Source organism: Onychostruthus taczanowskii, unplaced genomic scaffold (assembly GCF_017590055.1).
Source record: "Onychostruthus taczanowskii isolate IOZ18803 unplaced genomic scaffold, ASM1759005v1 scaffold5, whole genome shotgun sequence".
Lineage (NCBI taxonomy): Eukaryota > Metazoa > Chordata > Aves > Passeriformes > Passeridae > Onychostruthus > Onychostruthus taczanowskii.
Genome location: NW_024502568.1, coordinates 15757299 through 15901477, shown reverse-complemented (window position 1 = coordinate 15901477; position 144179 = coordinate 15757299). Strand labels below are relative to the sequence as shown.

The window sequence follows — 144179 nt, the reverse complement described above, 5'->3', positions numbered from 1 at the left end:
TTTTAACACATTGCAGCCTTATGCTGTTGGGTTGTGGCTTGACTAAGAATCAAACAGCAGCAAATATTGGTCAGGAAGTCGTTTTGGAGGTAAGGATATCACTCTCTAGCTCAGGCTGTAAATACAAAATTGATCTGGTGACTCAGAATGAAATAAATCAACATTTCCTCGAATGATGTAGCAGTGCTGGGTGACAGAACTCCTCTTCTTCAGCCACAGCCAGCCAGCAAATCTTAAAATGGGACAAGGCTCACCCAAGTTCTTCCACTTCCCTTTACCTTTCTGCTGACAATTCTAGCTGTGAAAAAAATCCAATTTTATTGTTATTATCACTGTAGCACTGAGATGATCCATATCCCCAAAAGAGCAACTTGCCAAGAAGTTGGAATTAATATCAAGACAATTCATTTTTGGTGTCTTGTGCCAAAGCACAGCAGTGGCTCCTTGCAAAGACCTCAGAAACTCCATGTCTCATGCTGTGCTTTTGCTCTTATCTCTGCTGAACAAAACTAATCAGACAAAGATGCAGCTTTCCTGAGTGCAAAGGCACTGAGGAAAGGGTTGTTTCCAAATGTTCTCGCCGCTACTGCAGAGGAATGTGAAATGTGTTTTCTGTAAGACCTTGAGTGTTTGGGCCAAGCACCTTGGCTGTCTGGAAGAAGTACAATAAAAACAAAAGATCTCCTGCAAAGGAAAACAGGCACTGCTTGACGTGGAAAAGGATGTGTTGTTATCTGTTGAGTCCAGGCCGCAGGCCTTGGGCTTCAGCTTGGAAAACTGAGGGTAAATGGTGAGTTCTGAATGTATCTTTCTGCCAAGAAATTAATCTATTTTCCAACTAGGCCAAACGTTTTTGTGTTAAAGACAAGGCACAACAGTGCCATAAAAAGTCATTCCTGCCTGATCCCCCTCACACAGGTGAGGGGACAGTCAACAGGACCAGAGGACAGGGCCTCGATCTGCATCAGAGGAGGTTTAGTTTGGATTTTAGGAGAAATTTCTTCATGGAAAGGGCTGTCAAGCATGGAACAGACTGTGCAGGGCCCTGAAGTCACCATCTCTAGAGGGATTTAAAGGACCCGTGGATGTGGGGCTGGGGGACATGGGTTAGTGGTGGCCTTGGCAGTGCTGGGGGACGGTCTGAGATCTCAGAGATCTTTTCCAACCTTAACAATTCCATAAGCAGTGCTTCCAACAGGAATTCTTGTCTTGCAGTACCATCTCGTGGCCAACCCCAGCACTACTTTGTGCCATGAACACAGGGTTTTCCTGCTCTGGAAAAAGAAGAGGCAGGTGCAAAAGGAAAAAAAGAATTTCTGCTTCTTTTCAGACGCTCACAGGAATACAATTTCCAGTGCAGCTCAGGAGCTGGTGAGTGTGTGGAGAAGTGCTGGCTTGGCACAACCTCAGCATTGTGGAATCACAGAATCATTTCTCTGAGATCATCGAGTCAGAGACCCCAGCACTGCCAAGGCCACCGCTGCCCCATGTCCCCAAGGGCCACCACTGCCCCATGTCTCCAAAAATCCCCTCCAGGGATGGGGACGCCACCACTGCCCAGGGCTGGACAGCCCTTTCCATGTAGAATTTTCCCCTAAAATCCGATTTAACCTCTCCTGTTGCAATCTGAGGCCTTTCCTTGTCCCTTGTTACTTGGGAGAAGAGACTGACTCCACCTCATCCAGGGGAAGATGTCCCCAGCAGCTGAGGCTAGGAGCTGCTCATCCCTGCTGGATTCATCCCTGTCCTGCTGGGGACAGATGCTCTTGAGTCACAGCTCCTCTGAAAACCCTGCACTGCCTTCAATCGATAGAAACACCCTCAAAATGATTGCCAGCATGGCAGGGGCCTAATGGGCCACCAGGCTGGAAGCTGCCATTAAAATTGGAGGCCTGCTGTGTATGTATTAAGGCACAATTAGCAGAAAATAAGGTCTGAAGGAGACATAAATAGTAATCATTGCATCGCAGCTCAGAGGAAAGTCACTTTTCCTCACCCTCATCATCTCTTTTTCATCTTTTTACTGGATGAAAAACTTCCCCTTCCAGCAGGAGTTGATGTGATGGTGCCTCAGCTGGGCTGGCAGAGGTGAAAGATCTACTAAAAAAATGCTAAAAATACAGCTCAGTGGTTTAAATTTGCAGTTTAGTCTCTGAAGGCGCAGTTGCTGTGTGACACTGAACAGCAGGGCGGATGCACAGGACACCTTCCTTGAGGAAAATGGGGCAATTTTCCAGTTCTTTCCTCAGTTTGGGAATGCCCCACACACTTAGAAAATTATTTCTTCCTCTCTTAATGAACAGGAATGGGGAAAGGGAAAGGCTCTGCTGCTACTCAGAACACTGCAGTAGATAGACAGCTTCAGAGCAGCTCCCAAAACTTCATTTAATTTAAGCTACAAAGGCCTGAGCCATAGATGACTTGCAGATAACTTGGAGTTTAGCTTTTAAAGGAGCTAAAACCAGTATAACCTGATTATTGAACACATTGGGTGTCTCAGAGACCAAAGATTTGGGGCTGCTGCTGGACTGTCTGTGTGGTTAATTGGGTTGACACATATTATTTCCTCCTCTAGATTGTTGAAATTAGAGACAGAAAGCAATGAAAACTTCTGTCCATCAATACAAGCTGGGCACTCCTACAGGACAAGGAGGCAAAGATTGTGGTAAAACAGCTACAGAAAGGAATGGAGAAATGGGAAAAAAATAAAGAAATTCTGCAGCTGTGTCTAGTGAAATCCTGGAATTCTGAGAACAAATTGATGATAAAAAATTGCATAGAAAACAGTAAAGCCAAGCAAGGCAGCCCAAAAACCACAGAAGAAATAAGACAGAGAAATAAGGAGAAAGGGATGTGTAGCTGTAAGATGAAAAGGTGGAATTTTTTTTTTACCATCTGAAAAGGCTTAGGAAAAGAAAATAATCATATCACCTGGGAAAGTGTGTTGGCTTGACTGGAAAGGCATCAGCTGAGCCCACTGCAGACTTTGCTCTTGTTTTTTATTGCATTGAGATGTTTAAATTCAGCATCATGGATGGTATCCATAGAAATATGGGTTCCTCATGGCTTGTACAAGACTCAAATGCTCCATTTAAGCTTGGGAAGGAGAAAACATTGAAAAGGAATAGAACAATTATTGAGGGGAAGGTCTGAAAAAAAGAACAAGAGGTGCTTGGCTGGATTAAGAGTCTGAAGGAGAGGCTAAAAGCTGCATTTCTGGCTAAAAAAAATAGGAAAGGATTAGCATTAGAGGTGTCTCAGGTATCATCTGGCCCCGAGTGCAGGCTTTAGATGAGAGGACCCATAAAAGGATGTATAACAGGTGGCAAAAATACAACATGCCTTTTATTCTGGGCACTGTCTGGGGGAAAACTCACCGATTTCGGGTGCTGGGGTGTGCTGCTGATTACAGAGGCAGGGTGAGGTGCAGCACTTTGCCACCCCAGCCCTCCAGCAGCAGCTCTGAGGGGTCACCAGGAAATTTTTTATTTTCCAGTGGTGTAAGAGCAGCAAGAGATAAACATGACTGGGCCAGCAGCACACCACGAGAGGGCAGAGCATAGCTGGAAATTCAGCTGCAGCTGGAAATCCAGTGCCACAGCCAGAGCCGGCTCCTTGTCCTGCATCACAGGAAGATGGGAAAAGGGGGAAAAGGAGGGACATGCCTGATAGTGTGTGTCTGGTGGGCAAAAACCCCAGAGATTTCACCAGAATTGCACCAAGTGGTGGAAAGAAATTGGTTTTCATGCTATGGAACATAAATACACCACCATATAACTCATAACTTATGCAAAACAGCTGGGAGAGTTAGAAGGGCTGAAACACACTCTGCAGTGTAATTTACACACAGTATACAATCATGGAATTGTTTACGTTGTAAAAAACCTTTACGGTCATCAAATCCCCCCTCATGGCATTGATGCTCCTCACACAGAGCCAGTGGCATTATAATCCCACTTCTTTCTCCTGCATGAGCCAACCAGAACTGGGGGAACTTAAACTCACTCCGATCCACGCTGCTGAGTGCAAATCTCATCTCAAACCTCAATGCCATTTTGAAGGTGCCAAATAAAAATCCCAGTTCCTTGCTGCGAGTGGCAAACATAAGCCCAGCTCCCCTGAGTTTATCATTTCAGTGGGATATTCAGTTATCCTGTATCAGGATATGTCAGGAAAAGGACCCATGAACAATTGATACCCCTGAAAATTCCTCGTGGGACAGTGGCACACTCAGCAGCCAGCTCAGTATTCATGGAATCATTAACTGCATTTCCTAAGTGCTCTGGTGCCTCACAGTGATATTACCAAACCAAGCACTGCTGGAGCATTTTTTGCTTCAGTAGTCCTATTAATCCATGAAAAAAAAATTATTGGACTGAAAAAAAAAATTTAAATGACTCCTACCAAACTGGCAAATGTGAGTCAGTCCTTGGAAGTGCTGTGTCATACAGCCCAGGGCGAATCCTGGAACATTTGTTCCCAGTCCAAAGCCAAATGAGCAGGAAGCCTGGCCTATTCCAATGGTTAATATGTGCCTTCCTAAAACTGGATTAAAAATTATTTCACTTCAGCAGGTGGTGCTGCAGAGCAGTCCTGTCATTCTAACCATCTCTGAGCTTTTGTACTGATGCATTTGAGAAGAGCTGAATTTATACATTTTCATTGGGCTGCTCTCAGTAGTTTCCCTTTCTTCTGTACAGAAGTGAATATTACCTAATGAACACCTCAGTAGGTGCCTCTTGCTCTGGAATTACAGGCTGGGGGGCTAAGGCAGCACAGCAGGAGCTTTGAAACAGAACAATTCAGCAAGAAATCAAACCCCTGAGCTTCTAAAGCCAGGAGGTTCAAAGCACTTGGACTAGCAGAAGTGAATGGTTGTGAGCATGATAAAACCTCAGGAGGCAGGAGCTGTAGGTGGCCAGCACTGCAGGAGGCAGGGTTTGCTGAAGTTAACAGCTGCCAGAGGCAGCAAATTGGGAATTTTAGCACTTATATTGAAGAATTGATGTGCTGGAGAGCTGAGAACTCAGGGTAGAGAGGGGTGAAAGGCTCCAGGTGCAGCCCTGTTGAGGATGAACTGATTCATTTCAGAGAAACTGAGGCACACATGAGAGAAACGTGCCAGAGTGATCTGGTCCTTCAGCTGCAGAGAGAACCAGCTAACAGGAGATGTTTTCTCACTGTTCACTGCTGGCTTGGCAGGTATCTCAGTCATTTTAGACTGTAAATCTTTAACATTTGAAGGGCCTTCACCTGTGAGTGTTCAAAAATATGTTACTGCTCCAAGGACTACTTTTTTTAAGATCCACACATTTTCTTCATTTTTCATGTCTTCTGTATTTTCTTTACTTCCAGGATTGGTGCATCAAGGATTTTCCCACAGACTATAGACCCAGCTCATGGCTGTAGTCACCAAACCTGAAGGAAATTATGATCTTGCAGCTAACCCCTCCTTCCTTGGGATTCAGAAAGCCTTAAGGACCTTGTCATCCCCACAGCCTCCTCAAACCTCAAGGAAACCTCTAACAACCGCCCTGGGCTCACCTTGCCTTTCCCTCAAGGCTGGCAAGCCTCAGGAGGCAAACCAGCCACGCTGCCTTGGCTTTACACCTAAACTGGGAGTAAAATAGCACCAAAAGTTCCTTGTCTCATGAGATAAACTGGGGGAAAAAAAAAACCAAAAACCAGAAGCACCTAGGTAATCCAACCTACCCACAATGGCTCCAGGTGAGACTGGAGGACAGTGGAGAGAATTTGGTCAGGTTTGCATCCAGGCATGAGGAGAAATTCCTCTGCTGCAAGGAACCAGGCCAGTGTTTGCTTTCTGGTTGCTTTAAAAGGACAAGGCAAAAGGGGATATGTGGAATGTAACTGATTAGAATAAGGAGCTTGAACAATATCCTGAGATTGTTTTGGTACATGGAGCTGTTCACAAAGCTTTGTGAGGGTAGCCAAAAACTGGTTGTCATTAAGTCCAAGAACTAAGAAAATATTGAATTTTTTTTCTTATAAAAATATTTTATATACTTTGAAACATGCACATTGTTAAAAATGCACATTGTTTTTTAGCCCCATCCAGGCCTGGGTTTCCTAACATATTTATCCTGCTTTTCCCTGGAGCAACCAATTTCCACACACATGCTGCAGATTTTCTGCTTTGCCATTGAACCCATTTCCCAGAATAAGCTGGGCTGGTTCCTGGTTGGTCTTGAAGCATTTCCACACCAGCCCAGGTTTAATGAGCAGATGCAACACAAACGGCTCAGGTTTGCAGATCAGGGAGATGCAAACACATAATGCCAAAGTTTTCTTTTTTCATGGAATCACAAAACGTGGAAGGGACCTCAAAAACCACCAATTTCAATTCCCTACCATGATCAGGGGCACTGCCCAAGTGACACATGCATTTTAAAACCCATCAGGAAGAATATTGAAGTAGAAATATTTTTTTCCCCTGAACTACAATCCCTCTAAGTTACTCCATGTTAAGGACAAGGAAAATGCCCACATTGACATGCAAAGCCCTGAGAATATTATTCAAGAAAAGCATCTCTAGGTGAGCCACAGTAGGACATGCAGATGCCCAAAATGTATTGTTCATTGCAGTTTAGAAATCATTTTACATGTTTAAAGTCAATTTGAATATGACTGTAAGGGGCAGCAGCAGCAATTCCCAGCACCTACAATTTTGTTTTTGTGTTTTATTGAATATATTTGTGAAAAGAATTGCCTTCCCTTGCTCCAGCATGAAAATGAAATGAAATGAAACTCACCCTTGCAGAGCAGAAGCCTGGGTGTCACAAGCCTCATGTTGGACAGGAGATGGTGCCACCACATTCTCATCAGCAGGGACATCCATCCCTCCTGCAGACACAGCCAGGTGTGCACTGCAGGGAATGTGGGACAGCTGGAGAGGGTGGGGCAATGCCAAAGTCACCCGTGGAGAGAACAACACAGGCTCTCCAAAGCACTGGGCCTCCTCTGGGTGCCTCTTTTGGTGAGAAGACAATTCCTTTCCTCTCCACGAGCCCTGCTTCAGGAGCAGCCAGTCCCAGCTGTTTTATCCAGTGTTTGTTCCACCCAGGGCAGGTCACAGCTCAGCAGGTCCTGGGCAAACAGATGTGCATACAAAACACCTGCTGGGAAGGAGCTTGGCCACTGCTGGAGGAGCATTCCTCACACCAGGAATTTGTTCTGACCAGCAAATCCGAGCTCCAGGCGTGGGCTGCTGTCTTGGCTGTGTGAGTCAGAAGGCTGGAGTGGCCTAGTTCTAGTAAAAGAGGCACTTTGGGGGTGAAATGTTCAATCTTCTCGTCCCTGGAAGAAAATGTCTCATCAAAATTTTATACAGCCTCGGGATCTTGGTGTTTCATCAACAAGGCCTTTCCAGATGCATAAATAAGAAAAGACTAGAATATCACAAATTGCTGGTCCAGAGGAAAACTGAAAAGTAGATTAAAAAAGGAAAAAAGAAAATCAAGCATTTACTCAAAATTTATGGACATTTATATACACATTTGGGAGTTTATCCAACAGCAATACTGTTGCTCTTGCAGGAAATAAAAGTAACTGGGAATTTCCTACATCACTCCTCCTTTCTCCCTGGGGTATTTCACAACATGACCTTTGAGTTGAGCTCCTGAATGTGTTTGTGGGATAAGTGGTGCAGGGTGTGGGGGACAGGTCACCTCAGATGGGGTTTTAGGGCCCCTCCTAGTCTGAGAATCCATTTATATGGCAACCTTGCATTTCATGGGATGGGAGTTGATGACCCAAGTGTCTTTTCTAGCTTCTTATTTAACAAAATTAGTAAAAGAAATGTTTGCTGTTCTGGGGTTCTTTTTAATTGCCAGGATGAAGCTCTCATATAATAAACAGGGGATTTTAATTGGCCATAATAATGTAAAAGAAGGTTTGAGCTCTTTGTACTCATCATCCACCTCCCTAGTGAAAATAACAGATTTTTTTCTTTTCAAGAGTAATAGACAAAAAATACTGCTGGCAGTGAGGTTTCTTCAGTCTATCTAAACAGAAAGTCCAGTTATATAATGTCCCATCCCTGGAACTGTCCTAGGCCAGGCTGGATGGGGTCCTGAGCACCTGATCTAGTGGGTGGTTTGCCTGCCCATGTCAGGGGCTTGGAACAGCATGAGCTTTGATGTCCCTCACAACCCAAACCATTCTGTGACTCCATTAAAAAGTGTAATTTTCCAAAATTACAAACATTTAAGAAAGCCCATGTCAGGGGCTTGGAACAGCATAAGCCTTGATGTCCCTCACAACCCAAACCATCTGTGACTCCATTAAAAAATGTAATTTTCCAAAATTACAAACACTTAAGAAAATTACAAGCTTTTAAGAAAAGAGAGATTTGGGCTGTTAAAACACTCTAGGGTGCCTCAAGCACTGCATTTATTCCTATGCATTATTTTCTATCCTTCCCAAATAGCCTTGAAATGATTCAGATTCCTCCATTTCTCATGGCCCTGCTTGTTGGGCTAACAGACTGGTAGAGAGGAATTATCAACTGCAGGGTGGTTACCCCATCCCAGAAGACAAGAATAACCCAGGCTGCTGTTAATAGAGCCCTTGGGGTGGATTAGAGTAAAATGACACTGAACAATCAGTGTTTGTGAATATCCACATGGAGAATTTTTAATAGGAAAACAGGTATGGAGCTGTTTGGGTTGTTGTTATCCATAGGAATATGACAACATAAAAACATAAGAACATCACCTGAGAAAATGTAGAAGAAGGAAGGGATGGGAACAGAAAGATCTCACCACCTGTAAGCCTCGTGATGAGACTTGTTGCAGTTTTGATGAGAGTTGGTCAAAGCCACAGTTGCAGTCTGGATCCACGGGGTGGTGGGAGAAATCCCAAAAAAGCAAGGGGCAGAAAGCCCCAGGACCATTTCTATCACTCAGGTTTAATGGGAATGCCCAGGCACCTCCCCTGGGGTGGGGAGATTCACTGGATGATGGAATGCTGTGGATCAGGAGCCTTTGGCACCTTCTGAGGGGATACAGCTGATACCACATCAGTGCAGCTGTGGCCCATCAGAGAGGGGAACACCTTCAGGCCATGTGTGGATTTACCACAGCTGAGGACAGAGAATCAGCTCCTGCCTGCCAGGGCTCTCCTCTTTCCTTATCTTGTCCATCACCAGCTCTAGTCTGACATGGGGTGAGCTCTGCACCATTCTGCAGAGGATGGGATTCAGCCAAAGCATCCCTAGGACATTAATTCTGTACAGTACTGAAAAATGTCAGTTTTACTGAGCACTCCTGCACAAGGTTCTTTGTTCTTGGACCACAGTGTGTCTACAAGGCAAAAGAAGGTCTCTAAAAACCATTTGGTCACGTAAGAAATTCTATCCTTTCAGATCTGATTTAATTAAATGAAAAAAACTATTGTATAAAACATGTGAACTGCTGCTAATGCCATGTATTGAAAAATGCAAAGTCCAAACTCACAAAATATGAGATTAATTAAAATCAAACAGTGCTTTTTCTAAAACTTGCATTTCCCTGTTTCCTACTTCATTTTCATGTTTGCCTTCCCAGCCACATAGGCTAAAAATGAACCTCTTTTTAAAAGAAAGTTGAGACTCTTACACATTAAATAAGTTCAGCTGACAGAGCCATAAAGAAAAATATTCATTACCAGGTGAGCTGTAATAAAATCTCCCATGGCTGGCACAGGCAGTTCTCCAGGCTGGCTCCTGGGAGTGCTGGGTGGCTCCTGGTGCCTGGCTGATCTCCAGCCCTCTGCCAGGTCAAGGCAAACACTGGAAGCTGAGGAAGTGAATAAACACCATGGATTGGCCTCATTATTGCCTCATTATTTACCTCATTATTGCTGCAGGTGATTCAGATGCTCAGGTAGAGTTCCTCAAAAGCCAAGCATTTGCATTCATCTATTTTCACAACATTCTGCTCAGGCTTTGACCCTAAAATAACACATTTCTGTGCTTTTACCATGACAAACACCATTTAAATAAAAAATGCCTTTTCTGTTCTAGCACCTGAGACTCTCAGGAAATACCAAATCTATGCTGAGCTAAAGGAGGAAGAAGTGCCAACACAGGAAAATAGAGCAGGCCTTGAATCAATTAGAACCACATGGTTTTATTTAATGCATTTATTATGGTTTCTACTCAAAAGCCAGCCCTTGCCCAGTTACATAAAGTTATCATTTTCTGGATGGCAGGACTGGAACTGTCTTTATAAAATCTGATATTATTTTGGTTCATTACTCCAAGAAAAGTTACTCTTTCCTTTTGCTAAGCTCAAGGAAGCAGAATGAGGCTGACACAGATAGTTTGGAAGAAAACAGGCATGCATTTTGTAAAACAGTGATTGTATGGATGAAGTGAAATGTGCAGAGAGACACTGTCACGATTCCAGGTGCCATTGTGTTGAGTTGGACACCATTGATGGAGAAAATGGGACAAAACCACAAATCAAGTGACTTTACAGCTCCTCAGAGAGCAGCACTGGCCAGGGGGCTTCAATGCATTAAACCCCAAACCTGAATTTTTATCACTGCTCCTTCCCAGTCCCTCAAGGCAACCTCCTGGAGGGTGGTGGAACTGGTGAGGGATGTGCTGAGTCTGAGAGAGAAATCCCGAATTATCTACCAATTACAGTCTTCTTAAACTCAGAGGAAAATTTTGTTACATGGTAATATTCTACAGATTTTTTTTTAAAAAAGTGATACATAAAGCCAGTGAATATCAGCCTTTGACAGTCTTATTCAAGTTTTGTAATTTTTAATGCTTTTGATCCTCTCTGAAAGTGGAATCATGTAAATCCTGAGTTATCTACGTTGAACTGGGGAGCTGACACCAACGTGCAGCCACAGATTTGTGCCAGCTGGAGATCCAGCCTTGGGGATGTTCCCATATCCTAAGAATATTACAGAGCTCATTGTGTTCCTGCCCTTCTCTTCTTATTTCCTCCAACTCCTCCTTATTTTTCCCAACCTTTCTTGCCAATTCTTTTCCGTCTTTAACACAAATTCCCATAATCAGTTGCATCATACTTGTTTTAGAGTTTGTACTGTACATACAATCTCAGAATATACATTTCCATATATTTTCTATACAAAATGCCATATACTTCTCTAAACTTTGACTTATGTGGAGAATAAAAGGAATAAAGTCAGATGGTTAGACATTTTGAAGTCGGGTTTAAAAATTAAAGGAAGAATACACATATTAAAAAAAAAAAAGGAAGAAATCAACATTTGAACACATCCTCTTGAAATATCCTTTCTCCTTGCTCTGTTTCATGGTTGAACTGTGAAAACCCTCTACAAAATGATCTGTGGATCTACTCTCTTTGCAGAGCTGACATTTTACAGCTAGAAACAAGCACAGAAACATGGGTTTGTGTTGCTGTTGAATATAGGACCAGTTTCACTGATTTCCACGGTGTTACCCAAGCAATATGTGACTTTTAGATATAATTTTTATTTAAGAAAGAAAATTCAAATTAAAATCTGAGCTGAAATCTCTTTTCTAATGAAAAACACTTTCAAGGCCTGACCCCACTCTGCCTCATGCCTGACGGTGCTACAGACTGAGACCTTGTAATGGAGAAATTGTTTATTTAAAGCACCACAAAATCACAAATAACTGCAAATAAAGTACTTGAAGTTTCCAACTGTTCGGGACCAGAACAGTCAGAGTTTTGAGTCCATGGTTTCACTCCAAGTTGGTTAAATAGAACATGAGTTAGTTAAACAGAACAGTGGGGTTTTGAGGATATTTTCTTTGGGAATTCCTGCAGTAGTTACTGCGGAATAGCACATAACATAATCACAACCTTCCAAGTGTTAATTGCTCTAAAAAGCAGGATAAAGGTTATACTCCTGACATACAGCCAACTTGGAAATTATCCTCTTATTAAAGCTCTAACCTGAGAAGAAAAAAACCTGTGACTCAGGACTCACGAGAACATTAAAAAATATGGTAGGATCTTTTCTACTTTTTGTTCCCTCTTTCCTTCAGGCATAACAATAATAGCAATAACAACAACACAGGTTCTACCATTTTTAAAACTGGATATGTTTCCTTGGTTGCATCATAATGACTTTGCTTAGATTGCCTGGACTCAACATGGCACCTTATAATGAGCTTTTTTATTAGTGTTTAAGGTTAACCATCTTAATTTTTTTTTTCCAATCAAAAAACTGGACTAACATTACTTCTTTTTTGATGAAAACCCAGATGAAATCAATGGCACATATGTCATTGACTGCAGCACTGTAACACCACAGGATGCTGTGTCACACCATGGGCTTGCTCTCCACAGACAGCAGCATCTTCTGCTGGGCACCTGAGACTGCAGGGGTCAAACTGGGGAAGGCTTTGGTTCCTTTTCTTAGGGGAACCAACCAGGACCAGGATTCCAACATGTACAGATTGAGGAATGCCACTGAAACCTCTCTGCTGGGCTGAACTTCTTAGATTTTTCTTTATTTCACTTAAAGAACATATCTGGATGTGCTTTTTGTTCCTGGGATAACCTCTGCAAAGCCTAGACTGCCTGCAAGCAACAAACCATATTTTATTAATGTACCATGGGTTATTACCAAGAAATGGTAGCAAATTCAGAAAAATCTGTTCTTATTTAAATAAAATAAACGAGCTGGGTTTGAGATTTGCAAAAGCTTTTTAATAATATTTCTGTCTCGGAATGTGCAGTTTTTCATGCTGATAGATATGAGGAATAACCTTATGGAAGTTGCTGGAGAAAAATGAATGTAGGGGGAGAACTAAGGAAAGTAATCTGAAGCAGAAACCACAGCCTCATGGTAAGGGAAAAAAGGAAGTGTCTGTTGTTTCTTGTAAGTGAAATTTCTCTCTTATACTGACATTTTGAGGCTGCAGTTGGAGGTCCTTTGAGAGTAAATATTATTACACAAAGAAAAAGAAATGGTAGGGTCCTGACAACACAAGTTGTCAGCAATTTGATTCATTGCCTCAAGTAATTCTTGCATGTAAACAGAAGCCCCCCAAACCCACTCCCACACACTGCTGAAAATGTTCTGTGTTTTGTTTTGTCAGCTGGATGAAAAGCCATGCCACAGTTTGTTTAAAGAAAAAGCTTTTTATTTCACAAAACATACTCCTCAGGAAGCCACCAGAGACCAGCCTGTAGAGCATAATGTACAACAAACAGATCAGGGTAATCCTTACCCTGAGAATACCAGGGTAAGCAAAATACATTTTCTAACATAAAAAATCTCTGCCTTCCTTGGACATATTGTGTGATGAAGCCACCATGGATTTACCTTCTAAAATATGAACAGGGATCTTCAAGAAAAGAAAGTTTAATTACTGTTTATCCTCTTGAGTGTGTTCTGGGGGTGTTATTGATTCTCTGTGTTTTTGTATCCACACCAAGAGTGGTTGAATTCAGGGATATTCCCACACAAGGAGAAGCATCGTGGTGCTTCTTGAAGACCCATGAGAAGGGACATGTTCATCACAGTCAGCAGCTGACTGAAGACAAAACATGGGAATTATGGAATGGTTTGTGTTGGAAGGGACCTTAAATCCCATCCAGTGCCACCCCTGCCATGGCAGAGACACCTTCCACTGTCCCAGGCTGCTCCAAGCCCCAGTGTCCAACCTGGCCTTGGGCACTGCCAGGGATCCAGGGGCAGCCACAGCTGCTCTGGGCACCCTATTCCAATGAAAAACCTCTGTCATTAATGCACTGGTGACGTTTTCCTGGTGAATTGTGATATCTTTGCCTTTAAATGCTCCCTACTCCACATATTTGTGTTCCCCTCCTGGCTGGGATCTGCCAGACTCATTTCAGACTCATCCTTTACTGCTCAGTGGGGAGTGTAAAGAGAAGTCAAAGCAGCCAGAAAGTTCCAGCTCCTCCAAGAGAACAGTAAATAGAACACCCCAACTTGAATTACCCTGTTAGATACTAGGAACATTTTGAATACTTCTGGCTTGGTGTTGTCCCAAAGAGTGGAAATTGTTCAGACACATTAATTAAAAAAATAGAGAACAATCCACTTCATTTCTAACTGGAGCAGATCAAAAACACTCTCTCATCTATTTTTCTTGTCCAAGTCCCAGACAACATCCCTCAACTTTGTGTTCTTGGTTTTGTGAGACTGAAATCAGACAAAGAGTGAAAAGTGGCCAAATATGGAATAAATATTTTTCAGGGAAGGCGACTTTGAGAGTCAATCCATGATAACTTCCTGCATTACAGTCTTCTTAAACTCAGAGGAAAATTTTGTTCCATACTAATTTTCAAAAGATTTTTTTTAAAAAGTGATATATAAAGCCAGTGAATATCAGCTTTTGACAATTTTATCCAAATTCTGTAATTTTTAAATATCTACTCTGAAAGTGAAATCATGTGAATAATCTCTTATTCAATTAACATTTTTTGAATTAAAAATGGTTGTTGACATTAAATTTTTTAGTTTTTTCTCTCTTTTTTTGCAATTGTTTCAAAGCCTGTAAAGGCAACTCTGCTTGTGGGCTGCATGGGCTTTGTCCCAAGAAAGAATTCTGCCAGGTTATCATTCCAGTAAAGAATTTATATTAGAATATAAGGTACAGATAGGCAAAAATAACTTGATTTTGATGTTTCTGAAGGACAAAAAAAAAAAATTCAGATGACAAGTCATCCAGGCTAAAGAACAATGGCCAGACTGAAAGGAAAAGTTTCTTCCCTGGGTAAAAGCCTAAGTTGGTGAGGATTTGCATGCAGAAGTTTCAAAGCACGCTCATTTTGGTTGGGGTTTTTTGCATAAAAGTCTGAATGTTCTGCAGAGAGATTGAAGTCAGCATCTCGCTGAGCCTTTTTCAGCAGAGGTCTTTGCCACCATCTACTGAGGGGATTTTCACTGCCAGGGAAAGCAGGAGATTGCAGTTCAAACACAGCCCTCTGAAAAGGCAGCTGTGATTCCTCCCCTCATTTCTGAACCTGAGATTGATCCATTTTTCCCTCATTTGTGGAAAAATCTCCTGACTTCTGTAATTAAAGCATTTTCACCAGAGTATGGGAAAGAGAAGAAAATAGAGGCAGAGGGGGTAAAATAATTTGCCTAACCTTTATTCCTTAATTCAGATGGAGACCCTGAGGAGACCTCAGAGCCCCTTCCAGCACCAAAAGGAGCTGCAAAAAAGCTGGAGAGGGATTTTGGACAGGGGCCTGGAGTGACAGGACACAAGGAATGGCTTCCACTGCCAGAGGGCAGGAATGCATGGCATATTGGGAGAAAAATCCTTCCCTGTGAGGGTGGGCAGCTGTGGCTGCCCCTGGATCCCTGGCAGTGCCCAAGGTGAGGCTGGACAGGGCTTGGAGCAACCTGAGACAATGGAAGGTGTTCCTGCCCATGGCAGGGGTTTAAACTAAATGAGCTTTAAGGTCCCTTCCAACCCAAACCATTCTGTGATTATATAATTCTCTATAATAATACAGATTATATAATACTATATAATTCCCACCTTCCCACCACAAGTTTCAGCAAGATCCCAGCATTTCTCCCAAACCACATGAAAGCATCTTTCAACCCAAAGATGTCAGCACACAGCAGAGCCCTCTCCTCCATCAGTGTCACCTCCACAAAGCTCTTGTGCTGGGACAAGCTGTGGGAAAACCTGCTTGCTTTTATTCTGCACCTTTGTGACACTTGGGGGGACAAAATGAACAAGCCAAAAGCCTGGGAATTCCTCTGAGTGTACGTGGGGAAATCATCAGGTCTCAGATCAGCACCTCAATCCCTCGGCATGGGAGAGGCATTTCCTGGCATTTCAGGGCACTTCCAGGCATTTTGTGGCATTCCATGGCATTTCCTGGCATTCCATGGCACAGCTGGCTGGTAGTGATGACCAGAGCAGCACAAGGTTGACAATGGATATAAAGAACTGTTCCCTGCACATTTCAAAATCTATGCCACTTAGACAAAAATTGTCACAGGGTGGAAAACTTAGGGTTTAAGGTTTTACAATATAGTAATATATACAAAGCAAGATGGAGGTTTAGGGTGGAGGCTGGTCCTTCTTTTTGACCTTCTTCTTCACCTTCTTCTCCATGGGTTTGGGTGGTTTTGTCTAATTGAATAAAAAAGTCCACATTGCACGACACAGATGGTTGGTTATTGGGTTAAAAGTAAAAACAATTTAGGTGTCATTTCTTAATTGGACAGTTTATCCTTAAAAGGCCTCGTAGAGAGAGATATGGGGCTCCATTTTTAGTTTGTTAGAGTGAAGTGCTGTAGAACTCAGGGTTTGTGAGACTGTAACATAGTTAAGAACTAATAAACATCTGAGTCCCAACAAGAAATACCATCTTGCACATTTAATCCCGACCCTGGCAAAAAAGAACTCAAGACTCCACAAGGGACACTGCTGTTTTCTCCATCCCCTCTGCCTTTGTGCCTAACCCTACCTGCTGGAAGCAGAAAATTTCCTTTCCCCAGTTTGCTCCTTCTAATTGCCACAATTTTCAGCATGAGCGTTTTAATGTTAATTTGATTTTTGCTTCAGCCTTGCTGTTTTCTTCTTATCCCCTGAACTCCCTAAGCTTTTCATCCTAGCAGGGCTGTTGGATGCTTTGTTTCTGCTGGTAAATCTAAATTATATTCCCTAACCCCATTTGTATGGAAGATTAGTAGCAAAGCATGCTGAGGAGAGAGGGTAAGTCAATCAATGAATTAACCTCCTGGTTGAATGCCACAACATGTGACAGGACAAATGCATCATGGCTTAGAAATGCAAATTTCAACAAGGGGGATTAGTGCAGTTTATAATGACCCAGAATGTTTGCCTTTAAAAAATGATGCCCCAGATGGATTCAGCCTCTGGAGCTCCAGCAATGTGCCTGCCACATGAAAAATGTGCTCCCAGTGAGGAGTGCAGACTCCAGGCTCACTATTGATTGAAATTTATCAGCATGTTTCACAGGCAGCAGAGGGTTCATTTAGTGCAGACAACTGGCTGAAAACAATATTTAGTTGCTTCCCAGGGCTGAGCAGAGAGGTGTGTGGGCAAAATTGTGCATGGGGAAAAACCAAATCCTTCCTTCCAAGTCATAGAGAAGGGAGATCACTGCTGAGCCTGAAGGAGCAGCTCTGGCACAGGAGATGTGATCTGTGGCATTGGGAAGAACTGGGAAATCAGCCGTGGGACTGCTGGAGTCTGGGAAACTCTGCAGTTTTGCAGCTGGGGCAGAGGAGCTGCTGATCCCTGGGGCACCTGGAGAGGCTTCTTGCTCATTAATGAGGGAAGAGCATCCTGTTCCTGTCCTGGCACTCCTGAAGAAGGGACAGCTTAAGAGAGTGATGAGTAAGGATCAAAGATTTGCTGTAAATGTCCCCATTTCCCTGGATTGGCCACCTGGGGCCAGAAACTCTTTCTGAGGATACGAGACAATTCCCTATTTTCCTCCATGGATTGTCTCCTGGCATCCCCTTTGGCAGGCTCACACTTTTCCTTTAGCTGTGTTTAAACTGTCCCACAGGTCAATGAAACAAGAAATTAGGTTGAGGGAAAACCTCCAGCTTGCAGGAAAACTCCTTTGGATTTTACTATTCATTAACTGGCACAGACTTATTTCTATTTTAAAATGGAAATTTTGTCAGTTAAATATTTCTGCAACTCCAAAAACATTGACTAAAATTATTCTTCTGGTCTGAATGGAAATAAAGCACTTTATTAAAAAAGCTGCACTCAAGTTCTGCTTTAGAGTGTATGTACCTGTCCCATGTATGAGAAAAACTTCAACCATCTACGGATATATCAGAGGCAAAATGTGACAGAAAATACAAGATAATACTCATGGTTTAGATTTACACTGAGATGCAGCATCTGGGGATTTAATCTAAATTAAGGTTTTGGAAAAACAGAGCAGAAGGGACAATGACTTTTCTATATTTTCAAAATAATTTCATTAATCAATTAATAATACAATCAAGATTATCTCAATAATTTAGCAACTATTTATTTCCACTACTTACAATATGGAAAATAAAAATCTGGCATCTTTCTAAAGTCATATTTTCTTGTAGCAAATGCATCTGTAGTTCATGCAGACTAATGGAGTAGACAAAATTGAGATTAAAAACACACAACTAAAAAGTTAAGCTTGTTAATTAACAACTTCATAATAAAGGTGCTTGCTGGTCATCTGACACTCACTGTTAAGTATAAAATGTGTTTTAAACTGGGACCTTTCTCCTCACCTGGGCAGTGCTACAGCATGAGGATACTGAACTGAACTCTGCAGAGACACCCATGTTAGGTACTCCACTCTATTTCACAGATAGACCCTGAAGAAAGAATTTCTCACTTAGAGGGAGACTAATTATATGACCTTTGCATTTTGAGGATCCATCTGGAGAATTTTAATCACTCAGACAGCATGAATGGTTCAAGTCAGCTCTACTTACAATCAATTACAGCACATAAGCAGATTTATCATTTGCACAAGCGAGAAAAGAGGCACCTTGATGGAAAAAAATGCTGTTTACATTCATACTGTAATTCACTTCAGATTCATATTTTCCCTGATTGCAATCAGGAAATCAGGATGCCAGCTCTGATCAATATATGGCAGCAGGGACAATGTTTGGACAAGCTGGGATTGAGAAGCAGTGCAGTGCATCTCCTAGATCAAGAAGAAAGGCTTCTATTGGCTTTTGGGGAAAAAACCAAACAAAACAAAAACCAGCCAACATTTAGTGGGATATGAAGCACTGTGCTCTTTTACACAGCACTGCAGAGCCATGAAACTCCCAGAGATGCTTAGTAAAATCATCCTGGTACATCCTCAGAAATACTGTGCCTTTGCACAGAGAAACAGAGCCAGGTGGGAAAGGCAAAGAAGGAGATGGGATGCATAAAAGAGAGGCACTGAGTGGAGAAAGTGCGTTGGGATGGCAATAGAAAAGGAATGAAAGACATCAGTGCAAGTGTTCTGAAATGCTTGTACTTCCTCAGCTCTGGGGAGGTTTTATATGTGCATTTCTCACAGTCATTAACTGCCATCAGGCTCTGGAGAAGAGCTCTGCATGTTTTTCCATGAACTTGACAGCTGAAGAGCCCAGTAAGATCACTTCTCCCCTTTCAAAATGTAAATTAGATCAGAGATAACTTGATTATCTCTGCAACTTGCAAAGATGTTTTCAGAGGAAACAAGAGGCTCTCAATCTTCACTTTGTTAAGCAGAACAAATGTGAAGTTTCTCATTAGAAGGCATCTCTTCTAGGCTTTAAATTATGTATTGCTTTTTAAAAGTTCTGCTTCATTTCCCTTTTTTTTGCAAAACTTACATTTTGCTATGGAACATCACATCATACTGACAATTCCCATTAAAGTTAGGGCATCAAACTGCCACTGAAGATCCTGGCTGAAGAGTTTACAGGTTTTACCAGTGATTGTCACAGTTCTTGTCAATCTTCTTTATATTTTGACACCTCACATTTGACAATATCCAGCTGTCTCAGCCACGTGGGCTGAGATTCACTGAATTTTAATGTTAAGCTTATTAAAAGATATTGCTGCTATGGCTGCTGCTCAACAAAGTGTTAGTGTGGGGTTTCTGTGCCATTGCTCTGTCAGTAAAGTTGTTTCTTATTAAAACACTGCGAGTGAGGATGTGTAGAAGGCAAAGAGCCTTTTACAGCACCAGAAATGCAAAGCTGCATTCTTTAGTTCTGGAGCAGTTCAGTAATTTTCCCTGAAATACTAACTCAGCCTCCTTTTATTTACAAAGACGAATAGATTTCACTGCTCATTATCAGAGAAGCAAACACTGACTCAGTACTGACTCACAGATAAGAAAATATTGCAAAAGGACAAATCAAATTGTTGGCATTGTTGGGAGTTTCAGACATAGAAACTCTTGCCTTGCTATTGCACTAATGTCAAATATCAGTTTTAGGAAGCACAAGGCAGGTCTGTATCTCCAGACTGAATGAACTGAATATTGCAATATGAAATTGAGCTCTGCTCAGAAATGAGAGTTATCTCACCTTTGGGGCATGGCAGATCCTTAAACCTGGGCTCATGTGGTACCTTTGCTTCCCAGAGGAATCCAAGAGCAAGGGGAATGTATTCCATGATTCCTCTTGGACCACAGGTCATGAATAAATCAATCAATAACTCATTTTTGAGCTTTTAGTAGAAGATTTTATATATATGCATATTACCAGCTGGTTTTTCCAGAGGTCGGTTGTTATTTTCTTAGATATGATCAGTTCAGCCACAGGAAAAAATATTAGGAAAACATTTGGGAGATTTTATTTCAAGACTCAGTTTTCATCCCAGTATCTGAAGCTGAACAAAACCATTTCCCTTAATTACAAATCCACACCAAGGTATTTCATCATACTTTGGACAAACTGACCAGAGCCTGACCAAGAATCTCTACCTCTCCATGATTTCCCTGTTTTCTGCTGAGAACATGAGGAGGCAGGACACAGATACCTACAGATTATCCCTGAAAATTCATGTGGAGGTGATCTAAAGATTATTTCTTCACCTGCCCACTGTCCCCTTTGCTGTAAGAACTTTCCATAGGACATTACCAAGCTTTTTCCAGCTCTGCTACAACATTGGTGACCTGTAGTGGCTGTGGAGCCTGAACATCTTGACCCCTGTGGAGTCTGTGGGGTGGAAGTCTCTGGGAATACCTGCTGCCAGGTATCTGCATAAATATGGAGACATCAGCAGCCAAAATTGTGGATACTGACAGCCTGGTCAGAGAGAGAAAAGTCAGGTAAACTTTCCCAGGAATTCTTCTGGGGAGTTTTGAGAAGGCTGGGAGGAAGAATTGGGTGGGATATTCCCTGGTATAGAGCACCAAAGCTGTTCAGATTTCAGGAGATGAGCACTTTCCCTTCCTGAACCAGGAACTTTGATTTGATCAGCTTCAGCATCCAAACCTGAAACCAGAAATTGCCATGATGGGCTTAGGGAAATCTATAGGAATAAAAAATAGTAACACACAGCTGATGTGAAGTGCATTATGGTTTTATTTCCAGAGACAGACTCTGCTATCAGATGACAACAGCCATGAGTGAAGCCAGGAGGTGGTTAAAAGCAGCATTTATGGGTAAACATCACCCAGGCCTTCTGCCCCTGCTGTTGATCATGTGGGAAACATGCTGGTAGGGCTGGGGGCCTCACAGAATTTTTAGTTCTGTATTTCTGTATGGAGGAAGATTATGTATTTTTCTGTTGTGACAGCTGTGGAAAATGCTTAGAGTACCCTTTAATTTCCTCCATCGATCAGTTCAGATTGTTTTTAAATGGGGATCTTAGGGGAGCCATATGCTCAGAGACATTCTCACTACATTCTCTCGACATTGTTCAGTCGAACCCAACTGCACTGGCTCCTTAGCATGCTAATTTTTCACTGTGATGCTGATTTCTGATGGAGCTTTCCCAGCAGTTGGTGGCCTGCTCATTGTGCAAGGGCCACTTCAGTGGACTCCAAGCTCATATGGCAGAAGAGCTCTTCCCACTTCCTTCTGATTTCTGCAAAACTCTCCAAATGCCGAGGATGCACACAGGTTGTGAGCAGTCACAATGCACACAGGTTTTCTGCTGCTGGGCAGATCAAAGCAGAAGATTGTTGTGAGGTGCTGTATTCATTATCTGAAAGAAATCTTTCCTTTGTCACAAGACTCATAAATGTGATCTGCCTTTTGCTCCCAGAGGGACAATGGATCCTTCTCACCCCTCTGAGCACTCAGCAAAGTCTGTGAGCTCCCCCCTACCTTCCCTTTTAATCTGTAAGGTTTTCTCAGTGGGCTTCAGGCTTTGCAGAATTCAGAATTTGAAGAAGATCCTGCCTCAGACCTCTTTGTGTGCGAAGAGCTGCAACTTTTTTATTTCCAAAAGGAGCAGTTAGCTCTGAGAAGTTGCTGGCACTGAAATGCCACAGTTGTTATGAGAGATAAATACTCACAAATGCACTTTTTTCTTTTTTTCTCTGGCCAGCCTTTTATTGCTCATGAAGGCACTGAAATGCCACAGTTGTTATGAGAGATAAATACTCACAAATTTTTTCTTTTTTTCTCTGCCCAGCCTTTTATTGCTCATGACGGAGGCCCTGGAAACAAAAGGAGAGTTAATTGAGACGAGATAATATGATTAAAATTAGGTAAGGATTAAGTTTTTTATAGTGAAGGTGGTGAGGCTCTGGAACAACTGCCCTCATCCCTGGAAACATTCGGGTTGGATGGGGCTCTGAACAACCTGGTCTGGTGGCAGGAGGGTGAAAACAAGATAATCATTCAGGTTCCTTCCTGTGCAAACCACTCTGTGATTCCATAACCTGTTCATTTTCAGGGATGTGCAGTTGGACCCTGTTCCCTGGGCTTTTTTTCATGAAAAGGAACAGGTTTCTGCATGAGGCTCAGCCCTCCAGTGCCTGGGGGTTAAAAGGTGGCATCAGCTCCAAGGAAGAGGAGAAAGGGTAGTTTTTAAGGCTGATGCAAGTGCCAGCACTGGGCATTGCATAAATATCACCTGCTGCATTCTGGGTGTGTAAATCAAGACAGGATCCATTCTGAGTAGGAGATAAAATGTTATAAAGTGCTGTACCTGGAAGGAAAAAAGGCAAGAACTCTGTTTCTTTTGCTCTCTGCAGCCTGTAGTAACAGCCCCCAGCATGGGAGATATTTTATAGAACAACATCTGGTTACAGAGTGCAAACAAACCAACAATTTACACAGGGGCATGTGAAAAGGTTTGACATATGGTACTTATTTATGAAATTCAAAGAGCTGCCTGTATTCAGTTTACATTCAAATATTCCCTATGTCCCACAAAGAGACCCCACGTGTAGGCTGAAATAATTTTCCTGTATTCACTCATGATGCTGAGCTAAGTAACCTCTAATTGGCAGACTCAGATTATACAGATATGAATCACAATTTTCCCCATAGAATAGATGGATACAGCAATGTTTTCTACAATAAATATCAGCAACAAATTCAGAACTGAGAAAAAAAATCACTCAATAAAATGTGAAAATTCTGAGGACAGCATTTGCATCAAAACAAATTTCTAGAATACTAACGTGTAAAATGCAAGAATTAAAAATCATATTGACCACCCAATCCTCAACTTTTAACATTTCTCATAGAGGAGTAAGAAGCTGTAAATTTGGAATGGATTGTTATGATAATCCATTTTGATCTACTATATAATACCAGCTAGAAGGAGTGTTTTATTAGGTTATTTCTACAGCAAAATTCACTTTTAAAGACATTCTCCCTTCTCTATCACATCTGTCAGCAGTTGAGCTGTTCCAATAAAGTTTAGCCTTGCTGTTTAAATTTACAGCTCATTTCTGTTCTGCTTTTAATTTGTTTTATCAGTTGGTTTCAGCTACTAGGGCTGACAATTCCATCATTTGCTGAGCCAAAAGAGCCCTCTGCTGTTGGAGACCTACTTCCACCCAGGGGACTTCTAACCCACAGCCAAGAGTCCAGTTGCATAGTGCAGAAAAACAAGTTTTTAAGCTTTTGGAACGCAGAATTTCTTATGCTGGCAACCTTCTCGTAGCTGTGTTCTGAAACATTTCTAAAAGCTGCCAAGAGGTGTGTGGGTTGGCATTGCAAACACTGGCATTTCAGCTGTGGTGGGATCAAAAATACCTTCTCCCCCATCTCCCTTCCTCAAAGTTTTGAAGTCTCAGATTTCACCTGGAACTTGTTGTTCTTCAAACCAATACTGAGAAAAATGGCTCAAGCTGAGATGTTGTGTTTGGTGAGAACCCGACAGCCACAAGGTGTGGATTTGACACTCAGAGAAAAGGTCAGTTCTGTGGTGTGTTGGTTCTGTTTTGGACTGTGTGCCACAGCATCACCACTCAGAGCAGGAGAAGGACATGGAGTTTTAAAAACGTACAATTACAGTGCCTGCAAATGCCACCAAAGCTAGAACCAGTCCAAAGGCTGAAGATTTCTTATTGATTTTCACAGCTCTTATTAAAAATGTGTGAATGGACCTTTAACAAAAGCTCTGCTACTGCAAAGTGGAAGCAATGTGCTGGTTGAAACTCCAGGTTTCTGTGATGCCTTGTGAAGGCTAACCTAGAGCAGAGGCTGGACAGAGGTGAAGAATGAAGTAGGGATTTATTCAAAGGATCTCCTCCATGGATCCACCTTGGGCAGCACAAGAGCCCAGCCAGGGCTGCACCCAAGATGAACCCAAATGGTCCCAAAATGCACGAGCGCTCCCGGGGTCTCTCCCTGGGATCAGCTCTGCTCCATGTGCACATTGCAGTTCAGTGTCCAATTCCAGCTCAGCCCCTGCACTCCCATCCTGCTTGTTTTTCTCTCTCCAGCCCACGGGGTTTGTGCTCTTGGGCTGAGATTTGGATCATTTGTCCTTGGTGCCCAGCTGGAGCAGGAATTGTTTTGTCTCCCTGCTCTGTGCACAGAGCTCACAATCCCCTGATGTGAACCCAGACCCACACACTAAAGCAGCACAGAATCTGAAAAATAGAAAAGCTAAAACTTGAGGCATCATCTGTTCTGTGAACATTAGCTGTGAGGGTTTTTTCTATTCTGGCTGCTGCTCCCCTCACCCTGATGGATCTGGATCCCCTTGGCCTTTCCTTGGGGCTGCTGAATCCTGCAGAGCAATCCATGGTGAAGAAACAAGGATCCTTCCTGGTGGGCAAAGGGAGTGTCCCTTCACTAGCACAGGCATTTAGATGCCCCTCAAGAAAGAAAAGGAAGGAGTGGACAGGGGAACCTGGCTGCAGATACATCATTAATAACAGTCCTTGGAGGACTTCACTTTGTGGAAGCCAGGACTGGGTCATCTATTCCAGCCAGAATGAAATGCTAATTTTGTCTGCACCAGATTTACAGCAATTTACAGCTGCACGTGCTCCAGCCTGGCAGGATCAGCTCAAACCAGCCAGCCCAGAGCACTCAGCTGTGGCAGCAGTGATGGGGCTCAGCATGAGCCACCTTGGGGGCTGGAGAAATGAGCAGGGATGGTCCTGGCAGCTGCTTTTTTATTAATTATAGTGAACATTTCTGTGCAACCTCTTGTAAATGGATCCATGGAAATGGAGACATCTTCAAGACATCTTCAAGACATCTTCAAGAAGCTGAAAGTAAATAGACTCTCCTGAGACAGAGGCTGATCTTGGCTCTGCCACTGTCACCAGAGGCACTGCAGAAATCTCTTTAGAAATTTCTAAATATCTCTAAATTTTTCTAGAGATTTCTAAACCTCTAAAAAAATTCTAAAAGTGGACTCTGCTTTAGAGGGCCTCCTGCACTAATGGATGCCCAGTTGATCTGAATCTGATCACCTTTTCCTGATATTCAAGGGAGATTCCAGAATCATAATCTCTTGACCCAAATCATCACAGCATGTTGAAATCAGCCATGTAATTAATTTTATTAGTGCTCTGGATGTGGTTACCAAATCCCAGTTTGATTCTCTAATTAGCCTGTTTTGTTAATTAATTAGGTTTTTATATCCATAATGTGAGGGTGTTTTCTCTAATAAACTTTTGTTTCAACTGGCCTGGTTCGTTGGATTTTGACAGAGAATACAGAGGCTACAGAGATTTAAATTTACTGCTAAAGATTTCCTCTCCCATATTCTTAATTTTATGAAATACAGGTTATTGATGCTCTGGGTGAGGGACAATCCATAGCTTGAACTTGATTTGTTAACAGCCAATACAGATTTTATGTGGGCAGACACATCATAAGCAGCTCAGTCACCATAAAACATTATTAATTTTAAATTTTATAGCAATGGGTTATTATGCAGTGTATATTATAGTTTTTGTTCTGATTTTGAAACAGATTTTGGCTCCATATTTGAACACAGATACTTCTTGGTGTCTGCACAACAATGCCCATGAATTTTAGGGAAAATCAGGATCAGTGAGGCAAATGCCCCTGGGAATCTCCCAGTCATCCCTACATGGCTGGTGAGCCCACAATAACATACAAAGAGAAGAAAGAAGAGTTTAAAAAAGGAAAAAGTAGATCACCAAATGAAGGAAATGATGGAAACCCAGAGGCCCTCAAAGCAAACAGGGAATCACACTCCTGCAGCTCCTCTCCCAGGAAGATGCTCCCTGGGCTCACTCACTGCCTGGCTGGGGGATACGGGAACATTTGTCTGGGCACCTGAAAATTCCATGTACAGCTTAAATCAACCCACCCTCCCTGGGATATGTGCTGGGAGAATCTGGGGACTCAAACAGGTCTGGGCAGGAGGGATGGCTTGTACAATTAATACAATTAATTAATACAAGCCAGAAGCAAGAAACTCCCTGAGAGAGCATCTACCTGTCCAGAGAGGGACACTCACACCCTCCTCCAAATTTAGGGTCATTATTTGTACTGAGCTCATTTGCATGTTATACTTAAAGGTCAGCTTGGCTGCTGCTGCTGTTTATTTGGTATTATGACCTGCATTTATTTAGAGATTAAACAGGAGCAATTTGAGCTAATCTGTTCTGACCACTATCATGCAAATAGAAGTGGTAATCATTAGCTACCCAGAGCCACACAGAAAGAGGAGTTAATTAATTGTAGGCACACACACGTATCAACCTTTTATTTTAAAAAGCTGCAGGGTGACATCAGCCTTCGAGAATGTCAACAGACATTTTCAAAAGTTTCTGCTGCTTTTGTCCAAGAGCATTCAGCTCCCCAGAGCTTCTGGAAAGGGAGTTAAATATCCAATTATAACAATTTTTGCCATCCAGATCATGAGCCTATTCTTCAGAATTAGCCTGAATTAATGAAAATTGTGGAGAAAGGAGAAGTTACACATCATTACCAGCTACATGTTTTTTTCTGGACAAACCCAAATCCCCCACCTCAGTTTCAAACCCTCATTAGCAGCATTTGCAGAGGAGTTCAGGCTGCTCCACACCCACCAGCACAGCTCCTGTTGCATCTCTTCCTGGTGTCTCCTGGGCAATCCCTCTGACATCCCAAAGGACACAGGGATTCATGGCCAGCACCACCAAAAAACCATTGCTGACACAGCCAGCTACGAGAAGTCCACAGATCCTCTTGGGGTACCAGCCCTAAATTTAGGAACAGCCATGTATCACGCTTGCTATATGCAGAAATTCGTATTTAGAGTAAAACTCAAATTTTTGCACACCAGATTTGCCCATTAGGGAAATGTTGTCATTTCAGTGAAAAGTATAAACATTATTTTTTTTGGCCTCATTTTCTTTGGAAAGTGTCTTTTTATTTGAATCAACTATAAACAAAACTGGCATTTTAGGTGTTCTTTTTTATTTTTCTTTTGTAGCAAAGGAAAACCATGACTATGCTTTATCACCAGTTTAACCAGGAAATTTGCAGAGATGAAACCTCAAAAGCTGCCTTAGCAGGAGGGAGGCTCTTACAATCCCTTTTAAAAACATGCCTGTAAAACTTACCGAGAGTTTACAGGTTGTAGGCTCTTCAAGAAATTACAAAACAGAGTGAGTGCAGGTGATACTATTGGAAAGATGCCAAGAATTTTCCTATCTTCTTCTCATTAGGATGGTGGAGCATCATTTATAATCAACTTATTAATGGTTACTCTAAATATCAATTTTAAAAACTCCAACAAAACCACAATTATCTGTGTTCAATATATAAATGTACACGAAAGAAAAAGTGAGTACTGCTTGGTAAGTCTCCTCAGCTCATAAAAATGGAGAATAAATGGAGGAAGTTACAGAAAGTTTAAGCAACATGGGCAGAGTTCAGAGCAACACTCAGAGCTCTGCTATTCCTCAGCTTTCTGTGCTCGTGGTTGGACCTTGTGTTGTTGCAGTGCAAAGAAAGGAAAATATGCAAGGGGCTCTTCTGTGCCTGAGGGAAAGGGAGTAACTTATGGAAAAAGGAGTTTTCCTCTCTCTTGAGTCCTAAATCTGATGTTTAAGGAGTGCAGTATTGCTGCTTATCTGTTGAAAGATAAACTTGCATTTTTGTTTCTCCAGAATGAATAGTTTCTAATAGTTTACAGAAGAACAACACTGTCCACTCTGAAGAGACCACGATCACAGCTGTGCCATTTTAAACCCTTCTTTGTAGCACAGATATTTATTTTCTGACAAGGAACTGAAAGAGACTGACAGAGCAAGTAGAAATGTCTGTCTGTAAAGGCAGTGCTGTCTCAATAGATGGATGTCTGGGCTGATAATGAAACCACCTGGGTTTGTAGAAAACCTCCTATTTTTGTAGAAAAACAGCTATTGGAAGAACTGGCACCGAGAACACCAACGCTGTGACAAACAGAACCAGGAGCCACACCAAACGATGGCACAGGCATGGAGGCCCAAGCTATAAAATAACTGGGTTGTCTGGAAGGGAATGGAGACAGAAATCCATGGAATCAGTAATTGATGTGTCCTGAAGGAAGCTTTTTGGGGCTGCTAGAGGCTGGAGCTGGCCGCAGGCCCCGGCACCACGGGGCAGGGCCACTGCCGCTGCTGCCACTGCGCAGGAGCAGAGCTCTGTAAACAGCGTCTCATTAGAGCTCTCTGAAAGGAAAATCCCTGGGAATTCAGGCTGGGAGTGATGTTTTAGAGCTGGGAGTGATGTTTTAGAGCTGGGAGTGATGTTTGCAGCCAGCAGATTTCATATTCCCAGCAGGGCACAGGAGGGATGGGGTTGGGGTTGGGTTTGAAGCCTGGCTCGTGGTGCCGTCTCTTGATACCTTGAGTTTTCACTTTTTATTTTTTTTAATTCTGTGCTGCTTTGGTGCACGGGTCTTGGTTTCATATTAGGGGATGGTGAGCTCTCTGCACAGAACAGGGAGACAAAACAATTCCTGCTCCAGCTGGGCACCAAGGACAAATGATCCAAATCTCAGCCCAAGAGCACAAACCCCGTGGGCTGGAGAGAGAAAAACAAGCAGGATGGGAGTGCAGGGGCTGAGCTGGAATTGGACACTGAACTGCAATGTGCTAATGGACCAAAACTTATAAAAATGTGAAATCATGTGAACAAGCCCTACTTGGCTTCCATCTTGGAGCCATCCGAGCAGAGCCACGACTGCGGCTCTGGTACTGTCAGGGTGTGGCCTCTGAAGGCTCTTCAATAAATATTCACTTTATTCCCCCTTAACTCCATCTAGCCTCTGTTCCAGCTGCTTAAGGCATCACTCTGCTGTGGCTGAGTCAGGTGAGTAAGGGTGGGGCCATTCCTGCAGCAGGAAGGGCAGAAATGCTAAAAAGAATTTAAATACAGGAATTTGAAGAATTAGAAATTGCAAGAATTTTTTTTTTTTTCCAGTTTAATGTCTATCTGTGGAATTTGGCTGTCTGTCTGGAATTCACTGTGTCTTGCTTTGCCTTTTGCGACCCTACTGGCTTGTTTTAAGCTTCTGGTGCTTTCCAGGGTATTTTAAACATTGCCTTTTAAGTATTTTTCTTCTTTTGTGGCAGTCTTAGACAAGTAGGCAGGAGGAATTTGCACATGATTGGGCGAAATAGCAAGAAATAAATATTTTCCATTGCAATTACAAGGCTGGTCTCCTCCTGTAAATTATTTATGGAAAAATACACTTAATGCTGTTACCCAGATTTTCCAAGATAAAGGAAGATGAAGCTAAGGTTGCTGCACTGTAATCCATTAGTCTGGTATGTGTGATGGATCACACTCAGAAGCGAACCATGTAGAAAATAGCTGTAAGTGATCCTCCAGCTGGACTTTTGGAGCTTATTTTCCACTACCAAGGTGTGGATATTTCTGGTAGAGCAGAAGAAAACTTTCTAGGCACATAACATCCTTTCCTCCCTGCTGTGTTATTGGGAGGGAAGTTTCCTTCTCCCTTTGCACTTGGGGTGAATATATGTGATTTAAATCAAACGTGCCTCTAAAGCTCCATTCCAAGTGGTGATGTGCTGCCTACATGTCTGGAAGCTCACTCAGGAAGAGCTTTTGGCATTCTGCCCTCCTGCCCAGCCTGTCAGCCTTGTCAGGGCTGTGCAAATCACACACCAGAGATGTTGGTGCAGTACTTAAAGGAGGCTTATAAAAAAGACAAAAAGTGACTTTTTACAAGGAAAAGTTATGGTAGGACAAGGGGGAACAGTCTCAAACTGACAGAGGGAAGATTTAGATGAGATGTTAGGAAGGAATTGTTCCCTGGGAGGGTGGGCAGGCCCTGGCACAGGGTGCCCAGAGCAGCTGTGGCTGCCCCTGGATCCCTGGCAGTGCCCAAGGCCTGGCTGGACAGGGCTTGGAGCAGCCTGGGACAGTGGAAGGTGTCCCTGCCATGGCAGGGGATGGAATGAGATGATTTTTGAGGTCCCTTCCAGCCCAAACCATTCCCTAGATTCTATGATTCTTCTCTAGGGACTCAGTGCCTAGGGCTGCTCATCACTCTGAGTTCAGTTTTTCTTCACATCTCCAGTTCCCCTGTCCTAGTTGAGTACCTTTGGCTCCCTTCCACATCTTGAAATTGTCATTTTTTCAAGAGAATTCCTGGGTTGGTCTGCAGCTGTCTGTATGTTGAGAAATCAGCTAGCTAAAGAAAACAGAAAATTGTTAAATTCACCAACACAGTTTTCCATCCCTGGGGTTATTAACTTGGCTGTGTTTTTACTATTCAGCCAATTTTCATAACATGTGATGGGAATTTATTTGCCATCTTGATTTTTCCATTCAGTTCAAATGAAATCCATCAGGAATTGCAGCATCACTAAAGATGAGGGCACTGCAGATGGAGAGACTTCTGGGAAAATGAGCAGACAGACAGCTTGGTGACAGGGCAATACAATGGTACAGACATTTCCAAAGAAACTACTAAATCAATTATCTTCCATGGGGCTTGAGGGAGAAAAAATGAAAAAATGATGCTTCTGTAGCAGTTTGGATTTGCTGGAGGTGATCCAGGTGTGTAGGAAGGGTGTGGCATTTTTGTTAAGACCAGTTTTCAAAGGACTTGGCAAGCGACTTCTAAAATTTATAAAACATTTTGACCTTGTGTGACTGTAATCTCATCTAAAATACATGAAAAGTACCCTTAAAACCTAAAGCTGCCACTGAGCATTAAATAACCCAAATTTGTGAGTCCATGATGGAATTCTCTGGAGAAAGGGGAGCCACATTTTCATTTTTCCTCATTTGCCAGCAGAGGCCTTGGTAACACGCCCTGCAAATGCCTCTTGTGAGGCTCCAGATCTTGGGAGTTTCTGCTGGGATCTTGTCTGAAGTGAATAAATCACAGATAATGAATGCATTTGAAAATGTTCAGTTATATTTAGAAAACACATCGTATTTATTACAGCCCCAAATCACCTGTGAAAGAAGATGGGGAAGATAATTATGGGATGGTTTTGGCCTGCACAAACACCAGGCCAACCTCAGGATCAGCTCTGCAGATGTCTCTTTGGGATACAGAAGGACAGGGTTGACTGAAGAGGTGTTTAAAAGATGATTTATTGCAAAATCAGTCCCATGGAAAGGTGGGACTATAAGATTGTTACATCCAAAGCCATCACATTAGAAGCCTGGCATCAGAATCCATTATAATTCTAGTTACAATGCCTTTTATAGATTTCTTATCCAATCAGCTACTTCCACAAAGCTCGCTAGCATCTTCATAAACAATTGCTATGTTTCACACATTTACCACAATGTGTCTTTTTCTATCCATTCATAAAACTCTACAGAGACTTATTGCTTCATCTTCTACTTTTTATCTACTCTATAACAACTTCTATTGTTAAACTTTAAAATCTTCTATCGTGCTTAACATATTTGTTCACTTGCAAGAGGCCTATATCTAATTGCTTAAAACATATTTCTGCTCAAACTACAAATCTTTATTCTTATTTTGTGTGTGCTTCACTATTCTATTCTATTCTAAAGCTCCAAGCCTTCTCCAAGGCCTTAGGTCAAAGCTTGTATCCATCTCTATCTCTGAACTTGTGTGCTCAAGGCCTTGGGAGCTCTCGGTGCTTGCATTTCCCACAGATGTCCCATTCCCCAGGCTGCCAGCCTTGCAGGAGCTCTGCTGACCTCATTCCCAAACCACTGCAGATCTGAAATCTCCCGTGATGTGGAGCCCTGAGCCTGTGGTCACTGGGAAACAGAGGAACCATAAAGCAGGACACAATCCCCAGCGTGGGGGAGGTCTCCTTAGCAATATTTGTGTGGAAATCTGGGAAAGTGGCACTGGGAGCCTCCCTGGTTCCATCACCCCTCACCCTGTGGAGGAGAACCTTGGCCCTTGCTCAGCCTCTGGGCTCAGCCTCTCCCCTGACACACTATGCTGAATATCATAAAATATCAATAAGAGGAGGCCCTTCCCAGGCTAAATGTGTAGGGACCACGGGAAGAAGAGAAATAGAAGATCATAAGCAATAAAAGCATCTCTAAAATGCCAGGAAAATGCTGGAATTGCTTCCAACCAGTTTTGTTATCAAACCAGTTATAGCAATAAATAGGGAATAAGAAACTTCCTTGTCTAGGTGCTGATCAAAGGAACCAGCAGATCTTCTTCCTTTTAGTCACAAGTGGTTTCTTTCCAAAAATATTATCACTATTTCCGAGATAAAACCATTTAAGTCCTGATGGATGGTTCTGGAAATTACTCCCCACTCTGCTGACAAGTTTATCTGGCCTCAAGTGAGGACGAGGTGTTTTGCTTGGACTGAGTTTGCCATAACCAGTAGGAAGCAAACAAAACCATATCTGAACAGCACTATGGGGTGCATTGGGCTAAATTTCAGCATTTCCAAAACCAAATTCAGTAACCTAAATGATAATGGCACTCTTTAGGGTAAAACTGTTGGATTCAATAGTATCCCTAGCACTGTTGATCCCATTAATGAGTTGGGTAGACAACCACACTGTGAGAAATGTACTGTGTCTTAGAGATCTTATAGTTTAAACATATAAAGAAGGTTTAGAAAGGGAGATGCTGATATCACAAATATCTCTTTCAACTTAAGCTGTTCCATGATTTTTGGAAAAAAAATTACTTTTGATAAATTTTAAAATGCAAGGTAGTTTTTATATCCTACTTTTTTTGGCAAAATTAGTGTGAAGTCCTGTGTGGAAAAATATATTAGTGCTTTTCAAACAGTGAAACTTTATAATTTATGTTATGCCACCTATTAGCAAGAATCTGCATAGCATTAAAACTTCACTGTACCTTCAAATCCTATCATTTCACCTCTCAAGTAGCCTTTTCCAGCATGCTGGCACAAGTTCTTTTTTAATGGCTACAAGTTAAGTTCAAACAAGTTTATTACACAGCTGTGAAATTATATTGGCATATCCGGTAATGTAAGTCTGACATGAATCTCTGTGTGACAAGTGAAAACTCATTTCATTGCTTTTCTTTCACATTAATTCTTGCATTTGCACTGTTTTCATAAGTGAACAAACTGGAAGGTACCTTCAGTATATTGTCAAAATATGTGATTATGAAGATAAAATTAAATCTTTAAATATTGGCTTTAAACATCACTAAATTAATCAGTCTGGGGTTGGAATTAAGCTATGCAGAGACATTGTTATCATATGAAAATGTTGCATTACATTAAATATTTCTTCACCCAAAGTAATCCCAGCCATGAATACTGCTTGTACGTGAAAGGAATAATTCCTGGTTCTTCTGTCTTTAAAACACCATCTTTAAATACAGAATTTTAAGGACTACTCTCCAATGATGCATTTGCTAGCTCCATCACAATGAGCATAACAAATATTTCTACATTTATGTGTCATCCTCACTTCCCACTGGACTTTCATCCACGACTTCTCAGGCTACACTCAGGCCGCGGATATTGAAGAAATCCCAGGAAAAAATGACCTTTCAGACAAACTCCACGCTGCACTTCCCTGCTGCTGCCTGGGATGTGTTAAACATGCTGCTCACACTCCACATGGCACATGTGCAGCAATTTCAGTCCAGGAAATACCAGACTGAAATGTGAGAGTCGTTACTTTTTGGGATTCAGCTGTTGGCAGGTAGATGATGTCCACGGGGACTTGCTGGAAGTGGCTGTTTTCATCCAAGTGAACCAAAAAGGGACGTTCCAGACAGGCTGTGAGCACAGCAGGGGAATTTCATCCCATTTTCTCCAACTGTTCCATATAACCACTGTCATCCACTCATCTCTGTTGTCTCAGCGCTGTCTCGGTTTTACAGTTAAAATAAAATTTACACATTAAACTTGCCCATTTTTGGACAATGAAGACAACTCTAAACCATTGACCAGGGCAGAACTGCAGTCTTTCCAATGCTGATGAATCAACAAAATACTAGTAGTATTAGAAAAAAATAAAATATTAGTTGTCTTTTTTGTAGTGCTAACACTAGAGAATTTTTAGTCCCAAGGCTGCCTCTCCAGTCCCTTTCCTAGTGATAATCCTGCTGGCTTTGGTCCAGCAGTGGCTGCCAAATGCCAGGGCAATGGGATGTTAACACAAAATCTACAGACATTCTGGGGCATGAAGAAATGTAGTTACCATAATAATAAAAAAAAAAACCCAAAAAAACCTATTACGTTCTTTGCAAAAAATTCCAGAAATTCCTTTTCTGGCTTTGTTTATGTCATTGGTTAACTTTGCCTTTCTTAAAATTCTGTTTCTTCTCATGTGTTCAGCACAGAAGGAAAAAGTAAAGAAAACTCTGGGAAAGTGTAGGTAGAGAATTTTCATTTCTGCAGCAGAATGGGGCTGATGCAGATGGATCTGATGTAAATATCCCCAAATAATGATGATGGTGGGTGCAGCCTCTGCTTGGCATTCACAGCATTTGTACCATGAACTAATCCATCACTCTGAGGTGCTCAAAACAGGAAAATCCCACATTTCTGGCTTGGAAAAGGGTTCACATAGTGAAAAATTATATCAAAGCATGGGAAAGTATAAGAGAACAAGGAACTTTTGTTTCCATGGCAATCTGAGATCCTTCTACAGACACAAGCACAAAGGCAATATGCTGAATGATTATCTGAAGGTCATGTTGTTCTTAGGAGAAAAAGTTAGGGAGAATGCACTGGGATAAATTCCCCAGCCAGGATGCACACTGCATTTCTAACCAGTTCAAATAAAAAACTGCTGAAGGAAATAATTGCCTTCATTAATGGCATCCATTTATTTTAAAATCTGTTTGCCCAAAGGGAACAGCAGCCTGCTCAGGATTATATTTGTACTATTATTTGATATATTCAGAGACAAATCTTGAGATTCTGGGTATATTTGGCGTTCCTCACCTGGTAAAATAATTATATTCCCTTTAAAGTTAAATGTAACTTAAAACTGAGTAAAATGTCTCCGTGTAAGAGCTTGTTTATGTTTCCAGTAATTTTTTACTGTGGTAAGAACCACTCTTTTAAGGATCTGCCTTATCAACAAGTGCAAACAGGGCTTTAAATGCCAGGATACTCAGGGTGAGCAGGTGAGCAGAACCTTAGTACCTGTCTCTGTTACACATGTAAGAAACAGGCATCAAAGAGCCACATGAATGTTCAGTGCAGCTTCCTTTGTATTTCCCAGTGTCATTTTTAGGTTTCCATTTCCTCTGAGATGGTTTGACCTTGTTGACAGCAGGGGTAAATGCTTTATGCAGCAAAGAAAATGACTTTAGAAAGTGTAATTCTCTTTTCTTGGTCCACTCTGTGCTTCATGATTTACTACAGAGCTGATGTACAAAGGAACAGAAACTTCACTGGCGTTCAGGAGGAAAGTTATTTTTAGAGTCATTTTGTTGCCAAAGCATATAGAAACCTTATGTGCTACCTCAGAAAGTTACCCTGGAATGGCAAGGAAAACAGAGATGCCTGGGTTTTTGTCCTTTTTTTTTCTTTTCCCCCAACCATGAAGCTTTGCTCCAACTAAAAAATTATTTTCCAAATGAGAAGTTGCAGGAGTCACTGAGCTGTTTGAGTTAAACCTAAATGTGTGGTCACTGGTTGTGGGGTATAAATACAAATCAAGATCCTCAGAAAGAACTTACAGGTACAACTTTACTTTCTCCTCAGTGAAAAGCATTCCTGAATCTGCACCTTCCCAAGTCACTTAGGTTGGAAAAAATCTCTAAGATCATTAAGTCTACCCATTAACCTGCCAATCCCACACATGTCCCCAAATGCCACATCCACAAAGCTTCTAAATCATTCCAGGGATGAGGACTCCACTACTGCCCTGGGCAGCTCCAATCCTTGATCACCTTTTCCATGATGATATCTCCCCTAATATCCACTCTAAACCTCCCCTGGCAGGGCCAAGGAAGAGCTGGGAGTGCCTCTTTTTTCCAGAGGTGTTGTTGAAATTGGCCCAGCTTAGAGACCAAACCATCATCTTCCAAATAAATCCTTTCTGGGAACAGAGGGGGAACCCCACTCATTCACAGACCACAGCATGTTGTGTCTCACTGCAGCAGGACAAACATTTAAAGCAAAGTGTGGGATGACTTCTACACTCTCACTGGCCTCATTTCAGGGAGGGAGGGTGATGCAAGTTACAGTTGTTTTCTACAAAGATCCCAGTTTGCTTTATCTCCTTCCACATCAACACAGGTTTTTATAAGCTATTGTGATATTTCCCAGGCAAAAGAAAAGAAACAGCCCTTAGGCACAAAACATCTGAGCCCTCAGTGATCTTAATACTTCTGTGCCACTCTTAGAAGAAAAACCTCCTTTCCTGTAAGTTGTTTCTAGGATGCTGACAGATAAAAAACATTTTTATGGTGAAGTAGATCAAAATTGTGCCTAGAGACAGACTTTTATGTGGTCCCAGCTGGCTGAATTCATGCACATCCCAAAAACAGAGGTGGGTGTGGAAGGGGAAGCAGTGAATCCATACCCACACCCACAGAAAGTATTAAAACCCTAAAAAAGAAATACAGGGGAGCTGGTTATTTGCACAGGTTGATACCCAGGAATAAGTATTGATAAATTAATATTTCTGAAGGGCAATTAGAGACAGAGAGAAAAGAGGGAGTTATTTGTGGTGACTTCAGGAGGAGCAGCAATGGGTTTAGTACTGCCTCATGTCCTGCAAAGTTCTTCCCAGTGGAATGCAAAATTTCCCCAAATGACATTCCTCTGGTCTTTAATTAAAGTACACTCAACTTTGTATTTAATGAAAATGCTTCTTGTTATCCTTGAAAATGTAAATACTTGTCTCTCTGTCCAGCTTTAAACACCACAGCAAGTTAAATAATGATCTGCAGCTAAAGCTCCTTTAGTTACCAAACAGCCAACTCCTTACTGATGTCATGGAAAAGTTTATTTTTGTGCTACTTCTTGAGGTATGTGAATATTCATAATGTTTTCAGAAGATTGACTGTGCTGCAAATGGCAGCAAAATTAAACACATTTTCTGTAGCTTATGCTCCACCCTCAGGAATTAGGACCAAGGAGGGAGAGGACTCTGGAAAGGGAAAATGAAATCAGAATATTTGTGAAATCACTAAGAGGGGATTTCCAGGATATTCAGCCTGCTCCCACACTGCTCCCAGAGGCAGACAAAGCCATCTATTACAGATAAAAGGGCCTGAAAGTTTGATGGGAAGCAGCTTTTCATCAAATAAAGTTTACATACATATATAAAATTCAGCAAAGCAGTGAAAAAGAAAAGTACATTTTATTCCAGTTTTAAAAAACAAAAAATCCTATATTTAAAATAGAAAGGTGCATAGCTTTCAGATTTAAAGGGGGAAAAAAAGAGTAAAATTCAGGATGAAAGTACAGCTGCACTTTCATAAAAGGCAGGACAACAGACACAACAAAATCATTACATTCCTTTTGGGATAGCAACTAAGAAAGCAAGGATGATCATTGCATACATGGGACAGGATCACCCACAGCCTGGAAACCAAATATGTCAAAAGATACAGGTACCAAGACAAGAAATGATGCTTATTATGGTATTAAAATTATGAGAAACACACCAAAAATGTGAGCACAAAGCCAGAAGAAAGACTGAGGTAACAGATGTAATACTTTCTCCCAGTGACTGGACCGTGGCAAGAAATACAATATACATGATGAAAATATAAGCTGGTATTTTCAACACAGGAGTAAGAATTCGTATTTCATGTGAGCCAACTGTTGCACATTTCCTTCAGCACTGAAGGTTATTTTAGAGTTATGAAAAAGATGAAAGATAACATTTTGCTCTCAGACAAATTGATTTCATTAACGACACTGGCTTGCGTGTGTGTAGCACAAAACATCCTGGTCTGCTGGGAAGATGTTTCAGGGGGAGCAAATATCAGGATTATCCCAAAAAGTGCGAGAAAAAGGGCCACAGATGAGCCATGCTCTCCCTGGTTTTCAGCTGGGTAGAATCCAGGGAGCTGCCAGGGACTCCAGAAAAAGCCTCTTATAATTTGGCACGTGATATGTGTTGAGTTGTATTAGTTATAAATATAGATATTAGTTATAGATATCGTTGTATTAGTTATAGTTGTACTAGTTATATAGCACATTATATATGAGTTGTATTAGTTATAAATATAGTTAGTTAATATTGATAGTGTTTATAGATGTATTAGTTATAGATAACTTGCTGCAAGTTGCTATAAAATAAGCTACTGCAATGTATGTTTATGTAAACTATATAAACTACTATATAAACTCCATTATTTAAACAATAAACTATAAGTTAGTATAAACAAATATAACTATATATAAAAACTATACGAACTATATATATAATTATTATATATTAATATATATATATATAAACTAAAATATAGTTTTAGCTCTATAAACTAAAATATAATTTTGTATCTATAAACTAAAATACAGTTTTAGATCTATAAGTTATATAGAAATTTTTTTGTCATATGGATGTAAGCTGATATAAAGAAGGGGGGGCTGAGATTGATGCTTACTGGAGACAGATCCCACTTTGTAAAAGTTAAAAGCGGGGAAGGGGGGGGAAAAGCACCACAAAAGGGAATAACTTGTGCGGGATGAGTTCTTTGTGCCACTGTCCCGCATCCCCCGCACCCCTGTGCGCAGTGCCAGCGGGCGATCCCTGGGCTCTGCGTGCCCAGCCCCTCTCCCGGGGGAGGGAAACGCTCTGGCCACGGGCTGGGAGGAGAGGGCTGCCTGCCAAGCTGCCTTTCCTTGGAATAAGCGCTCTCTTGGATGAGCTGCGCGCAGGAGGAGCGAGGAGCCCGGGCACGGAGCGGGAACTGCCGCGGGAGCCGGGCTGGGACACGGCGGCACCGGGAGCGGCGGGCAGCGCGCCTGCGGGGAGTGTCCGTCTGTCCGTCTGTCCGCGTGCCCGACTGTCCGAGTGCCCGACTGTCCGAGTGTCTGCGTGTCTGACTGCCCGTCTGTCCGAGTGTCCGACTGTCCGTCTGTCCGCGTGTCCGAGTATGCGTGTGTCCGAGTGTCTGAGTGTCTGAGTGTCTGTTTGTCCGAGTGCCCGTCTGTCCGTGTGTCCGTGTGCCCGACTGTCCCAGTGCCCGACTGTCCGTGTGTCCGAGTGTCTGAGTGTCTGAGTGTCTGTTTGTCCGAGTGCCCGTCTGTCCGTGTGTCCGTGTGTCCGAGTGTCCGTGTGTCCGAGTGTCCCAGTGCCCGACTGTCCGTGTGTCCGTGTGTCCGTGTGTCCGGCGGTGCCGCTCTGCCCCCTCCCGCAGCCCCGTCCCGGCTCGGGCTCCATCCCCCGCGGCTCCCGGCGCGCTGTTCCAGCCGCCCAAACTCCCTTTGCCCTCTCTCCCAGTAAAGTTCCAGGACTCCTGCGGAAGGCAGCCCGGGATGATCGCCCGTGGCCGCTCCGGACTCTGCCTCGCTCTCTGCGCCTTCGGGCTGGCTCTGCTGGGGGATGTGTCCCGGGCTGTCCCCATGGACGATCAGGATTATTACCTGCAGGAAATTACCAACAGGGATCATTATTACTCCTTTCCATATCCTGGGGAAGAGTTCTTTCCTTTCACGGAGCAGCCCGGAGAGGAAGGACCTGTCCGTGCTGCTGAGACAGAGGAGAAGCCAGGGTTCAAACCGAGCAGGAAGGAGTTAAAACAGAAGAAAAACAACAAAAAAGGAAAATCCATTCTTGAAACGCCACCAGGTAACTTTCCACCTTCTCCTCCAGAGTTTGGAGCCTGTTGAATCTCACGCTGACTGTGACTTTTAGCATTAATGAATATCCAGTTAATGGAAGTCTTGTTAGTAATTACAATAAATGAAGTTGTGGTGATGATGATGACAGCGCATTAAGTTTTAATATCCCACAGACACCTGCAGAACTTTTACATACTTTGAAACTATCTCTACTTGAAAGGGAAAGAGTTAAAGAGTCGGAATGTAGTAACTCTGCTACTCTGGCTAGTCTCTGGACTTTTCTTTCTTAATTATTCTTAATTACACTTGGCAACTGGCTTGCTGTGAAAGCTGCTGTTCTATAAGCAAAAAAACAGAGACAGATTTCATAGTAAAAGGTGATTATACATAGTGACATCTCACCTTATCCCTTGTCACTTTAATCTAAGAGAGGCATCTGAATTAATTTCACTTCTAAACCTGTGAATTTCTCTGAGATTTCACTTTTAAGCCCTCCAGAGGAAGATATGTAAACAGAGATCTTCCTGGAAAAAACTAAGCCCTAACAAGCTCAACTTAATTATCGACCAGTTAGGTAAAGAAATTAACCAGCAACAAAAACGCCTCATAATAAAACAGCCACCCTTAACTCCATTTTCTAAAGTTTGCAGAAACTTGATCAGCTTCTACCACCCACTTGTTCCCATTAACACCTGACTGCACCACCCCAAAAGAGCAATCCCTTCCTGTGTTCCCTGTCTGGTTTGGGATACTTAGGAGTAAGTTTGGTCTATGAAGTTTAGAGTTGTAAAATTTGGGGCCAAATGTCACTCCTCTACAGCTCAACTTCCCTTTACTTCAGGAGGAAATTTTGGGTTAATGACTGGAGCATATGGCACAAAATCTGTGGTTTAAAACCATCAGTACAGCAAAACAGGGTTGTAGAGTGGCTTTAACTTTGTCCAGTGACATCCAGCAGGTAGCAAACAAAATATCTGAAATTTAACGTTAGCAGTAATAGAAATTAATTAGCATTTGTGCAGCAAAAAAGATGGGCTTTTATACTAATAGTGATAAGAAAGTGTAATTTCTAACATGTGACATTTCTAAAACCATTTGTGGGGCAGGCAACTTGGCTTGTCAGGGTAACTCCAGGCAGAAGTCAAGGGTGGTGGCAGATGCACCTTGTCTGGGGAGCAGAGACACCAAACATCCGTGTCCCTGTCCCCTCAGCAGCTTCCCAAGGGGATGACCCTGCCTGGACCATCTCAAGTTCATTGTCTCAGTGTGGTCATTGCAGTCTACAGGAGATCTGAGAATGTTCTTGTTCCAATGTGCAATTTCTTTGGTTTTTTTAATTAAGGAAAAAGACTCTGCCTTCCACCTCCACAGACTGAATCAGATGGATTCACAGGACAAGGGGGAACACTTCCCACTGCCAGAGGGCAGGGTTGCATGGGATATTGGGAAGGAATCCTTCCCTGTGAGGGTGGGCAGGCCCTGACACAGGGTGCCCAGAGCAGCTGTGGCTGCCCCTGGATCCCTGGCAGTCCCCAAGGCCAGGCTGGACAGGGCTTGGAGCAGCCTGGGATAGTGGAATGGTCTGGATGATGTTTTAAGATCCTTTCCAACCCAAACCATTCCATAAATTCATGACCATGGGAAACACTTGGATATTAAAGCTCTGTAATTGGGTTTTTGATTCCTCATTGTGGTGGAAGCAATCAAGATTTCCATCCTGTGGTGGGATGTTCTGTGGTTCATCTCTGCTTTCACCTTCCCTGTTGGCTTTTTCCCAATTTTCCCAGCACTTGGGGATTCACACTTGCTCCAAACATGACAAGTGATAGAAAGAGAATCCAATCCATGAGGGCAAAGTTTAGTTATCTTTACAGACTGGCATCTTCCTCACTCCCCACCTGCTGCACTGAGCACAGGCTCGTGGTGCACCACCAAAAGCAGCTGGGAATGGCTCAGTCCCTCTGGGAATGGCTCAGTCCCTCCTTCTGCAGCAAATTTGGGCTCTTTGGACACAGCTGAGCTTCCAAGCTTTCACCAGCCATGTGCAATAAGATGTTTCAAAGCCTCTGAGCTTTTATAAAAACAGCCAGAGGTACGACAAGCACCTGATCTCCTCCAAACTCCTTCTCCTCGATCCAGGACATGGGTGATTGACATCAACTCAGCAAACTGGACTTATTTATCTGGGAGAATTCAATGGATTTCCCTGGGAGCAGGTGAACAATTTTAGCTGCAAGAGGCATCATAATCCCTGGGGTGAACACCCAGTGAGGAGAGCGGTCACCACTCTTTGCAGATGGGAGTGAAAACAGGAGGAATCCAGCAGGAAGAGTCAGGCAGGTTGAGCTGCAGTGTTAAAAGTCCTGGCTATAATATTTAAAATTTCTCTTTTCTCCTCACCCAGAGGCAGGCAAGGGCAAGGTCCTGCCAGGGCAGTAACTCTGATGCTTAGTGCCATGTCTCCATGTCACCAGGGATCAGTTTGGAGTGAAGATCTGACAATCTGGCCCTCACAGAAATGCTGAAATACTAACACATACCTGTATTTACTCACACCTGGATGTTAAGAGTCCAGCTATAAATCATAATAGCAGCTGTCACACAGATATCAATAATAATAATGACCATAAATCTGGCTGGGTAACAATGTGTCTCCTGCTTACATGTACACAACTGTATTTATGCATCTCTCCAGAGGTGGAATTAATTTATTGGACATGCAGTAAATAACGAAATTTAGGGTTTGTGAGGCTCACTGGCAGCCAGGACATGTGGGATTAATTAGTTGTAACAAACAATAGCCTGGCTGGGAGCTGGGATGGGGAAGGAGGAGCAGTAGGAATGTGTGATGAGCCCTTTGGCTGAGCAGCTGGTCCTGATCAACCCCAGCTTTGAATCAAAGTGGGAATCAAACGGAGCACTCTCAAGGACATGGCACTAAACAGATGACACACACTCCATTTATTTCAGCTAATTACTGAAGGTGGCCAGAATACAGATATTTGCAGCCTGTGAAATATTAATGTAGAAAGAAATCCAATTGATGCCAGTGGGTTTGCAATTTTTTTGTTTAAAATATTAGAATCAATATTTGCAAATAGTCAATTCAGGTAAAAGTTGAAAGTATGAATCTGCCTCTTTGCCCTCTAAATGCCTCATAAATTAAGTGGTACTAGGTCATCCTTGGAAGGCAAATAGTTGGATTGACAGGTTTTGTGTATATAAACAGATTTCCATTTTCTAATTCCAGCCTTGTTTGTACAGGCCTCTGTCCAAAGCCCATTCAAATCAGTGGAAAGAGTCTTGTTAACATCAATGTTTTTCTTTTATGAGGCTTTTAATAGTTTGCTATATGGTGCCTCAGCTACCATCTGTGGGGCAGATCCCTTCAGAGTCTGGGGGTCTGACTACAGGCAAAAATTCATCATCAAGAGATTTATAGGGCTGAGGTGCCCAATGACCTCCTCAGTGTAGCCCAAATCTGCCACAGTGAAGTTTGTAATTATTTTGATACAATATACAAAACTTAAACTTGTAGTTCTTGTAGAGACATACCTCAATTCTGAATGTATTTAGAAAATAAAGGAGTGATGTTTATTTGTATGGCAGTGCTCAGAGTGGGGCTCAGAGCACATTTGTTCTGTGTTTCACAGATCTCCCAGTGTTTGATCTCTGCACAACCCAACATTTGTCTGTGTTTAGCTGAAATCAGGATTTCCTTTGTCTCATCTCATTTGGTGCTTTCCCCAGACTTGATGAAACTCCTCAGATGTATCAGTGTTTACTTTCCCCATATTTGTTTATTCTTCTGCAGTCTTGCCACCTGTTCAATAATGCAATTCTTAAGGGGTTTGGTTTGTTTTTTCTTTTTAATTCCTGTAGTGCACAGGATGGGCCAGGTCTTTCCTGGGACATGTGTGTGAGGAGGAGTCAGTGAGGGAAGGCAAGGAGAGGATAAAATGGACAGTGCAGGCAAACATGGAAATAATCCAGCAGAGAGAATCTGAATTTATAAAAACAGACCAATAGTACTTTAATTGAGATGTTTAGCAAGATGATGAAAGCTTGGAGAGAGATCAGTGAGTGAATGAGGAGGGAAAGCTGAATCACAGGGATGTTATTCAGGAAAAGCTGGAGATATTTTGGTGCGAAATGGGGGCGAAGATCTGAGGAGTGTGTGAAGTTAAAAACATGACAGGTTTGGGGTGTTACTGGCTCTAGAAAGAAGAAATGACAGAGTGACACGGAAGGCATTGAACTGACAGCTGAAAGCACTTGAGACCTGGTCACCAAGATCCAGCAGCACAGAATTTCTCATGTGCTGGGGAACCAGCAGTGCTGCTCTTTTCCAGTCCTTTGGTGTCCCCTCTCTTCAGCCTTCCTTCTCTGAGCAGCCCAAAGTGGAGCTCTCCTGTGACCTAGAACACAGATTTTAATTTTAAAGCTTTTGCTTAAACTCCCCATAATAGGAACTTCTAAGAATGGACTTCCTGGCCCTAGGTGGGTATCCCATGAATTTTAATATGACCTGTATTGCATCCTAATTGCCATATGTGACAAGCAATGTGGCTTTTAATGAGTTTTCTTTCATCTACCAGCCTCTATTTTCTCCTCAGCACTTCTAAAATATGCAGAATAATGTAATGTTCACTATTCCATTTAAGAGCCCATCCTTTAAAGAATGTCACAACAAAAGAGGGCAAGGGATGACTAAGAATGAATAATGAGCAATACCCTCAAAATTGGCCAAATCTTTTTGATTAGCATCTTTCCTTACCCATGGCTTCAATGAATAATGTAACATGAGAAAGAAAAAAAAACGGGAATAAACACATTTGATTATGCCAGAGGAAACCACTTTCAAAGATAATTCTTCCAGCAGCCTTCTCTGAATTCAACCTCATGTTTAAGGTGAGAAAATTGTCTTTAAAAACACGTCTTTAAAAAGGGGATGATTTCACTGAATAGATTTTAATAGTCTCAACGTGAACCTAGAGCTGTTCCTGAAATGCCAGCAATTATGAGACACTCATTAGCTGAATTCAGTCTTGGGGTTTAATGTTATTATCTGTTCAGTGAGCTGTCTAGACAGGTCAATCCCATGGCTCACAACCAAATTTCACTTATTTCTTTTGGGTTTGGAATGAAGGTTTCTGTCAGCTACGTGAGCTTCAAATCTGTCAGAAAGGTGAAGTGGTGGAAGTAGAAGCTGTGGTGCAGAAGAAGTAATTTCCTGATTTTTCAATATCTGACTTGAGATTTTTAAGTCTTGCCCAATTCACTGTGTAAAAAGTGAACTGCCTAAAGACTGGTGGTCAGAGTTGGGATTTAAGTGTCATATTCACACAGTGGCTTTATTGTTATTTTGGACAGGATGCTCTAGATTTGGTCTTCTTGTCAGGCCTCTGGTGAGGTGATGTCTCGTGGGATTATTTGGTCTATGGAAGTATAAATGTGTGCCTTTAGCACTGGGTGCCCCAGGAAAATGGGAACAAGTGAAGCTCTGATGTAGTCAAAATTACTTGACTTCTAAAATGCACTTTTAAATTCAGTGCCTGGGGAATGAAATGAGGATGTTCAGAGGAAACTGGCCAGCCCAAAGATTGGTCTCCACCACTGCTGCTGTTTGATTATTTTCCTGATGAGGATTCCTGAGCCACAAATTCCTGCATTTTTCAGGGTCAAGCCTTGCTCCAGAGGAGCTTTCTTCTGGCTATTTCAGCTTCAAAAGGTGTTTGGTGGGGTGTTTGCACATCTAATCAAGCATTGAGAAACACCTACATCAAACCATTAGTAAAACACTGCAATGTTAATTCATTACTTCTGATGCAGCCACATTTATAATTTCCTTGTGGCACAGCAAAGGGAGCATTTATGATTCCATTCCCCTGTGGTTTTTTAACATCCCAGTGTGAGCAAGAACAGGCTATTCTGGATGTCTGCTGTGTGCTGGAAGGGATGGAGCACTATCAGACAGGAGCAAGGCTTTTTATTCCTCATGCACGTGCCAGGCAGTGCTAAATCAACTTGACAGGTGTAAAGGGAAAACTGTTCCTCTTTCCTACCCACAGCTAAAAATGGCAACAATAAAAAGGTGAGAAGAACACGAATAATGAAGAGATGCCAGATGGTGGCTCAGGGAGTCAGAATGCCTGTGAAGGCATCAGTGAGTGTGTGGGTCACTTGAGGCATCTTCAGGGCACTGGGGCTTAGCTGTTAATCCCTCCAGCCCTGCTCTAATTAAATTACAAAGGATGTTCTGGTGAGTCTGCTGATAGATATCTAAAGTCCTCTTTTGGACAAAAAATGCTTCCCTGCTGCTGGGGAACATCCTGGCGTTATGGAACATCCATTTTTTATGGGTTAAATGGAGACCAGGAAAGACAAGGGCTTCATTCCTAGTGATTTACATAATTTTTTTTGCAAAAAAAAGGCTATAAAGTGATTTTCTGATTCTGAAGGGCTTCATTCCTCATTTGCTCAGTGATTTACATAATTTTTTGCAAACAAAAAAAGGCTGTAAAGTGATTTTCTGATTCTAGAAAGGAGCTGTCTTATAAATGGGAATCAACCCCAATACACTGTGAAGTATATTTTATAACAATTAATTTCAAATAATTACATGAGATAATACTGCTTTGTCAGGAGTGGAGAAGCTAATTTTACTCTTGGTTTAGGAAGAGTGAATCTTTTCCTGTTCTGACACAAAAATGCCTCCTAAACCTGCCCTGCCTGGGCTCTGCGGGGCTGCCTTGCTGGGATTTGACATTGCAGAAAAGTGAAAAAAAGCTGGGAAGCTCCAGAGGAGCACAGTGAATTCCAGCAGCTGTGACTCAGGGCTGGAGCTGAGCTGATTCAGGAGTGAAAGTACCCAGACATGGGATTAATCTTCTGTTTCTTTGTGGTTACTTACCTGTAACTCTACAGATCTGTAAATAAGAGAAAATAATAAGATTTTTGCTCCTGCTTTCACACAAGCATTAGCAGGATGCTGTAATTGCAAAAGTGCTGCTGCATCCAACATGCCAAGCAAGGAACACAGTGAAAGCTGTGTCCATAAGTTAAACATAGATCAGTTATATGTCTTTACTTGCTGCTACACAGTGTATCTGCTCTGTAGCTTCTAGCTACTGACACAGAAAATATTACTTTCAAAGTGGATAGTGGAAGTGATTAATTGAGGTTTTTTTATAGGGGGGTTAATTACTTACAGATTTATTTTGTGGTTTGCTTTTTTTAATGAATTGCCAGACAGCCTTCTTGCGTGAGTGTACATCAGCCTGGGGCTGCTGGTGAATTATTTAAGGTATGTACCTGGCAAAACTGCTCCCCTAAAATCAAGGTGATTCCCAAGGACCAAGTCCAACTGAGATCTTCCATGAAGTTGGTAATAAAGAATTATGTGTATATCTAAAGTTATAAACTTAAAAAATATGGGAATTTTGAAAGTTCTACAGTGGGCTTCAGCTGGATAAAGCACCAGAGTCCTCTGTTCATGTTGATTCTTTCTTTTGGACCTCAGCAGCTCATCCAGACAGTGAATGACCTGGTAGACCTGGATGACCTGGTAGACCTTCCTAAATCTGATTTTCTTGCTTAGGTTATGGAGCTTGAGTGCTTTCTGTAGATGATTTCTTCCTTATTCTCCCATGTATCACAAATTTAGTGGTTTTCTTGTTGCTTCCCATCATTTTGGCTCTCTGGGATTAGTCCTTCTGGCTGGGACCTAGAAGAGATCCTGAGGGTGAAGCCCAAATGTCCCTGCTTGTCTTCCAGGAGGTCTGCAGTCCCCATGTCTCCAGATTTGCTTTTTAGCTGTTTTCTCTTTTGAACTTTAGAAAGCAAAGCAGCCTCCCATTTCAGGGGGTTTGTGTTTGAAAGGGGGAGCACAGAGCGAGGCCGAGCATCCCCTTCCTTCTGCACATCCAGGATTTTGGGGAAATGCCAAGCCCATCAACCATCCTGGCATGCTGGGACAAGGTGTTGCTTGCAGTGGGAGCAAACTGGAACACATCTTTGTCCCTCTTTCCCAGAAAACAGGGTATTTTTATGGTCTCCCCTTCAAAGATACAGCAGTTTATGGCGACAGGTTTATGGCTCCTCACATTTTAGGGTGCTCCTAAAACATCTGCCAAAGGAAGGGAACAGTTCAAAGTATTTTGGAAGAGCTGATCTCAGACCTGGCTGTCAGCACTCCCTGCACCACTGGTACAACCAGCCCTTAGGCCAGATTTGGCTCAAACACACTCTTTTTTTCCCTCCCTAAGATTATTTTCAAAGGTGTAATGAATTTCCCTCATGTACAAGACAGAAGATGTCTGAAAACAAGGGACCAAATCTCAACCTTCCCAAAAATGCTTCACTGACTGGTAACAGAAGCTGCAATTTCGACCAAACAGCCTTTCCTATGTGATAGCCTAAAAGCAGAACTTCAGCCCTTGACAACATGATTTTTCTCCTTTCCCCCCTTAATTGCTCATGTACTGAAAAATATTGTTAAAGGTTGGGCTTGATGGTCTTGGAGGTCTTTTCCAACCTGAATGATTCTGGGATTCTGAGTTGCTGAAGGCATTTCAGAACCAGCTAGAATTGTGTTTGTCATCACAGGCTGGATGGGCAGTACCCTATCCCAGAGGACAGACCCAGCTTTATCCCAGAGTGTGTGGACTGCACTGCCTTTAAATTCCAACCAAAAATTCCAATGAGAGCTCTGCCAGAAGTAATTCTGGGCTGTACATTGTCTGCATAGATGGCTGCTGGGGAGGCTGGAGTTTCCCATGGTAAATCTGAGTGGATTTGGATTTGTTACAGGATGGGGCTGACCCAAGAAGCTGGGGATGCCTTCAGTGCATATCCCTGGAGCAGGAGGCTTCCCCAGGTGAGGCCAGAGCTCTCATGCTGCTGGGGAATAGAGGGATGAGGGGAGGAGTAGCCAGACCCAGCAAACACTCCAGCTAAAACAAAGAAAAAAGTGTCTGACAGCTCTCATATTTTATTAGGAGATATAATATTATATATATTATAATATATATTATATTATATAAATATAGTATTTATTAGGGGTTATTTTGTTCCTCAGCCTCCTCTGGATAATTCTGGATCCCAGCAGATGTCTGCAGTCCAGAAGTCCTGCAGGCTTCCCAGATGAGTGGCTCTGATCTAGACCTGTTCCTTTGCCTTTCATTAGATACATGGAAATGACAAAAAGGGACTCAAAGAAAACCTTGATTCCATCTGGTAGTGGAACAGAGGATTGGGGAATCACACACAGAATCAGAAATGTGAGTGATCTCTGAGCGTTCTTCCAAAGACCTTTGAAAATGCTGACAGAGGGAGTCCAGGTACTGCAGAAGCCAAGAGATGGATGAAAGGATGAGCCCCAGAGAGGAAAATGGATCAATTCCAAGCTTGCAGGAATGAGGGCTAAGGGGTCTGAGGCTGGTAGCATGTGGAATCCAAAATCCTGCAGACACATCTGATTTGTTCCATACTCCCAAGTATGTACTTGGCTTTTTTGGTGCTTGAATGCAAGTCAAATGGCAATCAGACATGGAGACCCCCTGCTGTCTTGCAAGAGGAATAAAATGGGAAACTTTTAAAAAATATGGTAAAAAAGTGCTAGTGTGAAGTTAGTGCAGATAAAATGCCACGGAACGCTTTGAAAAAGTGGACAGAAAATAGCACAGAACTTTTCCTCTGCGACTCTTTCCATATTTCTGCTCATTAATCCTGAATCAGATTTTTTTCCTTTCCAATTAGGAAGTGGAAAGATGAGGAGTTTTATGCTCAGGGAAGCTTGCCTTGAAGCTTCCCCTATTCCATGGCTTTTCAAGTGCAGAATATCTGTACTTAACAAATACTTTTGGCTCCTGAGAATGGGAAGGAGGCTGGACTCTCCAAGGCAGCACTGGAGTTAATAAGTCCCAAATCATGACCTGAACTATTCACATTAACACCTTGATGTTTTGCAGTGCAGATGAATCTCTTGGTGACAATGTGGGCACTTTTTTTCCAGGGAAAGGATATCAAACCTCACTGGGCAACTGATAAAAATTAGATTTTATCGGAATGCGCTCCTGAGCATTCCTCATTGGGTCCACAGGCTGGGAAATGCATTGCCTCCAGCTTGGGTTTTTGGGCTTTTTTTTTTTTTTGATTTTTGGGCTTTCAGCCTGGAGCAGGCAGAGATGAATGCAGTCAGTTTTATACTCACTAATAACTCATATTCCAATTTGTTTGGAGCTCCTGACACACTTTGCTTTGAACCAGTGAGGCCTCCAATGTGCTAAATGTGGAGCCTGTGATTATGAGCCTTTGCTGGACCACAGCTGAATTGTTAAACAATTCAAAGCAGAAAGGATGTTTGGACAGAATGAATTTTGGGAACTGTAGGAAGCTGGACTAGGGAGAAGGGAGCTCTGAACATCTGGGCTGGAGAGGTGCCCACCCTTGGAGATATTTGTCTGAACCTTGCTTGAACTTCTTTATCTCCTTTGCTCCGTAGCTTGGAGCTGGAGCTTCACACCAACTTCCCAGCTTAAGCTCCAAACCTTCCCTGCAATCCTCCCAGAGATACCCAAATGCAATGTCTTGCTCAGTTTTAGCATTTCTCTTCCTGCAGACAGGAAACTCAGAGCCTTGAGAAAATGCTGAGTGTTCAGAATTTAAAAGGTAATAACCAAGCATTTAAATCCACAGATTCCTGGTGCTTGGTTGGGCTTGAGGCATTTTAAAACTCACTGATTTATTTCCATAAGCTGACTTTTCCATTATTAGTTTGAAGGCAGGTAGAGAAGGGGAAACTGAGCAGAAAGACTCTGGTGTGTCCAAATGTCATCTTCACAATGGACGCATGAAAGCTAAAAAGTCACCTGAGAGCTGAAACCCTTGGGAAGATGAGCAAAAACTCAGGGAATCACACCTGCTGAAATGTGGGAAAGGAAGAGCCTGGCATATAACAGATTTCCTCTTCCCAAGGGATCTTTTTTTTTTTTTTTTTTTTTTTTCCCCTGGGGCTTGGTTTGGGGTATGGTTGTTTTGGTTGTTGGTTTGTTTTGATATTTTTGGTTTTCTTTTTAATAAAATAGGGTACTCACTCTTCAATCCAGGCCTGGATTTGATTTTCTCAGATCTCAGAGATTTAGGTATTTTTTGAAATGTTGCTTCGTGATACTTTGAACTCTTAACTCCTCTGCTCTCAGGGTGCTTCTCAAGGGTGCAACAGCTTGGACATAGTGGGATTTAAAGGAAACAAGAAGGCTCTGTTATATGAGTTCCTAAATCTTTTGCTTTTCTGCACTTCTGAATATATCCAAAGAACCTCTGGTTATTTTCTGTGTGTACCTGGCCAATTTTTTATCCCTCCACTGAAGCTGTTTTCCACTGTTTGGGATTCAAATGTATAAGTTACTTCTGATATTTTAGTGCTGTCTTAGAGCTTTGTATCAAATACTGAAGAATTCAAAGAATTCTGTGGATTCAAAGAACATGCAGTCTATCAAATGAATAATCAGTTAAATAAAAAACAGTAATTAAATGAGAAGCAGACAACCCAACCAAACTTATCTTTTCTTTTTCTCTGCTCTAAAACTTACACACTGATTCCTTTTTAAGGGTTGGGAAGGAGTACAAAGCTTGAGTTCAGGTTTATTGTAGCCACACAACTTTCCTCTGGAATCACTGCCTGAGCAACAGCTGCAGGCACTATGAAAACTTCCATGCCTTATGAGAAGTGTTTGGGTTTATTAATTTATCTTATTATTTCCTATGAAACAATAACAACAGATGTGATACTAGAGGAAAAAAAAAAGTGTATAAATGTCTAAACTTGCTAGAGCAGCCACACCAGGTCTTCATAAAACTCAGACCTTCCACTTTATAAAAGGTTTTAAAAGCAAGCTGGATTGGTTTGAGGTATTTCCTGTCACAGGCTCCTTATATAGGTCGAGTATTTATCCCAGATGTGCAGCCTGGCAGCGGGCTGGGCAGGGAGGGAGGGCAGGGAGACAGCTCTGAGGGACCCTGGGGGTGCAGCGGAGCCTCCCGTGATGCTCCCAGGGCTGCTGCAGGAGAAGGAGTGCCAGTTCCAAGGATGAAGCTTGGCTTGGCAATCCCAGCCCATCTTTGGGGGTGTTGCTTGTGTGTGGAGCTGCGTTTGCAGCCGTGTGTTCAAACTTTCACAGCAGCATTTTGTTGGGAAGGTTTCAAACCCAAAGCACGGAAGGATTTCATCCATCCAAAGGATGAGGTTTTCCCAAGGCAGCAGGACTGATGGTCAGGTCAGAAGGATGATCCTCACCCTGGTTTCACTGCAGATATAGACTGCTGCTAGTTTGCACTCTGTTGGCAATTTGAGTATTTTAAACTTTAATAATAAAAATATGGAAGATAACCCTCAGCTAATGAGTAATAACTCTCAGCTGCCTAAAGGCACAGCTCGTGCCACTTCATCAGTGTGGCTCTGGAGTTTCCTGGCTTGCACCAGGAGATAAGTCAGACAGCTCAAGAGGTAGAAAACAGCCTAGGAATCCCAAAACTGAGGAGCCAAGTGATTCTATGCACATCCATGATTTACTCCTGTTGGAACTGCACCATCGAAGGAAGTTCACGCCTCTGTTTCAGTGTCACTTTCAGCTCATTTCTGCCTTGTTGAGAAGTAAAAAAAATGTAGTTTTGTCTGTGCTGGAGTTGAACTGGATTAAAATTTGAATAACATGAAGTGGAACTGACTGGGAAGCTGTTGATTTCAGTCCTTCTCAAGTGTAAATATAGCACTTGGGAGTGGGGGTGACTGTAGCAGTGGGGATGAAATTTAATGGCTCGTCGCTACTAATGAGAACTTTACACTTTCTCAGGTTTTTCCTGCTCCATGTGTGTGGGGAGGGTGGGAAGGTGAAAGCTGGGTGATATCAGAGTAGTGCCATTATTTATTCCAGTGGAATTAGGTGTTTCCAGAGGATTTCTGAAGCTGTTCTTGTGTGCCTCAGCCCCAGATGAGCAGTTCTGATTCTCAGGGTGGAGCATTTACAGCCCCTTTCCTGTGTGCTCCCACTTGTGTAATTCCTTTGGGCCACCTCAAATCCATGGGGTTTTTCCCCCCAAAAGCATGGCTGTGTTGCAGAATCCTCAAAAACCAGCTGGAATGCTCAGTAAATGTGTATTTCTAGGACCAGGAGTTATGGATACTTTCCAGTTTATTTATGTTTAAGGAATTTCATGACTATGCTGTCACTCTGCCCAGTGAATGTTCTATACCAACTATGGATATATTGGATATATTTACTGTTGTATAAAATTCCTACTACAGCTCTCATAGAGGGAGAGGGGAAGCATTGCACCACAAGCCAGTTTTATACTCATAGTTCTTATATATTTATCCTATTTTTGGTAAAATGCACTCAAATTGGATTGCTAATATGGTTAAACTTGAGCACTTCTAAGATGTCTCATTTATTGAGCCAGGGCTGTATCTTAAGATCAGAGTCATTTCTGTCTTGCTTTTATACTTGTTAATAGTATTCCAAGTTTTAATGTTTATTTTTGATGGCTGCAATTAATGCTCTGAGTGTAGAATCTCTGCTCTTGCAGTACACCTCAGTGACCTGGTATTTTTAGCTATTTCTGGCATGAAGATGTGTTTTTAATGGTAATTTTTGTCCTGTACCCAGCCATTGTGCAAGTGGTCTGTCTCGGTTTTGTTCTCCATTTTTTTGGCTAAGTCTGCTTGTTTGGCTCTGGAAAAAAAAGAATGGTTCTCATTTTTGATGGCTGTACTCAGTTTTGTGGCTTTAGCTGGAATTACAGAAACTCTTCACTCTGTGCTCCAGAGAAAAACATCAGAGGAGGCATTTTAAAATCAATAGCACAGAATTCAACCTTTGTCAAAGCTCATAATAAAAAGTTAAGAGCTGATATGATATTTTTTCAGGCTGGATTCTTTTGGCCACTAAAGAAAATATGTTTTCTTCAGAGTGATTAAATTAAATACTTTCTCTGTGGAGAGAGGGGAGATCTTTGCAGATATGGGTGCAATTTGGAGGGTACCTTGTGCCACATCACAAATCCATCCTGTGCCAGGCTGGTGGCAGCAGGAGGCAGCTCAGGGAGTAATGTGATGTCTGGAGTTTCGATGAACGTCTTGAGTCTGAAGGCTTGGCCACAAAACTCCCAGGCACTCTGGAAACTCCTGCCTCCAGCTGTGCCAGCAATAATAGAAGCTCTTCCTGCTAAATGTTTCATTGCATCTCGAGCCAGCCACAACCTGGGCTTGTGAGAGAGCAAAAATGTGAAAAGTCAATGAGAGAAAATGAAAAAGTGCATTTTCAGAATCTCATTTGGTTTCATGTTCAGACCTGACCTAAAGAACCCAGAGGATTCTTCATTTTTTCTTTATTTCTTTTCAAATCTTCAGGAGCAATCACAAGTGCAGGTTGCAGCGCTGTGATAAATATTTCCTCCTGAGAGGAGTCCCTGATGTTGAAGACCTCAATGCAGCATTTGGTGCTTGTCCTGGAAAAATATACAGCTTCAGTGCCACATTAGCCAATAATTAATGTGGTCTTAGGATAGGAAATGTTGGCATCTCCTTAATTCTTTATTTGATCTTTGGCCTGGAACTGTAATTCAGTGCTTTAACTTCTGTGCAGGGGATTTGTTGTAAGTGCACTTTCCTGCTTTGCTCTCACAGTGCTCTGGGAATGGGTTTTCCAGAAAAAGTAAATAAAAGCAAAAAGTGTTTGAGGAACTTTCAGCTGCCCCAAGATGCTGCTTCAGATGATCTGGGGTGTAGGGTGGCTGGTGGCCTGAATTCAGGTCAGAAAGGAAACTTTTTATTGTTGTTAGCAACAATTCAGATATGAGCAGAGTCAGAAAAGCACTCAGACTGAAATCCATGGACATTTTTCCAGGGAAAAGCTGGGCCAGAGCAACTGTGGAGTGTGAGTCATGAACATCTGTGGGAATTTCACACCTCCATGATCACATCATCAAAACAGCAACATTTAGAGACCAAATTTGCACATCTCCCCCCCATGCCCTCATGAATAAATATAAATTAATTATGTAATATATATATGTATATAACAAATTATTTAGAAAAAGTTTACTCTGTTGAACTCAGCCCCTACAAAGGCTGTCCATCACAGAAACATAATCAAAAGATATTTTCAGCAAGGTGAAGGCTGTCAGAAATGTGCTTTTACTGTTATTTCACCTTGCAGGTGCATTACAGTATTAAAGTACTTTGCCTACCTGTGACCTAAGCAGAACTTTAGCCACAGAAATTAGACTGCCAGAGTTCCCATTAAAAGTTTCTGCTGTTGGAAGATGAATTGTCAACCACACTTTTCATAGGAAAACATCTAAATTTAGCTGCTAGGGTGAAATTTATGATATTTGCCTCATTAAGAAACTTTTGTGCAGGACCATCAAGACCTAAGAATAGTACGACCGGTATAATGAATATTATAGTCTTAATTTTCACAAAATATACTCCTATTTGTGTGCTTAATTTACCTGTATCTGATGGTAAATTCACAGTTTTGCCTTTTAGTTGAATGTTGAAGTGCTTTGTTTAAAGATTTAAATCCTGTGTCTCCCCTGGGATAGGAGATTGTCAAAATGCACAAAGCTGATATTTCTCCATTTCCACATCCCAGTATCTCTGCTCATGAGGAGTTAGACCAGCACAGACTTGTAGGAATTGAAGATGATTTCAGGTATGGCTTTTGTGATATGGGCTGAAGAGGAAACATGATGCTTCTCTCTGCCCTTCCATTTGAAAAGCTGAACATATTCCAAACTTGATGGAAAATTCTCTTTAAGTAAAAGAATTGTTTGTCTTCTTTGCCTCTGAAAGAGGAGGACAGAATGATTTCCTAAATGCATCTTTATTAGATACAAGAGCCAGAAAGGCAGTCTGGACTTATCTGGCATTCTTTATTTAGACCAGAAGGAAATAAAATAAATGAGTAATTTAGGCAACAGAGATGAGCACAAGTGTTTTCCTTGCCTGCTCACACAGCTGTGTGATGCAGAACAGCTGAGATTGCAGCACAGCAGCTGTAATTATCCTGCAGGAGTGAAGGAAACCTCCTGGCTCTGCAAAAGGTGGGGCTTTGACCAGAGCTTTAACTGAAGATGCTGCAGCAACAGGACGAAGCCATCACAAGGATGAAAGTGCTTTCAAATATCCCCCACACTGCGATTGCAAAGTGAGCCCCTGCTGCCTCGAGGAGGGAGCTCAGCTGCACCTCCAGGTATTGTTCTTGCTGTGGGCAGACCTAGAATAAGAGGTAAATTCAGATTTCAAGATCTGAGGTGGAGACTGAGCTGATTCCTGAGTGTTTCTCCCGCTGATTTTAAGGGACAGGGATTTTCCCCAGTGCCCAGGTACCAGAACTGAAAGCTCACAGGAACACACTTCCACAGACAAATGTTATTAACTCTGAATCCAAGCCCTGTCTCTTTTTACTGGAATGAATTTATTTGATCCAGACATCTTATTATTATGCTCATTTCTAAAGAATATCTATCTATCAATATCTATCTATGGCTGCAAATCACACACAAAATCATGCTTAAATATGGGCCAGGAGGGAAGAAATGTCCACAACAGCCCCTTCTCTGCACCTTCAAGCTGCAGGTTTGCTTTTTGTCCCTCTAAACCAGAAATGCTGTAGGTGCATTTATTTATTGAGTACTTATGTACACAGGACATGTATTTCAATGTCTCAAAGCCACAGTTGAGTTCTCTGTGTTTTATAATTACTAAATTTTCAGCTGGTTAAAGAAACAACCAAATAATTGTGTCATTTTCAGCTGAATCCATTATGCAATAGATTCACACAGTCTCTGGTCATTCCTGCTGTCCAGTTTCTGTGGCTTCCCCAAGGTTTTTTCAAACTGGAACAGAGAGTACAAAATCATTAAGACAGCCCTACTGATTGGGTGGCAATTTTCATTGTTTCGTGAAATATTTCTTCAAGTTAAATAAAATGTATTAAAGCAATACTTTAAAAAGTAAAGCTTTTATGAATGCCATAAATCAGTTTCTTTTCCTGTATGTTTTTCAAGAGTAGGCTGTCCTGGTTATCTGCAGTAGCTTTAAGAAGCAGGGGACACACACCTCAACAAAATAATTTATCCAAAATTAAATTCTCAGTATGACTCAGAATTTATTATTTTTTTTTCAGTAGTGATATGGCAACTTCAGGTGGATTTTGTTGTATTACAATGAGTAAATCTGAGGTAATCAGAGGAAGCTCTATTGAAAAATTTGTCCCTACCATCTCTGTACATTACAAATTGTTGTTTTGGTCTACATGCTCCTCTTTTTATCCCTTTATTGATGTTGGAATTCATATGCATGTGGAAAACATTTATATTCCTAAAGTGTTAATATTCAAATATTATGGCTATAAATAGAAAACATAATTTTACTTTAAAGCAAAACCTAAATTCTTCTCTTGTGGAAAACTGCATGAATCCCAACATGTAAAATAAATAAATATCTAAAGGTCTTTGAATGCAAATCCTGCTGCTCTGCTCCCACTTTGGGATGCCCACTGGAGAAAGAGGAGCCAACAGCGGAAGAAAGTATTTTCATTTATTTTCAGTCAAGTATTGAAGCAAAATATTAATGGTTTTTTTTCTTACCAACATAAAAACCAATTGATTTGGTTAGTTAGTGAAGTCACAGCTTAAAGTCTAGAGAAAGCAGGTGTTCTCCTATTAATTTGTATGGATAACTGTAAATATAAATTCCAGGATGGTATTGAATTGATGGTAAAGGTCTTTATGATTTCACTTGGAATATGGTAATGCTTGAGCAGGTTGAGAAAGGAGAGTGTTGGGAGCACTTTGGAAAGGGTTTTCATCAGTTACCTGTTCTGCCTCTTGTAGTCCCTGCCTGCCCACACAGCCCAGTCTTGGTTTTACTGACAGCTCCTGCTAAATTGAGCTAATTCCTAACACAGGCCTGGTAATCTGATATATCCATAGACAACATTAAATGATATTTTAAGAATAGAGCATGCAAAACCAGCTTGCTTTTATTTTGCAGCTCGCCTTTATTTTCAGCTCAGACCTGGCACGGTAGTTCTGGGTAACTTCTGGGGAATTTGAGGTTGTTCACAGAGGAATATACCCCGAAGTGCCAAAGCTTTCACAGGATTGCACCATGAGATTGATTTCCAAACCTGTCTTGGTGACCAAACTTGTTAAAAAAGGCAGTTCCAAACAATGTAGTTTACTCCCAGTAGAGATCTGTCAGAGCCTGAGACTTCTTCCACTTGGAGTATGATGAAAGATGCAACACTCTATAAGGAAATGAAATTAAAACAGTCAGACAATCAACCCAAAATCCTCCCAGCTATTCCTTCCTCTGCCTTTCATTACACATCCTGTTTCTTCTCTGTTTTGGATAATTGAATTGAAAGCTCTTTGAAATGAGGAGCTGTCTACATTTCAGCTCTTATGTAACACTAAGATCACTCTTGGTGCTTCGGAAAATATATTAATTTTTACCTTTTGTCTTTACTACTTCTGAAGGAGACATTTGGCCCTGGATTTGTGTGAGAACTTCCTAAGGATGACCAAAGAAACAGCAGCATGAATTGACAGCCTGTCACATTTTTCCTGAGGAATTTTAGTTTGTTGTGAACTAAGGAGGAGTGTGGGAAATCTCACGCATTGCCAGTTTGTGCCTAATAATGCAAAAAAACTGCACCTGAAAGTTAAATACAACCTGAAAGTTAGATACAACCTAAAAGTTAAATACAACCAGGTACATTCCCACTGTCCAGGGCAGAGTCCCCATCCCTGGAGAGATTTAACAGAGGTGTGGATGTGGCACTTGGGGACAGTAGTGGTGGATATGGCAGTGCTGAGGGAATGGTTGGAATTGATGATTTTCAAGGGCTTTCCCAACATAAATGATTCTTTTATACTTTGATAACCTCGTGACATTTTGGTGAGTGATGAAAAAGCCAAACATTTGTCTGATAATCACAAAACAGATTTTTCCCAACCTCTTATCTCCCAAAGCCAGAGTTCCAAGCACTGCTTTGCTGAAGTAATGACATTTGCTTTTCTGTCTTCAAGGATGTGCAGAATTTGGGGCTTAGGGAGATGGTCCTTGGTTCCAAATTGCTCTGTTTGTGTTTAAGCACCACCTCTGCAGAGCTCAGCTCTCTCTGGGCTCCCAGACCTCTGGAACAGATGCTGTTGTGCAATGGGAGGAACTCTGAGTGAAGTTTCCAGAAGAGATTTTAATTAGAAACATAATTTCATACAGTAGCTTGGAATGAGTACAGGGAGGGGGAAAAAAAATCCAAGCAAGAGATTAAAAAGAAAACGCCAAAAAGAAAAATAAAAAGCGTGTTTTAGTCGTGAAAAGCACTCGAGAGGAAATACTGCGCATATCTGTGAAAAACTGGAGCACAGAGCAAGCAGTAATAACTATCTGAGCCCCTGCAAATGGTGTAAATCTGCATTGCCTCATTGATTTTCTGAGAGCTGCCATTCCTCATTGCCCTCAGCCCTGCTCTGCTCCTTTATCCCAGCGAGCACCCAGCCAGCTTGGCACTGCCGAAATCCAGAAACTCTCAATACTTGTTTGTTTTGTGTTGTTTTGTTGGGGTCTTTTTTTTTTCCTGTTTAATTAAAATTTAATCAATCTTTTGTTTTGTAGATTGCCCTCCACTTGGTCTGGAGACATTAAAAATTACTGACTTCCAGCTCCATGCCTCCACAGCAAAGCGCTACGGCCTCGGGGCCCACCGAGGAAGGCTCAATATTCAGGTAACATCAATTTTTTCTCCTAAGTGGGAGAATGGCTCCAGGTTGTGCTGCTGAATAAAGAGAACCAGTGGATACTTATTGGTTCTGACTGCTTTGTCAGCTCATGTAATTCAAATGAAGGGGAAACACTGGGGTTGGGGAAGGGAGGAAGGTTGATGGATAAGCTTTGGGTTTGTGGGCTAGTTGGGAAAATCTCCAGACTTGGAGTGCAGATCCTGGCTCTGAGCAAGCAAAGGTGGAGGCAGCTCCTTTCCCTGCTCCCTCCACAACCAGCCTGCAAGGAAGCTCTCACAGCAAGCTGCTTTTTTCCTTTGTTGTCTGCCTGTAGTTAATGACAGTGGTTAATTGAAAGTGTGGTTTCAAGTGAAACCCTTTCCCTAAGGCAGTTTTTTTTTTTTTTTTCAGAAGCAGTGATTATACCATCCAAAAAATGCTTCACTTCAGAACTCTCTAACATACGATCCTGTTTTGCTTCTTTTGTTTCAGATTAAAAATGTGTTTAGGTGCTTTGCAGGACCAAATGCTATTGTCCCATTTCTCATGCTTCTGTTTCCCACTTTATTTTTAAGGCTGTTCTCGGAATCACAGTCTGTCCAGACTAAAATTGTTACTTTGCATGATAAAGCTCAACACTTAAAGTCATAAACAGGATATCAGCACCGAGCCAACAGTGAAAGATCTCTGAAGTTTTTTTAATTTATCTTTCATTTTAGACCCCTCCTTTGTGTTTCTCCCCAGCTGAAGGGGTTTGGTGCTTAGGGGGCTAAGGCTGGGACTAGGAGGGATGAGCTCTGATCAGCAGTGCCACATTCCATATGGCTCACTCTGGAGGAGGGATTGATTTTAACCAATCAATTTTTGATTTTTCAACCAATTTTTAAACCACTGTGCCTCTGCTCAAACACCTATCTAAGTTACTCTCTGGAGAAATGCATACCCCTCCTAATTTTTTTTTCAGTGTTTGTTTGGATGTATTAAAGTTGATCAGAAAGCTGAGGCTACACTTTGGAACAGGCAGCTGGAAAAGGGGGAGTGGCAGGCAGCCAGCACAGAGTGGGAATGGGCCCCTCCTTTCCAATCCAGGTCCACGGGGCTGTGTGCAAGGTGAGCTCTCACCTGCAGCCTTCATATTTATTGTCTTTGGAGAGCCCAGCGGGGCAGTTTGCTTCTTTACTTGACATTTCTGCTATGAAAAAACCCCTTATGATCACAGAAATGGAATGCAGATGATATTCAGGGGGGTTCTAGAGGAATGCTTAGTTATTTTATTACAGTCCTGTTTATATAATGGCATAAAACCAAGGACTGTGATGCAAACTTCTGAGTTCTCTGTTGGTTCTGGCTACTTAATTTCATGCTGCTGTTGAAGTTCAATTTATTTAAACACAAGACCACACTGGTTTAGACCAGGAGTCCATCCAGTCCTGTCATCACCAGTAGTGTGTTAAAATAAATAGAGAGGTGATAAGTATATATATTTTATATATATATATATATATATATATATATATATATATGTATGTATGTATATAAAAATAGAGTGTTTCCAGTGGCCGTTGTTTCCTCTAAATATAATCTCCAGAGAAGCCAAGGGCACAGTCTTTTACTGGGAAGCAAAGCAGAAGAAAAATGCCACTCAGCTCTTCCTGAAATTTCCCAAAGCTTGGATTTGACCAATTTTTTTTTATCCCCACTGAAACTATAGATACAGCAATTCCCTAAACCCCCTCACCACATAGGGTTACTACTACTGTAAAAAAAAAAAAAGAAAAAAAAAAAAAAAAAGGCCTGCCTTTATTTTTCTTTAAAACCAGTTTTCTTTGGGCTTAGTTAAAAATGAATAGCACTAAAACTTTTCTAAACCTGGAATCCGCAGGTCCCTGTCACTGGGGTTGCAGTGCATGAAGATTTCTGAATTTCACTAATATTTAGAGGGAATTTGCTTTAAGCAGGGACAGGTGCTGCAGGTGGCTGATGTGCCAGGTGGGCAATGAGGTCCCTGGTGGTTTCTCTTTGCTGCTCAGCACAGGAGGTTGCAGCGTGCTGGGAAAGGCAGAAGGCACTGGGGTGGAAGCTGCTGTGTTTTCCTGCTGTTCAGAGCTGTACACGAAGGAAAACACTTGGCCAGATCAGAGACACTGCTGTGCCACTGGAATTCTGTGAGCATGTTGTGCTGTGGGGATGGTGACAAGCAGTTTTATGGGCTGCTGCCCCTGTCCAGTGATCTGGATTTCACCATGGAGCTGTCACAATGTTTGTGGGACTGTGGTGCTCTCCCCAGAATAATACAAAATCCTCTCTCTGCCCAACCTCATCATCTGATGCAAAGTCAGCTGAGAAGCTCAGGGCTCTCCCCAGGTAACTGGCACTGCCTCAATTCTCAGAGAATTTGCAGAATAATTAAGTTTTTCCAAAGCTTTTCAGGGTTTGTTTTGGTTTCTCATTTTTCCTGTTTAGATTATCTGAAGCACATGAAATGAACCAGTTGGTGTGTGCTTTATTCCAGAGAAGGACAGGCTTAGAATTGGATAAGACTTTGCAGGATCTGCTTCTCTTGTGCCCTTGAATTGTGTGGGCCCTGATCTTCCTCCCAGTCCTGCCTGAACGTGGGGATTAAGGTGGGATTTCTCAAGGGCATGAGCCACGTTAGTAGAGCCCCATATTTTGGAGATCCAACTGCAATAGTGGTACAACCAGGAGTAATTTAACATCATCAAGAGAAATCAAGGCATAAAATAATATTAATTGAGGCTCTGTGCCTTAGGGGATAAAATTCATTAGTATTTGTCACTTATATGATAATTAAGAGTGGATAATTTATCAGTCTATGTTTCTTTCCCTTCCTAATTGTCCTGGTTGGAGAAATCCAGATACTGAAGATTACCCAAGTAACAATAAAGCAAATAAACCCAAAGCAATCCCATGTCTGCAAACACAGGCATTTGTGTCTAAAGGAGACCTCCCTGTGCCTGAAGGGGCTCCAGGAGAGCTGGAGAGGGGCTGGGGACAAAGGATGGAGGGACAGGACACAGGGAATGGCTCCCACTACCAGAGGGCAGGAATGGATGGGATATTGGGAAGGAATTGTTTCCTGTGAAGGTGGGGAGGGGCTGGGTTGGATTTCCCAGAGCAGCTGTGGCTGCCCCTGGATCCCTGGCAGTGCCCAAGGCCAGGCTGGACACTGGGGCTGGGAGCAGCTGGGACAGTGGAAGGTGTCCCTGCCCTGGCAGGGGTGGAACTGGGTGGGCTTTGATGTCCCTTCCAACCCAACCCATTCCATGGTTCCATGATTGTCTTTCCACATCTTTGTTCCCTTTTAAAAGCTGTGTTATCAAATCACAAGGAAAAGACAAAATTATTGAAGATTAACTTGTAGCCTGTGTGTTTTAGCTCTTCCCTACTGGCAGTGGTTGCTATAAATACCTGTGATGAGTAATGCTTTTTTTTTTTTTTTTCCCCCTCCCAAACTTCCTATGGTAAAATGATTTTTTTGATAATCCTGCTGGGAATGGAAAAGAATTTAAGCAGAGGTGGTTTGATATTTGGTGTATTTTTACTGCTGCTCCAGCTGATTTGTGGCAGAAGACTGAAGTTTCTTTCTTTATTTGAGTGCATTTTGGTAGTATCACCTTTCTCCTCATTATAGAAGAAGGCTTTCAGAACACTGATACTGTGAGCAAGTTTTTATTCTGCCTTGCACATATCTAATTTGGAAGAGAAACATGAATTAAAATGCAAAGTCATAGTATTTGTAAAGGCTTTTATAACTTCCATATTATTTTCTGGATACCTAATAAGCAGCTCATTTGGTTTAGCTGAATTACATTTTTCAGCTTTGACACTTGGGAATAACTGATTTGTGAGTGACAGAAAAAAGTCTCTTTTCCTCTGTCCAAAAGGCTTGGGTTTTCGTGGTTTTTTTTTTTTTTTTTTTTTTTTTTTTTTTTTTTTTTTTTTTTTTTTTTTTTTTTTTTTTTTTTTTTGGTATTTTGGGGTTTTTTTCCTGATATTGTATATTGAGAAATATTTTTGCATTTGGCTGCAAGTGAAACACAAACTGGGTTGGGCTTGGAGTTATTCTTGAATATTCTGTGAAGGGAAAAATACTTAGCCCTGGCTTCCAATTTTCATTAGCTGCTTCAGTCTCCTGCGTATGAAGATAATTTAAGTACCCATGGCATAAGTTGAATCTGCTTTTTCCAGTAATGCAATATGGATTTTTAAAATTCAAGTAAACACCTTACTGAGGAAAGATCTTGGTCCATATTATTTGATAGAATACTTGGTGATAACTGTACCCATCTCCTAGGAATGATAATTTTCCCATAGAAATTTAATAGGAAATCTAATTACTAAATAATTGATTGAGTCTATACGTTTTTATTTTCTAGAAACAGTTTTTTGAAGTGGCCATAGGGAAATAAAGCACCTTCAGAAAAAAAAAAAATAGACTTGAAGCTTGAGAAGAGAAATTGTAGCATAAATTTCTTGATTTTCCTTCAGAAACATTTCTAAGAAGAACTTCTCATTGATTAAACTGCTGTTTTTCACATAGTATTTTGTGCTGATTAGACACAGACACCTGCTTCTTTTTACCTAGTAAAAGCTTTTTTTTTTTTTAGCTTCAGATAAGCTGATATCAGAAAATTAGACATCAGGGAGAAGTAGCAGTATGGGTTTTCATCTTCTTCCTCTTCTTTTTCCTCTTCTGCTTCTTCTTGTTATTTTATTTTTTATGGTATCTTTGCCCCTATTTAAGGCCAGAGTATTTTAAGCTGTGGATAACTAAAACTTCCCATATTTTATAAGGAACTTAAGCTGAAATTTATTTAAACACAGTTGAAACCATGGATACTCAAGAATGTAATTTAGGTGGGAATGTTTTTTATTTTAATAAGCGCTTTTTCCATATTTTTTCCTCTACTTTCCACTTCTCATTCCAATCTGGAGGAGAGGTTTATTCCCTGATGAGCATCACACCAAGGGAAATATCCTCAGTTTAAAAAGCACCAGGGATTGGGAGATAGGGGCACTTATTCTGCAGGAACTGGTGGAATTTCCAGTGTGAAGGGATTAGCAGGATGCTGGTTCAAGGTGCTCTGCAGATCTTAACATTTCCTGGCAAGGTTTTAAAGCCTCAGGCTACTTCAAATTCCATCTTACTTTAAAATGCATTGAAACCTTTTCTTGCCAAGGATTATAACTCAGGTCAGTGACCATGTTTGTATTCTCATGTTTTCCCATTGTTCTGTTCTCCCTGAAGAATATATCTCCCATTGTTAACAGGCTTTTTCTCTTGTGGGTTTTTTTTTTTCTTTGACTTTTATACAAACTTCTTAAAATATCAGAATTAACGCATAGAAGTAGGGGGCTTAATTTAATTTTGGTAGACGTAGGAAAACATGTAATTTTTAAGCTGCTTTATCTCAGACCTGAAAATGAGAAAATGAGAAGTTTTAGGAATTGAATCAGTGTCTTGTGTTTTGCAGCACTTCCTTCAGATGCCACACTGGGAAAAGGGATTAACCACTGCATCCTCTCTGAGTTAGAGCCACCCATTTGGGTAGAAAAAGTCTGTAAACCTCTTCATTTTCATTTGGGAAATATTTAATGGTATCCATTCCTGGAATTACATGGATGGCAATGATAAATCCACATAAACCACAGATGAAATACCACAAAAATACAAGTAGGTCCTCAGAGGACCACATGGCAAAGCTTCTGTGCTCGTTATGGCAGTATTCAGCTTGGTGCCAAACATTTCCTGGGCTTTGGAAGGAAAATAAATCTCTGAAGGCTTCAGATGCTATGTTTCATTAAATTCTAGTTCAGATTTATTTGGAAAACAGCTTACCCAAAATACCTTCAGCTGTTTGTTTGAAATGCTGGGAAGGCTGTTTGTGGTGGGTTTCCCAGGAAATTGGGATACAGGTTGGTGCTCAAGCTGGGGAGCAGCCAGATATTCCTGAATTTTTAACCTTTGCCACCCTTGCTATGAAAATTAATAATGTTGGTTCTGGTGGGAAGTAGTGCTACTGTTTCCTTATGCCCTGCACTCTGCTTTGCTGCTTCCAGGGAAAAGATTTTTCTAATCACTGACCATTATTTACATGGGCTGCAGCTGGCTTTTTAGGACTTTCCAAACTCTGCAGACCATGTGGGTAATTTGTTCTGGATAAAGAATGTGGCTCTGGGTCTGTGGCTCTATCAGGCCACAAGAACAGACCGAAGCTCTGTTTATCTTTTCTGACTTAAATTCATCTGTAAACATTCTTAGTTTTCAAAGGGACTTCCCAGAATTTCCTGCCCTGCCTTGAGTAAGGAAATATTTTGGTGAGGGCCTCAAGGGTCTTAAGGTGAGGGGGATGAATGATGTGTTCCTTTCTTTCCCCCATGGAAAACCTTCAGTTTCTTAGCTCTGATTTATGGTCAGCTTTGCCTTCTTTTCAGGCAGGTGTTAACGAAAATGATTTTTATGATGGTGCTTGGTGTGCAGGAAGAAATGACCCCTACCAGTGGATTGAAGTAGATGCTCGAAGGCTGACAAAATTCACTGGAGTCATCACCCAGGGAAGAAACTCCCTCTGGTCGTAAGTACCTGACTTTTCTCCATGGAACTCTGAGCTTTCAGACCAAGGAATCCATGTCCTGATGTGCTTTGGTTCTTCAAGAAAAAAAAAATACATTGGAAATGCTGTGAGACATCAAATCAATGAATGGGGCAACAGTCATTATCTATAAGGCAAAGTAATTATATATACATATTTTTAAAAAGTAAAAAATGTATTATATAAATATATACATAATATAATATATATTTATATATATAAAAGGCAAAGTAATTATATATACAAAATATATGTATTTTATATATATTGTTAATAAATATAAATATATATAATATATAAAATAATAATATAATATATAGTTACATAGATATATAAGGCAAAGTCATTATATATGGCATAAGATAAAAGTTTAAGGGTAGCAAACTTCTGCAGTCATAATCTACATCTGGGCCTTTACACTCACCTTGTCATATTTGCTTGTGTTAAAGTTCCTTATTCTTTTCCAATATTTAACTTGGTTAGCTCAGGTTAAAGATTCAGGGACCTTTTTAATTCAGTTTCAAATAACCATGCCTCTTTGGGATGACTTAATCCCTAGGTAATCACCAAGTAATTGCTGTAATTCCAAAACAACATGATTTTTATGTGAGCAGGTAAAACAAACTTTATAGTACTATATATATATGTGTGTATATATATATGTATACACATATATATTATATATGTGAATATATTATTTATAAATGTATATCTATTTAGAATTAATTTTATTTAAAATATTAATTACATATCTGCATATAATTATGCAGATATATATATGTTGTGTGTATATATATATATAAATATACTATTATTGAGCTTTCTTGCCACTGCTTGTTCTAGAGACTGTCTCATGGCACTGAGCAGTAAGTGTTTTGGCCCAGATTTGTCTACATTTACTCCTCTGTGACTGTTGTGGAGTGTATATGAGGGATGCAGGAACAGGAGGTGAGGATTTGGGTTTTCTTCCTGCTCTTTACATCTTTGTTTGGCCTTTCAATTTGTCACTGAGTTTCACAGCTTTATGTGAGCAGATAATTGCCCTTGTGCTGCTGGACCTTTTGCATAAGTGTGCAGGAGATGCACAACCACTCTGAGAGATCCATTCTGTGAGAACTCTCCTTTAGAAAATTAATGTGACATGTAATTGAAGGTAAACCAGAAAAAATGCCACTGTATCTTGGAAAAAGAATATTTTCCTTTCAACAGCTGAATTTTCTGTGATTTTTTTTTTGTTTAATTTCTTTTAAGGTGCTTGTAGGAGTAGGTGCTTATTTGGCAATAAGGTTTCTATATTTATTCCACATTGTTCTGGGGTAGGTAGGTAATTACTGTAGCTAAGCCTTACTCTTTTTATTCATCCTCTTGACATTGCTGTTCCTCTCAACGCCAGAGCTGTACTGCTTCATCCTGTCAGGCTTCTATTTTTAGTTCAGCTCTGTTAGGAGTTTACAGCAGATCTTAACACTCTATTTATAGCTGGTATTCACAGTCATGTTGGGGTTTTGGGGTTTTTTGAGCTGTAGAAACACCAAATCACAGAAAGGTTTGGGTTGGAATGGACCTTAAAGATCATTGAGTTTCAACTCCCCTGCCATGGGCAGGGAGTTTTGGTTTTGCCTCTTTCCCCATAAAGAATTGGTGGGCAGAGCCCTGAGGGTCTGCAGGAAGAGCAGGATTGGTGCTGGCAGAGCAGGTCCAGGCTCCTCCTGGATTACTGCTGAGATCTGAGGAAACCAGGCACATTTCTGCCTGACAGGAGCAAAGATGGTTTCACCAGGACCAGCTGTGCTGTGGGGCAGGTTAATGTCTCCTGAAAACACCTCCTGGAGGACTGAGCTGTGCCCCATGGAAGGAGCAGGGCAGTGGGGAGAAACAGTCCCAGTAAGGGACAGAAAAGGAGTGGGGTAGGACTTGTTTTGGGGTGGGCAGGTTCCTTTGTGCCTGTTTGGCTCAGAAAAAAAAGGAGACTCATCAGCTTCCTTCCCTGACCCTCAGCTGCTGACAGGGATGGTATCAAAAAGGATTGTTTGTGATAGGAAAGTTTGTACCAAAAGATGCCCTTCTGTTACCTGAGGCACCTTCCCAGCTTTATGAGGCTGTGTAACAAGAAGAGAGTGCTTTCATGACTGATGGAAACATATGCTGGAGGATAATCTTATTGTAGGTATGAGAGCCAAAAAAACACCTCTCTGATCTGTGTTCTATTAGAAGTGAAAACCTGCCAAGCAGGGGAGCCGAGGTAAGATTTTTATTTAGTCCAAAGCCTTGGAGACTTTCCCAGCTTTATATTTTAAAAATAAAAAAATCAAGGCACTGAAGGAGGGCTGGCTTATATTAGATATTAGGAAGAAATTCTTTCCTGTGAGCTTGGGAGGCCCTGGCACAGGGTGCTCAGAGCAGCTGTGGCTGCCCCTGGATCCCTGGAGATCCAAGGTTGGACACTGGGGCTTGGAGCCACCTGGGATGGAAGGTGGAAGGTGTCCCATGGCAGGGATGGAACAGGATGGGCTTTAAGATCCCTTCCAGCCTAAAGCATTCTGTGATTCCATTACACTGGGATACAGAACCACTAAACCAACTCTTTTTATTGAACAAGAATGTTTAACAAAATGAAAAAACTGTACTTCACTGGAAGATGTGCCTAGATCAGATTTGTACCTGTCCTGGTCCCTGTAATTTCCTGCTGCTGACCTAATGAGGACATTTAAAATGCCAGGGAAGGCAGGCAAGGACACCCTGCTGAATCCTCTCTCAAACATCTTTGCCCTGTGCTGCAAAGCTGCAACACTTGAGCTCCCAGCAGTCTGGCCTTTGCTCTCCTGTGTGTGATGCTGCAGCCAGAGCTCTTTTGCTGCTGCTGGACTCATCCTCTTCCTCCTTTGGGGCAGCTCTGGCACCTGGAGCCTGATTTTGTTCACGACCACTCCGGTCAGACACGATCTTCTCACATTCAGCTTTGCTCACTGGGGTTTTTTTGGGCTTTCTGGGCAATGATGAACCGAAGGTTACACTTCACACAACGCAAAAAGCACAAAAATGCTTGGGGTTTCCACTGCCTGTGCGCTGGCAGGAGCTGCTTCTGCTCAGCCCTTCCTCTCCTGCTCTTCCCCGTGTGTCTCTGGTGGATTGTGGCTCCCCTGGTCCATGCCAGGCTCGAGACAGGAGAGCCTGGAGGAGGAAGAGGCCGAGTTGCAGAAGCAGCTCTTGGAAACACAGATGACCTGACAGGAGAGAAAGAAACTGAGCCTGGTTTGTAATGAATACTTGGATTGTTTCATCATTTCCTTTTTGAGGAAAAGCACTTCTGAGTCGAATTTTATGCTCGGCTGTGAATTCTGTGAATCAAATCTTTCTCTTCTCTTTTTTAAGCCTGAAAGAAAGAAAAACAGGTTTTGAACAAAAAATCCTAGATTTGTGGAGTCCTTCCTTTTACCAGTCAAAGCAAGCACTTGAGCTTGAGGGCTGCTGCTGTTCAGGCACCTCAGTCATTCCTGGGAAACCTGAAATCATGGAAAAGTGTTCTTTTGCCACCATAAATGGGCAAATCTGCTTAGATCATCCAGAAGATCTGCAGATGATGAATTCACAGAAAAAATGGAGCCCAGTTGCAAGAACCAGGACTTCTTTATGATTTTTACACTGAAGATATCAAAAAAATCAGGACTGCCACAAGTGCTGATTAATAGGAATAAAATCCTGCCTTGAAAGTGAGCAGGATATCTCTTGCTTTGGGGGAGAAATAATATCTATAATAATAATATGCAATTCTTAATATTAAGTAATTCTTAAATAATAATAATATATGTATAGTAATAAATGAAATCATAATATATGTAATTCTTCATATTGCTGCCAATACATCTTCCAGTTTTAGGAACCAAATATCTTTTAAAGAACTGTTCAAGGCTGTAGAGTGGGACCCTGGAAGCATCTCTGTGGAATTGAGCCAGGGATTTAAAGCAATGATGTGGTAGTTTAAAATATGCACTCTCTTGACAGAGGGAAAGAAAGTATTAATCACTCTTAGCAGTTTGGCAGCAATTTGAAAAACAGAGTAAACTTGTTTCCCACAAACCAAACTCTCTTCTGATAATTCAGCATCATCTTTTGTATCAAGAGAAAACCCACATGTCAAAATAGAGTCAGTGTCTGCTGACAGTAATGTAAAGCTTCAGGCTGTGTGAAGGCAGAGGATGTTTTGATTTTCAGGAGAGGATGTAATGTTGCTGTGAGTGAGATGTATTTTCTAAAAATTAACCTCTCAGTCATGGTAAGTTGTGAACTATCACTCCATGCCATGGAATGACAAAATGACAACAATAAGGAAAAGCATGGATGAAATGATCTGTGCAGAAAGTTGGAGTTCTGCAGCAAAATTAGGAAATTTTTAGAGAAAAATCAAAATAGGCTTACTTTCAAGCATGTTCTCTTTAAGACCTTTCAGCTTCATAAAAATATTGAAGATTTTTTTACTTTTATGCAAGATATTTGTCTTTAGGAAAAAAAATGTAGAGGGAACATCTTAATTTTTTCAAGTCTGATTTGGGTAGAAGTTATTCCATGTGTCTTCTAAAATTGCAATAGCTCTTAAAAAGTTTGAGGAGACACCAAATCAGTGGTGCTGCTGGCTGGAAGGAATGACTTTCATGTATTGCCTGACTCTAAACTGACACCCTTTCAAGCTGGTCACTTATTTTTATTAGTGCTGAAGAAACATTTTAACCAGAAGCTGGTGTAGACACCATTGCACACTCCCTACTGTGGCACTTTGATTTCCCTGTGCTGCTCCGTAAGGATAGCAGATAATAAATACCCAGCAGATTGGATTTTGTGTCTGATCATGCTTTTGCTGCAGACAAGATCCTTGTGATTGAATAGGGGAATGATTTTGCAATTTCTTTTGGTAGTATACCCTCGACCTCAGCCTTCCCTGTGTGCAGTGTAGCTCTTCACGATGCCCCAGCATCCCTTTTGACAATCTGTCCTGAGGGAATTGTAGGTCTGTAACAAGCTGGGTGCCTTCCAGAGATGCAGTTGAGGATAAATTTAGGTCAGTGCAATTTGCCTGCTTGCTTCTAATTTCGGTGGTACGGCGTTCTGCTCTTCAGTCACAGAATGAATGTGCTGCCCCACATTCCAACTTATTGCTGCACTCACTGGCAGTTTCTCAGAAGCTCAGATTTGGTTTTTAGGCAGTCTCTGTGGCAAGGGAGAAACTTCCTTGCTTGCAAGGCAGTAAAAAGCAGAGTCATAGAATCAAGGTTGGAAAATGCCTCTTAAGATCATCAAGTCCAACACTGCCAGGGTCTTTTCAGCTATTCCTGGTGCTAAGGTCATGGTCTCAGTAGTAACACTGGCTTCCTGAAGAGGTAAGTGAGCATCTTCAGTATTCCAGCAATAACAGAAGAAAGAGTAGTGATAATCCTTCCAGTGACACTGGGGTAGCGTTCAGGAAAGTGGAGTGGATATTCACAGGTATTTTGAGCTGCTGCTACAATCTAAGAGAACAGAATTTTGCACTGTACACATGAAGGGTAGATATTCAGCAGTGCAGTGCTGCTTGTGAGAGTAGAGAAGAATAAACCCTAAACCCTGCCCGGCTCACAAGTACAACAGACAAAGCTGGCTCTGACTTCCAGAGCAGTTCCTCCTGTCCCTGCGCAGAGGCTGTGAAAACACACCCTGGTGAAACTTCAACAAGTTCAGGGGATATGTCTCGATGTTTTATCCAGATCACGTAACAAAACAAGCAGCTGCTGTGTGCAGACTCGAGTAATTCTGGTGCATTAAATCAGAGCAAACTGTTATTTGCCCTGACTGGGTGACAGGACTGCAGAGATGATTACAGCTTTCCCAAAGTCAGCCTCATGGGGTGAATCGTTCCAAATCCATAGAAATCATATCAAGTGCATTGATGGGAGTTATAAAACAACCTGATCTCATTGCAGGAAGAGCTCCCTTGAGATAATAATGTCAGCAGTTATGTGTTATACTAGTATTTATGATGGGTTTACCTAATAAGTTAGATTTTCTCTTGGCGTGGCTTGGTGAATCCTTCTCATGGGCTTTCATGAGCCAGCCTTTGGCAGCTGCACCTCCAGGGCTCTCCATCTATTGGTTTAAGTTCAGCCCCTGTGCCTTGTTGATTTTCCAGCTCAGTTCTTGCCCCCTGCCCAGGATTTTGTCACAGCCTTGGTCACCCTGACGAGCCCTCCCCACCTCCCCCTGGCTCTGGGGAGCTGCCTCGGTGACCAGCTGGGGTGATCCTGAGTGGGTGGGGTGCTGACAGCACACCCGGGGACAGATTGATGCTTTCACAAGTTTGTTTGACAGAAATGTCAGAGCTGATGCTGCTGTTGTGGCTCTGATTTGTCACGGGGATCCTCTGCCCGAGCCTCCGTCACTCGGTGGCAGGGAGCAGGTCACTGCCACCCCAGGGACAGCTCCTGCCTGGTCACTCTGCACCCTCAGAGGGGGTGAGGAGGGAACAGAACCTGCCCTGCACCGTGGGGATGCTCAGAAGAGGAAGGAAAGCTTTTTAACCTCAGTGGAAGGGACTTGAAATCAAATGAGCCGAATCCTTTTGGAAAAGGCAACTTCCAGTGGATTGGGGCATCTGCTGCAGCTGATTGCTCACCCTTACTCATCACAGCCGGCGTTTGTGTCTCCGGCACGTGCACGATGACTTGGTGCAATGAGAGTGGTTGGGTGGGGGTCACGCTGGGGTCATCAGGCTCCTTGTCCCTCCACTTGTGCCCTTCCCAAACCAGTGTCCCTTCCGCTCGCTCTGAGTGGCACTTGGCCACCTCTCTGTGGGCTTGGTAGCCCAAGGGTGACAGCCTTCAGCATTGCTGTAAATATTCTCTCAGCTGTGGACACAAGTGGCAGTGTTTGTTTGCTGGTTACTCTCAGGGCTTTTCATTTTCCCGTATTTTAACATTCATGAAGTGAGGCATTGCCTGGAAAGTCTGGGGTTTTCTCCTCAGTTACACGACTGATTTACAAAGGTGAGGTAGGCACAAAAAAAAAGAGAATGGACAATTAGGAGTGCCACAAAAAGAGGTTCAGAAGAAAAGGCATCACAGCTTGGTTGTATTTAGCAGATACAGAGGATCTGGTGCAGAAAGAATTTCAAACTCATGCAGATCTCATTGCAAAGAGTGGCCCAAAATGAGGGGTTTTAAGGCCAAAATGTTTGAGGCAGAGGATGTCTCTGACCCTGGCACCTTCAGGCATTACTGGCTGAATGTACAACAGCAAAAAAAGAAACATCCACAGCTGGCACCAGATTTTCTAGAATGTCATAAAATTAATGTAAAAACCTGGCTGTAAGTTGCAGATGTTGGGTTGGAAAGGTGTTTGCAACCCCAACTCCTGTTTATTGAGTAAAGCTTTGAAAAATCTGTGCTGAATTCAGTTTCAAGCAAGTGAAATTCTGGCTCTGAGCTTTTCTTCATTGGGCCTCCAAAGAGATGGATTTCACAGCAGTACATTCATTTCAGTCAGCTAGAAGCAATTTTAAAAATTAAACATTCAAAGATTTCAATTATTAAAAAAATACCCTTGCTGGCTAGTCAATCTTCATCTCCTAAATCATATTTATTGTAATTAGTTTGCAAAACTTGCTGGGCTACCTGTGGTTTGCCTGGGCATTTTTTGAATTTGCTGATTTGGAAGCTGTTTGGCAGTGAGTAATTTAAAATTTTATCAGCATAAATACTATTATAGAATATTAATATTAATGGTTTTACATTTAATTGCATGAGAGTACAAATTAATTTTTCAAGTAGAAAGACATTTAATTGCCAGCATGCTGATTCTGTTGCATGAGAATCATTTAGTATAAGGCTTGTCCAGCATTTTTTTTGGTATAAAGATTTTGCTATATCAAGTATTTTGGTGTGGCAATTTATTTATTATTGCTGGGTACACATTTATTTGCCTGACTGGGTCTATTTTATATTAATTTTAGGGGTTTCTATTGCAGATAAATCAAATTGGCCTGACAGCAGAAGAATAAAATGCTCAGTTGGAGCCAGGTCTGCTGTTCATGGGAGCTCTGCTGCTGTTTGCTGCTCTCATTCCAAGAATGTCAGAGAATCATGGAATAGTTTGGGTTAGAAAGGACATTAAAAGTCATCCTGCTCCAATCCCCCTGCCACAGGCACCTTCCACTATCCCTTGGTGCTCCAAGCCCCATCCAGCCTGGGCTTGGGCACTTCCATAGATCCAGGGGCTGCCACAGCTGCTCTGGGAAATCCATTCCAGTCCCACCCAGGGAGCAATTCCTTCCCAAGATGCCATCCATCCCTGCCCTCTGGCAGTGGCAGCCATTCCCTGTGTCTGTCCCTCCATCCCCTGTCCCCAGTCCCTTCCCAGCTCTCCTGGAGCCCCTTTAGGCCCTGGAAGTTGCTCTAAGGTCCAGTCCAGAGCCTTCTGCAGGCTGAACACCCCCAGTTCTCTCCTTTCCAGACAGGAAGGTGCTCCATCCCTTCAATCTCCTTTGTGGCCCATCTCTGCCACTCTGGGCTTGAGCTTCTGCTCACCAGCACCTGAAATCACCTGGGCTCTCCTTGATGTGGAAGATGAGGATCAAAGTGTTAGGTTTATTTCACTAGTTGCTGGTTAGCTTTCCATGATTGAGAAGCCTGGCCTTAAAATATGACATGCAGCAGGAGCTGCTCAAAGAGAATAAACCCAAACAATCCCAGTTCCCAGCTGATCCACTGCCTGCTGGAGCCTGGGCAGGAAAAGCCTGGCATCCCTCCACTGCTTCCCATTCTCCTGAGCTGGGATTCAGCCTTGGGTCCAACACAGAGAGAGAAAAGTCAGGAAATTGTATCAGGGCAGGCACAGCTGGAAGATATTTTATTGTTCTGGTGCTGCCCATGATCTTTTTGCTCAGGAGCTGATGCCGTGGTTAGATAAGGAAAAGCTGATTATTGGGATAGGAACCTGCCAAAGCTGTAGAAGATCTGCTTTTAATTCTTTGCTTTGATTCAGGTTTACTCTTTCTGTCCCTGGGCAAGTTATTTAATCCCTCAGCTTTTTCTTTTTTTTTTTTTTTTTTTTTTTTTTTTTTTTTTTTTTTAAAAAATGAAAAAAAATATTTTGATGAAAATGGAAAAGGACATTTCCATGCACCACAAAAGACTGAATTTGAAATTGAAGGTGTTCAGATAAGCTTTGTCTAAGGCCAGTGCATTACAGATAAAAATCAAATAATTAGTAATAATTCAAAGATCTGCCACATTAAGTGAATTTGAATAATATTTTGATTTTTGCATTTATTATCTCTGAAAAGAATTCATTAATGTTGTCAGTGGATACTGAGATTTTTCAAATAGGCTGCTTCTGAAGAGATTAGGCTGCCATAAATTTTAAAAGGGATTATTTTAAAGGGATGCACCTGAATCCAAAGGTTCCCTGTCAAATATGTACCTTGTGATCTTTTTCCAGCATGGAGGAAATTTGTGAGGCGGAACGGGCACTTTGTGGCAGAGGGTGATGGGCTGGGAGTAACCTCAAACACTCCTGGATTGTCACACAATGCCTTCTGGATTGCCTTGCCTTGTGCCAAGAAAGAGCTCCATAATTAATGCACTCTTTCTTGAATGCTGGCCTAGGACTTCCCTGGAATTCATCTCCTCAGCTCTACCCAGCAAAAATCTCTATTTTTCTCTTAGGAGTGCAGTGGTAGGTCCTGAGAGATTTTATAGAGTGAAAGCAGAAAAGCTTCTCTGAAAAAACAGCAGGGACATCCAGAGTCTTGGAAAACATTACAGCTTTATTTCAGCCTTCCTCAGACTTATTGTTCAGCCTTCCTCAGCTTCATTGTTCAGTGCTGATGGGCCCCAAAGAGATTGGATGTGACAGAAATCCCTGTCTGCAAATCCCAAACCCGAGGAGACGGATCTTGGTGTCACCAGGTGATCACACAGGCAAAATTCCCCAACACTTCTCCTAGCACAAGGCTGTGTGTTCCTCTCATCGATTGCCACAAAAAAGCTTTAGATTTCAGTGCCTACATGAATAAACCAGGTGTTTCTGGAACTCCTGGATCCCAGGAAATGCTGTTCTTGGAGCACCACACATCCAGCTGCTTCCTGGGGTCAGCAGCCCTCCTGTGCAGCACACGGGTGGGAAAACTGCAGCTCTTGGGAGGATTTAGTGAGTTGGGTGTTCTTGTCTGCTCTGGAGCTGTAGAAGTCTCTGGAATTTGAAGACACTCAGTCAAAGCCCTGAGCATTAGGCTTTGCTACTTTTTTTTCCAGATCCTCTGACCACAAGAACACACCCAGAGCTCCCCTTCTGCAGCATGGATGTGGCTTTTAAGGAGAAGGTGCCATTTCTCAGGGGAGTCTGAATTTACAGGAGCCTTCTTAATATTATCAGGAGCTAGTTTTATGGCATTGGGGGGAAAAATGGGGAAAGATTTAAGCCCCTGGAGGCAGCTTTGCATGCAGTGCCAGTGACAGAAGGATCTGACCCTCTGTGATGTTTTTATTCTGCTTTTTCCTCACAGGCAAACACAGTGAATAATGTATGGTGTGTACCTTCATACATTGCACTGATTTACCTCATCCATGACCCTCTGAGGTCCTTCTATCCTAGACTGGATGCAGTCCATTAGGATTTTAATTGCATTCTGCCTCTCCATAGCACGCTACTTGTTGCCACTCAAGATGGAAAATGTGCAGGACTACTTGTATATGTTTTCCCTTGGGAGAAGTTTGAACTTTTGTAATGGTAGGGAGTGAGAAAATCAAAATATGTTAAATCAAAGTCCCAGCTTAGGAATGTTACTGTGACAGCAACATTTTCTCATGCCAGTAAAGCAAGCTTGTTCTTTTAAAACATCCTGTATGTGCCATGATCTTCTTACAAAAGTCCATCCATAGTTGTTGCGGTTTTATGAGACTTTAGTACTCTGAATTTCTTCTGCAAATGTTGAGCAATGAATATGGATGTGTTGTGTTTGCCCTCCTAACCTGATTTGTGCAGTTGAAATGAAAAAAGCTCTGTAATACTTCAGAAGCAATGATGTTATTTGGTTTGTGGCGTTGTCTCTTTTGGTCCTTTAGCCTGATTTTGGGAGATGACCAAGAATAGTAAAAAAACCAATTATGCAAAGCTCATGCAACCCTCCCAAAAATGAGCAAGAAATAAAAAAAAAAAAAAAATTAAAAAAAAAAATAGCAAAAAGCCCAATATAATTTTACGTGCATTGAATATGTACAGTGCCACCAGCACCCTCCTTCAAGCCCAGGAGTTTTGCTCTCAAGCTTACATTTTTCTAGTAATTCAGAAAAAGCTATTTTCCTCTTCTTAGAGTTTTGCTGTTGGCCATTTTATAGCATGGTTTGAGCTGGAAGGGTCCTTAAAGCTCATCTCATACCAGCCCCTGCCATGGCAGGGACACCTTCCACAGTCCCAGGTGCTCCAAGCCCCAGTGTCCAATCTGGCCTTGGGCACTGCCAGGGATCCAGGGGCAGCCACTGCTGCTCTGGGCACCCTGTGCCAGGGCCTCACCACCCTCACAACCAAGAATTTCTTTCCAATATCTGATCCAAACCTACTTTCTTTCATCACCCCTGTCCTGGCACTCCATGTCCTTGTCACAAGTCCCTCTCCTTCCCTCTTGTCAGCTCCTTTATTTGACAGCAGTAAATCAGCCCTTCTTCAACTTGAGAACACAGAGAAGCTGAGGGAAGAAAGTTCTTTGCAAGAGTCAGGAGAAACTTATCCAGCATGCTGAAGTCACTGTTTATTTTGTGGTGTGTCATTTATCATTTTACAGCCAAATTTTAGAGACGCCAGCATGGCACTTCTCAGCTCTGCAGTAAATCTCCTACCCCAGGAGCCCTTCCAACTAAAAGGCAGACAATTAGGATTTTCAGAGTGCTGCTCACTTGTTACAGTTGTTTACCAAATACTAAAGTTGTGTGCATTGCAAGTGATAGATGTACCCTTCTTTTCACTGCGATAACAAAAAGTTGTCTGCTTGGCAATAATCGAGATTTTTCCATTTAATCTAACATGAATGGCAAAATCTATTCACTGAAGGAGGCTGGTGAAAGAGTTGCAAAGGACTGGTTTAGTGTCTAAAACAGAGCTGGGTTTGTTCAATTGTTTTTGTGGGGTTTTTTTTCTTTTTTTTTCAAAATCTCCTTTTTTTTTTTTTTTTTTTTTCCCTTTTGGGGGCATTACTATAGAATGTCCAGAAGTGATTTTCCAAATCCTACTAAATATTTACCTCATCTTTAGTTTCAGATGTGTAAAAAAACCTCAGTTTTCTGTTTTGTACAAGGCTGGGTGAACTGGGGCTGAAGGTTTTACTCTTGTTCCATCCTTGTCCCTTTTTGGTCTTCATTAAAAGCCTGACTCTCTTTAGTGAGCACATGAAGGCTGATTTGTCCTTTAAACACAGGCACAGTGGGTTCAGTGTGGGAGTGTGTGTTCATAGGTAGTTTGCTATTATTACTTGGTTTTAAAAGAAAAAACTAATCAAAGTTGTATTTGTACAGGAGCAGTACCTGGGGAAGTTCTTTGGTGTGTCTGTCCTTCCAGGCACTCCTGATCTCCAGTTTTTATGCTCTGCTGCTTCTCCAATCCCTGCCCCAAAGTCCCCTTTTCTTCTTTCCAGTGCCAAGAGCTTTCCTAGCCCTGGTTTCACTCGCAGACTGTAGCTTAGCTGAGAACCTGTGCTGAAGAAGAGCAGCTCCAGAGCCCTGCTGGTTGCACATAAATATGGAATTTAATCATCCTGGACTGACTTCACAGTCCAAATGTTCCTCCAAGCCACAACTCTCCTCCAAGTCCCTGCCTACTGAAACCAGGTGTTAGGGGGAAAAATAAATCACTGTTGCCCTTTCTGAGTAACAAATGGGAGAGGAGAGTTGGGCATTGCCTTCTCCAGCCTTCTCCTGCCCTGTACACACATTTCCACAGGTAATGCCCCAGCAGTGGGAAACTCCACAGCTTTAATCCAGAACACAGGAAGCAGCATTTTACATTTCCTTATGCTCTTCTTTAGCTGGATCCAGATGAGGCATAACTGAAGTATTTGACTTTTTTAGATGAAAGGGGATTTTGCTGTAAATCAGGTGATATTAAAAAAAATCTGCCTATTGGGGATTGATCAGGATGGTGTAGGAGTGCAGTAGTCCTGTGATCAATTGTTTCTCTGTCCCTATCTCTTGCTAATAAATACAAGAATAACTGCAGGCACCAGTTATTCTTCTATTGAAAGAAATGGAAATTTTGCTGGTTGAAATTCACAGATGTTTCATCCTTGAGGATTTATTACTTTTTTCCCATCCTCTCTGATAATAACAGCAGAACTAATAAATGTTCTGCAGCTGAAAAGATGATCTTTGAACACTGCATAAATCTGTTCTAGATAAGCCATTTATCCCAAATTCTGCATATAAAAGGAGAGGAGAGCAGCAAGTCTCTCACCCCCTGGAATCCCAGAATATTATCTCACCAGGATTTTGCTTCTATGTGCTAGGCTTTTTGAACAGTCTGTTGAATCCAGATTGGCATGACTTTGCCAAATGGGATTTCCACTGCTAGCAGCCTTATAAGCTTGATTATATTAAATAATGTGCAGTCATTCTAAGTTATGAAAAGTAATTTATTTATTCTCTTTTTCAAGGAGCAACTGGGTGACCTCTTACCGAGTGTTGGTGAGCAATGATAGCCACGCCTGGACTGCTGTCAGGAACGAATCTGGAGATGTGGTGAGTAGAACAAAACATGTTTTATGAGGAAGAGCAGAGGTGGGAAAGCAGGGCTGGCCACAGATTAGTCAGTGGTCCCATTGATTTTAAGAGCAAATCTCAAGGTACAGAATCAGAATTGCCTAGGGGGAATGGGGGGATTGCCATCCTCGAAGAGCAGTTCTGGCCCGAGCCACCACCAGCCTGGACCTGAAAGGTGATTTTACATTTCTCTTACCAAAGCCACTCCGGGACAGTTTGAAGCACTGATGCCCTTTCTCCCTGTTTGGCCTGGCCAGATTTTTGAAGGGAACAGCGAGAAGGAGATCCCAGTGCTGAACATGCTGCCGGTGCCGCTGGTGGCGCGTTACATCCGCATCAACCCCCGCTCCTGGTTCCAGGAGGGCAGCATCTGCATGAGACTGGAAATCCTGGGCTGCCCCTTGCCAGGTGAGACCTTTGTTAATTCGTGTTGGCACGGCTGCCTGTGGCAAGACTCAAAAACTGCATTTCCTTTGGATAGCTTTGCTTTTGGTATAATATTTTAGTGGGTAGGGTTGTGCAAAAAGAGACTGAAATATCTGCCCGAGCCCACAGACAGTATCAGGATAACTTTTGATATGCAAGCCATAGTATCTGCAAGTGCCTTTATTAAAAAAAAAAACAAGATTGCATGTGTGATCTAACAGTTTTCTAGGGCAATTTGTATGTAAATTATCATGATCCCTTTCTCTCCCCTAAAACTGCATCTTAAGAGGAAAAAAGCAAAAATGTCAGTATTTGGAAAGGTGATTTTTATTGAGTGCAGCAGTTTTTTACCCTGTTTTCTTACTGGCTTTACACCCATCCACGGCTAGATTCTATTTGGCAGTGCTGGCATTTGTTACCCTACAGCTTCATGGGTCTGTGTCAGTGGGTGAAGCTGGGAACACATCCCCACTTTCAGCACTGTCCTGCTGAGTGCTCTTCCAGCTTTTCACAGATCTTGGATTCACATGGAAACAGCATCAGAGCATCCCCCTGGTAGTCATTTATTGAGTTAATTGCCCGCAGTGGCTGATTCAGTATATTCCTGAAAGAAAATACCAGAATCATTCATTGAGAAGCACAATGGGAATGGGGTGTGTTCATTCAAAATGTAATTGGACTGAAGAACTAATAGGTTTTGATAAGTGCTGACCCATCTTTTTAGCTCAGAAAGAGCTGGCATTTCTTTCTCCATGCTCATTTTGCGCGTCGCACGCGAGGTGCCTGGAACAAAGCTGTTCCTCAGGCTCCAGAGGCTTTTCCACGGATGTTTTCTTCCTCTAGGATGGGACATGTTTTTGCAGCTCCCTCTAAGTGGATTCCTCACCCTTTATTGGTGTCATTTTACTCATTCCAAATTAAATATCTGGATGGTTTGGCTGTAGGAGCAGTGACTTTGACAGTGCTGATCTAACACTCTGTATTGACTGTGGGACTGGAAATCAAGTGCTCTTCTTTTCTGACAGTTTTTTTTTTTTTTAATAAAAATGACCAATTTTCCTAAATTCACTAAAATCAGGAGGTGGAGCTCTGTTAGTACACACACTTCTAGCCTTTCCAAAGCCCGGGGCATAGGGAAATGCCCCAACAACTAAAGGAGGGTGGAAGGAAAGAAACGCATTTTTCATAACTCTGAATTTCTTTTCATGTCTTCTAGGCTTGTGATTTTAGGGTTTATGCCTTCGTTAATCCCTGAATATATTAAACCATTTGCATTCAGTCTGTGCTCTGTATCACCTTTCCATCAAGAAAGCTCACAAGGGAGGGTAATAAAGGAATAAGGAGAAAGGATAAAAGAAAAATAAAAAATCTGAATAAGATTGATATTCTAGCTTAGCACTGTCTGAATGAGATGGAAATGGTTAAAGACAGAACCATTCCTGTGGGTAGGGCTCTGTCTATAAAACCTGCTGCATGTGCTAGATGCACTAAGAATTGGATAAATCATGATAAAACACTAGACAACTGGAACTAATCTAAGCAGTATTATGTAAGATAATTGCAATTTTTATCAGTGAAATGCTTATATCTTATCCATAACATACATTTTTGTTGTATCTTAGTAGTAGCTCTGAAAAAAAAGAAAGTAAGAAAAAAAGCTGTGTTGTCCAAATATGTCATCTTATCCATAACATACATTTTTGTTGTATCTTAGTAGTAGCTCTGAAAAAAAGAAAGTAAGACAAAAAGCTGTGTTGTCCAACTATGTCGGTGCTATCTTTGGGCAACAGAAAGGATTTGCTGTTTCACCAAGAGAAAGACATTTCTCCGTGGAGGAAAGATGCCAGAAAATCTTACCTGTAACAACAATCAGTGCTGCCATGTCTCAAAAAAGAGGGCAAAAAGAGGACAAAACCCAAAAACATTTAATTCCCTCTCCACTTTCCAAAAATGCTGGTATTTACATAGAGGGGGCTGACACATACAGTCTTTTGCAATTGCCTCAGAGGGATGGATGTGCTTTCCTTGCCTTTTCTTTCTCAAACCTAAGGAAGGTCAAAATGAAATTGCATGTGATCAAAAGCACCCAGAGATTGGAGAGAGAAAATTAGTTGAGTTCTTCATGAATTTATTTATATTGTAGAGTATTCAAGACAAGAGACAATTATTTTAACAGAATAAATTTGTGATGGAATTTAATTTTTAATAGCTCTTATATAGAAAACTATCACTGGTACCATGATCATGCCATTACTTTGAACCCAAGATAAATAAAGAATTTTAACAGCTCTGTAATGGAGTACTGTGTTTTGCAGTGGCTTCAGTGTTATTTTTACTGCTTCTCTCTTAGTGCCAGGCTACCTGGTCAAGTGTAAAGTTCTGTTCATTTCTTGATAAAAATGTGACTTTTTACGAGTATCTTTCATTATAAATGTCCATGTAAACAGCAGTTCTAAATCCAGCATCTACTTCTGAGAATAAAAGAAGAATAGAATCAGTTTATAGTTGAAAAATATTATTTCATTGCTGATTTCATGTGTGATGTTAATGCTCATGAGCAATGCTTATGAGGCTGCCATGAAATAGATCATGTGGAAAAAAACTTAAGATCACCTGATGTGGCTGCCAGTGGATTTATTTCAAGATTACACATGTGCTGTCTGTGAGATGTTCAATTTGGTGAAGACAAGTCAAATTCACTTAAATTGCATGGAAATTAAAAAAAAAACAACCCAGTCATTTGTGAAATAGCACACTGGGGTTTTTAAGGCAGTCTAAGGGATTTAAACTAGAATATTCTTTTTATTAAAAACTTCTCTGAATCCCTTGGATTGCCTTCATTATGCCCTACATTTGGAGCAGCACTTCTGAGAAGCTGAAACGCGCTGGAAGCATCAGGGCCTCACTAGCTGAGGTGCTGTAGAGCTGTAATAAGTGAAAATGCCTTTTTTCATCAACTGCCAAGCAATTGGTCCTTTCTGGTACTTTTTCTGGGCAGTTTTCAGAGCCCTCATGCTGCAGAGTCATTGGGCATGAGCCCACTTGGAGTTTTGGGATCCCCAGCTCAGGAAGTGGCATCAGAAGGTCATAGAGCTGTTGGAGACCTCAGAGATGATCAGAGGGATGGAGCAGTTCTGCTGTGAGGAAAAGCTGAGGGAACTGGGATTGTCCAGCCTGGAGAGGAGAAGGCCTTGGGGTGATGTAACTGTGGCCTTCCAGGGCCTGAGGGAAGCTACAAAAACGATGGAGAGAGAGACTTTGGACAAGAGCTGGAGTGTCAGGACAAGGGAATGGCTTCCCAATGGCAGAGGGCAGGATTAGATGGGATTTTGGGAAGGAATTGTTCCCTGGCAGGGGGAACAGGCCCTGGCACAGGGTGCCCAGAGAAGCTGTGGCTGCCCCTGGATCCCTGGCAGTGCCCAAGGCCAGGCTGGACATTGGGGCTGGGAGCACCTGGGACAGTGGAAGTGTCCCTGCCATGGCAGGGGTGGGAATGGATGGGATTTAAGGTCCCTTCCAAACCAGGCCATTCTGTATTGCTATGAATCTGTTATTTAACAGCTTTAGTCACTTGTGCATCTTTACAAGATAAGGATGAAGGGCACAAGGTGCCTCTACCAGCAAACTTCATTACCTCTACTTGTGATGTACAGACAGATTAGTGGTAGAAAAAAGCTAAGATATCCCTCTGTATAAACATGAGTACCACATTTTGCAGGATCTTTTCTCCATGGAAGAAAGAGTGACTTTATCCAGAATTTCTGTGAATAAACCAGTATATTTCTCTTATAACTCTTCTGTGGTTTGAGCTTTTCAGTCTCTCATTCTCACTTTTATTTTTAAAAAAAGAAAAAAAATTGCCAAAGTGGACCCATCCAGCTGTGTGCAAGCCTTGTTTGCCTTTCTACATTTTAGTTTTTAATGTTCTAATCTGTATTCCTGCTGCAGTAGAAATCCAGCGATCCAAGCAGGCTGCAGCAGAGCCTGGCAAAGTATGAGTGTTAATTCCCCAGAGAACTGTCAAATTGAGCTCTGTTGTTGAGGAAGGGCCAGAGATACCATCATTCTCACTGCACAGCTTTTTTAAGTTTCCACCAACTCTACAGCATTCACAATCATTCCCATGATATTAGTGTTTGATGTATGGAAAAAGAGCCAGGCTTTGAAAGGCATGGGATTAAAGTATCAGGGAAAGAAATCGGTTGCTGTATATTTTGGCTCATGGGGATACAGAAAACTTTCAACATCCTGGCAGTTTTATGACGTTTATTTTTATATTTTTACAACGTGGAGGTATTTTTTCAGTGATGAAGATATTCTATGGGGCATTGAACACATTGTCTCTTTTGAGAAGAAGTGGGGATTTTCCTTATGATTTCCATTTCTCATCAGTATATTAATGAGCAATTTCTACAAATTAACATGGGTTTTGATGAGACAAAATTTTTGGACATTTTTCTGTCATATCTTATAGAGCAGCCTTCAAATGACCTTCCAGCATCTCTGCTGTAGATTAGGAAATGGAAATGGAGACAAGGATGGGTCATGTTACTGGGAAGCTTAATGGGACTTGCATGTTTCATTTCATAAATAACTTAAATAGTGCAAAAGACCCCCAACAATTTAGGATTTTATGGGAATATTTAGTGGTTTTAACACCAGAAATATAAAACTTAAAACTGTTATAAAGTATTTTGCACTGTTGTGAGTTTTCCATAATTTCAGTGAGGATCATAAATAAATAGTGCAAAAGACCCCCAACAATTTAGGATTTTATGGGAATATTTAGTGGTTTTAACACCAGAAATATAAAACTTAAAACTGTTATAAAGTATTTTGCACTGTTGTGAGTTTTTCCATAATTTCAGTAAGTAATTGTTGCTGTGGGATGGTAACTACATATTTTTCCTACTCAGATTTGTTCTTTTTTCCCCCACCTAAAAAAGTCACAGCTGACAGGTGATACTGTTTAAAACCATTTTTTTCTCTAGGGACAATGTCTTTTTGTGTTGCAATAAGACAGGATGATATTTAGGCTTTTTCATATTTCACTTTTCCTCTAATAATTGGAAACCAATGAAGATGATTTTGTGTGAAGGGAAACAATTTTTCATAGAAGCCTGACAACCACTGGCTTGACAAATGATTACTCAAAATTCCAGACATCCCAGATGTGGCAAGTTAAGGAATGTGTCTGATGTTTTCCAAATAGACTTGTTTGTCTCTGAAAATACATCATAATAGATTAGGCTAGGAGCACATTTATCAGGAACTCCAAAGCTGAGCCATAACAGTCTTGGCCTGTTTGTTTTTGGGATTTTTTTCCAGGTGAAGGGCCTGAAATGTCAAGGAGACAAAAGATTATTTTCTAACCACATATCCTCCTTTGATACTTCAAAATGAACAAACTATAAATAATATCCATAAATAAGTGAATATGTAATTTTTTAGTAACAAACACCTTGGACTTCTGCAGGAACTCTTTTGGAAGATAATTAGGAATACTTAATATGCCAAGTGATTCCTTTCCATGTTTTGCAATCAGTGCATGGACTTGGAAAATACTCATCAGAAAATACTCATCAGGAAAACTAAAATTCCTTGCAATAGTAAATTAATCAAGTGGACACAAAGCATTTACTGTGGCTTTTTCCTCTGATTTGATTTTTCTTCCACTCTTTTATCTTGCATCTGACTCATCATTTCCCAATGACTTTTTCCCTCCTCTGCAGCCTAAGGCTGCCCTTCTGCTTTTCTGTTGAAATTTAGGTTTTTTGTGCAGAGGAGCTGTCTGGAAAGCTGGTGCCTCCTTGCTTTTGTTGAGATCTCTATGAATTGATTGTGTAGTGATTAGGAAGATTTCAAATTAGTTGTTTCTCTGAGTTTTGTTTTTGAAACCTGTTTTAGATACACACAGGACAGTGGAATTCAGATTTCCACATTTCTTACATGCGTTGTGCCAAAAGCACTTCTATATTTGAAACGCCTAAGAATGAGTAAACTCCTTTTTTTCTTTTCTCAGATCCAAACAATTATTACCACAGAAGAAATGAAATGACAACCACTGATAATCTGGACTTTAAGCATCACAACTACAAGGAAATGAGGCAGGTAGGCAAAGAAGGATGGTGTATGATGGAGGGTGGATGGGTGTAGGCTTTTCAGCCCTGTGGAATCTGAATTCCACAAAAATTAAAATATTACTTTCATGTGAAAATATTATTAAACTCTGTCTGCAATATGCTTTTAAAATATTTTCTTGGTTTCATCTATTAAAAGAAGCAGTCCAATAAAGTCCCAAAGTCTTAATTTGTACATAAATTAACCTGGCAGAGGTGACACTCTATGGCAGAGGAAGTATTTTCATATAATGTGCCACTCTTTTTCTTCCATATGTATTTGAGTGGTGAATGACACAGTGATTTCTCCTTCTAGATTTGACTCTGATTTAGCCATCAGTTTTCTCATCTGTTTCTGTGGGTTTGAATAATCAGAATAAACTCTAGAGTCCAATTCCATATTCACAGTTGTGAAAATCAGCAAAAATTCACCAGAAACACCAGAAAAAAAACCTCTGCTAGTATAATTTTAAACCTACCAGCATTGTTAATTTTGTTCCTGTAACTTCAGACAAGTTCTTGGTTTTGTTATTGTTTTTAATCTTGCTTCATATCACCACAGACACAAGTGTGGGTTTGTCCTGAAGAAATATTTCTGCCCACTTTCTCTTCAAATATAAAGATAATATGTTTGGACTTGATGTGTGTGAATCACTTGCTGTGTGCTGGATTTTCAGTGTATTTATACTGCATGAATCACCACTGGGTTTTATTGAGCAATTGTGTACTGAGTCACACGTTTATTTTGGTAGAGATTTCATGGCCTATATTTCTTAGCACAAGGATTAGACGAGTAGGAACTCAATTGGCATAATTACTGTCAGGAACAATAAAATAAAATGTATTTATGTTGTCATTGCAGAAAGACAGGTTGGTCAGGTTAGAAGTATCTTGGGAAAAAAAACACAGCTTTAAACCAGAATGTTTTTGCACTCTTCATACAAATGCAAAATCTGTGACTGTGGTTGAGGATTGTGAACTGTGTGCTCTCCCAATTTCTGTTTTCTTCTGTGTCAAAATAGTTAATTTTTTTGGAGATAATTGGATTTTAATTGCTGATGGGCAGAATATTATGGGTTGCATTGCAACCAGTCTTATATTCCCAAAACTATTCTCAAAACTTCAGTGCAATATAGAATAATAACTTTCACAGTAAACTTCTTATTAAAAACAAACAACCAAACAAAAACAACAATCAAATACATCCCCAACCCCCAAAATATGCATTATTTTCACTTTTCATGGCTACTTCACCACAAACCATCTTAGAAAAATGCTGTTGTTTGATTTATTATCAATACTGAAGGGGGAGGAGATGGTGTTCCCTGGGCCATGTTTTGGAAGCATCACATTTCGTTGCCATAAGTCAAGTATTTGTGAGAGGGAGGGATTTTCTCAGTGTCAGGTTATTTTAATAGAACTCTCTGGTTAGGAAGATGAAATTTGCAGCTCCAGTTTTCTCCTTGTAAAAAAAAGAGCATTCAATATTCTTCTTCCAGTCAATGGGAACCCTCACTGTGTTTTGTGTGCAGGATTGTTTCACAGCCCAAAATATTTTATATTTGTTCATTTCTATGTATGTATTTGTATATACTCATGTGGTACAGGAAGCTGCTACATGTTTGGTGTGGATATTTGAGTACAACCTTGTCTTTGAGACAACAAACCCAGATCATAGGTGAAATATTGTGCCGTTTGTAGGAAATGGGAATGAGAAGATCAAATATGAAATATGCTGATTTTCAGCATTTTATTTCCATTAACTCCACTGCATTACATGTTACCAAAGAGTCACAGTAAATGTTACTACAAAGACTCTAATGCAGGAAAAGTTCTTTGACTCCGAAAATAATCACATGTTTGCAATTAAAGACATGATGGGGAGTTTGCTGAGGCCAATACAAATATTTCCACTGAATGTAATGGACTTTGAACTTGGTTCTGGGCAATTTTCTCACTATTAATGAGCATTTCCATACTTTCAACCACTTTTCTAAATTGATGTTCCTGGTATCCTGTGAGCACTGGAGTGCCAGGCACGTCAGGAAAGCTTCTGCACGTGGAAGTTTCAGAGTCAGGAGTTTCAGAGGAGCCCTGAGACAACAGTGGGCTCACATTCCCCATTCCTCAGCTTGTGGAGCTGCATGGATGCAGGGAAACATCAGCCAGCTCAGTTTGCTTCAATTTGCAGAAGGTGTGAGGAGAGAAATTAGTAAACACAGGTCTGAGTCAGTAACATTATTTATACAGTAGGGGTTTAGCCTTTAGCTAAAATAGAACTGCTTTTAATGCAATATCTCTGCTTGCTGGCACAGCGGAAAAATTCATATTTCTATTGAAATGTGGCAACCTGCAAAATAAATACATTTCTGTGCACTGACACCCTAGGTCACCTCAAGTACCTTATCTTGTAGTGCCTCACAGAGTGGTTGTTTTAATCACTCTCCATTATTTTAATTACTCTCCATAGCATAATGTTTTAAAAACGAGATAGCAGAGCTATAAATTCATGAACTAAACATAAAGTTTTTACAATTAAAAAGTAATCAGAGAAGCAAATGAAGAGTTGGTGCCACATCCAATTTAGAATGAACCAATTCATTGTGGATCTATTTTGATGCTGCATTGTCTAAATATATTCTTCTTTTTCTCTTTTTTTGTTGGCAGCTGATGAAAACTGTGAATAAAATGTGCCCAAATATAACAAGAATTTACAATATTGGAAAAAGCAACCAAGGACTGAAGCTGTATGCAGTTGAGATTTCTGACAACCCAGGAGAACACGAAGTTGGTTAGGATTTTAATCTTAGCTAAATCTGTTGAAGGGGTGTTGGGATTTGGCTTTTTTCCCCCTCCTCTTTCTCCATATCTGCACTAATTATCACTGATGGAATTATATTCATGGCAGCAAAGATTTCAAGTGTATGTGGGAGGAACCTCAGTGCTGTATTTCTAAATTGGGAAGGGGAGAGTGAGCACAAATAGAGGACATTTTGAATGTGGGATCAAAGTCTTTAATGATCATTCTTCACAGTAATAAAATAAAGTGAACTTTAATACTGGGGGATGGATTTTAGTTATGGGATTGATGTAGCTTTGGATAGAAATTTGCCTTTTTTGTGTGGGGTGAGTGCATTGCAAGCAGGGACAAGTCAAATCTCCAAATAATTTTTTACTCATGAGGTCTGGGGTTCAATTTCCTACCATGATATAATTCTTCAGCATAGAAACTCATTCAGTCTTTGGTCCTTCTCACTGTGATAGTGCCTGGGACAGCAGTTGGAATAAAGGAATTTTGTGCTTTGCTGGATCCATGAATACCCTGATAATGTGTTTAGATTGGTTGGTAGGAAAATTCTCTCCTAGCAAAGTGCTTTTCATGTGACTTTTAGACCTTCAAAACTGTTAAAATATACCTATAACATGCTGAAGTTGTGAGTATAATTAAAGGTCTGTTTAATTAAATATGGGTTTTAAACGTTTTACACAGTGGCTTTAGATATCACTAATACATAAGCCAGTTCTAAAATAGCAGCAAAGAGCAATTTATTTCTCCAAAGTGACATTTTCACCTCTCATCTGTGCAGCTGAGACATTTCTCCTCACTCCTTAAGTGAAATGCTGCTGATTGACATCGATGCCATTTGACAGAGATTTCATTTGCTGCTCTGACTACAATTCTGCTCCGTGGTTTTTTTCCCTACAGGCGAGCCAGAATTCCACTACATTGCAGGAGCTCATGGGAATGAAGTGCTTGGACGAGAGCTAATCCTTCTGCTAATGCAGTTCATGTGCCAGGAATACCTGGCTGGGAACCCACGCATTGTGCACCTCATCCAGGACACCAGAATCCACCTGCTGCCCTCAGTGAACCCTGATGGATATGACAAGGCCTATAAAGCGGTAATTAGGATGATGAACACTTCAAGGAATTATTTTCTTTCCAGTAGATGAATCAAAAATGCTCCTCTTGTCTTTATTTTCTTCAAAGATTGCGTTTTGCGAGCGATCGAAATTTAAAAATGAAAAGATGGGCACATCAAAGTAAACACAAACCATCTTGGGAAAAAGCTGAAAGAAACAGTATTTGATGTGATGTTGGCTAACAGGAAAATGTTCATGAAAGGAGGGTCACAAAGACTGCCAGAGCAAACCATCCTGAGGTGTGCAGAGCCATGGGAACACCATTATGGAAAATGGAAAATCCATGCAATCCGTTTCTCATGAGAAACCAAGCTCAGCACGTGAAAATTTGCATTCCTCCACAGCTGAAATTTTATAGTGTGCCTTTAAGGAGAGCATGATGTGTTGGGCATCATAATAATTCAGTCTGGATGAAGACAGACACCAGGAAAAATTGTAGGGGCTGGTCAAATGCACTGGAAAATCTTCCAGAGCAGTCTGCAGGAGACTGGAACAGGAAAGTCAAAATCATAGTCATGGGAGGGAATGTCTGCTGTCTCCATTGAGAGATATGTTTTGGCTAACCTCAAGTAAATTTTCATAGGTTTTCCTTCACTTCATTCAAGACTTCATGCAAATTTTTTTTAAAGCGCCAGTGGTTTAATTCAGTTAATTAAATAATTAATCTTTCATTTCTCTGTATAGAATTACCTCTGGCATATTCCCAAACATTCTGAAGGGGCTCACAGGTTTCTGTGAATCCAGGATTCTGGATTCTGAATGAAAATTAATTTTTAATTTTCTTTCTTTTTCTTTCTTTTTTTTTTTAATTTAAGGGTTCAGAACTTGGGGGCTGGTCTCTAGGACGATGGACTCAGGACGGCATTGACATCAACAATAACTTCCCTGATCTCAACTCTCTGCTCTGGGAGTCAGAAGATCAGAAGAAGAGTAAAAGAAAAGTTCCAAACCATCACATCCCGATCCCTGACTGGTACCTGTCCGAAAATGCCACTGTGAGTAAGGCCAGGAGAGGGGACACAAAGGCTGGGATGTGCTGAGAGAGCAAGATGTACATTTCTCAAGAAATTAATAACCTGGGAGTGAAGTTCCACACCTGATCTAAGTCAATAATTCCCTTTATGTCAGTGGAAATAAAAATGCACCACAAAAACATTCCCCCCTAGGATTTAGAGGCAGGTCTTGAGGAAGAAACTGTTTCCTAGAGGATTTTCTTTTCCATTAGCTATTGCAAGAACCTGGAGAACCCAAAACCCAAATTTTAGGCAGCAAGGTAGACAAGGAGAAGCACAGCATGAGCTCAGCCATGTGGAGATGGCTTCTCCCAAGTTTTGTGGCACAGATGAGCTCTTTGAAAACTCACTCACAGATTTGTCCTGGGATTTTCTTACTTGAAATATATTCTTACCTTGAATCATCAGGCGTATGCAAATGCAGTGCTGCGCCTTCTGTTAAAGTTGTTTATTGGATTGTAGTGCCAGAAATTTAACTTATTTTGGCCTGACCTTTGAATTATAATGACAGCTATTAATAGCAACTTCACTGTGGCAGTTTTTAGTACTTTAAAATCACGCAATCATGGATTAATTACAGTTTAAAGGGGCCTCTGGAGATCAATCCAAGGCAGGGTCACCTGGAACAGGTGACACAGGAACACATACAGTGAGTTTGGAATGTTTCCAGAGAGGGAGACTCCATGACCTCCCTGAGCAGCTGTTCCGGTGCTCTGCCAGCCTCATGGAAAAGTTTGAGTTGAAACTTCCTGTGTTTTAATTTATGTCCTTTATTTCTATATTTACAATCCCTTATTTTGTAAACAGAGAGGGGAAGCAATGTCACCACCTGATACCTCTGTCAGTTCCTGCTCTTGGCTCACTCCACATAGATGTTCCTATTCCATAAATTGCTGATGCGAAGGTTTTGTTAGTTCTTACAGGATGTGTGTGACCTCCCAGGGATGGCTGACAAGCACCATAATTTAAAGAAGGCCTTCTCCTTGCCCCTCATGCTCAGGAACTCCTGAGCCTGCTCTCCCTTTGAAGCAGCACAATCAGATTTCCACACTGACCCAGACCTGCTGTCACTTCTCCTCCCAGGTGGCGGTAGAGACGCGGGCAATCATCGCCTGGATGGAAAAAATCCCTTTTGTGCTGGGTGGCAACTTGCAGGGGGGAGAGCTGGTGGTGGCCTATCCCTACGACATGGTGAGGTCCATGTGGAAAACCCAGGATTACACGCCCACCCCGGACGACCACGTCTTCCGCTGGCTGGCCTATTCCTACGCCTCCACGCACCGCCTGATGACGGATGCCAGGAGGAGAGCCTGCCACACTGAGGACTTCCAGAAGGAGGATGGCACTGTGAACGGAGCCTCGTGGCACACCGTGGCTGGAAGTAAGTGGTAGAAGCTCCAATTAGTGTTACCTTGCTAATTAGGGGAAAGCCAGCGCTGCCTGGTGTACGTTGCAGCAGTGGTGGTAAAATGGTGGTGTGTTCTAAGAGAAATATTTCCAGATGTCATTGCTGTCATTAATACCCGGTGACTGATTCTTTTGCAGCCATGTTTTCCAAAAATGCACATGTAGAACATTAGCTTTAAGAACCCTGTGCACTCAAGATAGTTTGTCAGGAAGAAACCAACCCAGCCTAAACCCCCACACAAGGTGACAAGAAGAAAACTGCTGCCAAGCACCACAGCCAGTGTCAGAGCTGAAGCAAGGGCTTCAGGGAGAGATTCCAGTGGCTCTCAGATAAGGAAATCTAGATTGCAGCCTCCTGCTGACTGAACTCAGCCTCAGATCAGCCCTCACTCACATTCACTGGGAGCTGCAATGAAGTGCCATAAAAAGCTACTGTTTCCCTGCTACTCTCCTGTTTCTAGAACACCTGGATGTCCTTACACTTAAATTTTGCATGGGCTCCACAGTTATTCCTGCTGCCAGGATAAATCACAGCCTGGATCAATCTCCACACACCCAAGCCTGTCACCCTGTTAAGCAGCACAGAGGGGAAGCCGTGGCCTGTGGTGTGGCCAAAACCTCGATTTCCAGGAAAGCCCAATTAGAAGCCCATTTTTAACAGCATTAGGCACATTTGCCTTTGCTTAAAATCCTTGTGTTTTTCTAAGTGCATCAGTCAAGCAACATATTCCCTGAAATTAGGAAATGAGACAGGCATCTGCCACCAGTGGGCTGACAACAGGAACAGCACTAATGGCAAACAGATGCAGGTCAGTGTCTCTGAAACCCAGGTTTAGCTGAACCTGGCTTATGTTTGGAATTTGCAGGTACTTCCACTGCATAAACATTTTGGGATTTTGGACCTGGCTTTTATGGCTTTTATGTTGGCCCATGTGGAGTTAGTGCTGGCCAGCTTTTAAAGGCTACAGTCGAGAATTAGCTTTTCAAATATTTTTTCAGAAGGTTAAAAAGTGTTGGGTGAGTTTGGGGGGAAACCTTGAACTCTTAGGTCTGACAGTACATTCCTGTGCATTTCTGCAGATTCTAAAGCATTCTCTGAGAGCTAACTTGGCCACTTAACTATCTAATTTATGAATTTAATTTTCCTAAGTGCTACAAGAAACATCATTATGAATCAATCCAGAAAAGATGACACTGGCCTTGTCACTAATAGCTGTCACACTGAGTTCCATTAGTAAAGATGGACAATATAGATGCTGAATATTACCCTGATTTCTTAGGACCAATTACATTTTGGATTTGTTTCATCTGATTTGCTTTATTTCTTGATGATGTTTTACTTATGATTTATGTCCTGCTCTGTTACGTGATGGTAAGGCCTCCATCAAAGTGCTTGTAGAAGTTCTCCCTCCCATCCTTTTGTGTGAGTGGCATCTCCTCATTGTACCACACCTTGAAACTGCCCCCTCCTCATCCATCTGCTTCCTTGCAGTGGTCCTGCACAGAAACTTTTCACTGCTTATGCCATGGGAAAATTTAAATGGGATTTTTCTAATTTCATTTCAGTCCTCATGCCTTTAAAACCCAGCCATGATACTTCCTGCACATTATTTTGACTGCAGTGAATGTAAGTTCTTCAGCAATTTTACATGTAAAGTTTCTGCACTGGATGAGCTGCACAGAAGCAAAAAAGGGATTAATTTAATTTTATTTCCTGTGTTTTTGAGGCTGGATTTGCATGTTCAGGCACTAGAAAAGAGTCACTCTTGGCAACGCAAAGCCACTTTCTTAAATGCATGTATTAAAACTGAGCAATTAGTGTGTATGGCAAAACATTTCACAGCAGATTAATCAGAATGTTATACAGTATGTGAGGGGAAAATAATTGTAGCTGTTTCTCAAGTGGAGGGGAAGAACATTTATGCAGAGTAGCATATGCCATTGGCTGATGTTTAGGTTTCCCCCATCAACAAAAGTGAAAAGTTTAACATCTGTATTGTATAATCCTCCTGCTCTGCTTCCAGAAGGCACTGAGGGCTCATTAAATACTTGACTACTGCTCCGTGCTAATTGGACAGGAACAGGGATTTTGGTTTAACTCTTCTTGGTCAGAAGCACTCGGTGAATGCAACTCCTGCTAATCTTTGCTATTTAAAACATAACAATTAATGATCATTAACAAACAATTTTTTAAAATATTTTCTTATTCGAACTGCAGGTTGAACATGAAATGAAGCTCATAGAATTTCTTCCTCTAGTGTTTCTGTTCTGTATCTCTTTATCTGTGTGAGTGGAGAATTAGTAAGGAGGAAAAATAATGGTGAGAAACAGGAGAGAAACCTGGAGGATGGAAATGTTCGAGCTCTGTATGTAAAGACAGCCCTCCTTAGTGCTCCTGGCCTTTTCAAAGTTTACAGTGGTCTCTGTAATACAGAATTAAACTGCAGCTCCTCAGAGACTGGAGGCACTGAGGTTCCTCGGGCTTGATTAGGACATATTTCTGGTGGAAATCCCTATTGCAGAGGAACAGTGCAGATCGCAGTCTTCTGCAGCACTGTGACAGGGAGAAAAGAGACCCTTTCATTTCTTACAAACTACAGACACCATACTAACATAAAAGAATTATTACTGCCTTGATTTTTCTGGCTTTTCTATCTGTTAGATTACTCAGGGAGGAAAACAGAATGAGGAACTGTTTCACCAACTGCTCTGATAAATCACTTTTACATAACAACCCCTGTGAGCACATAGCTCTGTGTCCTGGCATTCAGGGTTCTATCAAATGGGAATTCTGTGAATTGGGTAAAAAACTGCACCTCCCTGCCACCCAACACAGACAATTCAATTTCCACTCAGGGCAGCCATAAAGGAGAACTGCTCTGTGGGTAATGTCCAGGATTAGGAATGTTTAGTGCTTTCTTAAAAAAGCACAAATTTTTCTTGTATAGAGAGACCTTTCTCCTGGTTCTACATCAATAGATTTCCAGAAGGGTTTGGGTTGGAAGGCTCCTTAAAGCCCATGGAGTTCCACCCCTGCGTGGAGCAACTTTTCACAATCCCAGATTGCTCCAAGCCCTGTTGTCTTGGTTTGAGAAAACAGGTATCTGCTAAGGAAGGCAGGAGCCTCCCCTGAAATTGAAAATGTAAACCCCCTCCCTCTGAATTATTATAATTTTGAAACTAAGGGGCTCTCAGGCAAAACGATGGGAGCAAGAATAATAGTTCTTTACTAGGGAAGAAAATAAAAATAAAATTTAAAATGCAGTAATACAGAACAACACTGGCAGAGTCAGAACATGCCCTGACCCCCTGTGTGTCAGGGTGGTGGCACAGTCCCATCCCATGGGGGCTCAGCCCTCCTGCAGTGCCAGCTGTGCTTCTGCTGGAGCAGGGATCCTGCACAAGGCTGGAGTTTTCCTCTGGAGCTCCAGGGCTGCTGGAGATGGGCCTGCTCTCCCTCTGGGAATGCAGGGCAGGAGAAAGCTGCTCCTCTGGGAATGCAGTGGGCAAAGGCTGCTGTGCTGTTCCAGGCTCAGATTGTATCCAGGTAGGAATGCTTGGCTCCTCCCCTGGGCAGAGCATCTCCCCATGGGATGATGGAATTTGATCAGCCATGCAGGGACGCTCACTGGCCATGGGCAGAAGATAATTGATAATTAATGGCCCATGAACAGAAGAGATCTCGTGGAGGGAGGATTGGCTGTGGGAGAGATAAAGAAAACTGCCCCAGGAACAGAAGAGAACCGCCCCAGCTCTGACAGATGGGAAATTGAACACGCACCCCCAGGCACATCTTGCAACCCAGGACACCTGTCCAACCTGGTCTTGAGCACTCTGCTGTTACAAAACATTTGGCATTTCTAAAAACTTTTTGCCCTTCCAAATCTGTGGGCTAAGCCAGCTGGATGAATACCCAACGTATGTTTACAGAAGTTACATTAATTTGTGTAAAAACTCAGATCTGATCAGTAGATTAAAAAATAGATTAAAAAAATAGATTAAAAATAGATTAAAAAGGCCATGAAGTTGTTCCCTTTTCCCCAAATATTGGCAGGCATCAATGACTTCAGCTACCTGCACACAAACTGCTTTGAGCTCTCCATCTATGTTGGCTGTGACAAATACCCCCACGAGAGCGAGCTGCCAGAGGAGTGGGAAAACAACCGCGAGTCCCTGATTGTTTTTATGGAACAGGTATTCACCTTCCTTTTTTTTTGTTTTGATTTAGATGTTTATTAGTTTTTATTCATATTACAGTTTTATAAATTCTTGAGTTTTACAGTATTTTATTACTCAACTTAAAAACAGAGTTGTATTTTTTTATAAGGTTTCTTAAGGATAAATTGTCTAATTAAGAAATGATACTTAAGTTTTTTTTAACTTAATTGTGTTTTGTAATGTGGACTTTTTTATTTAATTATATAATACTACTTAAATTTATGAAGAAGAAGGTGAGGAAGAAGGTAAAGAAGAAGGATTACTTTCTGTTTTAAAATTTTTATTTTATATATATAATTATATTCCAAAACTTTAAGTTTTCTGTTGTGTAATACTATACACTTTTCTTTGAACTACATGCTTATAATTTTAGTTTTATTATTTAATTTTGGATTTTTTTATGGTTTTAGGTTAAATGTAGTGGTGTTTTGGGGGTCAGTGCCTCATAGTACAGAGAGTCTAAAATTCTTAACAACTAGGGTTCCAATGCCTACTGTTCATCTTGCATGACTAATTATGTGGTTATCAGTATTTTTGATAGACACAGCACTTCAACCAGGCTGCTTTGACTTCAGGGAATAAAGTAGTGAAGCTTCTGAAAATGTGATGTGAGTGCTTAACTTGCCAGGAAGGGCTGCTGGAAAAAGACCCCAATATTGTGTCTGCTGCTTCATCTGTTCTTTTTATTTGTATCTTGAATTTGTTGCCTCAGGAATCCTAACAAAATTCACGAACTGATTCACAAGTTAATGCCTGAAAGGCTGCTACAGGCTTAATAATGATGTTCCACAATGTTGTGAGCCATAAAGCAGGAATGTAATTAAAGAATTCACTTATGGAATTAAAGATTCCTGTGCTGTGCAATATTTACTTGTTTTTTTTTTATTCTCTTCCCAGGTCCATCGTGGCATCAAAGGCATTGTGAAAGATGTGCATGGAAAGGGAATCCCAAATGCTGTTATTTCAGTGGAAGGCGTTAACCATGACATTCGCACAGGTGAAAGAAAAACCAAATAAAAATACAAAACATCAGTGCAAAAGAACAGATTTGTGGTTTAAAAACAAACCCACTGAACCATGCTCATAAGTACCACATCCACATGTGTTTTGAATGCTGATTTTATGGGGTTTTATCTCTTTACTGGTGTTCTGTGCTCTTCATTTGCTGCCACTTCCATGTGCTTTGCCACTGAGGTACAGAGTGAGGCAGATTTGGACACATAAACTGATTTCAGGCTATGGAATATCATAGAGCTTTGTGACTTCCAAATCTTTAATGTTTGCCACAAGAGGTGATCTGAGCCAATAATGAATCTTGGAGTATCTAACTTAGTTTATGATTAATTTCAGTGCTACTGTGTCTCCATTGTGAAAAAATGAAAAGAAAGCATTGAATGACAGATACTTAATTAGGCAATAATGATTCTGCCTTAAATATTTCAAAATGGGACCACTGGGAAATGACAGTGGGAATTAAAGTAATCAGCTGTTTTTTCCTGTCTTGGAAGCCTTGGCAGTGCTGAAAGTCTGTCATAAAGTGTGGGTTGTATTACTCTGTTAACAAAATTAATGTACTGCTCTGAGTTAATGCAATATGTGATTAATCTACAGCTTTCTGTACTCTGGATTGTCATGTGGAAAAAAAAAAATAATAAAGTGCGATAAATGTGCAAGATCCCAAAATCCACCTTGTAGCAGTCAGGGAATCTTGCTGCTATTTACATGTTGACTTATTGCTGAGCCTTTATGGCTCAAGGCCATCTGCACTTGTTAATAAAAATAAAAGTACTTATTTCATTCCCGTTAATTTTTCTTTTTAATGAGACGTTTAAGCTCACACTCTGGAATCACTGTGGAGATGAGAACATAAAAGTTCTATCATGTTTCATATTATCCAGATAACAATACACGTCTCATTAGTCCCTGAAACTAGAGGATTTATGCTGGAGCCAAAAAGCTAAAATGACATGTATAACTCCAGAGAAAGAAGGCAAATTGTCAGCAGTCTTCTGTCATTTATACCTTTTAAAATGAAAAATGTGCCCATTTAAACCTCTGAGTTGCCTTGATGTAAAAATAGGCCAAGCAGGAGAAGAATTATGGCCAGAATCTCTATTCACAAAAGTTTTGTTTCAAGTGAGCAGAGCTCTGCTGTTCCACTGCTGCATTAACGTGGTCAGCTGCCCCGCAGAGCCAGACAGAAGTTGCCTGTAAAAGCCCTGTAATAACATTTAAAGGTTTGAGAAAATTCCTTTGCTTCTTCCTGTGGACTGAAATAAAAGCAGATTGGTTTGGCTTTCTGCTGGATACAATATCCCTGATGGAAGGAGAGGGATGCTGACATTCAGCTAACACCAATAATGGGCTAATTGAAGGCATTGATTCCAAGAGCAAGAGCTTTGTGGGGAATTATTCCATTTTCCCTCAATGCAGATGTAACTATTGATTAAGTCTGAGTGATTCCATGTTGTTACAGTCAGATTTGGGCTGGACTCTGTGAGAAAGCCTCTGCAAAAAGAGTTCAGTTGGGTGAACAAATGCACCTTTCCTCATCCATGGTGCCAAGGCAGTTTTGGGGGTTGCTTCCTGTAATTTGTGAAATGACAAAATGAATATTGGTGGAGAAGTGTGCAGTTTCTTCCTGGTGAAACACTTCTGTGTCACAACCAGACTTCAAAGATAGGTGCTTCTGTGTGGTTTCTGAACTAAGGTGTAATTAATTTAGTTTCACACAGTGTCCAGTGAAATTTTTATTAATATCTTGGTAAGTTTGCAGTGTTTTCAGTTTACTTTATGTACTAAAACCCAAGAACTTTGAAGTAACATTTAGTAATATTAAATATATCTCTATATTAAATATTTATTTAATTAGTCCAAGCTAAGCATAATTCTGGTATTACAACTCTCCAGCCTCACTCCTGGCTGCCTGGTCCATACAGAAAATTTGAGTTTAAGCTGTTACATGCTTTGGGTTTGCAGCACTATGGCCAGGTTTCCTGGAGAGTCTTTTGTTGATAAAAAAAAAGCATTAGAAAGATTTTTATAATGTATTTAAGTCAGTGCAGTTTGGCACATTTAAATGTAAAAATTGCTTTTGCACTTTTACAATTGCTTAATTATAACTAAGGTCTGTCCTATCAGGCTCAAAGGACATTTCTCTTAATTGCAGAATTTATGGAGTAGTCTGACATATTAAATTCATAGCAATGCTATCTTTGTCCTGTAATGCACTGTTATTTTATCTAAGCAGACATGGCAATCCTTTTCCAGCCCCAGTAGGTGGGTATGGATGCAGTCTGCCTCCAGCCTGCTCCCACTGGAACCTATTATTTCAGCAAACGTATTATTTACTAAATTTATCTGTGTTTTTAATTGTGTTTCTCTTTGCCATCTGTTCTGAAATATTTTTTTTTTACTGGATTTAATCTGATTTTCAAAAAAACCCCAACCTTTTAGCCTGGTATTAAATTCTGGGCACTGACAGCTGACAGAAATACTCCTGTCTGCTTGCTTCTAAATGGAAAGCAGGAAAAGTGCATCCTGCTGAAGGCTTAATGCCCAGCTTTGCAATGAATTCCCAGTGGGGTGTGAATGTGTAGGTTTATTCCTGGCCCTGTGTGGGGTTGTGATGAAGTGACTGCTAAATGTGTCAGGAAAATGTGGGTCGGGTTTGCAGTCCTGGGGCTAAAGCCAGGCTGGGAGCAGGGATGTGATCACACACGGGGGGATCCAGAGCCTTCTGCCTGCCCTGGGGTATTACCAGAGCATTTACAGCTAAAGATGAGCCCTTGGGGATAAATATGAGGAATTTGGGCAGATTTGTGGTTTGGCCTTTTGTTCACCTTCCAACAGACCCAGTGGTGAGGGAGAACTGAATAAAGAGCCTGTCTTAGAGCCTTTCCTAAAACGCCCGAGTCATGAGGAACAGAAAATGTATTCATATTATCACCCCAAATGTGGTCAAGTTGACTTAAAAACCCCCTGATCATATTGGGATGTAAGAATGGACCTGATCAGGGACAATTGTGGCACACTCAGAGGCTGCACTATCAGGGTATAGTCCATATTGCCATTTGTTAACACTTGCTGTTTGCAAACAGATTTTTTATTTTACCAAACCCTAAATTAAAACACTGTTTCTTTAAACAGAGGCTGACCAGCCTGATCCTTCCCCAAATAAAATATTTTTATGCAAATCATCTTCAGTTTTTGTTCCACTCTGCACTGCCAGTGAGCCCAGGCTGGTGTTAGTAAGGCTGTCAGGTCTCATCAGTGCTAAAAAACCCCAACCCCTCCTCATGCAGGAGATGTTCCATTTCTATTTTTACATGGAATTGCATATTTGAATATGTATTTTCATTCACAGGGAGTTTCTCCAGGACAGAGTGCAAAATTAATTTTAGGTAATAGTTTTTCCCCTTTTTCAATTCACAGCTAAGAATACTCAGTGGTTAAAATCATATTTAAAAGAAGCCTAATACAATCCTGATGCACATATGGGTACATAAAATGGGTATATCTGAGATCATTCGTGGGGAAAAAGAAGAAACCAAAAACTCCTGATTCAACGAAGTGTTAAAATACATTTTTATGAGTAGTTTAGTTGATTGCAGGAGCTTGGTTTGTGCATTTATATTTAACCAGGTGGTTAAATGTCCCGGTGAATTCACTTTGTAGGAAAGTCAGTGTAATAAACCCCAATGTAAGGCTTAATAGAAGGGAATATTTACTTAAACCTGAAAGTGAGTTGGTATTATGTATTCACACACTTTTCCTAACAAACAGTACCAAAATCTGTGTCCTGGCAGTCTGATCATGGTTGTGTGATGTGGATATTTCACTGGGTCCCCTCTGGATCCCTCAGTTAGGATTAGTTTGGGAAAGGTCTTTTCTACCCCATGGGAATCACCAGATTTTTCCTCAGGCCTTTCCAATTGCCAAAAACCTACAGCTGGTTTGGAGCCTTTTTGCATCATTTGGAAAATATGGTTGAGGTGTGTTTTTCTCTAGGGTTGGCAGGATGAGGAGAGGTATTTGTGGTGGGGGCAGCCCTTTGGACACCCTCCTAGTGTGAGGATGGAGGGTTCTACCTGTGGTGTCATCTTACCCATGGCCAAGGACTTCTCCTGGGAATGCTGCAGGGCTGGGAGTTGGACTCGATGGTCCTTATGGGTCTCTTCCAAATCAGCTTATCCCATGTGATTCTGTGTCCTCATCTAATGGACTCAGGTTGCCCCAGGAAAGGTTTGGATGCAAATTTCTTCATGGGAAGGGTTTTAAAGAACTGGAGCAGGCTGCCCAGGGATCGGTGGAGTCCCCGTCTTTGGAAGTGTTCTAAAAAACCGTAGTCATGGCACATGAGGACATGGTTGGGTGGTCAACATGGTGGTGATGGTTGATTATTGGACTTGAGGGTATTAGAGATGTTTTCCAACCTCAGCAATTCTTTATAAACACCACTATCCTCGAGGAGAAAGAACCAAAATCCTGAAAACCATATTTTTTCCCCCACCAGGAGCTGACGGGGATTACTGGCGTCTCCTCAACCCGGGCGAGTACGTGGTGGGCGTCAAGGCCGAGGGCTACACCGCCGCCACCAAGACCTGCGAGGTGGGCTACGACATGGGGGCCACCCAGTGCGACTTCACCATCTCCAAGACCAACCTGGCGAGGATCAAGGAGATCATGAGGAAGTTTGGGAAGCAGCCCCTCAGCCTGTCGGCGCGCCGGCTGCGGCAGCGGGCGCGGCGGTGGCAGCGGCTGTAGAGCTCGGCGCCAGCTCTGCTTCTCTCAGCCTGGCTGTAGTCGTAGTGAGAGTTACATAGCCCGTCTCTTCATGCCTTTTTCTCTGCACGAGGCCTTTCTGTTTGTGGAGCTGGATGGATGCTCGGGGGATTCTCATTTTTGGTGGGAAAAGAATCAGAAATGGAGTTCAAGTCGAACCGAAAGGAGACCCCGGTTGAGGGGAGAGACAGGGAGAATGGAGGAAGGTGTTTTGAGTTGAGCTGGAATGAAATGTTTTGTTTGTTGGGTTGTCTAATCCTTTGTCAAGCTGTTTTCTTTAAAAATTGAAGAGAAAGGATAAAAAACAACAACAACAAAGAGAGAATTATAAAGGAAAAGTGTTCTGAATGAAAAATTGAAAAATGTATCTAAAGTATGAAATTTGCAACTCAAAAAAGTTTTGACACTCTTCATGTTTTATTCTCATATGGGAGGAAAAGCTGAGAGGCGACAGCTTCTGTTTAATGTGATTAAAACTTGTGTCAGGATTTCTCTCTTTCTCTGAAAGTTCCCCTTTTGATAAGCACTATATTTCAGGAAAAAAGCCTGCAGTGAATAACCCACCTTTGCTTTCTTGCTTGGGTTGTTTAGATTTAAGGATGCTTTGTGCTGCCAGAGTTTAATGCCAGGAGTGTTTTCTCCTCTGGCTTTTTAAGGCTGCAATTTTATTCCATGAACTAAACCTGACAAAAGGTTTTGGGATCAGGACCGCTGGGGTGTGGCATTTCTTCCCTGATGTGGGAGAAGGACCTGAACAAAGGTTTTCCTGAGGATACAGCCACTTGTGTCATGTGTGAGAGGAGAGGCTTAGTCACTGAGAGCTGCTTAATTCACAAACCCTCTGATACCATCTTTTTTCTTAATTTTTGGCCTGACTTGAAGTGCTTTTTGTGCTCCTGCACATCTCATGCCACTGTCTTCTGTGACATGCAAGGGGTTCTGGGCTCCTCTGCAGGCCTCTTCCTCTTGCTGCTGCTTTTTTGCCCCCATGCCTCTTTGGGAGAAGGAGTTGTGCTTCATTGTTGGCTTTTGAGTAGTAAAATTGTACAGCAGGACAGGATTGAGGTTCAGGAAAGATGCAGAGCAAATCTAGGAAAGAATCAACACAGGGCAAAGTGCCAGCTGATGAAAATACAGCTTTGCTCCATTAGCTTCAATGTTATGACCTAAATTATACCTAAAAAAACAGAGTCAGCTGCATGATTTTAGCCAGTCTGTGGCTAAATAAACATCTCTGCAGACTGCAGCATACTCTTCCAAATACAATTCTGTTTTAAACATTTTGATTGCTATGTACAGTTTTTGCCAGTTTGATAGGATTCTTTGAAGCTGAGGAAAAAATAAATGATGAGGAGAAAAGTTACTGTAAAAATACCACGTGCCATCTGTATTAATTATTTTTTTATTGTCAAGGAATGAAGGAAACACATAAAAGGTAAAAGACTGAAAAATGAAAAACATAATCTAGAGCCCTCGCATAGTAAATAATCACATTCCTAAATTTCTTAGGCAATTTCAGCCTTTCCTTGTTCTGCAGATACCATTAAATAACAGGAAAGGCTCCAATAAAACAGAAGAGTGCGCTTTTAATTCTCTGTGACTGAAATTATGGAACGCCTCCAAGTCACTATAAATTCAATTAAGTAACAGAAGTAAACAACTCGTCCAATCATTCCATCATGTGGAATTATATTTTACTAATTTCACCCTCTTTGCACCCTTACAGCATCCTCTATGCCATGTATTTCTGTGTAGCAAATATAACTGCAGTTTGTCAAGAAGGAATATTTTTTTTCCTGAGAAGGGATTAATGATGTCTTTGTGCAGGTAACAAAGTGGGATAATTTTGGAATATGGAGTAATGACAGCAGACAATTTGTTTGCAGTTAAATTTGTTGTGTTCAGTGGCATACGTAGATTTTGTTACCATCATAGTAGATCAAGAGCACACAAGATTTTTTTGGGTTATAAATGGAGATCTTTGGGTGGATTCTCTCTGGAGTCCTACAAAGGCAACTTTGTGGGTGGTTGGAATGCACTGGCAGAAGTGGAACAAAATAGCCAAATTTAAATGGGATTGAAGGTGGAAAACACTGCTTTAGTCCTGGCAGTTGAGGTCCTTCTACCTTGAGATAATGGTGTGAGAATTTAACTTTACAAACCTTGAGGTTCCTGTGCGTTGTTCTCAGAACCGAGGTTCTTCCTATGAGAAATTATTTTTCATTTGATCAGAAGGAATGGATTTGATGGGGAATTCTTGGACATCTGTTGGCTAAGACTGGATGGACTCTGCTGAAGGGCTCAGGTGCTGGGGACAGTGGCTTTGGTGCTCTTTCCTGGCTGTCACTAGTGCTTACACGAGTTTGGGCACAGCAGAACTGGGACTAATGCAGGTGACCTTACTCCATTTTAGTCCAGGCATTCCTAAATAAATGGCCTAATAGCTGTCAAGTGGACTTGTCTGTGCAATTATTTTCTGATTGTCCAGCACTGGAAAACACTCAGGCTCCAAGGAGTTTTACCAGGAATATCAGATGTGTGAATATCTTGTGCTGTTTATGCCTGCCCTGTATGTAATGATGGCAAACTGATGTGTGCTCTATTTACTGCTGTAGTTATGCACTTGGGAGTTAAAATGTTCATTTCCTTTGAAATACACAGCACCATTATTTTACCTTCAGACTCATCCAAGCCACAAACCAGTAAATCTGGATACCAATGTTTTCTATTTAGCTGCCTTTTCCACCTCTTTAGAACAGGTAATTTTTTTTCTAAAGTCTGTGCTTTAAATCTCTTTTCCTTTTAGTGTTGTAGGAAGACAGACAGCCCTGCAGAGATGCCAAGAAATAAAACTTCAGGGTGGATTCAGCCCTTTTGTAATTACAGATCCATTTGAACACCTTATAGCAGTTCTCTTATGTGAGAACTTTGCTAAATCTTGATCATCCCTGATATAAAAGAGAAAAATACAATCCCTTCCAAGTAATAAGAAATTCAGCTGCACAGCCTCACCCACACAGGAAAGGTTAAACAAATGAAAGGTTAAAACAGGAGATACTCCATTCTGCTTGATAATGCCAACCATCAGTCATCTGCTTCCATGCAGAGCCCTGACAATCATAAAACACAGTGGGAGCTGCCTGGCTTCTCCTTAACTATCCCTGTCAGGTTATCCAGCTGCTCATTTTTATTGGTTTCATTATCATCTGGGTTTTTCTCATCCAGCCTGATAACCACAAGTGCAGTAACGTCTCAAAAACAGCTCTCAGTACCTGCAAATCCCAGACTGGTTTGGGTTGGGAGGATCTTAAACTCCATCTCATTCCACCCCTGCCATGGCAGGGACACCTTCCGCAATCCCAGGATGCTCCAAGTCCTGTCCAACCTGGCTTTGGACACTTCCAGGAATGGGTGAGTCAGGCTGGGAATCTACAGAAACAATATCTGCTTACACATGTTGGTAGACATGTGGTGCCATTTGGTAATCTCTAATCCAAGTTTAATTTACTGGCAGCAGAAGGGTTTTAGGAATGCCTGAGTATGGCTTTTCCCAGGAGGTTGAACCTTGTTTGGGTAAAACACTGATGAAAATGAATGTGAATGAAATAATTGTCTATGTAGGAAGTACATTTTTTTCATTGGATATTTTAAGCTGTCACATATTTTCAGCTTCTGTCACCATCCACTTTCCCTTCTCTTAGCCATGTATAGTTGTGTTTTTTTTCCTCTAACTTCAGCTCATTATTCTCACAGAATTTGGGGCATGTCCCCAAAGTGGATTTCAGCAGTGAGTGACAGACCCAGCCAGATTTCCTTGTCTCTTTTGTCACACTGTGGCAGGTGCTTGACCTTTATGAGAAACACCAAAACAGAGATGAATTTGAAACGGAACACAAGTGGATTCACACCAATTCTTCCACTAGTTAACCTTTAAAAACTGGCATGCCATGCCTTTGCCGTGGGTCTGAAAAAGCCAAGTTTGGAGCTTTTTTTACCTTTTATTTTGTCACCAGGCTCTGAGTGAATTCAGGCAGCAACCCTAAGCCTGAGGGGGAAGTGTAAAAGCACAGATAAATTGAATTGTGGTGGCATCACCTCCTGCTGCAGGACAGCCAGCTCTGTGCACACCTTCCAGCCAGAGCCCAGGGAAGCTCTGCTGCTTCCCACTCCCTGGGCACACAACTTTTCAAAGCCCTTTCCTCTCCTACTGCAGCAGCTGCACACCTGGAGAAAGAATCAGTGATTTTTTACCCTCGATTTCATGGGTACTTTTGTGACCACTTTTGGCTGTGCTGCTTTGTGTTATCATAGAGACAAACAGGATTTTTGGCTCTTTCCAGCCCTTAGTAAACAGCTGTGAATCCTCTTGGCTTCAGGTGATTAACTTCTAGAAGTTTTAGTGTTTTCTTCCAATATCTCCTTAATAGTCCAAGTTTAAATAATATCTGTACACTTAATTTGAAATGTTTACTGGTCTTTAATTGCTTTTTGAAGGTCATTAAACTTCAGATGACATTTTTGTATTTCACTGTAATGTTGTAAGATTTTTTAGCAGAAAAAATTTGCATTCAATGAAGCTATAACAGCGAATGCAATCTTGTCAGTAAATAACCATTCTCTGCAATCTTCCATTGGTAAAAATCAATATTTTGCAGCATCCATGGTCACTTTATAGCTAGGTGAGGTTTACAAATCCACCAAGTCCACACTGAGATTTGCAGGACAATTTGTTGATCATTTTTGTGGCTTCTCTGTCCTCTTAACCTGACAAGAGACGCAATTTGATTTTGATGGAGATTACAGCTTCCATTAACATTTTAAACATTGCTCACATGCTTGAGTTTAATTATCATCTCATGAGTTTAATGAGAGAAACTCATAATGAGTTTTTCTCATTAGGCACATAAAGGATATTTTTATACATTTCACAAATTTCAGACTCAACTATTTTTGGTGGAGCCTTTCAACTTAACAGGTATTTGAGTGCTTTCATCAGTAAAAAATGACAATAATTGGATTTTTGACAGCTTGTAAAAAAACTGCAGGCAGCGAACACAAAGGTACTTTACAGGTACATATTTTTAATATTTAATCTGCCTTTTCAGGAGTTTGAGTGCCTTTGTTCACCTGCTGGGTGTCACACTCAGAGGTGTTAAATCCACCTTCCCCTCATGGCGTTTGGTGATTTCCACAGGCTGGATTAACCAATGTCCCACAGTTTTCTGCTCTTTGCTAAACTGTTCTTCAGAGCAGACCCCTTTCAAGCACTTGCCTCTCCCAGGGGAAGGTCCCTGGAGCATGGCTGGGCTTCCAGCAGAGAACACTTGGATTTTCACATCACAGCAGCACTTTTGAAAGTGATTTTTTTCCACCAAAACACTGCAAAAGAGCACTGCACTGTGTATTCTGAAATACTGGTGGTGTTTAGGGAAAACAGGAACAATTCCCACCTATTATTACACTAATCTCAACCACCTGATATTTTAATTATTCTAGTCATTAGCTCTCTCCCTTAATTTGCAGCAGCTGCTTTCTAAAATTCAATACATCACTTATGTCAACAGCCCAATCATTCTTATTAGCTCTGCTGTCCCAAAAGCAACAATAAAGAGCATTCAGAGTAAACTGCCATTTAAAGATTAAACATTCATCCAGCCTCATTGTCAGCAAGTAAAAATATGAGAAATGGAATTACTTTTTGTGGTTTAGACGTGACAGAAATTCAATACCTGGGTTAATAAGGAGCAATGGCAGCATAATCTCACTTAACCAAACCAGGGGGGGTTTAAATCTGAGATCTGTTTCTTGCCACAAGGATCTGGATCTGGTTCCATGACCTCAGTGTAAAAAGAGGCAACATCACATTGCTATTTATTACAGTTTTGTGAGCCCTGCAACTCTCAGGTGAATGGAATCATTCATTTGGGTTTGGCTCAGCTCAGGGATCATCACCTGCCTCCAAGGTTGTCCTCACAAGTAGAACAGGTGAATTTACAGAATACTTGGGAGAGGAATGGGAAGTGAAAGGGAAAAAGTCTGTTTCTATGATCCACCCTGTATCTGCCTTATTTTTCTATATTTGGCTAATGAAGGGCAGCTGGAGCCACTGTAATGAACATAATGATTTCTGGGAACATCCAAACCCCAATGATTGCACTGAAGGACCAAGACAATCAATCAACAGCTCCACCAGAGAGACATAAGCTGTTTAATCTCCTTATTCAGTTTAATTGTAAAGGGCTTTGCTACTGCTGGCTGCTGTATGGTTCTTTTAAAATACTAAAACAAATTCCTTGAGTGTTAGAACTTCGAGAGTAGTTCTTCAGAGGTATTTACCTGCTTTTACTTACACACTTGCTATGGACTTTTGCCCTAAAAAGGTCACCAAGGACCAGTTTGATGACTCTGAGTCACTGTAAATTTGGGTACTGAAGGTCCTGTCCTCCCTCACTCAATGCACCCTCAGCACTGTGTGCAGAACATACCTGATCTGGAGAAAATCCAGCATTTAAAAAATCTGTTTCTCACTAATGAAAGTGTCCATAGAAATTAACTGCTGATTTCCATCTCAGCTGCAGAAGTAATGTGTCATTCTTAAAGCAGTATGAGTCTCCAGAGGGTACTTTTCAGATTATCACAGTCTTTAAATGTATTATTAAGACCTTGGCTGCTGCATGATTGATTTAATATAAATATAAACCAATAGAGCTTCCCTAGAACTCTTCCCTGTCTTCTGCAGGCAACTTGGTAGATTTTTGGGAAATGAGACCAGAAGAAGTGTGAGATTGGGATGGGAGAAACAGACCCTCTATTACAGAGGGAAAACTGAAAGGTGGAAAAGAAGATTCCAGCTGAAATCTTCTAGTCCCCCTACTTTTTCTGAATGAATTTCATTTTTCCTGAATTTTCAAATAGTCCATGTTCCTGAAGCAGCCACTGAGGGGAACAACAAAGGACATCCTAAGTGGTGGCATTTCAAGATTGCCAGTCCAAGCCAGAGAGTTCAGAAGCAGATGGTGGCAAATTATATTTCAGCAAATGCTGATAATGAGTTTATCATCAAACAGAAAATTACTCTGAAATTTGGGATCTGGCAGAAAGCTGAGTGGGTTTTGTTTTTTTTTTTTTTACACCAAAGGACTTCAAAACTGATAAAAGCCCAGGGTGGGAAATGGGATGGTCAGAGCAGCATTCCTTCAATGAGTTTGTGATTTGACAATCAACTGTTGATTGAAATGTTGAGGATGTTGAAATCACCCATTTCCAATTTAAAATAACATAAATGCCTGTTATTAGAAAGAAAAATATAAACTCTGAAGAGTTTATATTCAGAGTGTTAAAAATGAAGTAGAAATGAATCTCTGTGACCCACAACAGCAGTGGGGTGTGTGTTTGTGTGGGCACACAAGAAATGAGAGGGCAGGCAGCCCTCGGGGGGCATCAGCACTGCAGAGCTGCCAATTGTTCCACATTAGAAACCCCAAATTGTACAAATGCAGCCTTAATATAGTAACAGTCAGAGCAGTGTAGGAGTCCCCAGTGTTTATCTGCTTCCCTGATTGCATCTCCTCGAATTTCAGTGAGCCTAAGAGCTCAGGATATAAAATAGTGGTTATAACATCCCTCCCACCATCCAAAAAAAGAAACGAGGGGAAAAGAAGACAAACAAAACAGAATCCCCACTCTGCTGATGAAACTCCAGAATCTCCTGTGACTTCTGTATCTGAAAATGTTACCTTGAAATATTTGGGAATTTGGCCACAGCTCATGCCAGGTTGTAAAGAGACTTGAGAGAGGAAACAGATTCTCATCTGCTGAAACCATACAAAGCCTGATGTCAAGATAAAACTGCCCAGCCCCTTTGGCACTGCATTTGATAGGCTTCCTTATCAGCATCCCAAAGCTTGCCAAGAGTCACTGTTTATCTGATTCCCCCTGGGAAAATAGGAGGATTTTCTAATCAAAGTTCATGACCCATCCACACCTGGATGTTCATAAAAGGTCCAGGACATTGTGGGTGCTGCTGGAAACAAACCACTAACAGAAATGTAATTTGAGGTATATTCTTACATTTATAGAGCCTTTCATGTAATAGAATTGTTCAGGCTGGAGAAGCCCTCTGAGGTCTGTGAGTCCAGCCATTCCTCCTGCCAAGGCTGTCCCCATGTCCCCAAGTACCACATCTACAGAGCAGAGCTCACCATCCCCTCATGTGAACCCAGACCCACACACTAAAGCAGAAGAGAATCTGAAAAATAGAAATGCTAGAACCTGAGGCATCAGTAGTATCAATGTCACCTAATCAACTCCATCTACTCTGCCCATTTTTACCATAACAAGAACATGCCTCAGTTCCTGGAAGAAATCTGTGAACACTGGCCAAAAAATAGAGGAGAAAACAATCCAAAGTAACTACAAGTTCTTCTGAGATGATCTCACTGCCCATGTATATTCATTGTTTGCTGCTAGGCAGAAACAGTCTTTCAGTCTTCTTGATGTGGAAGAAGTGGAGATTATAATTACAAAATACTAATACCTTCTATAAAATTAATTGATCAATTTTTAACAGATAATAGATTTTATTGCCTTTGTAGTATTCCTTCAGAGGAATATGCTTGTAAAGGCCATACATATTTATAGGTGCTACAAATATAGAAGTATATAAATAGGAAAAAGTGCATAGATATATATTCCTTTCCTCTTCTTTCTTTTGCATTGCAAAGAAGGGACAAATTATGAGAAAAAATATCTGTAACAAACCCACCCAGGCTGCAATTGCTGTGTTAAGGCTACCAAGGTCAGGGGAGAAGATGAAGTTTTATGTGATTACCAGTGACAAATATCAACACTAATGTGAGTTTATTGACAAGCACAATGGTAGAGATGGCCAGGAGAGCGAGGCACAGGCCCTGCAGTGCACAGAAACTGAGAAAGTGATTTCTCATCTAATAAAGGATGCTGGTATGTCCCTCCTGGGTTGGATTTATGTCCTTGAATTATCTAGCAGCACTTCTTTACATGGAACATCTACCTGCTGCTAACACACCATTATTTAAGGAATGGTGTGAGTTCATCATCATTTACATTTTTCTTTAGATTCAGATACCATCTGCTGCTCTGTTTTCTTTTGCCTAATGTCACAGTCATAAGCATGTAATTACCATACTCCTACTCATTTTTTTTTCATGTTCTTATTCATTTCAAACTTAATTTCAGTCAGTTTTTGTCCTTAGTTTTCTTAAACCCTGCAATTATTAGAAGACAGTTAATGGGATCAACAGCAACGTTTCATGCTGCAAGGATAAATTTTGAAATGGATTAAATGAGGACAGATGACAAAGCACTGAAAGCAATCTTTAGATCAGAAAAAAATGGAAGGAAAAGTACCCTTCCATAAACTAACAAATGATGATTTTTTAAAAACTCTATATCTCAGGGGTTTTTCTCATAGTGATAAAACAAGAATTTGCAATCCTGAGACAGTGTAGGTCTTTGTAAATATTAATGGAGGAAAGTGCAACCCTGGCTCTACTCTTCTACCCAAGTTCAGAAAAAAGCTCAGCATGATCAGTCCTGACCCTCAGAGTCCTGCCAGGTTTGCTGTTTGTCTCTGGGTTGTTCTGTAGCCTAAAGGGGATTATAGGAGGGACACTGCATACAGGCAGCTGGTGACAGGACAAGGGACAATACCACCCTCTCAGGGAACAATTCCTAATTCCCAATATCCCATCCAGCCCTGCCCTCTGGCAGTGGGAGCCATTCCCTGTGTCCTGTCCCTCCATCCCTTGTCCCCAGCCCCTCTCCAGCTCTCCTGGAGCCCCTTCAGGCCCTGGCAGGGCTCTGAGCTCTCCCTGGAGCCTTTTCCTCTCCAGGTGAGCACCCCCAGCTCTCCCATATCAAAGGTGCTCCATCCCTCTGCTCAAAATGGATATTTCTGTGATGTTTGCACAGCATATTCCAGCACACCCACTGGAAAACAGTCTGTGCAACCCCACAAAGAGATGTAATGTCAGTTTAGGTCAGCTGCTTGTCACCAGATGTCCCAGAGGTCACTGAATGGCTCCCAGCCTTTTCCCTTCAGAGGTCTCTTGGGTCCCTGGTGCTGTGCTGAGATTTGCTGAGCTGCTCCAGTGCCAGGGACCAGAGAGGCTCAGGGACATACCTGAGCTCTTTATTTCATGGTGGGACTCCTGCAGCTCTGGCTGGGCTCCTCTTCTGCACGGCACGTGCTACTAAGTACAAAAGATTCAAACAAATATTGGCATTGTTGGAGGTGCTGGAATGTGCCCATTGTCTTGCTGGCATTGCAGCTGCTTTCCTGCCAGAGCCAGGCCAGAGAAGTTGGCATGAGGCTTTTAACTTGGTTCTAGCATGATGCTGGTAAAAGAAAAATGTTATGTAATGATGTGGATGGTAAGTCCTTTGAAACTACACTTCCTTGCATTTTTCCAGGGTAATTATTCTTTCTCTGTTCTAAATCTCCAGGCAAAACTTTCCAGGAATTAATATTCCTTTGCATTTGCCTTTGTACTGTGAAAGACAATATTTAGGTCCTTCCTAAGGGATGGGGAAAAAAAGCTGTAATGGAGACCAGAGCAAAATAAAACCTCCCACAGATTCAGAGAGGGAACAGCATCCCAGAATCTCTCACATGGTGTTAGCAGCTTTCCTGTGCCTGTTTGTTGGAGCCTGGAGCCCAGGATGGAGCTGTGATCCTGGGAAATGCCTTTCCCCCCAAGTGAGAACACCACTGTTGTACTGAGGTTGCAGAGCCAGCTTCTCCTTTCAAAGATAACAGTGAAATCTTTGCATTAGGAGCCTGATTTGTGCCTTGCTCTCAGGACGAATTAAAAGTGGCTGCGGGCTGAATGTGAATAAATTATTTACCTCAGCCAGCCCCACCAGCCTTTGTGAGAGCAGGGTGTTCATCTGTGGAGATTCCTATTGATGTGTGCCTGGCAGGGAGGTGGGGCATGCACAGAGAAATGTGGGGAAAATAGTTATTTAAAATAATGGGGGGAAGTGGGAATAAAAGGCGCAGCACAAAGTAATCGTGTTGGTTAAATCAGAAATTATTTGATGTCTGAGAATTTTCAGCTCTTCTGGGATCTCTTCTGCTTTTCTACAGTGGAGATTTAACACCTGGATGGGAAGCAAAAGAGCCCTTAAGGGGCCTAATCTGTGCACTGGAGTGGAATTTAATCTTCAGCTCAAATCTGTCTGGAGATCTCAGGGAGAAGACTGGAAATGTTGCTGATTCCAGGAGTGGAAGGTGTCTGCCCGTGGCAGGGGGTGTGGAATGAGATGACCTTTAAGGCCCACCCCAAACCAAACCATTCTGTGAGTCTATGTTGTTAATAATATTAATTATTAATTATTAAATTATTAATGATGAATCCCTGTAAATCAGTAAAACCCATTTGGGGACCAAGAATTTGGGCTTTACATGGGCAATGAAAGACTCTGCTATCTGAGGACCAGAATTTTGCCCTGTGCAGGGTGCAAACCACTTGGGTGGTGTTGAGGAAGTCTTCAGCCTTTTTCTGGGAACTCTGCGTGGGGGAGGATGTTCAGGAAGCAGGAGAAGGAAGCCACTCAACCTTGGTTTCACATCAACTCTGAAACCTGCCCAAGATGTCAGGGAAGAACTCAACTTAAGTAGAATCACATGTACCAAGGCCAAACATACATCCAAGATTAGACATAAGCATTGTGTACTCAGATTCTCCAATTCTTCCACTTGTGTTGCTCATATTGGAATGAAGTAATATTCCACTGCAACGGACTTTGTTGCTGTTTTCCAAAAAATGGGAGGGACTGACCAGGTCATAGCATTGCAATGACACCACAGGCTTGACTTTTGCAACAATGAAGTGAAACAGGCTTTTTAAAACATTAATTTTATATGAAAAAATAGCTCATGCCAAGTCATTTGTCATAATCACATTTCATTAACAGTAAAGTTAACAAAATCACAATATACAGATTTAGTATGTATTTATTTATATATGTCACTTTGTATTAACCATTAACTCTATGTAATAAAAATATATTACAACATTTGATATGTATCCACAAAGCACAAGCCATTGTAAACAGAACAGACAGCACAGGCCCCATTATTCAAAATCTGAACTCAGGAATAATAATTATTTTGTTGTATTCCTTTAAACTGTAGACACAGAGGATTTTATGTGCCTGCCTTTGCAATAATGGAATTGTTTCTCTGGAATATCTCTTAGGAGACTCTCAGAGTTTACCTTTCCTGGGACCCTAAAATCCATGTTAACTCGTGGCACTCTTCAGTGTGTTGTCATTACAAAGGGGTCTGTGCATCCCTTTATCCATGCAACTTAGAAAGGTTTCATTTATATTCCCATTTTCCCCCTAAATAAATAGCCCCTGCAATTACACCTCATTGTTATACAAAAAAAAAGAAAAGTTAAATGCAATAAATTATAGTGGTATATTTATAATAATATAATCAAACATGCCCTATCTACAGCAGCTATAAATGTTATTTCATAACTATCTTCCTTCAGACTGGCTCTAGGTGCTTTTAGAAATAGGAAACCATCTATTTTTTCAATATTTGCAATACAAAATAAATACTTTAAATACACAGACTGACCTTTTTATACCTCTCCTGATATGAATGGTCCTTACTCACCCAAGCAAACCCACTGTCCTTGCAGCAAGGAGTTGTAAAACCAGCTCCTAACAACTTTTTTAAAAAATCAAATAATCTCCTATTGGTCTAATCTAGGGACAAAAGGTTATATCCAACTGTATCTGGAAGGATTGGTAATAGGTTGCATTCCTGCAAGCATTCAGAAGGGAACGATCAGTGATTGCCAAATATATGGAAATATTAATCCTAAAATAATCTTCAAAACTGAAAATGCTGTGAAAAAAAATTTCCAAGGATTAGAAAAATGCCCTGTGTATAAATAAAGTTAATCAAGGCACCTCTTAGTTACCTATTTCTATTTTCCAAGGCAATATGTGATAATAGTTTTCAAATGTCTCTTCTGGGAAGCCCTATGGTTTCTGCTATAAAAAGACCCATTCTTTAGTCTGGCTGATTCAGGTAGCTTTATTTTACTGTTTTTTAATGAGGCTGGGCACAAAGCACAGAGAACTTGTCCCCAACCTTGTCACGTTTGCTGCGTGACCCTGAGGGCACCAAGCATTTCACTGACTTTTTCCTCACAAAAGTCACTCAATTAAAGAGATTTCTTCCTTTGTGTTTTTTTCCCCCTCTGTTGGTTGTTGATCCATTAGCAAAACAGGAGGAGAATTTACCTGTCTGTGCACAAGGGTTCAGTGGTCAGGAGGTAAATTAAAACACTTTGGTATCTGACAGGGCTTTTTGAAGTTTTTGTTCAAGAGCTCAGGGTGCAATAGAGAGCAGGACAGTGGGATGGGCAGAGGGGGAAGGCTGCAGCCAGTTCTGCACCATGGACCTGCTGCACTCCCACTAAAACCTCACTGGGATGCTCTGGCACTGCATTAAAAACCACTGGATCCAAATCCCAAGAGAATGGGGACTTCTGATTTTTTTGCTCTTTGCATGACTTTTAAAAAACATTTGTTTTAAAGCTCTGACTGTAGAATTACAGTGACTAGAAAACAGAAAGATGGAGAGGGACTTTGGACCAGAGCAGGGACAGGACAAAGGGAAATGGATTCAAAGTGACAGAGATTTAGATGGGATTTTGGGAAGGAACTGTTCCCTGTGAGGGTGGGCAGGCCCTGGCACAGGGTGCCCAGAGCAGCTGTGGCTGCCCCTGGATCCCTGGCAGTGCCCAAGGCCAGGCTGGACACTGGGGCTGGAGCACCTGGGACAGTGGAAGGTGTCTCTGCCATGGCAGGGGTAGGAATGGATGGGATTTAAGGTCCCTTCCAACCCAAAACCCCTCCATGATTGTCTGACTCAATAATAATTCCAGATGGAAATCCTTTCCCCAGCATGACTTTGTGTGTAAATAATCAGCCATATGGACTTGTGCCTTTGGGTATATTGAAACCATGTCAAATAGCATTTCTTCAACCAAAAAAAAATGTTATTTTACTCCTCAATTGCCACCCCTGCTGTCACACCCCTGATGCTTTTGCTTCTTGGCACACACATTTCTGAAGGGCACTTAGAGCCTGTAGGGCTAATCCTCCTCCTTAGAAATATAGACATATATGATAAACTAGAGCAACTTCTTCAGCTCATAGATCATCAGTATTTGCTTAAGAACCAACAATCCTAAATACATATTTACACCAAACACACCAGGAGTACAGGTAAGAAGCTGACATTTTACAAAGACTGCAGCAGCTCTTTTCTCTGTGTAAACTTCTATACCCTCCCAACAGGGATAGCTGCCTTTTGGAGCAGGATGGTTTTCCTAAAAAAAAAAATACTTCACCCATAGAAAATTTTCACTATATTGAATACTGAAAGCATAAGAAGCAAATTAAAAATAAATAGATTTAAGGCTACGATGTCATTGTTCTCACTTATTCAGGTCTGGGCAGGTTACAAAGACATAATCCCTGATTCTGCAGACACAAAAGCCTGTGCTCAGCCCTCACAATCCAGCAAAGCAAACACCCAGTGACTCTGGGTCAGGATCTAACTGAGCTTTCCGTGCTGATCAGTGACTTTCAGAGTCAAGTAACAACGAGCTGACAGAGGTGTGAACTCTCTGTCTTTGCTTTTAAGCTTTGTTTAATCAGAAGAACACTGAGTGTGGGGAGAAGACAGGTCTAACAGCACTGAAAAGCAATTTCCAAAGGGTTATTCCAGAGATATTCACTGTACACATAAAAATGTATAGGATGAGGTATTCAGAGCCTTCTTCATTTAGGATTAAGAGGTGAGGGAACTATGAAACCTTGGGCATGTAGGTCCAGAAAAATTCACATTCTGCAGGTGACCTAAACCTCCTGGACTTTAAGAATTAGACTCTGGTCATTCAAACTATGTGAGTAGTTTCCATAAAAACTATCTGAAGACCATAAGAGTCTTCCCAAACTCCAAAATATCCTCTCATGGCAGCTGTCAGCCCAGTCTATGGCACAGCTACAGGTCTTCGACAGGATTTTCACCTTTTTCTTTGGAATGAGTGAGAGACTTAGAGAGCTCTCAGGGTGGAAAGAGGGCACTGGGAAAAACTCACTGCAGCCAAGGAATCCCAAACCATTGCAGCAGTTTGCACTTCCCAGCCTCCCATCCACATCCATTCCTGCCTCACTTTTGGAGCCTCCTAAAGATGTTCTGGTACAGCTGGGTTTTGAAGTTTAGTCTAAAATGTCTTCTCAAAGTTATTTTTAAAAAAATATCCTTGCCAGAAGATTTTACTGTTGACCTGAAGCAGACCAAGATAATTTTCTAGGTGTTTTGGCAAAGCTGAGGGTAAATCATTGCCAGAGGCAGGGATGGGGCTTTTGGGGGCTTTTGGGGGCTTTTTGAGGTTCCTTCCAACCTCAGCTGGTCTGGGATGCTGTGACATATGTGGCTACAGCTGCAGCAGCCATCAGGCTCCATCAGGATTTGTCTGAAACATTTTTCATCTCTAGGTTTGTAGGATTTTTTTTTTTTTCAGACATAAGGGAAGTTCTAAAAAGTCTGATTTAGGGCTACTGAAAAGAGGTTTTTAGGGTCATCTACTCAAAGTGTAAGAACAGGGATAGAACTTAATTATTTACGTGACTGCCTGACATTGGAAGTGAGCACTTGCACATCAGAGGAACTCCCTAAATCCTGTTCACATCCTTCCATTTGTAAGTACCATAAAACCAGGGCCCTACACATAGAGAAGAAATCTATAAACCCTGGATAAAGTCACCTAATGGACCCAATCCTCAGGTGAAACCCCCTTTATTTTGATTTATGTAAAGAGAGGGCCTGGTACTTAATAATTGTTCAAAAATCCTTATCAGTCTCTCATAGTTTTTGCCAGCTGCAATTACCCAGATTTTCACATTCAAACTGGCTCAAGAGAAAAACAGGAACCAGCATCACAGCTCACAGCGAGGGCTCTGAAATGGTGTAAAAACCGTTCAAATGAACAAAGGAAAAAGCTCAGAATCCACAAAACAACGCGGTGGACTACATTCTCTTAATCATCTGCCAGTGCTCTGCCTGCCAAATTCACAAGCTCTGAAGGAAATGTTAATTGAACATGCGTGTGAGGAGTAGATATTGCATATGGGTCACAGATACAACAAACAGAAATCTGCATATTGCCTAAGCAGCTGCCCAGATTTTGCACATGCAGCTCCAGATTTTGGGCACAGGTTGCAGCCAAACTTGACAAACTTTTTTTCAAAAATATTGAAGTAACAAATGGAAATTTCCCCACCCCCCCACTTCCCCTTGCACACACATGTGTTAGACAAGAGAAGGACTCTGCTTCATGAGCAGAGGTAATAAATACTGTGCATTACATTTACCAGCATGATTTTAACTCACTCCAGCCAGAGCGTTGTGTAGTACATATAATACTCAGCAGACAGATAGTTACTCATATCTACATTCATCACTGAGACACACATTTTAGAAAATTTTGCCAGTTGCCTATAAGAATTCAGCTGAAAATCTAGCACTTAACAAGCCACAGCATCATATTTTGAGTATCCTATAAAATGTCATCAGGAAATGTTGGGGTGGTATTTTTATTTCGTGTACTGAGGCAGTTTGTCAAGCACCAGCATTTACAACTCCTGCTTGCTTCAGATGGTCAAAATATGACAGAGAGCTGATGCAAGGAAGGGGAAATCATATCTATTCTCTGTTACAAGATTAATTAGGGAAGAAAGGCACCATGAAAGAGAGACAAATTTTTAAACACATACAAGGGGAGAGATTTATTGCTCATGGTGGGATATAAATCAACCAATGACTGACTGTGATACACAAGCATAATGAGACACGTCCAGTGCTGTGTTCTCCATCTTTTACTAGACATCCTACATGGATTATGCTTTTTTCTCCTGGGAAATTAGCTTACTCTCTTTGAATTTGAAGGTTTAAATGTTTCTGGAGCTGCCCTTATTGACATACGAACCTCCCATTGGCTTTGGCATCAGCTCCATGTGTAAGTTTACAACAGCTGTGGCCTTTCCTGGTTCAGTTTAAGCCAACCATGCTCAATATGGAGCTTTTTAAACTCAATAATATTCAACTTTCTAACATCCTATAGTCTAATACAATCCAATCGTCAGTATGTCTTGGATTTCTTAAGAAACAAGTATTCAACTGGGTGTTTTTATCTATTGCACCTGAGAAAATTATGTTAAGCCTAAGAAGCAAAATGATTAAGATGAGGTAGACTATTTAATCTGGCTAAGGGCTCATTTGAATGCAGTGTTTTAAAAGCTTCCTTAAATTATGTGGCTATAATTACATGTGGATTTTATTGTAATTATGATATTTTTTATAACTGAAATTAAGAATTAAGCTGAAAATTTTTAATTACATGGCAGCTGATAATCTTCAGATAATAACTGAGGTGTTACCCTACATTCACTGACTTTGGGGTGAAGCCCCGCACTGAGACCCCACTGAATCAGAGCCCGGAAAATCCAACAGTGGACATTTTTTGCAACACACCAAGCCCTTCTCTTCCATGAGAGAAGGTGGCAACTAAAAAGTAATCCCACATTTTTTACAACTTGAGGCCTTATTTCCTCAGAATGGCATTGACAGATGGAATATGAGCAGGGATAAATGGCAGGACAGCCAGTTGTGTCAGCTGTTATTGAAGCTGCCATTGCACTCATGAAGCCTAATTAACCAAACCTATTTTAAAATCTGGGCAGGCATCTGAGTGCATGGTAAATGTTAATAATGTTCCTATGCAGAACTGCAATCCAGAGCTATAAAGATTTCTACTGACACCTCCAGAGATTTGCACATTCAGATGTGGCTTCACATTATTGGTTCCACTTTCATGGTGGAGAGAGGGGGCCTATTATTTGTGCTCCACTTGCTTTGGAAATTATACTTGAAACTCAGATTTAGGCTCATCTTTCCTTTAAGTAGGAAAAAGCCCCATGATTAATAACTCCTCAGGAAAAGAGATTTGTTATTTTTCCTCCTGGGCACAGGGCCCAGATCTGCAGCTTTGGGCAAAATCCAGCTACTCAGAGCTCAGATATATGGAAGGTAGGCAGGAGGCATCCTGACCTTTCCACCCTGTCTACCATTTGTATTTTCCTGAAATTTAATGGGGAGAATATTAGTGGGATTCTATGTAAATAACTTTTAAAATTTAGAGAAGACATGGCTGAATCCAGCACACTCCAGAAGTGGTTTTACTCTTCCTTCAATTCTACAGGATTCTTCCTAAAATATGTATCAGAAAAGGTTGAACTGCATTGGGCACTGGATGACTATTTAGATTTTTTTTTTTAAGCTTTTCCCATTAAGATATTTTCTACAAACAACCTTCTCAAGCCGCGAGGGTGTGGTGGTTTTTGTAAAACCACGTTGGCAGCTACATCAGAAGGAGCTTTACCTGCAGCCAACGACAAACACAGCACAAATATCCCTGCGCAGCTTTTCAGAATAATCTTACACCAGCAGCAGTTTGCTCCCATTACCTTCATGAATCCCTCTGCTGAGGACTGGTTTTTTTATCTCTAGATGCAGCTGCGATGGAAATCAATGGGAGATTTGTATTTGTGGAGCCTGCAGGACCACGGATCAATAGCGCTCTTCCAGTCGGAGGGAGGAGGTCCAGAGCGGCCTGGATGTGACACGGGCTGCTGGAGGGACACGGTCTGGGCTTCACCCTGCCCACAGCTGCCTCCCAAAACCTGGGCAGCTGAGGAGAGCTACTAGGGGTGGGCCAGTTGCTGTTGTTTCACAAATATCCCTAGACAGGTGCCGTGCCAAGCTCCTCATTCGTTCAGCTGCGGAAGGTTCCGGTTGTGCGGCTCGCCCGCCAGCGCCGAGGAGTTGATGGAGCTTCTCTTGAGGATCTTGTTTATGATGTCCTTCCACGTCTTCTTGTACTGGTGCCGTAGCAAAGAGTACACAAAAGGGTCTGAAACAGCTTTGCTGTAAGCTAAGCACTTGGAAATGATCCCCCAGTGGGAGCTGATGTGGACCACGGAGGATAATTCAACAAGTCTGGGGAAAGAGGGGGGGTGAAACATTAAAACATTAAAAATTACATTAATCCACCCCAAACCCACAAATTACTGCTTGGCAGTTGAAACAAAACTAAAGGAAAGAAAGCCCTACTCGTGAAAATGTGTATGTTGTCCTCCTCTTATAAATTTTAAAGGCTGCAAAGGTAAATTTGAGGCCTGCTTGCCAAAGTGCCATTGCTTGGTCTCAGGGGAGTCAAATTCCTCTACTATGAGCAACGTAAAAACCCAGCATCAGTCTGAACTCTTGGTCCTCTCTAGAGCATCTGAGTCACCTCACCAAGGCTAACCAGCTCTCTGGGACCGTCCAGCTCCTAAAAAGAGTTGATGCCTTTGAACAGAACAATTTGTCTGAATTGTAGAAGCACACACAGAAAATTCATTGCTGAGAGATGGCATATTGTACCTTGAATTTAAAAACTGGGCAGTTCAAAGGGCAAGGATTCACCTTTGAAACAAATATGGCAAGACAAAACTTTTAAATTATTATGGGAGGAGGAAATATACTCATACCTACACTCGCCCAGATGAGAGCATTTTTGACAGGGAAATATTGATAACTCCCCACGCCTTTGAGCACATCAAAGGGCAACTCTGTTCAATATGCCTCTATAGCTGTTAGAAACTATTGATTTTTATAGAGGTCAAACAGCCACATGTGCTGTTACAGAGCCCCACATGGCAGGTCAGGTCTTTGCTGGACCTGTCTGCAGCAGCATATGTTCTTAAATCTGGGAAATGCTTCATTTGCTCTCGTTTCTGCAGACAAAGCTCCACTTCCAAGGAGCATTCTGGAGGGTGGTTCCTGCAGCAGCAATGACAATAATGTTGGTACTTCAAACAGTTTAGAGATGAGGATTTCTTTTTTCCTCAGTCTTTCCCATTTCATAACCTTGCACTACAACATATTATTTAAAATAATGCTGGCAGATGTCACAGTCCAGTCAATGTGAGGGACAGTTCAGGTGACCAGGGAATGAAAATACTTGGGAATTGTTGGTGCCACTCCACTGGTGGAGCTCAGCAGCTCCGAGGTCTCCAAAGAGCCCTCATCTGTCCCATTTCTCTCTCATCTCAAATAAACAAATGTTCTTTCAGCCTCTCCCTGTAATTCATGGTTGTTATCTTTCCTACAAGGATCAGAACTGAGACATAATTTTCATCTGCTCGAGTTTCCAGGTGGTCTCATCTGGTGTATTCTCTCTTCTTTAATAAAATGCAACTTATGGCATCTACGTTAACGTGTTCTAAAATGAGAATTGACAATTTTGAAATTAATCATCTACTGAGTCATATTTGCTTTGTAATCTACCATGAGCCATCCTTGTTGTTCTCCACTTCATTTATTTGATGCCTGCTTCACGTTTTGAATTTCACCATGTTGAATCTCATTTGGATGATTTATTTTTACTGAGTGCTTTACAGATGTGAATTTGATTACGTTTAATTAAATTCAGCGGATGCCTTGAATAACCAAAATATGACAAATTTGTGTCTGAGGCTCTGTCAGTCAGTTCTATGAGACATTAACAATCTCCATTTAAAGCACATCATGCAGACACTTCAGGGTTGCAAGCCTAGACTTGCTAATTTTACCTTCATTGACTGATCAAATGAAAAGCCTACACTTTTATTAACAAGATCTTAAATATTTTCCTTGCGTTCTGTAAGCCTCCTTGACATTTACACATTTTTCAATTCTCATGCATTGTTTTTTACAGTAAATTACATTTGCTGTTATCAAGCAGCAAACACAGAAATGTAGCAAAACCCTGAGCTATGCATTTCCATTTCATGTACAAACAATTAAATGTCAGCCTTTCAAGGCACATCACAGAATTTATTGCCTTTGAAAGGTTTTGTTTCTCATTTGTGAGGGAAATTATATGCACAGCTTCCATTTTCATGAAATGTTTCAGCCTAAAAGAAGACATTTTCAGTGAATGAACATTAATATTTCAGTGCTACCTGTAAATTAAATTTTACAGTATCAACATAATTCCCTGCCTTGCTTTCATAAGCCTCTTTTCTACTGTCTGCCCTTTTTATTTCAAAGCTGTAAGCTCTTTTTCTGTGATGTTTTGGTCATATTTTAGAAACTTACAGCTCTGTAGAGTGTGTCATTTAACATGGCTATCCAATTATTTTATTTCCCCTTCAGTAAACAAACAAGAATGCCATGTTGAAGAGTGTGACCTTGATCTTTACACAGATAATGCACACTGGAAATCCTTTATTTACATGTGCAGTTGATCACTACACTAAAATATTTTACTGAACATGTGCCCACCCAGCTGGGATGCTGAAGAACAAAATTGCAGAAGAATTCTGAACTTCTTGTGTGCCCAAGCAGGATCTGCATATGCAGAGGGCGAAAAACAGTTTAAAACCAGGGTTTGCTTACCCCCATATCCCCCAGGGATGATACAACAGAATTTTAATTATCTTCTGCCTGTTCCACCATCCTCCTCTGTAACCTGAGGGCATAGGATTATGAACTTCTGCCTGCTATTACTTCAGGATTTTTAATTTAAGGCCAATTTCCTCACACATCAACAGCACTTATTAACTTGCATGAGCAAAGTTCTGTATTTCAGTATGAAATGCCTGGATATTTTAGGAACTTGTATGACTTTTCTTCATTTTTCTTATGAAAAAGTTCCTTGGAGAAAAGAGGTTTGGAACAAATATATTTAATTGCATAATGATAAATACAGCAAAGGAAGAAATGTGTACCAGTAGATTATTTAACAAAAGAAGAAGCAAGCTATGCCTAGAAATATATAATGGGGGGATTACAGCTGTCATGCTGGTAAAGTGGAAACACTGGGTCAAAGGCAATCAGATTCTGATACATTACTTAAGGTCATCTACTGAACTAATTAGAAGGGTGTTGTCTTGATAAATGAAGTGCCTAATCTGATTTTTGCCTCAATGTGATCTGAAAAACTCAGGTTTACCCAGAGAAGCATTTATCTGCCTGGGTTCATGAGCACAACCCCTTCACTCGTTCATGGAGTATTTTGAGTGTGGAGACAGGAAGATGTTGTAGTGAAACCTTGTGATTTGCTGCTGCCAGCCCCCAGCTCAGGGAGTACTTAAAATCATGTTTAACTGAAATATATTGCTGATTAGGAGAGGCTGAGCGAGGCACTCCCTCTCCTGACTTCTGTCCACAGCTTGCACTGATTGATCATGTCCCTTTTGAGAATGCAAAGCACTGGACGTGGTCCAGAAATTACACACAATTACACACTTGCTCACACAATTAAACTCCAATTCCCCCAGTCCTCTCAGTGTCTGGGTGCTCAGCCCTGAGTGTGAGGCCCAGGGCAGGCAGGGATGGGTGTCCTGGAATATCCAGCCCTGCAGGTGTCCAGCAAGGGCTCTCAGGGAGATCAAGAGGGAATTCCCCTCAGCCTGCTGTGCAGCTCTGGGAATTGGAAAAACAGAAACATCCACAGACACCTTTTTACACATGTCAGAATTGAAAAGGCCAGGAATGTGTGAGACTTCACCCCTCCTGACATGTCTGACCAGCTCCCACCCTACCCCAAAATGTCCTCATGCATCCAGGACCCTGCAATTTCCCTCTCCTCACCATCACCCTCTGTGGAGAAGCTGTTCCTCAGCAGAGAACATTGAAGTGATCCTTGTACAGACTAAAGGGAGGAGGCTCAGGATTTTCTATCTCCTCTTCTGTATTTTAAGGCTACTGGGACACAAATTGGGATGCCACGGAGTGAAGAGGAGATGGGGAGGTGGTGCCTGAGTGCTGAGATGACTTTGGAGGAGCACAAAAATAGTCCTGACAGCTCTGGTTAGAGCATTCGGTGTCACTCAGGATGAGCTGCCAGCTATTCTGTGACTGGGAGGATTTTCAGTAAGTTCAGAGTCCTAACATGAAATGAAAATTAACCATTTGCAAAAAGACAAATACTTTAATATCTTACAGCTTGAGAATTAAGGATAAATGTCCTTAATTACAAAGCCTTTCTTACCATTTAAGTGCATGGCTTGCTGTGGTGTCTTGTGGCCATGAAGTGAAAGTGAAGGTAGTTCTAGTAAATTAATTAAATTTTCTAATTCTGGGAATTCAGGGTATTACACTGAATTTGAAAAGCTCAAGGTTGGCCAAATCTTCAATTATATTGACTCTTAGTCCAGATTTTTCAATTATTTTTTCAAGGTGGGTCTGAGTTTGAATGAGGTCAGCCCCACTAATTTCTACTTAATACTATTGGAATAGGAGTTACCTTAATTTTTTTTTCTTTCTCTGTTGTGCATAGCAGCATCTCAGTTTTTCCAAAATCTTATAATAAGGAATGCAAGCTGTAAATTTCCATTAACAGCTAGATAATGTTTTTCTGGATGTACTCACTTTCTAACACTTTTTATTTCACAGGAGTAATTTAGTGTTTCCCACAGGAGCCATTTCCAAAGATAACCTGCTGGATAGATATCTACCATAAATCATGAGAAGATTTTTCAGTTATGAGCCAGCACAGCTTTGATATTTGATATTTATGACTAATAAACCCTACCCAATCAGACAAAACTGTTGCTTAAGTCTGTGGACCATGTTTTCACCTCAGTAGAATCTTGCTGACCAAATTTTTACAGTCTGAGCTATTCAGGCGAGAGTTTCCCTGGAGATCAACCCCTGGACTGGGAAGTCAGTCAGAGCAGTAGGTGACAACAAAAAATGTCTGTGATGCCGTGAAAAATAGAAAAGCTAAACCTGTGGCATCATCTGCAAAAAGAGTGATTTCCTAAATCCCTCCCATGCAAGCAGCACATTGACTGGGCTGAGTGAGCAGAGTCTGACCCTCAGACTGCATCAGGACTGAGGGGAGAAGGCACTGGGACGTTTTACATCATTTGTTAGCTCAGTAAATGCAACCTCTGCTGCAGGAGTGGAAACGGCGTGTCAGATTTCCCCAGGAGACTGGAATCCTGTTCTGGCTCAGAGTGCCCTGCTTCCCTGAGCCAGGAGTGCATCTCAGCAGCCTTTTCCAGGATGTAGGTTCACACTTACCTTGTGATTACATAAGGGGCAAAGCAAAGAATGAAGGTACCAATGAAGGTACTGATTTTCTTCGTGGCCCGCTGCCTCCGCCGCCTCTGCTCCTCGAGACAACGCTCTCGCACGCTGCGTGACATTCAACACAAACCACAACATCAGCCACAAATAACAGCAGGTAACAATTCCCCGTGCCTTCACCATGGAATGATGGACAACAATCTGTTTTAGCTGTGTAAACCAATAGTGCACTGTGTTTAAGTGGGATAAAACCAAACATTAATGCATTGTCTGTTCATCTTACCCTCCACAAAGTTACTGACAAATACGTGGTTGTATGTTTGTGTGCACACACCCCCATTATATCAATTGATCTGTAGAAAAATTGGTGGAATTCATCCTTGAATTCAGTTTGCAGCTCCTTCTTGAACTACTGTAACCTGTATTTGCAGGCAAGATGATACTTAGGGGTTTGGAAAATATCCTGTTGGAATCCGAAATGCAGGGAATTCTCAGAACTTTGGGCTTGTAAGCCAAAGCTTAAAATTAAACACAGGATTTGATGTGAGACCTTGGAAAGGCTTCCAAACTTAGGTGCTAGAAGTGAGAATGGGGATTTATAGTTTAAAGCAGAGACATGTCAAGTTAAAAAGAATAAGTTTAGAGTTTTAAAAGTTTAAGGTATAGAAAAAATAAAAGTAGTTACAATGCAGTACTGTAAGTTTGTGTGTCATAACATGACTGGCTAAGAAAGCTCACACTGTAGCATGAGTCCATAAGATGAAATATTTAAGGATTGGGTCAAAAACGTAAATATCCTTGATGGCAGTGTTTAATTGGTGAATAACTCCTTAAAATGTCTTGCAACTAGAAGTCTTGTGACCTTATGAACCATGCAGTGAAGATCTGAGCTGAGCTCACCCTTCCTATGTAGAAGATAAGAAAGTAAACCACATAATCAAAAACAATTCAGAGGTCCTGTCTCTAACTCATTCAAAATTCCTTCAAAAATCCCCATATATCCAGAATGGGATAGGCAGCACGCTTCCTCCCTAGAAACAGCAATTCCAACACCACTGGAAACACCCCAGCAAGATAACCAACAAAACAACAACATCATAATGGGAAAAAGAACACTGAACCTCCAGCCCAACATGGGAGCTCTCACTGTGTCCCATTGAGCTGTGTGGCCATAAACATCCCATCAGATCTGCAGGGCTGAATGCTCCACAAAGCTGGAATTGTTTCACAAATCCACAGTGTGGGATATCCTCATTCCTCACCTCAAACCAGCCCTGATTCTAACTAAACAAGTACAAATTAGTCACACCTTGGTTTCTTTCCTACCTATGCTATTTTAGGATGGGAACTTTTCCTTTGAGTTTTCTGTTGGTGGTTTCGGCAGGCCACCAGAGAGTTCTGAATCCTCTCAAGGTCCCAGCAAGGAGCACAGGGCTAGACCTTGCTTTCAGTGCAAAAAAATCCCTGAAATCAGCACACTGGCTTGTGAAATCAGTGATTAGTGTGAAAGCTCATCCTCCTCCTCTGTCTGTTTGAGGGACTCCTGTGCTCCCTGTGATTTCTGAGGGAAATGGATGAGCTCCTGTCTACGCCAGGCAGGTGGATTGGGCAGCACTGGTATCTCCCACAGTGCCAGGACTGCCTGTACCTCAATAAATCCCTTTGGAAAGGGCACAGCAAAGCCAGACTGGCATCCTGGACCCCTCTCTGTGCCCATGGTAGAGTTGCTGACTCCTTCCACAGATCTATATAGATCTATCTCTATCTATATCTATATATATCTATCTATACCTATGTCTATATCTGTATCTATATCTATATCTAATCATCTATATCTATATTTTAAACCCAACTGTTTGGCATCGGTCTTTCCATTTTTGCTGTAAATTTTTAATTGGTGACTCACTCTCAGGCTCCACACTCTCACAGCTCTGAGGCTCATGGCCATACCCTTACATTATTTACTTCTTCTGTAAATGTTTTATCAACACCCAAACACATGCTGTGTCCTGAGGATCTCAGTGTGTTTCAGTGATCTCTGTGGCAATGAGCTCCTTTGGTTCTGTTAAAGAAAAAGTGTTTCTTTTGGTCCTTTCTAAATTTGGTCTTACATTGCCAGACCCAGAGCAGCTATCATGACGTGATGAAATAAATACTGGAGGAAAAGTTTGTTCTTCTAAAAAATTGTCTTTCTAGTAAAGAATATGACATGTTTAAAGGTGTTACATGTTCTATATGTGAGTTATTTGCAGCTAGAAATGACAGCTGAGAAGGGAAAAAAAAATCCACCTTTTCAAGGGAACCTGTGTGCTTTCAATTCTGCAAGAGCTGGGGAACTTGGAGTATTTTTATGTGCAGAAAAATGATCTGAGAGTTTAATGAGCTTTGTTTAAGACCTGTGTTCTTAAATTCAGAATATCCCAAGCCCATGGCAATACAGAAAAGTGAATCTCCAAACCAGGTTCAATTGAGGTGTTGTTAGGGAAGAGAGGGTGGTGTAATTTTTGTCTCTGTTTCCTCAGTTACATCTTTTCCTTTCTGGCACATGCAAATCTGTCTCTCACTCCTGGAGCTCACCCATGAGTGTCCTGGTAGACTTAAACCCATTTCTTTTGTTCAGCCCTTCCAGACATATCCAATAAATACCACATCACAGAGGAAGGTATTTTATCTCACTTTTTCATGTAGACCATGCACACAGATGAATATTTTGGTTTTGCACACACTTTCATGCACTAAGATAAGAACGTGTGAGTTCTAGCAGTGGCATCAGTAATAGAACAGGATTATTGGCTAAGCTTTCATTTAAAGATTTTAATATCCTGGCAAATCTGAGCTATATCCCTTTGAAGGTTTGGTATTTTAAACAAAGTTTATGGGATATTGGACCTTAAGATGTGTAGAGCTGGATACACCAAAAAGATAGTATAGATAATTTGAATTAGGAAATACATGGGTTAAGCACTTAAGTGAAGTTTTGCCCAAATCTCCCATGATACCCAAGATATTTTGGTCTTAAGAACAAAGAAAAAGCAGGATCCACTAAAAAAGCCTCAGCTAACTTGAAATGCCCCGTGCCCCAAACATTCACACATATTTGCAGGGTATTTGGAGATTTCCTTTGTGCTGTCCTGAATGATCTTCAGGAGATCTCTAGTGTCTTTCTAAGTCACAGGTAATAAAGCCATCTGTCACAACTCCTGTCACCAGACCCCCCTGCGGGTGGATTCTGAGTCATGGGAAGCAGAAAATTGTCTGTACACATTTCCCAGTGTTGAAACTGGACCCTGCCGTGAGCCAGAGGAGTCAGAGTAGCCTAAAGTGGAATTGCAAACTTTGCTCTCTCATTTGGGCTCTCCCAGCATCCACAGCTGTGCTGTCAGGTACTACAGTACCCCCTGAAATTGCCTGTTACACAATGCAAATGATGCCTTTGTTATCAGACCTTTCTGAGCATCTCTGACTCTGCCAGCAGAGCTGCAGCCCCTGTGTGGCTCTCACAGGAGGCTTGGTGACCTGAGATCTGCCCCTTCCAGCAGCAGGAACTGTCACTGCTTAAAGCAGCCCCTCCAGGGGTCAAATCAGCCACCAGCTCTGCAGGGTAGCAAAGAAACTAAAACTCCTTTCTTAGAGAGAGGCACCAGAATAAGCTGGTGCCAGAGGTAAAGGCAGTGGTGCAGGTTACACAGCAGAGTGCCTGCACAGCTCTGTCTGCCCTGAAGAGAGGAAGCATCATTCCCACAGCCCTACTGAATCCACCCTGCAGTGAGAGGATCACAAAATGCACAAGCACCCTCAAATCAATCTCAACCAGAAAAAATGCAGGGGAGGAGAAGCAACACTGAGATTTTTGCCCTTTTACTAAACTTTGCTGCGCAGTCCAGGCATACTTTTAGCATTAGGCAAAACGAGTGGGGTTTCAAACAGCCCTGGTGGGTTTGTGGCACTTTCCTGGGAGTAAGGAGCACATCTCCTCATGCTGCAGGAACTGAGGCAGTCGAGGCACAGCTCATCAAGCAGACAGCACAAAGGGCAGGAGGGAGTTTTTTTTTTTCCTCAGTGTGACTTGGTGAATAAGGGAAGATTTATCCCTGTGTTTCTCAAGAACGGCAGCAAGACTTGTCCAAAGTTCTGCTCTGCATTCTTGGTCAAGAGACAGCTCAAACAGCTTAACAGGAGGATTCTGAGCAAATGTTTCTGTTCCTCTAAAATGTGCTGCTCTGCTCTGAACCTTCCAGACTTATTTGTCTTAGCCTCAGGCATCCCCAAACCATGACCTGTGTTTGAGGACAGCCACATGTGCTCTGAGCCCTGCAGCTCTGCTCCGGGCTGCTGCAGATGGAGAGGCTGCTGGAGCAAAGGGGAGCAGGGATGCTCAAATGGGATGTGTGGCATGGGACTGCCCTCTCTGCTCTCTGCTCTGCTCTCTTCCAGGCAGATTTCCTCCCTGTATCACACACGGAGCCTGCATCCCTTCCAGACTTATACATCAATTATTCATGCAAGATTTATGGCTTATGCATAATTCCTTCTGCACACATTCCTTTCCCTGTTTGGTTCTTGCCTTCCAGCCCACAATCCTGCCGCTCCCTGGGGACTTTTCTCCTCTTTTCTCGAGGCACAAGGGACTTGCCTAAAATCTCCCATTTGAAATGAGCTTTATACATCCCTTGTTTGTCACATTAACACTGCTACTGAATTCTCTCTCACTTAAGGTCTAAGTACAGGCATTCGAGCACATGAATTTTGCAGATGTAATTCCCTTAAGGATTCTGCCTTCAGGAATGAAAAAGTTACAGAGAGCACAGCATTGGGGAAACTGCTGGGAAAAGGAGCAGCAGGCAGCGCTCAGCTTCCCTTCCAAACTCCAAGGGACATGTGCAGCCTCCTCCCTCTCAGGGATCCAGCAAAGGGTTTGGGGCTGACATTGCCCAAAATATGCAAAGCTATTGACCACTAAATCCACCTTCAGAGACAAAGGGCAGTGATCTGATCACTGTCTCAAAGGGACGTGCATGCTTGGCCAAAGCTGCCTGTTCCTTTGCTCTCCCTCCCAAAACAAGTCTTTAAGCCTAACCAAAAATGAGTTCAGCAATCAGAGAATTAAACACAAGTGAAAAGAACCGTGCAGGACAGAAACAGGCTGAGAGGATTTTTGTTTCCTCCCCATCCCCATCCATTCTCTGACACAACACTGAGCCCCCTCCTCACTTCTGCCAGGAACAGCTGCTGAACTCAGGGGAAGCTTACCTGGGGTGGATGTCCACAAGCAGCACCAGGGTCTGCATAGTGATCACGTCGATGCGCTTACAGTGGAACCGTGCCACCTTCAGCACTTTGAGATATGTGAAACATAGCACTACCAGGGAGAGGAGGAAGCTGAGGGCGTGAAAGACCCCAGTGAAAATCACAAACTGTGTCCTATCCTCTGGTCTCTTGTTGTAGAGCGTGCAGGAGGCGTAGAGGTGATGGAAACCCACCCAGGAGAGAGAAGCTGCCACTATGGGGAACGACGCCGAGTGCAACCACGTGTAGCTCAGAATGAGAGCGGCGTCTCGGTACCTCATTTTGGAGTGATAGCTTAGAGGGAAGACCACAGCAATCCACCTGTCAATGCTCAAAGCTGCCATGCTCAGCATGGAGTTGGTGGTGAGGAAAGTCTCCAGGAAGCCCACAACGTGGCAGACCTGATCTCCTGCCGGCTGACTTTTGTAAATGATCCCAGCCAAGGTCAGGGGCATGCTCGAGACGGCCATCAACAGGTTGCAGAAGGTGAGGTTGAGGATGAACAATCCCGGGACCTGCTTGCGGATGTCGGCGCTGTACAGGAAGCACATCAGCACCAGCACGTTGGCCAGCAGGGCCACGAGCATCAGCACCACCACCACGAAAGCCAGGAGCAGCTCCCAGATGCTCATGGTGCGTCCAGTCACAGCAGGGACATCTCCGAAACTGCGCCGCGCCGGCACCGGGGGACCATGGTGCGAGGTGCCCCCGCCTCGCCCTCCTCGCCAGCCTGCTCGCTCCCGTGCATGCCCTCCGTATTTTTAGAGGAGCTGCAGTTTTCTCCTCCAAACTCCCCCTCCTCGCTGCTCCTTTCCACGTCAACGCTTCCCGAGACGTGCACAAAAGCACTGGGAATGCCCATCAAACTGCAAGGAGGGCTTAAAAAATATCAGCAGGACTGAACCACTGCCTGCCGTCGGTCCATTTGGAGGAGAGCGTGTCGTTCTGAGAAGCTGCTCTCCTGAGATCCCTAATTATCAGCCCCAAGCTTGCAAGCAATCCACCGAGCAAATTGTGCTCTCTTTCTCCTGTGCTTTCTGCCTCTCTCTCCCTCTCTGTCTTTCTCTCCCCTCCCCTCGCCTCCAACCCTCGCTCCCTTCCAGGCTGAATCTAACCTGCTTTTTATGATCACAGATAAAAACCCCATTAATGGATTAAAGCATGCACACTGCTGGTGATTCGCAAACGTGATTATGTCATCCCTGCTCCACAACCCCTCCCCTTCTCCCTGCCACCGTGACTAGACTTTCCTCAAGAGAAATCCCATGCTTTCATTTAATTGATTTAGCCATTAATTTGCAAACTAGCCTTGTAAATGAATTCCTGCACTCCAGCGTGTTCCCTACTTTTCAGTGCATCACTTGCAGTGCTGCTTCTTGCTCTCAGCCAGGGCAGGGGCTTTCTTTTCTCTTCCTTAGCCCTGCTTAAAGAGATGGGGGAAATGGATATATTCTGCTTCTTCTCTGGAGCTTTCATTAGGCTACGGGAATGGTTTTACTGCTCCTCGGGTTCAGCACTTTGCAGTTTGTTGTCTCCAAATACCATGTGGAGGAGGAAACTGATTGCTTCCCTTCCTTTAAAAGCAGGGAAATCAAAGCTCAGCTGCCAGAGCCACATGCCCAAGGTCACAGAGCAGGTGAGGGGCAGAGGCAGCATCGTGCTGCAGGTACCTTTATTCCTTCAGCCTTTCCCCTCTCCAGGAGTTCCTCCTTCCTCCTAATCAAAGCCTCCCTCCCTGTGAGGGTGAGCACCCTGTGAGATCAAAACTCACAAAAAAAGCAGCTTGGCAAAAGGAATAGGAATGAGTCTGACTTGCACATAATTAGGTGTCAAAATTAAGTTTGTTTTAAAGGACGGAGCAGGAGCTGATTTCTCATTGCTTTTCCTGTCTCTTTAAATCAGTTTTAACCGGGGAGGCTGAGAGTTTGTGAGCAATCAGGACAGTTTTCTGATCAAGGCAGCCAGGCTTTAATCCCTGCACAATAAGAAGGCAAAAGATACCCTGCAGCACAGTTATTGGGGCTTAGCAAGTGCCTCTGCACGTGTGGGAGAGCTCGGTGCTCAGTGCTTGGGCAGTTTTCCCTCGGAGCCTCCAGAGCTGTCATCTCCACGAGCAGCAGCTGTTCACTGCAGCTCAGGAGCAGAGCTGGCAGCCTGCTCGCTCCCAGAGCTTGGCATGGTGGAGAGAAAGCATCTTTCACTTCAGTTTTGGTTTGTTTTGTTTTCAAAAGCCAGGCTTGAAAGGGCTGAAAGGAGCAGGTCAGGGTCTGACAGCTCCCTGTTTCCAGATCAGGACTCCTCATGCTGAGGGGATGAAGACAGACCTACAGGGTTTGTCTCCTTTCCAAAATCAGTGAAGTTGTGGAGTGACCATCCCTGGGAGTGGTCAAAAGCCCTGTGGATGTAGCATTTGAGGACGTGGCTTAGTGGTGAACACCATGGAGGTGTTGAGTTGATGGCTGGACTTGATGATCTTAGAAGGATTTTCCAACCTTAGTGATTATATGAGAAAAGCCTAAAGGTGATGCCTTCCTTAAAAACCAGGGCTTGTTACCCTCTTAGGAGAGGTGGACTGAGGAAATGAGGGAGAAGAGGAAGGTTTTGCTGCTGCTGCTTCACAGCACCAGAGCCTCAGCAAGTTTCCTCCTTGGGTAGGAACAGCAGCCCTGCTGAGAGGAGTCCCCTGGCATCGACAGCATGGGCAGGTGTCCAAGGGACACTCAGGGACAGCTTAAATCCTTCAATCTCAGCAGGCAGAGCCAGCTGCAGGACCACAGTGAGGTGCTGTGTGAGCTGGGAGCCACTGTGAAGAAAAATGTGGGAAAACTTGCTAGGAAGAACCAGGGGGAAAAAATGGGGACTTCTGGTGATACATTTATGAAAGGCAGGAATTCTGTGACAAAGGGGAAACTCACCCCCACTTGGCATCAAGGCGATTCCGGCTCTTCTTTCCACACTCAGCCTCTTCTTGGGCTCAAATGAACCCTGCAAAACCCCCAAGGACTGGGGAATTCAGGCTTTTCCCTTGCCTCCAGTGCACGAGGCCCTGGGTTTATCAGGCTGGTTTCCTGACACAGCATGCTGTTATCCCTTAGTGAGCTGTGGTGCCTCCAGGATTGAAAAGATCTGCTCCTGAATAATTCCCTGCTGTGACAGGGGTCTGGCATCAGAGTCAAGCCTGGGTGAACAGTGGGGGAGGAAATTCATGCCCGGAGAAAAAGGATTAGGGATGACAGTTGGGAAAAGAGGATTCTCCCTAAGCAATAGATGTGAAATAATGGGAGGCAGAATGAGAGAGTCCAGTGAAGCTGTGATGGAATATGGAAGGTCAGATTTGGGGGAAAATCTACAATCAAGGGGAAAACCTTTGTAGATATCAGGAGGAAGCTGAAGTTTTTTTTCTCAGTGTGTATTTTGTGTTCTGAAGGCCCAAGTGATTTACATAACTAATTCCCCTGCTGCTAATCCCTCTAAGAGGGGGTTTGCTGAACACTTCTGGGCTTATTTATTTTGTGTACCTAAGGGAGCACGATGGACCCATGAAATGGCTTCATTATATACAAATCAGGAGGAAAGAATCTGCCGGGCATCTGTCGAGGGCTAACCCCAGCTGGCAATTGAGCTCTGCTCAGTCACTCCCCTTTTCCAAGGGGATGGAATCCTGGGATAGAATCACTGAGTCATTTGGGTTGGAACAGAGTCATTTGGGTTAGAAAAGAGTCTGAGACCAGAGTCTAAGGCCTTGGAGCAGAGTCCAGGGAAGAAAAGGAAGCTCTTTAGGCACTCGTGTGGATAAACTTTGGTCTCTCCTCAGGCAGTACTATGCAGACCCTTGGCATGGCTGTTTGATGGAGACAGAAGCCACAGGTCTGTGTCTCTTTGGGGCACCAGAAGTGACCTTTATACCTCCCCTGTCACCTTCCCTGATCAAAAATTAATTTACTTCAGCCCCTACTCTCCCCATCCTCAGATAACGAGCATCACCCAGTGGATTCTCGCTTGGCTCCCTCCTCTCCAGCAGGTTCTGTGTGTGGCACACTGGGACTAACTGGGAGCTCCTGGCCAGCCAGATGGCTTCTCATGGGCCACCAATCTGGGGATGTGGGCAGAGAAGCCCTGCACTGCTTCACCTCAGAGCCCTGGAGCTGGGAGTGGCAGGACAGCTCCTCAGCTGCTCCCCAGACCCTCCTGGTGAGTTATTCACGCTCGGGCTGTCGCTGCTGCTTTGCTTCATGGAATTAAAGAAACATCAGGCACATGGCTGGTGCTCCTGGCACTTCTGCCTGCTGGATGGGTTTTTAAGGACTCTCAGGGCAGCTAAAGAAATCAAATCAAGCCAGGAGGAGCAGAAAGCCGAAGATTTGAGTCAGGGAGGGTTGTGGGTGGATGTGTGTGTGGGTGGATGGAAGGAGAACTCTCTCCTTCCCTGAGCTCCTTTGGAGCCAGGTGAGAGCTTCCTTCCTTCCTGGGGACCAATTAGGGGATGAGCAGGCTCAGTGACTTGGTCCCTCTGTGTTATTCTGGCAAATGCAGGGTGTTAAAACACATATTCCAGCAGGGGCTATGGTTCACAATTTGTATTTTAGAATCACTCCCTATCAGCACCATCAGTGATGCAGATATTGAGTCACACTTCATCTTCATATGGAGCTCTGTAAGAACAGCATTCTTTTAAAGGAGAGAGTGCGTGGATGTACCTGCTTTATTTGGTTTACCTCAAAGACAAAAAGGGGGGCTCAAAATAGAGCTTGGGCTTTAGATTTTAATTGCCATTTCTCACCCCGGGAAATATTTATTAACAAAAAATAATTAGCTACATTTTAATGCTTTTAAAGATATAAGAGAATTCTAGTTTGGTTTTCTGATTTTTTTTTTTTTTTTTGTTCTCAACCTATTTTTACTCCTCGTCTCTTGCTTAGTGCTAATGAATAAAAGAGGAACTAATGGGAAAATTAGCATCTTTGAGGGATCTTGAAAAACTCCAATTAAACAAACAAAGTTCCATCTTATTTAAATGGAATTCAATTACTATGTCCATAATATCACAGCCTGTAGAGTCATTCAGCACACACCAACACCTTTTCTGTTTCCAACGTTTCTGGAAAGAATGATTTCCAGCCTCCAGGAACTGTTGAAATAATATCTTAGAAATAGAATAATAAAAATATAATAATTCTAAATAGAATCTTAGAGTGGCTTGGGTTGGAAGGGAGCTGAAAGCTCATCCAGTTCTACCCTGCCATGGGCAGGGACACCTTCCACTGTCCCAGGTGCTCCAACCCCAATGTCCAACCTGTCCTTGGGCACTGCCAGGGATCCAGGGGCAGCCACAGCTGCTCTGGGCACCCTGTGCCAGTTTCCCATTTCCCTTTCTCTCTAGGATGCTTCTTGCAGCAGCTGAAAGAGAATTGTGTTTGCAGTCAGAGCTGCCTTGTAAATTGATGTCACAGCCTGAGCTTTGCTTTGCCTTGGGAAGTTTGTTCTTGTTTGGGGGACCTGGAAAGGGCTTGAATAGATTTAGGGACCTGTATCCAAGTGGGAAGGTGATGGAACTGGAAGGTTTTTATTCAGGGAAAGGAATTAACCTCAGGATGACCTCTCATAATGCCACCTATGATGTGCTGTCCCTCTGGGATTTAAACTGTCTCGGGCAAAGCACTGGGTGTTTGAAATGCAGAGGAAGAAGGAAGACAGATGCTAATTTTCTTGGCTGTCTGAAGATAGGTAAAGCAAATTATTTCCCAATTTTTTAGGAATAAAGGCAGGACTGGATTTGCTAGATGTTACATTTTATATTGGTCCTATATGTGATACAAGTGATATAAGTGACACCTGTCAAATCTACACTGCTCTAGATAGAACTTGTTCACTTCACCCTGTACTCCTTCAAAATGTCAGAGCAGAAATCACTTTTGTCACACTTGCTCTTTTTAGATGTGTGGTATTTCAATTTCCTCTTGTTTTAAACTGGGCTGGCTCCTTCTCACTCAGCAAAGATGAAAATAGAGGCTTGAACAGAAGGCTTTCAAAATGATACATAGATGTCAGTGCCTGCTTCTATATAAAAAGTCATACATGAGCATGCACCCTTGTAAACTTCCATTTAGCAATTAGCTAAGTACTTTATTTCTCACCATTTCCTCTACTGTATCAATTTATTGTGGATATTCTTACCTATCCACTTCTTTGCATGACATGTCCATTATTAATCTTGTTCACTTGTGATTGCAATATTTGATTTTTGCATCTTGGATGGTTTGGGGTTAGGTTTGTTCGTGGGTTTTTTTTGTTTTGTTTTGGTTGTGGGTTTTTTTTTGTTTTTTTTTTTTTTTTTTTTTTTTTTTTTTTTTTTTTTAAACTGAACAGAAGAGCATTTCTGCTCCTTCTAATAAGTTCTGCAGGGGAGGAGGTTATGATACATATGGGGATGATCTAACCAAGCATGTCTGTTTTATTAACGAAGGATATTTGGATCTTTGCCAAAGGCTGGGCAGAAGAGTTTGGGTTCAAAAATACATTTAATTTCTATGAGCATATGTATTTTTTTTGCAGAGCTTGGTTTTGCTTTGCCTCCCTTGCTCTGCTGGGGTTTTGGACTTCAGGCTCAACTCCTTGTGTGTCACCTGCAAATTCTGCACAACTAATTTAAATATACTGGAAAGCTCATTAATGTTATTCTAGCTCAGGGAATGAGACATGCAGTTCATTCTCTCTGAGACTAAAAAACTCACTGCAAAGCAGTCTATTAAAGGCTTAAGTTATGTCCCTGTAACAGCTCTTTTGGGGTTGTGATTCCCTTGGATCTGTGATATATAGACAAGGTTTTATAAGGCTTGTTTCACTGGCAGCTTTTCTACAAGTCCAGTAGGTTTAAGGACTTTGAAATTCTAATTTTAATTATTGATTTAACTGGCTTACTGTGGTAATGAAGAAATTATGCAATCCCTTCAATAAAGTCAGCAGCCTTTTAAAAATACATAAGTTATTTCCAGGCCATAGTATGGGAAGAACTATTAATGAGGTGTGGCCTGCCCTTGCCATCAGTTTGGCTTTTTCATTTTGAAATGTTATTAGTGTAAAAGGGTTTTGGTTAGAACCTGTAAATATCAGTCAATATTTCACAAGCAAAATAGAATCACAGAATGGTTTGGGCTGAAAGGGACCTTAAAGATCATCTCATCCCACCCCTGCCATGGGCAGGGACACCTTCCACTGTCCCAGGCTGCTCCAGCCCCAATGTCCAACCTGGCCTTGAGCACTGCCAGGGATCCAGGGGCAGCCACAGCTTCTGTGAGTAAGTGGAGGGCAAAAGGAGGTGAATAATCACCACACGTGGCTCCTACATTAATACAAAACAATCCTGCGTCCATCAACCACAACCAGCAGGTTCTGAGACATGGAAACCACCAGAAATGCAGCTGTACTGGCATTCCCTTGTAATCCAGGAAGATTACCAGGATTGGTGGCTGCTCTTTGAAAACATCTTGCCTTCATGTATCAAATTATGAAGATGGCAATAAACTGGAAGAGCAAATCCTGAGATTCATTTTATGTCAGGTCCTGTGTGATGGCTCTCCTCGGGCCTGGAGCAGAGCACGTTCCATAAAAAATTACAAATGCAAAACTGGTGAGTTATGTTAAATTCCACAAGGATTAATATTGTTTTTGTCATTTAGTAGCTCAACCCAAAGAGTTCTGAGGTCTGGTTTCAGGAGTTTCATCCTTTGCCAAGATGCAGCTGCTGCAGTGTTTTTGCTCAGAACTCAGCAATGACCCTCATCTCTCTACTAGTGTAGAACACAGGGATAAAACTCCTCTAAAACAGCCACAGCCTTTCAGTCAACTCCAACTCTGCCTTGTTGTCCCCTTTAATTTTTTTCCAAAGCAGTAAATGTTTAAAATAACCCAAACAATGAAATAGGAAATATTGGTCACTCTCCTGTAGGTTACCTGGAATGGAAGAAAACTCAGACAGAGACAGAACCAGCCTGGTGTCCCAGCTCAGCAAGATCCTGATGGACAAAATCTGGAAAGCTGCCCAGTCCACAGCAGTATTGTGCATTTATTTGCTGTAAATGAACAGGGATACTCCAGTTTAATTTTACCAAGGACTCCTGACCTGTCTCAAGTGAGTTCTTCCCATGGAAAAAGTTGATTGAATCCACGTCCATGTAGACTGTTTCTATGTCTGCTGGTTAATCCATTTGTCTTTTAAAAATATTCTTCTGATAAAGGTTCAGAGAAATCATGAGAAAAGAAAAAAGCAAACACACAGGAAGATATAAGATTTGTGAAAGGAGCAAGTGAGGACAGAGACTTTGAAGTGAGCTGTTATATCCTCTATATCATAATATTCTAGAACTTCTTTTTTTACTTTTCTTATATTAAATTTCACCTGATAGCTGGGATTCTAGCCACAAAACCTAATTATAAGGCAGAAAAGAAGAAACTGGTGAAGTTTTGTCTATGTTCCTAATCACTCTTTGATTTTTATCAAGCCAAGGCATAATAAACATCACCTGCAATTATCTCCCACACAGAAAGATGACTTCCTTTTGTCAGGAATCCCTGTCAGCCAGACCCATGAGCCCTGGGTTTTTATTACTTGGGGCTCCAGGAACACCTGCATTTTCTTGGCAAGCTCTGGAGATGAAAATGCTTTTACAGTGTTCATGTTAAGAATTTCCTCTGCAGCCCTGAGTGCCTCATTGATCTGGTAGCTGTAAAGAGGGAAAAATTAAAGGAGTTGCTGACTGATTTCTTTTTCCAGTGTGGAGGATCTCCTGCTCTTCATCAGAAGTTTTAGCTTTATTTAATTAACTCTGAGTCCCCACTTTTGTTATTTGTGTGAAAGCCAAAGCCCCTAAAGATTTGCACAGAAAGCTACAAATGGGATTTGCTTTCCTTACAAAATGCTGATCTCTTTCTCTCATGTGGAAGAAAAAATGTTAATTATGACTAACAAAGGTTTTTGGGTTTTTTTTTTCTTAATTTCCATTTGAAATCAGTGTAATTCAATTAGCTTCAAGGAGATATTCCTCTTCATCCTCTGGGCCTGGAGGTGAGGAAACAGTGCAGGAGGAGCATGCCCACATCTGGAGGCACAGGAAATGTCCCTCAGCCCCACAGCCAGATGCTGCTGGAGCTTCTTTTTACTTCCAGGTACACTGTTTGAAATGGGAAAAAATGGCTTCAAAAATGGCTTTAAGTGCAGAGAAATCGAGCTTGTCTTAATGCAAATCTCTGCAATATTTCCTCATTTGCAAACAGTGCTGTTGCCTTGGATTTCCAGCTCTCATCATTCCTCCCCTCCGGACACAAAAAGGGCTTCTCCCCTTTTTTGATTCCAGCTGTAGAAATCACACTGGATTTTGGATTTATTTTCCTCTAATCTTTCTTGCAAACCTTCCCTCATTTCTTCCCTACTTTCCTTCACTTTTTCCCTCATCAAGCTGTTTCACATCTGACAGTCTGCCTTTGGTGTTGACTTAAGGGAAGGGAAGAGCATCCCAATGAGTGATACTGGAGAGCACACACACAGAATATAAAGTTCAATCCAATTAGTAGAAACTGCATGTCTGCCCCTCAGGAAATCCTCTAACTCACCCTGGCAGGGCAGTGAACCCTTTCAGATCATGGGATCACAGAATGGTTTGGGTTGGAAGGGACCTTTAAAGGTCATCTCCCTCCCTATGTGTTACATGGAGGTGGCAACAGGATGGAAAGGGCAGAAAATCCAAATCCTTTGATGTCAAAAACCGGACAATTCCTGCCCATGGTTTTCATGTAGTCTTTTGAATGATTTCCAGAAAGAAATCTTGTAAGAATTTGCTCATTTTAGGGAGAAGTAAAACCTGCCTTAAAAAGATGTGTAGGGTTGTTGCAACTGGAGGAGATGAAAAAGCAATATTGAAACAAACTTGGGGGCTTTATCAACAAACAGCTTCTTTGGTCTAATATAGTGTAATTCCAGAGACAGCCAATCTCCTTTTGCAACAGGGACACCCAAACTCTGTATTCCCAAACTTTCCAGAGCAAGATAAAAGCTCATATTTATCCACTGAGTCAGGAATCAGCTAAAATCAATATTTTTATTTCAAAGTATGCTTTACGATTTTTTTTCCTTTATAAACCTCGCAGGATGAGTCCCACACTGCCAAACCCCAGCTCTGAGATGATTTTTTCTGACAAGACATGCATCACTGAGAATATTTTCCTGTAATGGAAGTGATGGCACAGGATTGTGAACACAAACCTGCACTGACACAGGCTCAGAGAAACCCTCTGTGATCCACATGGATGTTCCTCAAAAGCCATTTTGCCTTGGTGACACCCCATGAGGGTTTAACCCACCACAAATCTGAGCCAAATGGTGTGATTTTCCAGCTTTTAACAGAGTATTCTGAGCTGTGGTGGCACAGGGGATGAGCAGTGTGTAAAATCCCTGGTGTGGGTGTGATCCTGGGTGTAGCAGTGAGTATTTACTGCCTTTCTTTGCTCACATCCTGTGAGGTGTAAGGGCTGTAACTGCTGAAATCCTTTTTCCATCCCAGAAAGGACTGGAGGCTCTTTACAGCCTTAACTTGCTCCCAGTTATCCACAGAGATCCCAGAATGAGGAATGAGGTAAAAATCCCCTCTCTTCTCCATCTCTGAGCTGATAACAGGAAAACTGGACTTGTAATCTTGTTCCTTCTTCTTACACCTCTCTCTATCCTGAGCATGAGAATAACCCTGGCTGCTGTAATTGTTCTTGGAAAATTACTACAGGTAGACAGAAATACAGACAGAAATACAGATAAATCCATGAATATTCCAGGATACTACCTTTATCCACCAAAGGACAGGATTAGTTGCTGTGCAGCTTTATTGAGCTCTGTGTTGGATGATTTTCACCAGAGAAAGCTGTATTATAATGGGGGTGAAAAACAGCACAGGACTGCAATAAAAATTCCAAGAGGCAATACGTTATCCAAACAGACATTTATCTGTTTTAAGGGATTCTGGAAGCAAAGTTCTTTGTTTCATTCCCTTAATTTTTTAATTGTCCCATTGTAGGATGCTATACCTGGCATGTATAGAGAGCCAAGGAGGGATTTTCTGATAATTTGATTTGGAGAATAACATATTAATACATATTTTGATTGCCTAACTCCTGGGTCAGGAGCATCATATTAGCTCCAAGACCAATGAAGAGAAGGATTTTGCCTGTATGGGTATTAAAGGAACATGGATTCTAAGAAGGACTGGGTTTGTGTGAGCACCTGTAGGTATGGGTGGGTGTGGACTTGGAAAAGTGGGAACTGGGAGTAGTGACACTCCTTAAAAAAACAACGTCCTGCTCAGACTTCCATCCTAGCAAAATATGTCCTAACTCTATCCTTGGATTACTTGGGCTCTCTCCTGATTGCAACCACCCTGTTTATCTGCTGCTGTCTCTAAAATATCACTGCTTTAAAATATCACTAAATTCTCCTTTGGTGATTTACTGAATTTATATGGAAAGACCTTTGTGGCAGTGACATTTTCTGAAAAATCCCTTTGCCCAGGATTTCTCTCCTGGGAAGCTGAAAAGCCTCAGAGAAAAAGGAAA

At 41.8% G+C, this 144179-nt stretch overlaps 2 protein-coding genes across 2 annotated transcripts; one reads left to right on the top strand and one right to left on the bottom strand.

The window, feature by feature from the left end:
* The first annotated feature begins 39555 nt into the window (after positions 1–39555).
* CPXM2 (carboxypeptidase X, M14 family member 2) lies at positions 39556–105556 on the top strand. The gene is made up of 13 exons (XM_041415886.1): positions 39556–40044; positions 59728–59837; positions 66288–66427; positions 80109–80193; positions 80472–80622; positions 86663–86751; positions 89427–89550; positions 90466–90662; positions 91499–91678; positions 92780–93077; positions 97158–97297; positions 98219–98318; positions 102837–105556. Exons 1-13 carry the CDS (start codon positions 39732–39734, stop codon positions 103085–103087), a joined length of 2178 nt encoding a protein of 725 aa, XP_041271820.1. The 5' UTR covers positions 39556–39731; the 3' UTR covers positions 103088–105556.
* A 16449-nt stretch (positions 105557–122005) lies between these two features.
* Positions 122006–133219, bottom strand: GPR26 (G protein-coupled receptor 26). Its single transcript, XM_041415862.1, has 3 exons — positions 132552–133219; positions 127296–127409; positions 122006–122237 (listed from the first exon to the last, which is right to left on the bottom strand). Exons 1-3 carry the CDS (start codon positions 133217–133219, stop codon positions 122006–122008), a joined length of 1014 nt encoding a protein of 337 aa, XP_041271796.1.
* Between the last annotated feature and the right edge of the window lie 10960 nt (positions 133220–144179).

Excerpts from the sequence above, each read along its gene's own strand:
- CPXM2 (XM_041415886.1), top strand. The coding sequence starts at position 39,732 with ATGATCGCCCGTGGCCGCTCCGGACTCTGCCTCGCTCTCTGCGCCTTC. Across the intron at positions 80,623-86,662 it reads CCTGGGCTGCCCCTTGCCAG|ATCCAAACAATTATTACCAC; the intron begins GTGAGACCTTTG and ends TTCTTTTCTCAG. Across the intron at positions 93,078-97,157 it reads GTGGCACACCGTGGCTGGAA|GCATCAATGACTTCAGCTAC; the intron begins GTAAGTGGTAGA and ends AAATATTGGCAG.
- GPR26 (XM_041415862.1), bottom strand. The coding sequence starts at position 133,219 with ATGAGCATCTGGGAGCTGCTCCTGGCTTTCGTGGTGGTGGTGCTGATG. Across the intron at positions 127,410-132,551 it reads CTTGTGGACATCCACCCCAG|CGTGCGAGAGCGTTGTCTCG; the intron begins GTAAGCTTCCCC and ends AATGTCACGCAG. Across the intron at positions 122,238-127,295 it reads GCCCCTTATGTAATCACAAG|ACTTGTTGAATTATCCTCCG; the intron begins GTAAGTGTGAAC and ends CTCTTTCCCCAG.